The sequence below is a fragment of the Salmo salar genome, chromosome ssa17 (genome assembly GCF_905237065.1).
Source record: "Salmo salar chromosome ssa17, Ssal_v3.1, whole genome shotgun sequence".
Lineage (NCBI taxonomy): Eukaryota > Metazoa > Chordata > Actinopteri > Salmoniformes > Salmonidae > Salmo > Salmo salar.
Genome location: NC_059458.1, coordinates 51,073,806 through 51,217,559, shown reverse-complemented (window position 1 = coordinate 51,217,559; position 143,754 = coordinate 51,073,806). Strand labels below are relative to the sequence as shown.

Below are 143,754 nucleotides of genomic sequence, written 5' to 3'. Positions count from 1 at the left end.
CAAGTTTTGTCTAGATTTAGGATCATTTGAAATGCTATCCTTTTTGTAACGTAAAGCATGGCCTTCAACCACCCATCAGTTATATTCTGACCATTGCAGTATTATGGCTGTTTTTCATGGTTGCTTGAAAATGTTCTATGGAATATTTTTAGTTTTTACGGTTTAGCCAGCCTAGTTCTAAAGGTGACATTAGCTATTATTGATCCACCATATTTGGGTCAGCCTTTTGGATAGTTTTACAGCTTGCTGGCCAGTGTCCTCTTTTTATAGCCTAAACACTGCTGGTTGGTTGATTAGTTATACAGCTAGTCTGCTCTGCTGGTACAGCGCCTGTTGCACAACAGTCTGCCCTCACAGGGAGTAAATGTTCCACGTGTGCATGGCTCTTTGCACCTGTGACATAGGCCTATGCCGACTACATAGGACAGGACACACAATTAAGCTCCACTTGCATTTGCTCTTTAGCCTAGTGAAGAGGCAGTTTGCTCTTACTTATTACCACTTTTCTAATGAACAACATCAAGTCCCCATTTTGAAAGTATTGCCTGACTCTTTCTTCAGAGGGAGACAGCTGTGAGTTCGGCTCACGGAAGTATTTACTCCTCTGTGGGTTTGGTGGCATCATCAGCTGTGGCACCACACATGCTGCCCTAGTGCCCCTCGATCTGGTCAAATGCAGAATGCAGGTCTGTCTAACCCTGTGGCCTGGTGCCACTAAAACCCAACACGCCGACATGTTTTTGTTGTCTGAAATGCATTAATTTGCATGGGAGAATGGATGTATCAAGTAGCCCGGTTTTGTGCAGTTGTGGTGGAATCTGTCATTGTTGTTCCTCACGTTTTATCCCACTTGATCACCTGATTTAAACAAAATTGTTTTCGAATGACCCACATCGCATGGTAAGTGTGTGATTCACAATCATCAGTGTTCCTGAACCTCCCTGCCTGCTACCATTCCCCTTCTCAATCCAAAGCTGAAGGACTTGTAGGTCACTGAAAGGTCAGGAGTGGCAATGGGAAAATGTTTTCAGATTGTTCACCCTGCTATTTATAACATGGTCAAAGTGCAGCTATGCATTGCTAGAATTTAGCCTATAGTTTTATTAAGTAGGTCCAAAGGCCCAAGTAATTTACACCTCAATGGAATTATTCCCAGCTTTAAATTGACTAAAGTATAAACGGTTAATATATTTATGCACGCTATATGTATTTTAGCTAACTATACAGCTCATGCTTCAACAATCATTTTTTTAGTAAAAGCTGTTGGATATTTTCGAGTCAAGTTAGAATTCAAATTTTATTTTTTATTACATATTTTTAGCCCTGTGTTATGATTATTTCATCAAATGAGTGAAATAAGTCCTGGGTATATAATAATCGATTTAAAATCACAAGCAGGGTTGAGGTCAGTTTCAATTCAGGAAGTACACTGTAAACTGATGCAAATTCATAAAATGTATCATAGAGAAGCATTGAGGTAAATTGGAATGTCAGTTTACTTCCTGAATTTAAATGGAATTTACCTGAACCCTGATTCACAAGTGTTTGAAATTTTAACTGGCTCATTCCCTGGTGTGTTATAATGTAATGGTGGCATTTCTGTTGGTGATTATTGTCCTGTGTTGCATGTGTCGTGACTGCATGTTGGGCATGCATTGTTATTTTTTTTGCTGCAGACTCTGCAGATGTGAGCTGTGAGTTTGGCTCAACAAAGTATTATGCTCTGTGTGGCTTTGGGGGTATCCTGAGCTGCGGCCTCACACACACAGCTGTTGTACCCCTCGACCTTGTCAAGTGCCGCATCCAGGTTTGTGGTACCCCCTGTAGTTGTCTGCTGTGTGAAGGCCTCCATAGCTCCTGTGAGGAAAGGTGCCCAATCCCAAATCTACCCCTAAGAAGTTAGTTTCAGCTTTATTGTCTGAGGGATTGTTCAACAATTGTGGCCTTACAATCCGTCAGACCTTGCAGTCCAAATGTACCCTTAATTCCTATGCACTTGAGTAGATGAAGAAAAAATTGAGTGTGAAAACTAGATTTGTGATTGGGTGGAAGTTTCCTGTAGATTAGCAGACATTAGATAAATCACTAGCTATAAGTAGTAATGTCAATCTGGATAACCCCCTAGTTCACAACCTGAAACCTAGCTAGTTATTTTTCTTATAAAAAAATGACCTAGGTTTCAGCCCATAGGTCTCTAATCTAGTCTACTCCCATTGTTCCTTTGACTCTACTAATCAATTGTTTTTTCTTCCTTAGGTGGACCCTGACAAGTACAAGAGCATTGGCAAAGGCTTCTCCCTCACACTGAAGGAGGATGGAGCCCGAGGGCTGGCTAAGGGCTGGGCCCCTACCTTCATCGGCTACTCCATGCAGGGTCTCTGCAAGTTTGGCTTCTATGAGATGTTCAAGATCTTCTACAGCGACATGCTTGGAGAGGTCAGTCAGGGGTAGGAACCAATGTGGGTAGAAACTAACACGGTTGGATTCCCTTGTTTACCGTGTTTTAAAGGGACTCGTTCACCCACCAAAAATCATAAATTACATGCTAGTTAGCAGGCGCTTTTATCCAAGTACAGTACAATGAGCGCTTACATTTACTAATCCCCGCGTGACTTTGAACCCATGACATTGGTGTTGCAAGCCCACACAGGACCACAACTGACTTCGCCCCCTCTCATCTAACAGGAGAACACCTACCTGTGGAGGACATCCCTGTACCTGGCTGCGTCTGCCAGTGCAGAGTTCTTTGCTGATATTGCCCTGGCCCCCATGGAGGCGTGTAAAGTGCGTATCCAGACCTGCCCAGGCTATGCCAACAACCTCAGACAGTGTGCTCCCAAGATGTTCGCAGAGGAGGGAGTATGGGCGTGAGTAGATTTTGTGTTTGTGGTGGTCTATTTGGTTTGTTTTGGAGACTGTATAACCCGTAAAAGTATTCAACCCTGCTCATGGACAGTTACGACGTGTCTGCTTTTGTTCCTACACTAGGTGAAACAAATCTGATACAACTTGTAGCCTTGATTACATGAATTGGGTGTTTCTTGGCTGGTATGGAACATAAGCCTACAAAAGTAATTCTTGTTCCTCATAGCTGATTTGTGAGGTTACCGAACAAACACGCTCCTTAGATCCACCTCTGGAGGGCAGTCCTGTGCTGTTGTCTCTGAGTGCTGCAGCTCCAGCTTGGAAGCCCTCAACAGCTTTTTGGCTGTATAGTTGGAGGTGTTTGAGTCATTGGCGTGTGAGAGCAGTCTACCTGCCTCCCAGCCCCTCTGCTGCACTGGCAACCCTCAGTTCCACTGGCGGGACCCTACCGGTGCAGCTATGCTGGGGGATGGACAATCACCTAGGCCCTAATGTTATTTTCCAGGATTGCGCTGGGATAGTCTAACAGTTTGTTCATCTTCTTTACACTCTTGTCTGGTGAAAGGCAGTGCCTTGTTAGTGACCACCATATTGCTTTCACCTATGGTTTCTGATCAGAGGGAACGAGAACTCTGATCTGCCTGCGTGGAACTGACATTCTTCCTTCTCGGTCTTTCTCTCCCCACCCCCTCCTTTCTCTCAGGTTCTACAAGGGTGTGGTTCCCCTGTGGATGAGGCAGATCCCCTACACCATGATGAAGTTTGCCTGCTTTGAGAGGACCGTGGAGCTGCTCTACAAACATGTGGTGCCCAAACCCCGCGCTGAGTGCACCAAGGGCGAACAGCTGATCGTCACCTTCACTGCCGGCTACATCGGTGAGTATTAGTACACAGGAAATAGGATGAAGGTGGCCCTAGCTCTAGTAGCTCACCTAGAGTCCGGTTTGTGTTGTCCTTGTAATAACTAAGGTTAGGATTGGGGGAAGCGTAATATGATCCTAGATCTGTGCCCAATTGCAACTTCTACCCAGAGAAACCTGGTTCGTGTTCATTAGTACACACCATAGCAAAATGTTTTGCAACGGAAAATGAAAACAAGCATTTCTTATTGCACATGTACAGGTAGTTGTCCCTCCCTGTTTCAATCAGTTTTCTTCCATTTGGTGACTAGCAAAGATCACCCAGTCTTCTGTTTGATGGTATATAGCGGGCTTGTATAGGATTGTGTGCTGAGCATTTGTCTGTCCCCTGCAGCTGGTGTGTTCTGTGCCATCGTGTCCCACCCAGCGGACTCAGTGGTGTCTGTACTGAACAAGGAGAGTGGCAGCACTGCCGTCCAAGTGCTCAAGAAGCTCGGACCTAAAGGTGAGTGGACAACCGTAGGGCTTGTCTTACTTAGGAAACGCATCCTTCCTCAAAGTTATCACTGATGTGATTCGTGAAACTGATTTGGTACATCAGGTTACTTTATCCTATCAAATCCTCTCTGATTACTGGGAGAGGGGGGTAGGTGGGTGGGATTTTATTTAACGTCCCAATTCCAACACGCTCCTTAGATCCACCTCTGGAGGGCGCTCCTGTGCTGTTGCTCTATTGTCAGTCTACTGAATTACGTTTATTTTTTTATTTTTTCTCTTGCATATATAACTCCAATATTGGATGTTTGGCCTGCTCAAAGGAACAACAAAGCAGATGTAATTTATTTATACACTTCCAACAAACACCTGTCCTAAACATCCCTTCTCCCCATTCTCTCCCCCTCTTAAGGTGTGTGGAAGGGCCTGGTTGCCCGTATCATCATGATCGGTACCCTGACCGCCCTGCAGTGGTTCATCTACGACTCCGTGAAGGTCTACTTCCGCCTGCCCCGTCCCCCTCCCCCTGAGATGCCAGAGTCCCTCAAGAAGAAGCTGGGGCTCACTGAGTAAAAAAAAAAAAATCAACAAAAGCCCACCTACACTCCAACCCCTTCACTACATCTCTGGACCCCCTCTCAACTCACTTCACCACCCTGGCTGCAGCACACACCTCGGTTTTCTATATTTATGTTCCTAAAGCAGCTCCTCCTCTCCAGGCCCAGGGCTGTTCCTTCCATGTATATTTAAGAGAAAGAGAGACCGGAAGGGAGGGATCCATGTTAGTTCCCCCTCTGCACTGAGGTTTAGGAGAATATATGTACTGTAGAAAAATGGTCTGGTTTTGAGTCATGTCATTATGTGGAAATTATATATAATTATTTAAATAAATGATTCCCTCTAAAACATGTCCGTTTTTAATTTGAAGTTTTCCACTGCAATTAAAATAATTTGGGTATTGGGGTACTTACGCAATAAGGCACGAGGGGGTGTGGTATATGGATACAACGACCCTTAGCCGTGGTATTAGCCATATCACAAACCCCCAAGGTGCCTTATTGTTATTATAAATGGGTTACCAGCACAATTAGAGCAGTAAAAATACATGTTTGGTCATACCAGTGGTATACGGTCTGTTATAAACTGGATGGTTCAAGCCCTGAATGCTGATTGGCTGACAGCCGTGGTGTACCAGACCGTGTTCCACGGGTTTGACAAAACATGTTTTAACTGGTCTAATTATGCTGGTAACCAGTTTAAAATAGCAATAACGCACCTCAGGGATTTATGGTATATGGCTGAGTCCAGGCACTCCGAAATGCGTTGTGTCTAAGAACAGCCCTTAAACATGGTATATTGGCCATAATACCACACCCCCTCGTGCCTTATTGCTTAAATATACTATGGATGTCAGCCATACAGCATTCAGGGCTTGAACCACCCAGTTTATAATATACATTTTAAGCTGTCTGACTTTCAGGGTGGCGTCATAGTCCAATTAGAAACAATATATATATGTATATACGTTTATATATATACGTTTACTGTACTTGGTTATCAAAACGTCAAGCTAGGGTAAGCCTACAGGATGAAACACAGCCCTTATTTTAAGTGTTTCTAAAAATTCCCTAAGGGAAAAATGAATGGTAGAAAAATTACTGGAACCATTTCCTTGTTTGACCGCTAGGTTTTGTGGGTATTATGACACCTCTGTGGGGCTCTATACCCTCAGAAATAGAAACAGGTGCAGGATTTGTTTCAGTTCTCTACATGAACACTAGAGGGCGCTATATACTATGTACAGCGTTTGTCAGAATGGCACCCTATTCCTTTGTTAAACACAAACTATTATTGTCCCTAGTGATGCTCTTATCTGATGACTGTCTCTTGATAGGGGATCACCCCATTTATAAAAAAAAGCATCCTATCAGAACAACAAAGTTGCCTGCGTCATTCTGTCTTGTAAAATGGAGCCCTGAGCATTGATAGTATGTGATTTGGGTGTAGGGCTAGGAGGTGAGCAGAACTGCCTAAGGCTCTGGTGAATCTAATGGACTAGTGTATCTCGCATGCGGCACAATGAACCCAAGAGGCATCACATCGACGGCCTCCCAATGTTAATTGGACACTTGTGACTCAGTAACCATGTCATTATAATCCCTTTGGTTGCTCTTAATAATGGGGTTTTCACATTTCCCTTCCCTGAAAGCAGCAGACACACAATAGAAGCGATGTTTCCAGGAAATGAAATGTGTGTTGTGTTTGCGTACCTGGAGCTCAGGTCTGCTGAGTTTGGGGGGGGGTTGTCATGGCATATGCTGAGCATGGAATATTCTCCCAAAATGTGTGAAATTCAGAAATGTCTCTGTACAGATATTGATATCATGGTATTCATGATATTCATACCATTCAGTCAGTAATTATGTCATTTCTTAACTATATTACTTGTGGTGTTATGTAGCCTAATGTATCATGTCTACACTTTTTGTTTCATCCATTAGTCCTGGGAAGTACATAGCAAGTCTAACTACCACCTCAAGCAACATAACATTCCAGAGATGCTCAGTACTGCTATAGATAACTAGCTATCCATTCAAGTTGGATTAGTCGTATGTACAGGATACATAATAATAAAATATAAGAATAAGAACATAACGTAATGGCTCAGTAAAATAGAATAAACAAACATTTCCTCAAATTAACATCATCTTGGTGTGTAAACTCTAAAAGAATAGCTGCTGAGGGGGTCAAGCTCGGTTTGCTATTTTTACCCTGGTCCCTTATATATCACTGTGGACTACTGAGGTGGCGACAGCTGCAGCCCATCAGTGGCAGTTCCCCTAATCCCCATAGAGACAGGCCTGCCAATGTTTTTCCACTTCTATCTCCCATGTTATTTTAATACTGCAACTGAAGATAAAACTGAAGACCCAATGCGGAACTGAAGACTAGTACTATAAGGTAGCACTTTGGAAAAACATTTGATACACAAGATATTAGAAATAGTCTAAGCCTGCCCTGGTGATATTGGAACTATTTTCTATCGGGCACTTATTGCTGTCTCTTTGTGATTTGACGGCACCACAGCACAGGAAACAGTTCATATTAACATACTTTCTCCTCTGTGTGTGCGCATGTGTGAACGTGTGTGCGGTCATGCAGAAGTGTGTGTGTGTGTGTCCACTCCATTGTGTTTCTGCCCTTGTGTGGGTTTGTGGAGGTCACTCTGAAACAGTAGCCTGTGTTCCTGTGTCACAAAAGCTGGGTCGAGTTAACGGGTGGGCTGAGCATGAGTCTTGTGTAGCCGAAATGACACCGTGTTCCCTATGTAGTGAGGCCATGGCCTCGTGGGCCTTTGTCATGTGTAGTATGAAGGTTAATAGCAAACAATGAGTTATTGTTTGGGAAACTTGAGGTAAAACTTGAGGTGTATCATGTGACTACTGTTTTTCTTATTGACTTAAGAACATCACACTTGATGATATATATAGTTGTGTGATATACATTCGGGACTGTGTCCAAGATAGAGATCCGTTGTCCAAAGTGTGAATGCAAAAATAATTGTCCTTTATTACATTGAAAACATTGATATTAACCACGAGAGAATAAATGAAATCACATCTGTTTATCTATTGTGTTTTGAAGGGTCAGTTTTGACTTGTGTCCTCTATTAGAAGGAACAATGGCTATCATTGGACGAATTGGATTATGCTGAGCCCTGGAGCACCGGTCTGTGGCCCGTTACGTGAATGGGCAAAAACTGTGAAGGAGGAGTCCCCTTCTCAAATTGAACAGTAATCTCAGTCATGTTGTCAACAAGTCAGCATGGTGCATCCTCCAGAAACATACATCTCTTTTCCATAAAATATTTGTTTGAATTTTCAAATTAGTTTTCATTGGGAAGGCAGATAAAGTGTTTTTATCAAAAGCAATCACTTTTGCATGTGATAACACAGAATCCTGCTCATTACTCCAAAGGGATACTTCGGGATTTTGGCAATGAGGCACTTTACCTACTTCCCCAGATTTAGATGAAGTTGTGGATACCATTTTAATGTCTTTGCGTGCAGTTTGAAGGAAGTTGCTAACTAGCTATAGCGCAATTGCTAACTAGCATTTGCGCAGTGACTGGAAGTCTATGGGTATCTGCTAGACTTCCAGTCGTTGTACTAATGCTAGTTAGCATTGGCTCACAAAACAACCTCCAACATCCTTCATACTGGACACAGAGACGCATCTACAAGTTCATCATTGCCAAAATTCCGAAGTATCCCTTTAATTATGTGACTTTTGTTTTAAGGCTCCTGGCTCACGCCTGGAGGCAGCCCGATTTCAAAACGAATGCAATCAACTTTCACCCTTTGCAAAACATGCTTACCCGAGCGCCCAGGCCAGATTAATTGAATCCCGTCATTGTTCAAAAGCATTTAGAAGGAGTGTGATTGGTCACATGCTAGCTCCTTCTAATTATCCATGTATCTGATTGGTCAGGGATTACAAACCGGGTAGTTAGAGCCCTGAATGCTGATTGGCTGAAAGCTGTGGTATATCAGAATGTATACCATGGGTATGACAAAGTACTATTACTGTTCTAATTACGTTGGTAACCAGTTTATAATACCAAGAAGGCATCTCAGGGGTTTGTAGTATATGGCCAATATACCACAGCTAATGGCTGTATCCAGGCACTCTGTGTTGTGTCGTGCTTAAGAACAGCCCCTTGACGTAGTATATTGGCAATATACCACATTCCCTCGGGCCTTATTGCTTACTTATAATGTTGTTGTGACCCAGTGAGGTCAAGAGTAGTACCCTTGGAAATCAAATGTGTAAACATTGGCACTCAACCCAATACATGGCATATGAATACAGCATTGAGAGTAATAATAACTAAAAACTAGTGTTCTGTTATTATGCACAATTTATAGCGGAGTTTGTTATAAGCCTACACCTGGTCACCACTATTGGTCTTGAATCCAATTGGTTCTACTCTGATAAATGAGTGCACATAGGATGCAAAGTCTAGTTAAGTCTACACATTCACTGCAGTGCCAATCCATAACACGCATGATGGCCTACCACTAAGCAACTGCAGTGCATGTCAGTGGCACAAGGTCATCACTGATAATGTTGCTGGGTAAACAGTATAAGGAGTCAGCCCAGTAATTTTCCAACATACAAACACTAGATAGCACAGGGTTGAGCATTTGCTTGGCTACATACAGTAATGTCTATGTGAGTGTGTGTAGTACAGTGTTTCCTAACTCCAGTCCTTGAGTACTCCCAACACAACACATAATTATTGTAACCCTGGACAAACTCACCTGATTCAACTCATGAAAGGCTTGATTAGATGACAAGTTGAATCAGGTGTGCTTGTCTGGGGCTACAACAAAAATGTGTGCTGTTGAGGATAATCGAGGACTGGAGTTGGGAAACACTCGTCTAGTAGTGATTGGTGCCATACAGAGGTTGGCCATTTCTGTCATATGGCCCGTTCCCATTAAATTCATTACACATCTTTTGAGGGATACATTTAAACCAAATATCTTAATCTCAAGTGCCTTACATTACAACAAGCATCGCTACTGCTCATGACCTTCTTGTAAATGGTGTGACTGGACTGTTCGTGTGTCATTGTGCCCTGTGGTCACATGTACCCACTGTGTGTGATGATAAGGATATCTGACAGGGAGAGAGGGAGGTGTAGGGATAGAGAGAGACAGAGAGAAACGAATAGCTTGCTGCACCACACTACACTCTCCCTGCTTGCATGTTCCCCAAACTATGCCCTTGCTGCAGCTGACTGGAAGTCCTTAGCAGGATCAGTGTCCTCTCACCTCATTGGCTGAGAAAGTAGGAGTGACTTAAACCCCATTGGGTGCCATGGCTTCATGTGTGAGATTCATAGGATTGCAGCAACATCAGGAGAGGAGGGAGGGAGAATAGCCATCTAATACAGTATGTGATACATGAGTTTACCCCCTCAGTTAAATTAATCTATTGGAAGACAGTGGAATAGATATAACAGAGTGGAATGGAACACAGTGAAATGGAACGCCGAAACCTTAGTAGGTTTCCCATAGGCCTGATTTAAATACATTTTTTTATCCACCCCAAATCCTGGGAACACTAACACATGACAAAGGGGAGGACAAACAATGTAGCACTGAGCCAAAGTAAACATCCAAACGGCAGGGTGTGGTCTGTATAGGAGACAGCCAGTGTCTATTGTCTTTCCACTGTCGGGATTCATTGACATCATCACCCCTCTCTCTCCAGTTGACCTGTTGCAGTAGTTACAATAGGAGACCCTTAGACCTTTGAAATATTACATCATCGTACTATGCCCTTTACCCATAGGCCGTCAGTGTAAATAAGAATTTGTTTTTAACTGACTTGCCTAGTTAAATACAGGTTAAATAAAATAAAAAAATAGAACCCATTACACTGCGAGGGAATGACAAAGATTGACTGTATGTCACTTAAAAAAAACAAAAGTCAAATTAAGAGTTTATAACCTGGCTACCTTAACATTTTTAAGTACAATTTGGATTTTGTGTTGAGTTAAGGCAATCTAAAGTTATCTAAACCTAGTAAAGTAAGTGGAACTGACAAGTTGGGTTTAATAACTTGAGTGAACTTGATACTTTTAGTCAAATCAATGTGCTTCAACTGATTTGTTTTAGTTGTCCTAACAAAGCTACTCAAGTTGTTTTGACAAATTATGAAGTGGAGAGGAAGTATTGGATAGTCAGAAAAACATAACTTTTTGTTTTATCTTACCGAAGTTTATACCTGGCTGCCTTAAAATGTTAAGTTATATCAACTTCCTATATAGTTGAAACTACTTAGAAAATATAACATTTCAGAACTAACCAAATCTTTGGAATGATTTCACCAAGATTCCAGTAGGGAACATTATGCTCCCATCTGTCTTTTGCTCATGTGTGAGATTTTTAAATCAGTTCCAAAACTAGCAGTGCACTCTATACTAATATCAAACAGTCCACTTAACTACAATGGTATTCTCAGTATCGGTTACAGAAACTTTTTAATTGTTACATTTTACATGTGGTTGTTTATCCTCTATGGGCTAGGTGGGACGCTAGCGTGCCACCCGTGGTGCACTCCATCAACAGCAGGTGCATTTCAAGAGCGGCAAATTTGAATCCAAATAAATGTCAAAATTCAAATTTTTCCTAACATACAACTATTGTACACCCTTTGAAAGATAAACATCTCCTTAATCTAACCACGTTTTACGATTTCAAAAAGGTTTTACGGCGAAAACATAAATTTAGAGTATGTTAGGACAGTACATTTACAAGAGTTGTGTGTAATGTTTTGTCAATTCAAAGACAGGGTCACCAAAACCATAAAACCAGCTAAAATGATGCACTAACCTTTTACAATCTCCATCAGATGACACTCCTAGGACATTATGTTAGACAATGCATGCATTTTTAGTTCTATCAAGTTCATATTTATATCCAAAAACAGCGTTTTACTATGGCATTGATGTTGAGGAAATCGTTTCCCTCCAATAACCGGCAGTCAAGTCAGCGTCACAAATTAAATAATTAAAATGAGAAAACATTGGTAAAATATTATATTGTCATTTAAAGAATTATAGATTTACATCTCTTGAACGCAATCAACTTGCCAGATTTAAAAATAACCTTACTGGGAAATCACACTTTGCAATAATCTGAGCACTGCGCCCAAAAAAATACGCGTTGCGATACAGACTAGACGTCATGTTGGGGAGATCTAAAATCGAAAATACTATGTAAATAATCCATTACCTTTGATTCTCTTCATCAGATGTCACTTCCAGGTATCACAGGTCCATAACGAATGTAGTTTTGTTCAAAAAAGCTCATCATTTATGTCCAAAAATCTCCGTCTTGTTAGCACATGATCTAAGCCAGCCGGACTTCTCGTCATGAACGAGGGGAAAAAATATATTTACGTTCGTTCAAACATGTCAAACGTTGTATAGCATAAATCATTAGGGCCTTTTTTAACCAGAACATGAATAATATTCAAGGTGGACGAATGCATACTCTTTTATAACGTATTGGAACGAGGGTACCCAACATGAACTCGCGCCAGGTGTCTAATGGGACATCATCGTTCCATGGCTCTTGTTCGGTCAGATCTCCCTCCAGAAGACTCAAAACACTTTGTAAAGGCTGGTGACATCTAGTGGAAGCAATAGGAAGTGCCAAAATATTCCTCAGCCCCTGTGTTTTTCAATGGGATAGGTTTAAAGTCAATACAACACATCAGGTATCCACTTCCTGTCAGAAAATGTCTCAGGGTTTTGCCTGCCAAATGAGTTCTGTTATACTCACAGACACCATTCAAACAGTTTTAGAAAATTTAGGGTGTTTTCTATCCATATGTAATAAGTATATGCATATTCTAGTTACTGGGTAGGAGTGGTAACCAGATTAAATCGGGTATGTTTTTTTATCCAGCCGTGTCAATACTGCCCCCTAGCCCATATCTACCTTTGTTGAATGCACTAACTGAAGTCACTCTGGATAATAGCATCTGCTAAATGGCCAACACGTACATTTACAGTTGTAAGGCATGCTGGGTATTATTCTAATGAGCTAGCCCCCCCAAAAATCTGTTGAAGTCATCTGAAGGTCCCACAGTTGACAGTGCATGTCAGAGCAAAAACCAAGCCACGAGGTCGAAGGAATTGTCCGTAGAGCTCCGAGACAGGATTGTGTCGAGGCACAGACCTGGGAAAGGGTACTAAAACATTTCTGCTGTATTGAAGGTCACCAAGAACACAGTGGCCTCCATCATTCTTAAATGGAAGAAGTTTGGAAGGGCCTTGGTCAGGGAGGTGACCAGCAACCCGATGGTCACTGAGATAGCTCTAGAGTTCCTCTGTGGAGATGGGAGAACCTCCCAGAAGGACAACCATCTCTGCAGAACTCCACCAATCAGGCCTTTATGGTAGAGTGGCCAGACGGAAGTCACTCCTCAGTAAAAGTCACATGACAGTCCGCTTGGAGTTTACCAAAAGACTCTCAGACCATGAGAAAAATATTCTCTGATCTGATGAAACCAAGATTGAACTCTTTGGCCTCAATGACAAGCTCACGTCTGGAGGAAACCTGGCACCATCCCTACGGTGAAGCATGGTGGTGGCAGCATCATACAGTGGGGATGTTTTTCAGTGGTAGGGACTGGCAGACTAGTCAGGTTGAGGCAAAGATGAACGGAACAAAGTACAGAGAGAGATCCTTTATTTTTACATAAATGTAAGTACAAAGATTTTACCATATCCCAACCACCCTCCCTACAACACATCCACCCAACCCCCCCCCCTAGTCCCTTCCCTACCTCACTTCGGTCCTAGAAAACAAATTCTACAGAGATTTCCCAACAAATAAACAATCAAGAATATTGGGGGGGGGAATATACAAACATCTCAATACAGATAAAAAATACAATGTAACGGTTGTCGTCGTATAAAGCGGACCAAGACGCAGAGGGGAAATGTGCACTCATCTTTATTATTTAGTTGGCAAAGAAGGTGAACCAAAAATAAACACGTACACAAAAATAAACAACGACGAATAACATTCCTGTAAGGCTTGAAGCTATACAAAGAAACAATCTCCCACAAAACACAAACAAAACCCATACCTATATATAGGACTCTCAGAGGCAACTAAAAACACCTGCCTCCAATTGAGAGTCCAACACCCAATACCTAGACATAGAAATACTAAACTAGAGAGAACATAGAACATAACCCAAAACCCGGAAATAATAAATCAAACACCCTTCTAAACAAACCACCACCCCGAACCACATAAAACAAATACCCTCTGCCACGTCCTGACCAAACTACAATACAAATAACCCCTATTACTGGTCAGGACGTGACATACAAAAACAGAAATAAGTGATCAGTAAACCTTAGACAAACTTGCTTGGACTGGATGCCCAGCTCGGATGCCAGGGTAACGTCCATGAGACTCACATCGCCCCCCCCGAGTCGATGAGTACCTGGAGAGACTTGGACTGGTCGCCCCAAATCAGGGTGACATGGAGAGGGGGGCAAGTAAGGGAAAAATAACAATTATCTTTAAGAACCACCAGTGTACTCACTCCAACGAATGAGCTAGGTCTCTTGAACAGACAGGTAAACACAAAATGACCGGTAGTACCACAATACAGACAACTCTGGGTCTCAAGTCTGCGTACGGTTTTGGCTGGAGACAGCCTAGCCCTGCATCGGCAGTCTCTGGAGGCTCTTGGAGGGACTCGGATAAGTCCAGATCCTCTCTGGGACATAGACGCCGGGGACTTCTGGAGTTCAGCTGCAAGGTGGGATTCCTGAGTGAGCTGCAGCTCGAAAATGAGGGAACACTGGGAGAGAAAGGGCCAGCAGGTTCTGTAATCTCCATCGTAGCGCTCCGGGGGAGGTAAGCGAGGTTCCCGGGAAACCCGGGTGACGGAGCTGCTACCAGCTGGGTTACAGAGGGCCTGGGAGGTTACTGTCATGGTAGGTTGCCTAGTAGGCAACCCACAGAATTGCTCCAGCAATACGTCCAAGGCTAGGTCGTGACGTTCGGCCACGGCCTGGAACCCTTCCATCAGACCGTGAAGCAACTCATGCCTACCAATGGTGGCTCCTTGGGAGGAGATGGCGTTGCAGAGCTGGTCCAAGTCTGCTGGGTCAGTCATGGCCAGTTCGTACTATCAGTCATGGCCAGTTCGTACTATCAGGGGGTGGAGACAAGCACAAGGACAGGTGAAACAGATCAGGGAGTTACAGACATGACATCTATTACACAATCTGGATTTGTAAAAATGCACCCTATGTAAAACCTTAAATTGTATGAGACCAAGACGAGCACAAGATGTAGTGGAGCGTACTTCATTAATCGCCTCATCCCACCACTCCTGTGTAAATTCAACACCCATTTCCCGTTCCCAAGCAGATTTCATTTTATTGGTGGAGTGTTCGTCCAATGACAAAATACACAGATAGATCTGAGAAATGACTGCTTTCTGTCGAGGTAATAGAGTCAATATGCCATCCCAGGGTTGGCAAGGGGGTGGAGCTGGGAAGACAGAAAATTGTATCTCCTCCCAATGCCTAATTTAAAGGTAACGGAAAAAGTGAGATGGAGGCAAAGAGTATTTAGAGGCCAGGTTGGGAAAACTAGAAGTCTTGGAAGCACTTAATACCTTTCCTTGTCCAGTAAGAGAGAGCATTATCTATTAGAGAAGTGGGGAATAAGTGATTCTTATCGATAGGACCCATAGTAAATGCAGCGGAGAATTTAAAATGCCGTTGAAACTGGTACCAAATCTTAAGTGTGGAAAGCACTACAGGATTGCGAGTATAGCGAGAGGGGGATGTCGCTCGTCAGATGTGGCAGGGCTTGCAAACCAATACAGATTTCAAAGGGAAGCACAGCCGAGAGCTGCCCAGTGACACGAGCCTACCATATGAGTTAAACTACTTCTATGCTCGCTTCAAAGCAAATAACACTGAAACATGCATGAGAGCACTAGCTGTTCTGGAAGACTGTGTGATCACGCTCTCCGCAGCCGATGTGAGTAAGAACTTTAAACAGGTCAACATTCACAAGACCGGACCAGACGGATGACCAGGATGTGTACTGCGAGCATGCGCTGACCAACTAGCAAGTGTCTTCACTGACATTTTCAACCTCTCCCTGTCCAAGTCTGTAATACCAACATGTTTTAAGCAGACCACCATAGTGCCTGTGCCAAAGAACACTAAGGTAACCTGCCTAAATGACTACCGACCCATAGCACTCACGTCTGTAGCCATGAAGTGCTTTGAAAGACTGGTCATGGCTCACATCAACACCATTATCCCAGAAACCCTAGACCCACTCCAATTTGCATACTGCCCCAACCGATCCACAAATGATGCAATCTCGATTGCACTCCACACTGCCCTTTCCCACCTGGACAAAAAGAACATCTATATGAGAATGCTGTTCATTGACTACAGCTCAGCATTCAACACCATAGTGCCCTCAAATCTCATCAACAAGCTAAGAACCCTGGGACTAAACACCTCCCTCTGCAACTGGATCCTGGAATTCCTGACGGGCCGCCCCCAGATGGTAAGGGTAGGTAACAACACATCCACCACGCTGACCCTCAACGCAGGGGCCCCTCAGGGGTGCGTGCTCAGTCCTCTCATGACTGCACGGCCACGCACGACTCCAACACCATCATTAAGTTTGCAGATGACACAACAATGGTAGGCCTGATCACCAACAACGACGAGACAGCCTATAGGGAGGAGGCCAGAGACCTGGCCATGTGGTGCCAGGACACAACCTCTCCCTTAATGTGATCAAGACAAAGGAGATGATTGGGCTGCAGTGGAGCAGGTTGAGAGCTTCAAGTTCCTTGGTGTCCACATCACCAACAAACTAACATGGTCCAAACACACCAAGACAGTTGTGAAGAGGGCATGACAAAACCTATTACCCCTAAGGAGACTGAAAAGATTTGGCATGGGTCCTCAGATCCTCAAAAGGTTCTACAGCTGCACCATTGAGAGCATCCTGACTGGTTGCATCACCGCCTGGTATGGCAACTGCTCAGCCTCTGACCGCAAGGCACTACAAAGGGTAATGCGTATGGCCCAGTACATCACTGGGGCCAAGCTTCCTGCCATCCAGGACCTCTACACCAGGCGGTGTCAGAGGAATGCCCTACAAATTGTCAAAGACTCCAGCCACTCTAGTCATGGACTGTTCTCTCTGCTACCGCACGGCAAGCAGTACCGGAGCGCCAAGTCTAGGTCCAAGAGGCTTCTAAACAGCTCCTACCCCCAAGCCATAAGACTCCTGAACAGTAAGTAAGCATTTCAGTGTAAGGTCTACACCTGTTGTATTCAGCGCATGTGACTAATAAAATTTGATAGAAGAGCAGAGTAAAGCAGGAAGAGAAGCAGAAATACAAGAATGTGCCTCTAGGTGGCACCATGGGGTATCTGGAGCATGTAACCAGAATGGCAATTTCTGAAAGTTAGCTGCCCAGTAATAGTATAAAAAGTTGGGTTGTGCCAGCCCTCCACTAAACTTGCATCTCTGAAGTAAAGATCTACTGACTCTGGGTACCTTTCATCCCCCGATTAAATGTGGTAACTGCCTGATTGATTGACTTAAAAAAAACACTTTTGTAAAAACAATGGGATAGATTGAAATAGATAAAGGAATTTGGGTAAACTGTTCATTTTTACAGCATTAATCCTTCCTGTAAGTGATAGGGGTAAGCTACCCCATCTCTGAAAATCAGTTTTCATTTGCGCAAGAAGGGGAGAAAAGTTTGCGGAAAAAGAGCATGTAATGAACGAGTTACATTCACTCCAATGTATTTGAAACCAGAGCGGCTAAGCTGAAAGGGCAAGTCTGTCTGCTGGAGCCGTAGCGCTGCTGGATTGATTGGGAAGCACTCACTTTTCTGGAGATTCAGCTTGTAACTGGAGAAGGAGCGAAACTTCTCCAGATTAGAAAGGATAGAAGGTAAACAGGTTACAGGGTTGTTTACATAGGTTATCATTATATGCAGATGATTTGTTACTCTGTTTAACTCCTTCCCGTGTTACACCTTGGAAAGAGGAGGATGTCCGTAAAGCTACAGAAAGGGGCTCAATGGCGACGGCAAATAATAAAGGGGACAGTGGGCAACCTTGGCATGTCCCACGTTCCAGGACAAAATAATCAGAACGGGTGTCATTGGTACAGACACTGGCCTGGGGAGATTTATACAAGAGTCGGATACATGAGCTAAATTTGTCCCCAAATCCACATTTTTGAAGAACAGCAAATAGGTACTCCCACTCAATTCTGTCGAATGCCTTCTCTGTGTCTAGGGAGATTACCACCTCATGGGACTTGGAGAATTGTTTAAAATAAATCATGTTTAACAGTGTGGGAATGTTCAAAATGAATATCTGTCCTTTATAAAGCCGGTTTGTTCCTGTGATATGAGTCCTGGTAAGACTACTTCCAGACGCCTCGCTGTCACCTTTTCCAGCACCTTCACATCCACATTAAGGGGTCTAAATGAAGAAAAGGAACTGGGGTCTTTCCCCTTCTTAAGGAGAAGTGCTATTGAAGCCTATGTTAGCGTAGGTGGCAACGAGCCACGTTCAAGTGATTCATTATACACAGATAAAAGTAAAGGGGTGGTACAGAATTTCTTAAAGAACTCAGTTGGAAACTCATCAGGCCCTGGAGCCTTGCTGCTCTGTATTAACTTGATAGACTGAATAACTTCTTCAAGGCTGAGAGGGGAATCAAGGTCATCTGCAGTTTCAGCCTCAACTGTGGGAGTCTCCAGTTCACCCAGAAATGTAGTCATGCTGGCAGTATCTGATGGAAATTCAGTCGTATACAGGGAGGAATAGAAAGATTTGAAGGTGTCATTGATCCCCGTAGGGTCAGAAATCAAGCTATGAGAGGAATCTTTAAGTTGGGGAATCAGACAGGTAGCAGCACTGCGTTTTAATTGGTGTGCGAGCAGATGACTTGCCCTGTCGCCATTTTCATAGTAGGTACCACGTGAATGCAATAGTAACCGTTCTGCATCTGTAGTGGACAAGAGATTGAATTCAGATGGTAAATTCAAGCGTTGCTTATATAGCTCTGGGGATGGCGTCAGGGCATATTGATGGTCTGAGTCAAGGATGGCTTTAGTGAGTTCTGGTTTAGCTTTCTGAGTTTTGTTTAAATGAGAAGAATAAGAAATAATTACTCCTCTAAGATAGGCCTTATGGGATTCCCATGAGGGAGAATGAGAGGTTGAGCTTGTCTGATTGGAAAAAAGAAAATAATCAATAGAAGTGGAGATAACGTTACAGAAGTCTGCATCAGACAGGAGAAGAGAATGGAATCTCCAACAGACAAGAGTACGATAATTGAGGGCTAAAGGTCCATGGTCAGAAATTACAATGAGTAAATATTCAGAAGAGGTGACATTTGGAAGTAACTTATGATCAATAAAGAAATAGTCAATACGAGAAAAAAAGAATGGTGTACATGTGAAAAGAAAGAATACTCTCTTGCCTGGGGATTCTGAAATCTCCAGGGATCTGTACACCCATTCTGATCCATAAAATCTGAGAAGGACTTTGACATAGCAGAAGGATATATAGTTCTGGGGTTGGAGCGGTCTAAAGCCGGGCTAATAACACAATTCAGATCCCCGCCAAATATCAAAAGATGGGTGATCAGAGAAGGGATTTTCCCCAGCCACCCACTGGCAAATTCATCATCATCAAAATTGGGAGCATATACATTGACCAATACTACAGGTGTGTTCCAAATGGTGCCAGTTATGATTAGATATCTCCCATTACTGTCTGAAATAACATTAGTAGTAGAGAAATGTATTATTTTACTTACCAAAATTGCAACCACTCTGGCTTTGGAGTTAAAGTCTGAATGGAAAACTTGACTAAACCTGGGGTCTCTTGTAAAAATCCACATCTGCTTTTAGCTTTTTCAAATGAGAGAAGACCCTAGACCTCTTGACAGGATTGTTCATTGCCTTAGTATTCCAAGAGAAAAACTTTATAGGATTAGGCCTACCTATTCCCATAATACTATTATTAGTGTTGTTAGCCATCTAAAATATTGAAATGAAAAAGCTGTGAACACAGACCAAGCATTTGCATAGATAACAGAGAAAACTGATGAAAAAAAGCAGGATGGAAAAAAAGGAAAAATACAAAATAGGACCGAAAAAGGTCCATAGCACCAGCATTGAAATACATTTGAAAAGGCATTCACAAAACGGTAAAGTAGGTCAACAGATAACCAAAACTGGCACCCCATAACTGACACCCCATAACAGTGAAACGGAACTGTCCTGACTCAGGGAGTCTTCAATCAGTGCAACACGTACAATGTGTCTTAAGGATGGCCAAATAAGTGCCCCACAGTATGTTACCCTGTTACAAAAAAGAAAACATGTACGAATATTCAATAGGGATTAATAAAGTGGTGAAAAGTCCTTCAGTAAGTATCTAGATGAAAAGAAAGAAAAAACAACAAAGGAAAGCTCTGCAAAAGCCTGGAATTGTAGCCATGCATTACTACGCTGGCCATCTAGCCAAATAAAAAGGAACTCCCAAATATGTAGCTTAAATGACAACCACACAAGACAGTACTAGTCATTTTTATCAGAGTTCAATAACGTTAGTGTTTCTGCCGAGTAGAAAAGGAATGGCAACAGGGAAAAAAAATACTCTGCCATAAAAATCAAACATACTTTCGACTTTGAGGCTAGGCTATGCATGCTACCTGGCAAAAGAGTAGGTCATAGATCCAGGATACGGCTCAGAAGTGACTGTCGAACCAACGCTGGGCGTCCTTGTGGGAGTCGAACTGTAGCTTCCCCCCTGCATGTTCAATGTGCAGACGAGCAGGGAAGCGGAGTGAGAATTTCACTTTCTTCTCATGCAGTTTGCGTTTCACATCGAGGAATTTAGCTCTTGCATCCGCAGAAGTGTAGCTGGTCTCTGCCCTGCCTCTGGAGGATGCGCTCCTTGTCATGGTAATAGTGAAAACGGACGATAAACACTCTAGGCTTGGAGTTGTCGTCTCCGCCTGCTGGGGAGAGGCCAATGTGGTGGGCTCTATCCATCTTCGGGGGTGATGGAACGATGGCCGGACCCAGCACATCCGTGAAGAATTCTGACACGAACTTAACTGAGTCCCCTCCTTCACGTTTCTCTGGTATACCAACAACACGAAGATTGCAACGGCGAGAACTGGATTCCAGGTCATCGGTCTTGTCAATCAGCTTTTGGTTTTCAGAGCTCAGACGGCGACCATTTTCTCAAGTGCTACCTTGCGGTCACTGTAGTCACACAGGTCATGTTCAAAGCCATCAATTCGGAGGCCTTGTTCATCCGCAGCGGCTCGGACACCATCCAGAACGGCAGAGAAGGGGGCCAGAGCAGCATCAATGGCAGTTGAGCTGAGTGGCAATGGTAGCTGTAATTTCTGAGACCAGAACCGTACGGAGGTTGTGAAGATCTGTGGGGAGTGTGACCGCATGAGGCTCTGTAACAGTTGGACTGGAGTCGGGCGACATTACCATGCACTTTTGCCATCGCAGTTGAAACATTAGTTTACATGTCTTCTGCTCCTCAGGTCGTGTGACATTTGAATCAAAAAGGTAACTTACAAACTCATTAATCAAATATGATATGTAAGAAAGTGGAATGCAAAGTACAAATTTGTCAAAATGATCTAATGCATAGGAGCCTCGTCCACGAGCTTCTTCTCCATTCACATGCTAAGCCGGAACTCCGTACAGAGAGATCGTTGATGAAAACCTTCTCCAGAATGCTCAGGACCTCAGACTGGGGCGAAGGTTCACCTTCCAACAGGACAACGACCCTAAGCACACAGCCCATACAACGCAGGAGTGGCTTCAGGACAAGTCTCTGAATGTCCTTGAGTGGCCCAGCCAGAGCCCGGACTTGAACCTGATCGAACATCTCTGGAGAGACTGAAAATAGCTATGCAGCAACGCTCCCCATCCAACCTGACAGAGCTTGAGAGGATCTGCAGAGAAGTACTGAGTAAAGGGTTTGATACTTATGTAACTGTGGCATTTCATTTTTTAATAAAAAAAAATAAAAAGCATCAATTTCTAAAAAGCTTTTTTTGATTAGTCATTATGGGGTATTGTGTGTAGATTGATGAGGGGGGAAATGATTTAATCAATTTGAGAATAAAATGTGGAAAAGGGGAAGGGGTCTGAATACATTCCGAATGCACTATATACATACGTACCTTAAGACCGCCTTTTCCTGAATTTGTTGATATAATCATCAAGCCTATTGAAAAGATGGGACAGGACCCAGAAGTATGACAGAGGATGACTTCACTTGCACATCGTATTAGATGCATTCATTTAGAACAAGTGTCAGGACGTTTTGAGTTCGGTGAGAAGGAGGTGGATCATACGAGGAGGAGAATATTGTGGTGGGTCGTTCCAAGAAACGTGCACCAATATTGAATTTTAACTGAAGTGCCATTTAATATAGATCACATGGACAATTCAACAGATCTGATTTTTTATATGAATAAAGACTTGCTAAAGTGCCGAAATTCAGCATTTTGACATGTCCCTCCGTGTACCTTCTGTTCTAGGAAGATTTTAACCCTTTTAACCCCAACATTTCTCGAGGTTTTCACCATCATTTTGAAGCCGTAGATATTTTGTTGTTTTGACAAAGTTATTTCTGTAGAATATTATTTATTTACTGTGATTAGTGATTAATTTACCTCTGTCCCTAATTTTAAGGTCAACCCTGTTACATGACCTGAACTCTTGTTTTAATATGGTGAAACTATTCCTTTCAAAAGAAACATTGAACATCTAATAGTCAAATCATAGTGTAAAACCAGGTGAGCTGGTTCTACTCTTTTTGGCAGAAAACTGAGTGGGTTGAGCATAACAAGTCAACCACGTTGCCAACAGATTGACAGGCTAGAAATGTTTTAACATGTATTCATATTTTGGTGAAGCTTGCACTCAATTGCCACTCCCTATTGCACACAACAAGCTTCCATTCACCTTGTCACAAGGAGATGAATGGCTGATTTAAGATTAAATCATCAACACTGTTACAGTCAACCATGTTAATTTATTTGGCGCTTAGTCTTTTTTTTGTGTCAGTCCTTATGAGATGGGAAAATTCGTTTTTTATAAAGTTGAGCATGTGCTATTTATTAAAATGAGGTGAAATCAAATGTTTATTGACCAAGTTACACTTCTCAAAGGGCACTAAATTGGTGGAATGACCCTCGTATCATCATGGAGAGGTCCAGGGGTTACCACATTCTTCTTCATAGAATTATGTGTAGTCTACTCATGATGTCCGTGTTCCGGAACTCCAATTTGAGCAGCAGCAGCTGAAAAATGAGCTTACATTTACATTTTACATTTAAGTCATTTAGCAGACGCTCTTATCCAGAGCGACTTACAAATTGGTGCATTCACCTTATGATATCCAGTGGAACAACGACTTTACAATAGTGCATCTAAATCTTTTAAGGGGGGGGGGGGGGGGCCTGATCAGAGCCTGAAGGTATGGAGGTGCCGTTCCCTTCACAGCTCCGTAGGCAATCACCATGGTCTTGTAGCGGATGCGAGCTTCAACAGGAAGCCAGTGGAGAGAGCGGAGGAGCGGGGTGACGTGAGAGAACTTGAGCTCCTACAAATATTGAAATTTACATGGTTTTTAGAGTGAAGTACATCGGAAAAAAGCAAAAGAAAACTGCAAGACTGAATAGGAGAAAAAACAAGCAACAAACAAAGAAGATACGCTTTTGAAAAATAACTATTTTTCATAAAATTGTAGTTATCTTAGCTAGCTGAATTGTTTACCAGTTGCTAAGCAGTTGCTAGGGACTCTTTTGGAAGAAGCTAGCTAGCTAACGAAGAACAACAAAGAATATCTAGTTAACAGAAGAAAAGAAAGAGAAAATCAGGACAGAAGAAAAAGGATATCAAAGTGAAACAGTTCTCTAAAGACACAAGAGACAATAATACAAGAAACAACACTTCTGTAGCTTGTCAACTATGTGTCTGTCTATCCCTGTTCTCTCCCCTCTGCACAGGCCATACAAACGCTTCACACCGCGTGGCCGCTGCCACTCTAACCTGGTGGTCCCAGCGCGCACGACCCACGTGGAGTTCCAGGTCTCCGGCAGCCTCTGGAACTGCCGGTCTGCAGCCAACAAGGCTGAGTTCATCTCAGCCTACGCTACCCTCCAGTCCCTAGACTTCCTGGCGCTGACGGAAACATGGATTACCACAGATAACACTGCTACTCCTACTGCTCTCTCTTCGTCTGCCCACGTGTTCTCGCATACCCCTAGAGCATCGAGCCAGCGGGGTGGTGGCACTGGAATCCTCATCTCTCACAAGTGGACATTCTCTCTTTCTCCCCTGACCCATCTGTCTATCTCCTCATTTGAATTCCATGCTGTCACAGTTACCAGCCCTTTCAAGCTTAACATCCTTATCATTTATCGCCCTCCAGGTTCCCTTGGAGAGTTCATCAATGAGCTTGACGCCTTGATAAGTTCCTTTCCTGAGGATGGCTCACCTCTCACAGTTCTGGGTGACTTTAACCTCCCCACGTCTACCTTTGACTCATTCCTCTCTGCCTCCTTCTTTCCACTCCTCTCCTCTTTTGACCTCACCCTCTCACCTTCCCCCCTACTCACAAGGCAGGCAATACGCTTGACCTCATCTTTACTAGATGCTGTTCTTCCACTAATCTCATTGCAACTCCCCTCCAAATCTCCGACCAATACCTTGTATCCTTTTCCCTCTTGCTCTCATCCAACACTTCTCACTCTGCCCCTACTCGGATGGTATTGCGCCGTCCCAACCTTCGCTCTCTCTCTCCCGCTACTCTCTCCTCTTCCATCCCATCATCTCTTCCCTCTGCTCAAACCTTCTCCAACCTATCTCCTGATTCTGCCTCCTCAACCCTCCTCTCCTCCCTTTCTGCATCCTTTGATTTTCTCTGTCCCCTATCCTCCAGGCCGGCTCGGTCCTCCCCTCCTGCTCCGTGGCTCGACGACTCACTACGAGCTCACAGAACAGGGCTCCGGGCAGCCGAGCGGAAATGGAGGAAAACTCGCCTCCCTGCGGACCTGGCATCCTTTCACTCCCTCCTCTCTACATTCTCCTCTTCTGTCTCTGCTGCTAAAGCCACTTTCTACCACTCTAAATTCCAAGCATCTGCCTCTAACCCTAGGAAGCTCTTTGCTACCTTCTCCTCCCTCCTGAATCCTCCTCCCCCCCTCCTCCCTCTCTGCGGATGACTTCGTCAACCATTTTGAAAAGAAGGTTGACGATATCCGATCCTCGTTTGCTAAGTCAAACGACACCGCTGGTCCTGCTCACACTGCCCTACCCTGTGCTTTGACCTCTTTCTCCCCTCTCTCTCCAGATGAAATCTCGCGTCTTGTGACGGCCGGCCGCCCAACAACCTGCCCACTTGACCCTATCCCCTCCTTTCTTCTCCAGACCATTTCTGGAGACCTTCTCCCCTTCCTCACCTCACTCATCAACTCATCCTTGACCGCTGGCTACGTCCCTTCCGTCTTCAAGAGAGCGAGAGTTGCACCCCTTCTGAAAAAACCTACACTCGATCCCTCCGATGTCAACAACTACAGACCAGTATCCCTTCTCTCTTTTCTCTCCAAAACTCTTGAACGTGCCGTCCTTGGCCAGCTCTCCTGCTATCTCTCTCAGAATGACCTTCTTGATCCTAATCAGTCAGGTTTCAAGACTGGGCATTCAACTGAGACTGCCCTTCTCTGTGTCACGGAGGCTCTCCGCACTGCTAAAGCTAACTCTCTCTCCTCTGCTCTCATCCTTCTAGACCTATCTGCTGCCTTTGATACTGTGAACCATCAGATCCTCCTCTCCACCCTCTCCGAGTTGGGCATCTCCGGCGTGGCCCACGCTTGGATTGCGTCCTACCTGACAGGTCGCTCCTACCAGGTGGCGTGGCCAGAATCTGTCTCCGCACCATGCGCTCTCACCACTGGTGTCCCCCAGGGCTCTGTTCTAGGCCCTCTCCTATTCTCGCTATACACCAAGTCACTTGGCTCTGTCATATCCTCACATGGTCTCTCCTATCATTGCTATGCAGACGACACACAATTAATCTTCTCCTTTCCCCCTTCTGATAACCAGGCGGCGAATCGCATCTCTGCATGTCTGTCAGACATATCAGTGTGGATGACGGATCACCAGCTCAAGCTGAACCTCGGCAAGACGGAGCTGCTCTTCGTCCCGGGGAAGGACTGCCCGTTCCATGATCTCGCCATCACGGTTGACAACTCCCTTGTGTCCTCCTCCCAGAGTGCTAAGAACCTTGGCGTGATCCTGGACAACACCCTGTCGTTCTCCACTAACATCAAGGCGGTGACCCGATCCTGTAGGTTCATGCTCTACAACATTCGCAGAGTACGACCCTGCCTCACACAGGAAGCGGCGCAGGTCCTAATCCAGGCACTTGTCATCTCCCATCTGGATTACTGCAACTCGCTGTTGGCTGGGCTCCCTGCCTGTGCCATTAAACCCCTACAACTCATCCAGAACGCCGCAGCCCGTCTGGTGTTCAACCTTCCCAAGTTCTCTCACGTCATCCCGCTCCTCCGCTCTCTCCACTGGCTTCCAGTTGAAGCTCGCATCCGCTACAAGACCATGGTGATTGCCTACGGAGCCGTGAAGGGAACGGCACCTCCATACCTTCAGGCTCTGATCAGGCCCTACACCCAAACAAGGGCACTGCATTCATCCACCTCTGGCCTGCTGGCCCCCCTACCTCTGAGGAAGCACAGTTCCCGCTCAGCCCAGTCAAAACTGTTCGCTGCTCTGGCACCCCAATGGTGGAACAAGCTCCCTCACGACGCCAGGACAGCGGAGTCAATCACCACCTTCCGGAGACACCTGAAACCCCACCTCTTTAAGGAATAGGATAAAGTAATCCTTCTACCCCCCCCCCCCCTAAAAGATTTAGATGCACTTTTGTAAAGTGGTTGTTCCACTGGATATCATAAGGTGAATGCACCAATTTGGAAGTCGCTCTGGATAAGAGCGTCTGCTAAATGACTTAAATGTAAAATGTAAATGTAATGTCGAGAGAGAATTTCAAGAAAATGGGCTCAACAAGGAAATAATTTATTGGGTGATGTTTGTTATTTGATCTGGTTATGTTTGTGTAACAAATCAATAAACAATGTTGATCACACAAAAAAGCTATGAGTATCAAAGTTTAGACAATGTGTACACCACCATCTTGTCTAATTCAAGCCTTCTCTCATTGATTGAGACAGGTGTCCGTCAAAACGACATGTGGCACTTTGGGATGGACCCACCTCTCAATCGATGAGAGAAGACTTGAAATAGACAAGATTGTGGCGTACACATTGTTGAATTATATAATGGAGCAAAAAAATGTATTTATTTTAATGGAGCATTTTCTAAAATCAAACGGACCCAATACAACTAGAAACAAACATTTTTGAGACTCTTGTTTCCACTAATCGAGGACGAAGAGTATGGTTGGCCAAAAATTATCTGCCCTACACGGAACAGTATCTAACCTGTAACTCCAAGCATAATGGGTGCCACATTTCTTGGGGTTTAATCATATTATCTGGTGTTACAATCTGTAGCTAAGACCATTGCAGCTTGTGAGCTTACTATAAGTTAGGTCTACCTATATTAGAATCACATGTTGTCTATCACCATAGGCTTTAAAACATGCAAACTTGAGCATGATATCTCTCTCTCTCTCCCTTTCCCTCCCCCTCTGTAGGTGCTGAACACCTTTTGGGAATATGGTAGAGTAGGCTATGCCTACAGTTTTCATTTTCCTATTAAAGTCCATTGAATACACCTAGGCTGTGTAATAGGCCTATAATATACCTACACAGTACAACAATAAAGCATAGACTAGATAATACAGTACATGCACATAACGTTTTGTAACAACCAGAGATTGATTCCTGGGGAGACAACTTGAATTAATGTATTTATAGGTAGCCGTTGCTATCACAGCAGAGCAGCTCTTAAAATGTCCTCTTCTGTGTGTGCGCAAATGTATCCCCATGCCAATGTGAATTTGGTCCAAGGGTCATGGCTGGAAGGGATACCGTTTTAGTCAAATTAACGTCAAGCACATCATTTTTTTGCATTTTAGCCTACCCGTTCCTATCCTTAAATAATTATCCTAACCTGCTACATTAATTCTCATAATCTGCTGTGTAAATTCTTTACCTTCTACGAAAAATCAAATCTGACAATAGCTGTAACCCATCAAGCCAAAATCTGGTCCAACCGTCTGACAACCTATTTCACAATCTCAATTGCATCCTACTGGCGTCCTCTCTCCTCGTCCTCGCTTCCTCAAAACCCATTGGATGACAAAGCCAGAGATCCCGCCCGTCTGACTTTCTCCTCCAATGGGGTTTGAGAAAGAGGCGAGGAGAGCGGACGCGAGGATATACTATTGAGATTCTCCCCGTGTCAAACTCAGCCAGTGGTAAAGCCCAATGTTGCATCCTCCTCTTTCTCTAAAACACATTTAAACCCCGCACTCCACAAGTCAAGTCGTCACGCCCTCTCTCTACCTTCTTCACTCGCCTACCTCTTTGGACCAAAAAGGGATATAACTGCTCTTTAAATCGCTGGAAAATGTATGTATCTAGCTACTGCCGGTGTTTGCTTTGACTTTGAGTGAATTCTCATGTACGCTTGTATGCTAAAAAATGCACGTAGGCCGACACTTTTTGTTGTTGGATACATTCTGTAGCTTGCAACAGCCTAAATGTTCTTGAAATGCATACATGGTTAGGGTTTTATTGACATTTTGGAATAGTCGATGTGGGCTATTGCAAGTCCTTTTAGATTTCCTTTACGGCTGAATAGAAATGTATATTTCAGCGTTTTTGTAGGCTGTCTAGTCCTCGGCTACACAAAGCCTAATGGCATGCTGTGTTTTTGCTAGGTAGTAGGCTAGCTCCCTAGAACGACAAGTCGATGGATTCTTACAAAGGTGGCTGTCGCTCACTTTACAGGAAAATGACATTTTCCTCTGAGCTTCGTGGGAGACTCCGTTTTTTAACATGACAAAGTTCTCGTATTACGGAATGTGTAATTTGAAGATGTGGCTAATGATTTACTGACGACTTGAATATTATCTTGAACTGTGCAGAGTATTAATGGAAAGTGACAAACGAGGTGGAGGTTATAGATGTTCTGCCATCTTGCAGTGCAAAAAAAGTATCCGACCATCAAGGACGATGGAAGGACTATTGTATTAAACATTGGCCTACAAGGACATGGCTTCGTTTTTTATATAGAAAAATAATAATTGACCTATTGGGATATCAGTTATCGCATTCCGGACATCTTGAAGCTTCAATATTTTTAATATGATTATTATTATTAATAGGCCTCAATTTGGCGAGTCTGTTACGGAGTCTAGTTGATAGGTAATCGACTAGCCGGACTGTTCCCCGGACTCCGCGTGTAGGGATTTGTACAATGCATGAACAAGGCTATTGAACTAGACATTGGTGTCTGTCTTTATTACTTTATCCAATATATCATACTGAAACATGGTATCAGAAGTGGCTCGAAAACCATACGTTTGTTATTTTTGTAGCTAAGTACAGTATAGGCGCGGTTACGTTCCATATGCGAACACACGCCGATTCCTACTCACAACACTGATCAACTAGTTGTTAGCTGGTTAGCTAGCATCACTACCTACCTCGATGACTGAAGGCAAAGAAGTCTCCTATTCCATCGCTATGGCAGCGAACATTCCGCCACCTAATCCCATGGTTCTCACAGGGGACTGGAATACTAATTGGGACAATTTCAGGGATGAATTCGAGGACTATGCGCTGGCGACCGGTCTACATGAGAAACCCAACGAGGTACAAGCGGCAACTCTGAGGAGTTTAATGGGCAGCGAATGCAGGCATATCTACCGGCACAATCTCACCCTCACAGCGCGACAACAGTGTGATGCAAAGGCTATATTGGATGCATTGGAGAATTACTTCAAACCCGCCAGAAACGTAATTTACGAGCGGTTCGTTTTTGGAAGCTGCAAACAGGAAGAGGGTGAGTCAGTACACAACTTTGTAACCCGTTTGAGAGAAAAATCCGCCACTTGTGAATACGGGGGATTGAAAGATGAATTGATTCGTGACAAAATAGTACTGGGAATTGCAAATGAGGATACACGCCGGCGTCTACTGAGAGAGAGAGGCTTAACATTAGTAACTGCCATCGAAATGTGCCGCACTGCTGAAGTCACTGACATGAGAATGAGAGCAATGGAAATCGAAACCCCACGCTCCGACGTTGACACTGTTCACGCTGTTGCTAGGCAGACATTCAGGCAAAACCAATCAAGGCAGAGTAATTCACCACGAACGGTGAACACAGAGAGCCCAGTAGCATGTAAATACTGTGGGAATACGCACACACGTGGCAAAGAGCACTGCCCTGCCTATGGAAAACCATGCAGAGCTTGTGGAACTAATAATCACTTTGCAAAAGTGTGTCTCAAAAGCAAAAGAAGGGTGAGTGAGGGCAAGATTCACTGTGTTGATGATGTCACTCAATGTTCAGGGCTGAACAGTGAAAGTAACATTTACATGCATGAATCCATTGGGGCTGTACACTCAAGAGGGAAGAAATGGTTTGTGACACTACGATTACACAACAAGCAACAACAATGTCAACTGGATTCCGGTGCTACATGCAACGTAATGAGCTACAAAGACAAAATCAATCTGGCACCTGACACACATCTATTGCCCAGCGATACTAGACTAAAGCTGTACTCAGGAGAGCTAATGAGCTCTATGGGCACCTTTGAGACCGAATGTGTTATTCGGGGACGCAAACACAAGCTGGAGTTTGAGATTGTGAAAACCAGTCAACATCCTCTCCTCTCAGGCTCTACATGCGAACGCCTGGGACTGATGCAGTTCACTGTACCAAATGACCTGCACATTGTGGATCATGTCCAACATGGACCCCTGTCCAAAGAACAACTACTCAACAGATATGACGATGTATTCAACATGCCCGTTGAATCAGTGCCTGGTGAGGTACACTTTGAAGTGGATGAGAGCATCACTCCAGTCCAGTGTGCTCCTCGCAATGTGCCCATTGCAATGAAAGTGGCTGTGAAGGCCCAGCTGGACAAGTATGAGGCCGATGGCCACATGACATCTGTGACCGAACCAACTGACTGGATCAGCAATATGGTCATAGTGAAAAAACCAGAGAAGCTGAGGGTCTGCATCGACCCAAAGCATCTGAACCAAGCATTGAAACGATCCCACTACATCATGCCGACACTAGAGGATGTCCTCTACAAGCTTCCCAAGGCCAGGATTTTCACCTTGGTGGATGCCCGAGATGCATTCCTTCAATGCAAGCTGGACGAAGAAAGCAGCTTCATGACTACCTTCTGGACCCCCTGGGGTCGGAAACGCTGGCTCAAGCTCCCGTTTGGTGTCTCAGTGGCACCTGAGGTATACCAACGCAAGCAGCACGAGTTACTGGCTGGGCTCAAGGGCATTGAACCCATCGCTGATGATGTCCTGATCGTAGGCTGTGGTGACACAGACGATGAAGCAGAACGCGACCACGATGTGAAGCTCCTGGCACTGATGGAGCGCTGTCGAACAGTTAAGCTTCGTCTTGGCCTGAAGAAGCTACAGTTCAAGGTGAAAGACGTCCACTTCCATGGCCACATTCTTTCGGCAAAAGGCCTGAAGCCGGACCCAGACAAGGTCCGAGCGATCCTCGACATGCCAAACCCATCTGATGCAAAAAGGAGTACAGCGTCTCATCGGTTTTGCAAACTATCTTGCAAAGTTCATGCCACACCTATCAGCAGTCTGTGAGCCTCTGCGCCGGTTGCTGGACAAAGACACACCATGGCACTGGCTACCCAAGCACGAGGCAGCGGTGCAGGAGATGAAATCTCTGGCTTCATCCATGCCAGTGTTGCGCTACTACGACGTCACGAAGCCTGTCACAATCCAGAGTGACTCCAGTCAAAGGGGACTTGGATGCTGCCTTATGCAGGAAGGCCAACCCGTTGCGTTTGCCTCGAGAGCGCTCACCCCCACCCGAACAGAACTATGCACAAATTGAGAAAGAGTGCCTCAGCATCGTCTTCTCTTGCCAGCGATTCCATCACTACTTGTATGGTCGAGAGCTGGTCACCGCTGAAACTGACCACAAACCACTCATTGCCATATTCAGTAAACCTCTCCTCAACGCGCCCAAGAGGCTTCAAAGCATGCTCCTGACTCTGCAAAACTACAGCCTGAAGGTCATTTACAAGCCAGGACCAGAGATGTACATCAGCGACACACTGAGCAGGGCAACGGCACAATGTACAGGCAGAGGCACTGCCTATCAGCGGCAGGCCATCTGTTCGCTACAGCAGGAACAACAAGATGTTCAACAGATCAATCAGGCAGACTACTTAAACGTCACAGATCACCGCCTAGCCCAGATCAGGCAACACACTGACAAGGACGAACACCTACAATCACTGAAGTCCATGGCTCTCGCAGGTTGGCCATACCTGAAAGAGGAGACACCTTTCACAGTGAGAGAATACTGGACCTTTCGAGATGAGATCAGCGTGCAAAATGGCGTCTTGTTCAGAGGTCAGAAGGTCATTATTCCCAAATCACTACGTCCAGAGATGCTTACCCGCATACACTCCAGTCACGTTGGAGGTGACGCATGCTACCGCCAGGCTCGTGAAACATTATACTGGCCAAACATGCAAGCAGAAATTAAAGACTTTGTCAGCAACTGTACCACGTGCAACGAGTACGCTCATGAACAGCAAAAGGAAACCATGATGTCACACGAACTGCCCACAAGGGCCTGGCAAATCGTCAGCATGGACTTATTCAGCCACAGACAAAAGGACTATCTTCTCATTGTGGATCACTACTCTGACTTTTGGGAAATTGAACTGCTCCCTGACTTGTCTGCAGAGACGGTCATAAAGCGCTGCAAGGCGCAGTTTGCCAGGCAAGGTCAGCCTGACAAGGTAATCACGGACAATGGCCCACAATTCACTGCACAGTTCAAGCGTTTCGCCTCAGAATGGGAGTTTGACCATGTAACCTCCTCTCCAAGACACCCAAAAGCAAATGGCAAGGCAGAGTCAGCTGTCAAGATTGCAAAAAACCTGTTAAGCAGGGCCGCGCGACAGCAACGACCCATGGAAAGCGATCTTACAGTGGAGGAACACACCCACCGAAAACATGGACAGCAGCCCAGCACAACGCCTTCTGTCCAGACGTCTGAAGACTACCATCCCCGTAGCTAACAAGCTACTTGAGCCCTGCGTCATGGTTGGCGTCACGGACAAACCGCGTCGCAGAAAGCAGCTCGCTAAGTGCTTCTACGACCGGACTGCTCGAGACCTACCAGAACTGGAGGTGGGTGAAACGATAAGGATGAAACCGCTGCCGGGAGACCACACAGGACTTTGGAGGCTGGGCACGTGCCTACAGAGAGTTGCACCACGCTCTTACCTGGTGGATGTTGGTGGCTCCCTCTATCGTCGCAATCGGGTGGATCTGCGCATAGCAGAGCGGACAAACCAGAACACGCCATACACTCACCTAGATGAGATGGATCACAGTCCAGGCCTAAGGGTAAGAGGTGCAGAATTGAGACATGAGCCAACTGAAGGTGAGGCTTCTACCCCACCAAGCTCTCCAGCTCGTGGCCCTAATCCTACCCCTGTCAGAGCCAATACTTACTCACGGGTGGGTCGGCTGTGCAAGCCACCGGACAGGCTTACTCTGTAAGCAAGAGACTGTGTTAACTTGTCCTCCTGTTTATAAAAATAAACATTTAAAAAATAAAAATAAATAAAATAAAAGAAAATAAAGAAAAAAAGAAAATTTAAAAAGAAAGGAAGATGACAACTGAAGTAAAAAGAAAATGTCATGCGTTCTTAATTGTTATGACTTGATTGTTAAGAATTTAATGTTATGCTGTTATGTTTGCACTTTCTATTGAAAAGGATGATGTTACGGAGTCTAGTTGATAGGTAATCGACTAGCCGGACTGTTCCCCGGACTCCGCGTGTAGGGATTTGTACAATGCATGAACAAGGCTATTGAACTAGACATTGGTGTCTGTCTTTATTACTTTATCCAATATATCATACTGAAACAGAGTCCACGCCTGCAAGGCCCGAATATATTTTTATATGTCAGATTGTTATGGTAATACTCACATTGAGAGGAAGAATGTTTGATACACCTTTTACATTTGTATCATAAACCATTTTTGAAAAGCTCATGATGAAAGTGGGAATTTTTTTTAGCCCTTTTTGGACTCCTCGTATGATCCGTGAACAGTACATGATACCACGGGCGCAACTTCGGTTTTAGAAGTGGGGGGAATTATTATTATTATTATTATTATAATATATATAAATATCTATCCAGTTAGATGTACACTCCAAACAGCCTATCTGATGGCTCGGAAGGGTCCGCATGGTCCTAAAGCAGACCGTGGACTTGTTTTGTATCACATTCCAATTATAACTGGGGGGGGGGGCAAAAATGCACTTTCAGAATGTGGGGGACATGTCCCCTATGAAAGTTGAACCCCTGCATGATACAGACATCTTGGTAGCATTCTACATTTACATTTTAGCAGATGCTCTGGATAAGTGACTTGCATACAAGTCACTTATACATGTTTTGTTTGTGGCTACAGGTCCCCTGTGGGAATCAAACTCACAACCCTGGTGTTGCAAGTGCGTACCATGCTCTACCAACGTAGCCACACGGGTCCTATTGTATTTATAGTCCTTAGTGCTCTAAAATATGGATGTCTATGTTATGAAATAAAACTTTCACATTAATTTATTCAACATTGCAAATATTGAAAATCTCAAGTACACTTATTTAGTTCATATTAAAACATTGTTTTAAACAATGTACTCTACAAGTATATCACATTTCCATAGTGTGTTCTCAGCAACTTTAAGTTATGATGAATGTCATTAGCACCACCAACACAGGGAATGGGAAAATGTAAAGGAAACTCCCTCTGCTGGTGATTTGCTGAATGTGCAATCTTAAAGGAGATGAGCTTTAATGTGCCTTCTATTTACTTGAATGAGTAGGTGTCAAACTTTTGACTGGTAGTGTGTATATAAATCCAGTCGTACCTTTTCAAAGTCGGCTATGATTACCAGGCCTGGTTTCCCGAGGTTTTAATAGTGTTCTATTGTTTCCAGTACTTGTCTTCTATTATCTCCGCTGTATCGTCCATGTTATATAACTGTCAAATTAGGACGAATAATACCTGTTAAGGCCGGACAAAGTTGAATTACTGTAACGGATGCTCGCCTTTTCTCCACACCCCGCAAAAAAAGTCGTGTGTTAATTTTTTGGGGGGCAATAAATATGCGGCGCTTTGTTTATAATGCACTGTCCGCTCTGCCTTGAGGCTTTCCCAAGTTGATGGGCAAGAGACCAAACAGCCTCAGATCACGCGTTCAGATCATGTTCAAGCCTCAGATTGGACAGTGAAACACACATTCACACATTTTGGGCAACCAAAATGATTGATTTAAGTGTCAGGTTTATGATGATTTGCGATTTTATAACTTAAATTTTACCGGTAATAGTAAGCCAATCGATAACACCAAGACGGAATGCGTTTTGAAGTGATGAGCCGCTGAGAACAGCTAGCACGTCCAGCAAAGTACATCGCCAGTGACACGCACACACTTCGAGCAGATCAGCAGCTCCACAATGATGTGATTGACTGTCTCCAAGGTGGGGGCTTTTCGTGGCAGCCAGACGAGACAATCGAAGGAGGATGCGGTGAGCAAAGTTACTGGGCTCGAATTTAGTTAAGCTTGCTCTATATAGATTGATGCTTCTAATTGTGCATGTTATAAACTACTTTTATTTTGATGATAGGCAATACTCTATGGCTGGATTTATGTATTTTTATTTTTTTCCCCTCCCAATGCTACATCTAATTTGGCAGACCTAACTTGATAGAAAGCCTTGTAGAAAGAGTCAGACAACCTGGTTCGAATCCAGGCTTTATCACAACCGGCCGTGATTGGGAGTCCCATAGGGCAGCGCACAATTGTCCCAGCGTCGTCAGGGTTTGGCCGGTGTAGGCCTTCATTGTAAATTAGACAGTATGTCAGTGGAAGGGAGGACAGTAGCAGGTGACCCACCCAACTGTGGTTTGATTTCCCATTGTAGCCAATTCAGTTGCTGTAATTCCATTAGTTTTTTTAATCACAAATACAATTGATATCAGTAAAATCACTAATTGGTAGGTCTACCATTACTGCTGTGAGCTTTCATTATCCTCGCTAGTGAGGGAGAGAAATTTGAAAGTGTCTTAAAGATATGTGGGTTTTTGAAACAGAATTACAAGGCAATATTTCTTACATTTTAAAGGTAAACAATCTCAAACTAAAGTTAGTGCTGTGAAAGTGTTCAATGATCAGATCTTCAATCAAAACCTAATATTAGATAAAGGAAACATGTTTATTTAAGTTATGCAACACCCAATTTGCCTGTGAAAAAGTAATTGCCCCCTTACACTCAATAACTGGTTGTGCCACTTTTAGCTGCAATTGAGTCCAACCAAATTCTTCCTGTAGGTGTTCAGTGTCTTTAGTCACTGGAAGTTTTGCCCCCACTCTTCCATGTATAACTGCTTTAACTCGGTGACATTTGTGGGTTTAAGCATGAACTGCTTGTTTAAAGTCCTGCCACAACATCTCAATTGGGATTAGGTCTGGACTTTTGACTAAGCCATTCCAAAACTTCAAATGTGGTGTTTTTTTTAGCAATTTTCATGTAGATTTGTGTTTTGGATCATTGTCTTGCTGCATGACCCAGCTGCGCTTTAGCTTCTGCTTACAGACTGCTGGCCTGACATTCTCCTGTAGAATTCTCTGAGAGTAAATGGTTCCTTCTATTAAGGCAAGTTGTCCAGGTCCTGAGGCAGCAAAGCATCCCCAAACCATTACCACCATACTTGACCATTGGAATGAGGTTGTTACTGTGGAATGCAGTGTTGGGTCCCATTACATCTGGTGAAAAACCAATCTTGTCCAAAAAGTTCTCAAGTTTGCTAAAAAGCACCTGGATGATCATTAAGACTTTTGGAAGTGTGTTTTATGAACAGATGAGTCAAAAGTAACTTTTTGGACAACATGGGCCCCATTTATGCCTTGCGAAAACCAAACACTGCTGGATTTTAAGGTATCTGTGACCAACGGATACATATCTGTATTTCCTGTCATGTGAAATCTATAGATTAGGGCCTAATGAATTTATTTCAATTGACTGATTTCCTCCTATGAACTTTAACTCAGTAAAGTCTTACTTTTTTTTTTGCATGGTTTTTGTTCAGTATACATGACAACGATGTGTCTTGCGATTGCCCCTTCAGTCCACTGTGAATAGGCAGCCTCTGACCCCAGCCATAGGGCCATTTATCAACCCGTTTGTCTAGTATTTTGTTAGCCAATTTCTATAGGATTGACTGACAAGGTGAACACATTGTGCCAGGCAAAGTCTTCATGGGCAAGCCTTTAATTCCCCCTTTCTCGACGTGTCTAGACTTGACAGTTCATGCAGCTTTAGTATTCTGATCATGGAATTCTGAATGCGTCTACACCTACGTTTTAAGTGTCCGGATTCCCTTTTCCCACGCTATATAAAGTTCAGGAGTGGGATCTCTGCTACTTTTAAGAGTTATGATCCAATTTGTAAGCATTACCAACAGTGAATGTGAAAATGGATTCAAAATGGTTGCCCTCTGCTGGTGATTTGCAGGATGTGCAATGACGCAAGCAAAAGGAGGTCTGACTGGTTACATTGCCTACTATGCCAATGTATCTGTATACAATGGACCATAACTTTATAACTAGCAGAAATCCCACTCTGGAACTTTGATATGCCTGTAGAATATATTAAACATTTATATTTTTCTATATTCATAAATATCAAACTACTACTCATTACAGAGTAAGCAATAAAGGTTCATATGACACCAACTTTTAATTTGTAGCACCTACAGATGAAACATTATGGAGTCTTAATGGAGACCTGGGTAAGGTCAATGTCACATTCCGACTACAATTAAATATTTCTCAATTATGCTTTAAGATACAAATGACATGTGAACAAGCTTTCCTCAAAGACCCTTTATTGATAAAATTGAGTGAAAGTCATGGTGTTCTCTTTTTGTTCTTGTTGTGAGGAGTCACCCATAGATACAGTACCAGTCAAAAGTTTGGACACCTACTCATTCCAGGGTTTTTCGTTTGATTTATTTTCTACATTGTAAAGTAAGTGAAGACATCGCAACTATGAAATGACACATATGGAATTGTGTAGTAACAAAGTGTTAAACATATTTTAGATTGAGTATTTCAATTTTTGCTAATTTATAAAAGTAAAAACAAATCACATTTTACATAAGTATTTAGACCCTTCACTCAGTACTTTGTGGAAGCACCTTTTGGCAGCAGTTTACAGCATTGAGTTCTCTTATGCTACAAGCTTGTCTCACCTGTATTGGTAGTTTCTCCCATTCTTCTCTGCAGGTCCTCTCCAGTTCTCCGGTTGGATGGGGAGCATTGCTGACAGAGATATTTTCAGGTTCAAGTCCGGGCTCTGGCTGGGCCACTCAAGGACATTCTGAGACTTGTCCTGAAGCCACTCCTGTGTTGTCTTGGCTGTGTGCTTAGGGTTGTTGTCCTGTTGGAAGGTGAACCTTTGCCCCAGTCTGAGGTCCTGAGCAGGTTTTCATGAAGGATCTCTCTCTCTCTCTCTCTCTCTCTCTCTGTGCTGCCATCACCATGCTTCACTGTAGGGATGGTGCCAGGTATCTTCCAGATGTGACAATTGGCATTCAGGCCAAATAATTAAATCTTGGTTTCATCAGACCAGAGAATCTTGTTTCTCATGGTCTGAGAGTATTTAGGTGCCTTTTGGCAAACTCCAAGTGGGCTGTCATGGGCTTTTCACTGAGGAGTGTCTTCCGTCTGGCCACTCTACCATAAAGCCCTGATTGGTGGAGTGCTGCAGAGATGGGTTGTCCTTCTGGAAGTTTCTTCCAATGCCACAGAGGAGCTCAAGCTGAATGGACAATTCCTTTGACCTCGTGGCTTGGTTTTTGCACTTACATGTACTGTCAACTTTTATATAGACAGGTGTGTGCCTTTCCAAATCATGTCCAATCAATTGAATTTACCACAGGTGGACTCCAATGAAGTTGTAGAAACATCTGAAAGATGATCAGTGGAAACAGGATACACCTGAGCTCAATTTCGAGTCTCTTGGCAAGGGGGGGTGAATACTTATTTACATAAGGTATTTCAGTTTTTTTAATTATTTTGAATGTGGGATAAAAAATTGAAACCTGTTAACTTTGTCATTATGTGGTGTTCTGTGTAGATTGCCGAGGATATTTTTTATTTAATATATTTTTAGTATAAGACTGTATAATGTAACAAAAAGTCAAGGGGTCTGAATACTTTCCGAAGGCACTGTATCCTTCATTGTCATAAGATTAAAATATATTAAGACATTTATCAGAGGGTGCACTGTTTTCATATTTAAGAATTGCAATAACATACACTGACATCTGGGTCATGCTACTCGTTATAGGGCTACGTTAGGCCCACTTGTCACATTGTCATGTAAAACTGTAGTAGAACAGGTGTCGTCAGCTGAACTCTTCTATTCAGGTCAAATTGTAATAACACCATTGCTTGACCTTTCTGACTGTCCTGCCTCTGGACTCCAGTATAATTTTTAGCTGCTGATGGAGGATTCAGGCTACTGGTGGCAAACAATTCTAACTCATCACAGTTTTATTTGTTACATGCTTTGTAAACACCTGGTGTAGGACAGGTGTACAATAACAGTGAAGTGCTTACTTCGTCTGCGTCTGTTTTTAAGAAGTGTTATAAATAATGTTTGAGGAGTTTGCGAGCAATAGTAACTGCGTCTCACATGGACTAGACTAGATATTTGCGAACAGAGCAACTCTCCTACTGATATCACTTGTTGTGTAAGTTTGTGTGTGCGCCTCTGCTTCAGCAGCAGCAAATGGAGGGGGGAAATGGATTGTAATTTAGGCTCGGGGGGGGGGGGGGGCCTAATGATGAGGGGAGGATTAGGGTCACTGTCCGACCCTTTCTTTTTAGGGGGGCAGTTAATAGGATATTGGTTTTAACTGAATAAATGAAATACAGTAGTGTTTGATTGGCTTAAGAATTACATTCCTTGGGCTGGATTCCCAGACACAGATTAAGCCTATGCCTGGACTAAAGAGCGTGCTCAATGGTGAATGTCAATTTGATTGCTTTTCGCCAAGGCATGATGACCTCTCACCCAAATTTCACACTCATCTTGGTTTCCGTTTGAAAAATTTCTCACAGTAGACCAACCTTGATAACTAGTCTGAAGGTTAAACTCGCTCTCCCTCCCTCCAGCGTCGTGAATCATGTCGTCTGTGATGCAGAAGTTGCTCACCCCCGTGGCCAGCGGCCCCGCGGAGCCTCCCAGGAACAAGGTGACCGTGGTGGGGGTGGGCATGGTGGGTATGGCCTGTGCCGTCAGCGTCCTCCTCAGGGTAAGTCTAACTATATCACTGTCTTACTGCTACTTTACTTCTCTTACTATTGTATTATCAGTACTAGTTTACTCTGAGTTTACCTCTACTATTGTGATACCAGCAAATAGTTACTACTCAGTTATGTAGGCTAGTTGTAATTGTGGATTTTACCATGTAATTTCTAACTAAATACCAGGTATTCATATCCTTCCTCTCCTTTTGGCCCTTCACCTCCTCTCCACCCTACCTTCTCCCTCTTTCCTATAGGACTTGGCTGATGAGCTGGCTCTGGTTGATGTGATGGAGGATAAGCTGAAGGGAGAGTTGATGGACCTGCAGCACGGGAGCCTCTTCCTAAAGACGTCTAAGATAGTCGCTGACAAAGGTAAGAGAATCTCCTTGTGTGTATGCCACTGGAGTGGCTCAGAGCTAAAATGGCAGAATATTTATGTATTTCGCAATTGAACATGTAATGCAGCCTATTTTGAAACGAGTGGCCTTACCAGGGTAAGGTTTTGATTACCATTTCGATTCTTTTTTTTGTTGTTTTTTTTTTGGTTTTTTTTACCCCTGCTAAATGTGAATTGGAAAAATCCTACGTAATTCAATTGCTCTTTCTCGATCTCTGTCCAGATTATGCCGTAACGGCTAACTCCCGCATCGTGGTTGTGTCCGCTGGCGTGCGTCAGCAGGAGGGAGAGAGCAGGCTCAACCTGGTTCAGAGGAACGTCAATATCTTCAAACACATCATCCCACAGATTGTCAAACACTCCCCCAACTGCACCCTTATTGTGGTGTCCAACCCAGGTACACAAACAAACAAACAATCCGGTACACACACTGACATTTCAAATAAAATCTTGGACACACAAAATGTTCTTATTCTCCCCTAGATTATGTTGTCCCAACATTCCACCCTTATCAACTACTACAGTATCACACCATTCCACATTACAAGATAGGGCGGTCACTGTGACAACAAATTGGGTGACAGGGATGGGCAGTCATTCATTAGCATTGTCAATGATAAGTGTGTGTGTGTGACCCTATCCCCGTCTTTCCCTACCCCCTAGTGGATGTGCTGACCTATGTGACGTGGAAGTTGAGTGGCTTGCCCAAACACCGTGTCATCGGCAGCGGCACCAACCTGGACTCCGCCCGCTTCCGTTTCCTGATGGCTGAGCGCCTGGGCATCCATGCCTCCAGTTTCAACGGATGGGTGCTGGGAGAACACGGCGATACCAGTGGTGGGGATGATGGCGACAATATTGACGTCAGTGGAGTGTGTACTTCAGTGGGAATCTGAGCTCATGTGTGAACTTCTTGTCACATCTAGTAAGCCACAAGGCTGTTGGCAGATTTAAAGGCTTTAAATGAATCCCACGAAAGTACTTGTTTTGGCATGGGTTTTTACATCACTCTGGACATCAATTATCTCTGTCAGAAAGAATGTGTTATGAGTTGAGTCTGCTTGTTTTAAATAGGAAATTCTAAAATCTGGTTAAATGTGTAAATATCTGACTCTCCCCCTGTGTGTGCTAGTCCCTGTGTGGAGCGGTGTCAATGTGGCTGGAGTCAACTTGCAGAAGCTGAACCCAGAGTTTGGCCTTGATGGAGACAAGGAGGACTGGAAGGCCACCCACAAGGCAGTGGTCGACAGGTAACTACCCTGAACCTATCCCCAGCTCCATCCAGAGTCTAAATATGTGCCTCTGACTCCACCTAGCCCTGGTAGTACATCTGGAGTTTACACCGTATTGCTCCCCACCTTTTGATTCATTCATATCTACTGGAGCTGTCAAGGTGTAAGGGCTAAAATAAGGATGATATAAGGCTGGGCTAATTTTCTGTATAATTCATATAATTAGTTCTACTGATGTTGTATACTAGAATTACTGTCAAAGCCTGCCCTCCCTTCCACATTTTATTTTGAATTCGCTTTTGTGTTTTATTAGGATCCCCCTTAGATGTTGCAAAAGGAGCAGCTATTCTTCCTGGGGTCCACATGAAACATTTAATATACAAGAACGGCTCAAGGACAGCACTACGTCAATTAAAAAAAGGCACACGTAGCCTTCATATCAATACATACACAAATTATCTAGGTGAAATCTGGGAGAGCCGTTGTGAGGTGTTGCTGTATCTGTTTTTTGAACCCAGGTTTGCTGTTCATTTGAGCAATATGAGATGGGAGTTCAATGCAATAAGGGCTCTATATAATACTGTACGCTATCTTGAATTTGTTCTGGATTTGGGGACTGAAAAGACCCCTGTTGGGGTAAAAGTGTGTATCAGAGCTGTGTAAGTTGACTATGCAAATAATTTAGAATTTTCAACACATTGTTTCTTATTAAAAGAGGTGACGCAGTCAGTCTCTCCTCAATGCATAGTATTTATATCAGCCCTCTGATTTACAGTGAAGAGCAAGACGTACTACTCTGTTCTGGCCAGCTGCAGCTTAACTAGGTCCTTTGCAGCACTCGACCACATTACTGGACAATAATCAAGATAAGACTAAACTAGAGCCTGCAGGACTTGCTTTTTGGACTGTGGTGTCAAATCAGCATCTCTTTATTACATCTTTACAACCATTGAATCTATATGTTTTGACCACGACAGTTTACAATCGAAGGTAAATGCCAATTAATTTGGTCTCAACTTGTTCAACAGCCACACCATTCATTATCAGATTCAGCTGAGGTCTAGAACTTAGGCAATGATTTTTACCAAATACAATGCTCTTAGTTTTAGACGTTCAGGACCAATTTATTACTGGCCACCCATTCCAAAACAGACTGCAACTCTTTGTTAAGGGTTTCAGTGACTTCATTAGCTGTGGTTGCAGACGCGTATATGGTTGAATCATCAGCATGCATGGACACACGTGCCTTGTTTAATGCCAGTGGCAGGTCACTGGTAAAAATAGTAGAGGCCCTAGGGAGCTGCCCTGTGGTGCACCACACTTTACATGTTTGACATTAGAGAAGCTTCCATTAAAAAGCCATAAAACACGTTTATTTTTATTTTTTTTCAACAGGTTATGGTCAATAATATCAAAGGCTGCGTCAAATGTCAATCATTTGTGTCAGTGCAGTACATGTTGAGTGCCCTTCACTATAAGCATGCTGAAAGTCTTACTTTGTTTACAGAGAAATAGCATTGTATTTGGTCAACACCTTTTATTTTTTTTTTTATTTTTTTTCTAACAGTTTGCTAAGAGCTGGCAACGAGCTGATAGGTCTGCTGTTAGAATCAGTAAAGGCTGCTTTACCCCTCATACAGGTTCCTCTCATTGCGAGAGAGACCTGTTCAAGATGGCAACAGTCGGATGTTGACTGACGGTGACTGTTTTGTGTGCTCCTCCAGTGCCTACGAGGTGATCAAGCTGAAGGGGTACACTAACTGGGCCATCGGCCTGAGTGTGGCGGATCTCACTGAGAGCATCATCAAGAACATGAGCAGGATCCATCCTGTCTCCACCATGGTCAAGGTGACGGGATAACGCACCCAGTCACACATTATCCACGTGTAAATGTAAACACACACACGAGAATAAAACACCCATTTTGATGCGATAATTGACGGCTGTGTTTTGTTTCCCAAGGACATGTATGGTATTGGCGAGGAGGTGTTCCTGTCCCTGCCATGTGTGCTGAACAGCAACGGAGTGGGCAGCGTGATCAATATGACCCTGACTGACGCTGAGGTGGGACAGCTGAAGAAAAGCGCAGACACACTCTGGGGCATCCAGAAGGACCTCAAGGACATCTAGACACACACCTACCCTCTCTTTTCCGTTGCCGATGCAGTCAAACCCAGACCTAGTTCCAACCGTCCTCTGATCTACTGTATCCATCTCCCTTTCATCTTAATCTACTGGTATACTCTTCCTTCCTTGTAGGATTGGGTTGCTGTGTTTCCATGCTAGGTACTGTGTGAACCAGTATGACTGTATGCACCCTCATTGGATTCATGTGTTGAAGCTATTGTACTACGATAAAAAAAAATGTTGGCTTTATCCTCCGTTTGCACTGTCTTGAAGCACTGTTCTGTTCACTTCCTGTAGTGAGAGCAGAAACACAGACCCTATAACTCAGTCTCCTCCTGAGGGGAGCAGTGGTGTTGGTTATTGTGCGAGGAGAGATGTTCAGTCTTTCTTTCTGGCAATCAATGTCAGAGGGCAGAGTTGGACTCAATCGAAATGGCCTACTTTATTTTTACTTACTGTAACACCCATGTTGATTGTGTAATGAATGAGGACAACAACCAATTAATAAATATTTGAACCTTACGAAGCCTGTTGTGTCCAATGATGTAAATGTTTCTCTGTAAAAACTAGTCTACACAATGCCTCCCTGTGGTTAGGTATTGCTGCTACATAATCTGACATTTTTTCAAGATGAGTTAAGTGTAGAAGGAAATCCAGATCCTTGGCCATGCTTTTATTCACATAAACCATCAAATTAATTTGGACAATTATTGACATTTTCAGCAAAGAAACATTCTGTTAAATAGCCAACACTACTGCATGCCTTTTACATTGCTTTTCTCCCCCAACCAGCAAATTAAGGCCCTGTCAACTGTTTAGTTGTACTGAAATGCGTCTAGCTGGTTCAAGACAATTACACTACATGGCCAAAAGTATGTGGACACCCCTTCAAATTTAGCAACTAATTTTTAGGGGTGTCCACATATTTTAGTGTAATTGTCTTGAATCATCACGTTGCTGAAAGGTGTATAAAATTGAGCACACCGCCATGCAATCTCCATAGACAAACATTGGGAGAATAGCCCGTACTGAAGCGCTCAATGACTTTCAACGTGGCACCATCATAGAATTCCACCTTTCCAACTAGTCAGTTGGTCAAATCTTTGCCCTGCTAGAGATGCCCCGGTCAACTACAAGTGCTGTTATTGTGAAGTGGTAACAATGGTTCCGCGGTGAAGTGGTAAGCCACACAAGCTCACAGAACGGGACCGCCGGTTGCATTACTCCCTACCGAGATTCAAACTCTCTGGAGGCAATGTCCGCTTAAGAACTGTTCGTCGGGAGCTTCATAACATGGGTTCCCGTGGCCAAGCAGCCGTACACAAGCTTAATCCCCATGAGCAATACCAAGTGTCGGCTGGAGTGGTGTAAAGCTTGCCGCCATTGGACTCTGGAGCAGTGGAAATGTGTTCTATGGAGTGATGAATCACGCTTCACCATCTGGCAGTCCAATGGACAAATCTGGGTTTGGCGGATGCCAGGAGAACTCTACCTGCCCCAAAGCATAGTGCCAACTAAGGTTTGGTGGAGGATAAATAGTGGTCTGGGTATGTCTTTCGTGGTTTGGGCTAGGCCCCTTAGTTCCAGTGAAGGGAAATCTTAACGCTACTGCATTCCAGACAATTCTGTGCTTCCAACTTTTTGGCAACAGTTTTGGGAAGGCCCTTTCCTCTTTCAGCATGACAATGCCCCCGTGCACAAAGCGAGGTCCATACATAAATGGTTTAAGATCGGTGTGGAAGAACTTGACTGGCCTGCACTGAGCCCTGACCTCAACCCCATCAAACACCTTTGGGGTGAATTGGAAAGCCTACTGTGAGCAAGGCCTAATCGCCCAACATCAGTGCCTGACCTCGCTAACGCTCTTGTGACTGAATGGAAGAAATTCCCCGCAGCAATGTTCCAACATCTAGTGGAAAGCCTTCCCAGAAGAGTGGAGGCTGTTATAGCAGCAAAGGAGGGACCAACTCCACATTAATGGTCATGATTTGGGAATGAGATGTTCAACGAGCAGGTGTCCACATACTTTTGCTAATGTGGTGCACTTTTGGCCATTTAGTGTAATAATAATTACATCACACAATACATGTACAAAACTTTTATTTAGCAGACTTGTATTTCCCAAACCCAACTTACAAGTAGACAATATGACACACACTCTTTACCTCATAAGTGACGTGCTATAACGACGCTGCTATAACTGCTACAACAATAAGAAATTGACCGTCTCCGTTGTTTAAATATTGGTTCCTTCTTGGGAAGAGAAAATGCTTTTCAATTTAGTCAGGAACTTCTAGTTCTCGGAGGTAGAGTAGAATAGGCAACAGTTTGCTTGTCCTGGATCTTATGAGGTTGGCCTTGAATGGGTCAAATTTATCGCGCTTTCCAAATCGGAGCCCAAACGGGTTGAAGTTGAATTTGCTGGTCCGAGTTAAACGATGTTTGCAGATCATTTGTCGCTGGTCTTCATCACCCTCTTTCAAAAGGTAACAAAGGTTCGCATCGCCAGGTAAATTCGGACTGACAATCTCGCTTCCTATCACCACAGAGTGCCTCACTTGCACCTTAGCTGGTGTATGTCCTGAGAAAAGAGAGAGCATCAAATTATAAAATCGAATTTTCTTAGCTTATTACTTTTGGATATTACAACGTTTGGCTCAGGACATTATGAGAAGAAAATGAACCTATAAGAAATCCAAAAGTAATTAGAATATATCAAATCAAGAAATTACCTGGGATATCCGTCCACCCAAATCCATGCGTTGGAGTTCCCGATGTTCCATACTGGCGAGTTATTACACAAACAAGGAAAAATGCCAGCATTCTCATTCTGTCAAAAGCAAGTGATGCAGAAAGAAACTATATGTTATCTACACTAAGCTGTCTTTCTTTGATACATGACGTGTATTCTGTGCCTTTTATATTTCCGTCTGTATGCCCCGGATTGTTAGGAGCGAGATGACAGCGAATGAGTCGCGTTCGGAGCGCTGTCCACTGTTTAGTGGTGCTGAAATGAATAGTTCATTACGTTCTAGGAAATGTTGACAACCGAGCCAAGGGATGTCTTTTCTCTGAAAATATGACCGTCAGATGTGGTTATTGTTGAATTGATGCAGTTTGCTAGAGTGCATGAGAGGATAAAAAAATGTAAAATGATTGAGGGATATGAAAAGAGTACGTGTTATGCGTTTGGCTAAAGTAAAAAATAAACATCCATACACTGCAAAAATTTAAATCTAAGTAAGATTAAATATCTTAAATCAAGGCAATATATGCTTGTTTTTTGTACAAGATATTTCTTCTTATCAGCCAGTTTTTATGTTGGAGGTAAAATCAACCAGCTTTTCAGCATCCACTAACTCAGTGGCCTGTGCAAGGTGTGGGACCTCAACTTGATAAGCCATGATGTTTCTATCAAAGCATATAGTTTGAAATGGTTGCTATTCCAAACAATAAAGCCTAGAATCAACAAGAAATGTGCTTTAGACCAGTCCAAATTCTGGCATATTACCATTCTGTACTTCGGCAAAGATCATGGACTTCTGAGTTATGTATTTATTAGAATGTATTACAAGCCATTTGACTGATACAGCATGGTTTACTTCATTGAAACCTAGAAAGTCCCTCAATTTTCCACAGAAATATTGTAGATCTTTAACCTCTGATACAGGTCCCATCTCCCTTTCATTTGAAAAAATTGGGTGCATTGAACTGTCAACATTTTGGCAGCTTCATATATTTGGTTCTGGTTGATCAAAGACTTGCAAATATTTATAAAATTGAGCTTGGAAGCCCATTGTTTAAAGAAACAATGTTTAGACTCAAACCACATACACAAATGTCAAACCATTGGACCCAAAGACTTTATCTGTGATGGCAAATGTATCATATAATGCTGTTTAGGTGTAACATTGCGGTCTGGAAAAAGCTCCTTCCAATGCTTCAAATGATTTTCAATGAGTAACTTCAACCTAGACACAGTCACAATGGAAAGAACAGGTGCAAATACTATCTGTACAGTCTCTATTAACTCAATTATCAGTTGTATATATGCATTGACTTCCAAACTCTCCAAAACAAATGGCAATATCCTTAGCAGGACAAGCATTTGCCCAGATGACTGTTTTAGTTTACCATCACTTGACATTAATGTACTAACATAAATTGGGGATGGCCGATCTCTAACATCTAGAGGGGAATAAGGGAAACCAAGAATAGCAGAATTCACTGAGTCCAGATCAATCTGTCCTGACACAACAAGATGATTCAAAACACATTTGATTTCCAACGGGGCTATGCCCTCCAGAATTACATGCATAATGTCTTGCGGAGTTTGTTGTATGATATCAAAGGCTGGGAATTCAACTAACTTGCTCCTTCTATTGATCCCATATGTTGTTCTCAGGCTGTTGCGAGGCAAGTCCGTCTGTACCTTTTTCTATTTCATCACACTTTCTGACATGCTTCTCCAATGTCCTTTTAGTATATGCATCCTCATTGAAGTGTGTCTGCATGTCCTCAAAAGAACACTCAGTGTTCTTTTGAGGACATTCTTTTGAGGACAAGTTCTTTTTTGACATTCTTTTGAGGACAAGTGCAGGCAAAGCCCACACCCTTTGAACCTTGCTAGTTCATGTTGTGCTAGGGTGTCTCCAGAGAGAGAGACCATGGTACCATATATTGTTTTCTCTCCGTTAATAATTAGCATTTTAACCCCACTGTACAATGCATCCATGTCTTCTTTGATTCTATTCAATATTACATCTACACCAGATTGACGGAGGTCTACTGATCTAGCTATGCCAAGTAGCCTGATAGCAGCCAGTTTAGACCTGAATTTTGGATTTATATTTCCTAGGGTGTAGTACACCATTAACAACTTGTTTTTTGATGCAAAGGATCCTAGTGGATTACAGATTTCTATTTCATCCGTGTACAGAACCATCTGCAATGCCTTTGGTTTCTCTGAAAATAAGGGATGTGATTTTAGAAGAGCACCATCAACAATGTCATGAAAAAAACTTTCCCTGCACATCTGGGGTCCCTTTTCAACCACAGACACAATCCTTGGGTGATAAGAACTGCTCTAGACTTTTGACTAATGGTACATAATGAAATAGTTTGTCTTTGATAAAGAAGTATTTTGATCCTCCACATTTCATCCTGCATATGTTTTGAGCGTTTGGAATTTCCTCTGCATCCAAACAGCTAAACTGCTTCTTAATAACACTGTCCTGTCTAAATGTTGTTGCAACGCCAGCAAAAGGGTCAATGAAATTGTCAAATATATCCATTGCATCTTTTTCAAGTTGACCTGATGTGCTTCCTGAAGGCTTCTTTAGCACTGCCTCCATCTGCTTCCTGAGGTTGTCCAATAGTGATGATTGATAATACTAAATTACTTCACCCATGATTGATTCTTGTAATGTCGGTCTGTCAGAATCGGATGCATTATATTTGACCAACATTCAACCCCATTCAGGACGAATGGGGGTGCCAAGTGTTTGCATAGCCAACACAACATATAAGGCCTATTTCTACGAATGAATCGAGATTATTTGCTGAGAAATTATGCCATATACCACCAATAGGCTTACCTATAGGCTAAACCACCTATAGGCTAAACCACCTATAGGCTAAACCACCTATAGGCTAAACCACCTATAGGCTAAACCACCTATAGGCTAGGCAACATTGAGAAAAGGACTATACACTTGAAAAGGCTACATGGACTGAACATGGATTAAGAGCGAGGTCAGGTTTCAATGTGTGGATATACATTACACAGCCCTAACATTTGGCTGTCACTGAATGAGGAGGAGCAAAGTTCAAGCGAACGTTTTTGTCGCAATTACTGTTTTTTCCCTAACTTAAGCTATTGTTTCAAAACAAAAATGTGATTTGTGTAATTATTTAGGCTATTGTAATTAATGTCGAGGTCCCTCAATTGCAGACATATGATGTGCATGATAATAAAACTCCAGTAGGCCTAATATAGTCTACAGCGCCTAAATAAGGAGGAAACCATAGCCCTATAAATAGTATGGACAAATTCATGATATAAATAATAAACATTTACATTTTGATATAAAAAATACAATATCCAAATGTGAATGAGTATTTTAATATCATGAATTTGGTGTACTGTTTAAGGCTAGGGAAACCACAGAATAATGACGGTAAAACTTTCATATATAATTTATGTAGGATCTTCATTTGATCGCTCTTTTGTTGCTGAGAATTGTCCTGCACAGCAGGAAATGCAAACTTGTAGTGTATTTGAGTTTTAAAATGCCTTCTAAAGTTTGTAATTTCCAGTAATGAAAAATTTATCAACCCCTATAAAAATGTCAATTAATCATAATCCTCATAATAATTAATATTTCCTGTTGCTGCAGGATTATTTTCCTGCTGTAGCAAACTGGCTCAAATTAAGATCCTACATCTGTATATTCTCCACTTTGGCTCACTATTGGCTTTGTCAAAACATTACTCTTGATGTCTGTGTGTGGACTTCAGTCCCGTGCATGCAGCCAGGGAATGTTGACTTTCTGTTCAAAGACGAGGGTCGGATTCAATCACAAAAAGTAGGCGGGCTGGACAGTGGACTGCTACGAGTGACGAACTGGGACAATGGGATGTGTGTTGTATCCTCTTCTGAGTCCAAGTGAACTCCAGTGGGATATTCGGGTGTGAGAAGATAGACAGTTTACAGTTGAACCTACAGAGGAGTGGACCAACAAACTGAGAGAGCATCAGTGGCACTTACCTTTTCTTAACTTCAAAAACTCTACTTGTTGACAGCAACATGCCCCTGACCCGTTCCTTATCCATGACGTCACTGAGCGGTTTGCCTCTGTGGGATGAGGAAGATCTACCTGTAGACGACCTGCTGCTGTTTGAGGTAGCCTGGGAGGTCACTAATAAAGGTTAGTATTACCTGACCGAGAATTATTTGCATGGAGACAGACAATTCACTGTAAAGTCTCTTCCAATGGTCTTGGTCCTTGGAGTATAACTGTTTTGCGTCCCTCCTCAGTGAATGTAATAGTGACAGTGGATGCAATGTTGTATGCATTATCTACAGATGCTATTGATGACCTTTCAATTGTAATAGTCCATCATATATTTTAGGCAGTGTTACTACTGTTCTGTAAAGATGGGTTGCAGTGAAGTGTACAAATATGGAGCAACTCTTACAGAGTTCATGACCCCTGGACTATTGGTCCAGAGTGGTCAGATATGGGATACTATCATGATTGAGAGGATCATCTTAAAATTCCTCTGGAGCTGTGACAGTTCAGCCTAATGCCAGTGTCACCTGTCATCTCATTTTTGCTAAATATGGTCATCTTTGAATCTTTGGCCACAAAAGAGCAAATATTGAAATACAGTGAAATTACACTGTGGAGAACTTTAACTGTCTCAGTGTCTGAACCTTTAAACATTAAATTGAAGATAAATACACAATCTCTGTCAAATACATATGTCTTAATGTTGTTTGTGTAAGAGGATGTGTGAACCATATGAACTATGGTTATATATACTATATGAACCTTAACCTTACTGGCAAAATAAATGTGTGTTCCTAGAAAATAGACTGAACTAGACATGAGAGTCCCAATGATCATAAAAACATGATGTACTTTTTGTAGTATAGGGCTCTTCCTGGTTCCTCTAGGTTTCTTCCTAGGTTCTGGCCTATCTAGGGAGTTTTTCCTAGCCACCGTGCTTCTACACCTGCATTGCTTGCTGTTTGGGGTTTTAGGCTGGGTTTCTGTACAGCACTTTGTGACATCAGCTGATGTAAGAAGGGCTTTATAAATACATTTGATTGATTGATTGATTGATTCAGTTCTGTGTACTGTACACGTACGGATCTGTTGTCTGAGTCTATCCTGTTGTTTATGTGAAGAGTTCAGAGGTTATCACTTATGCAGTGTTGGGAGTAGTGAACTTCTATATATGTAGTTCAACTAGTTCAACCCACAAAGCTTATCACCAAGCTAAGGACCCTGGGACTAAACACATCCTGGACTTCCTGACGGGCCGCCCCCAGGTGGTAAGGGTCGGCAACAACACATCTGCCACGCTGATCCTCAGCACTGGGGCCCCTCAGGGATGTGTTCTTAATCCCCTCCTGTACTCCCTGTTCACCCACAACTGCATGGCTAAGCACGGCTCCTCCAACACCATCATTAAGTTTGCTGACGACACAACAGTGGTAGGCCTGATCCCCGACAACGATGAGACAGCCTATAGGGAGGAGGTCAGAGACCTGGCAGTTTGGTACCAGGACAACAACCTCTCCTTCAACGTGAGCAAGACAAAGTAGATGATCATGGACTACAGGAAAAGGAGGGCCGAACACGCCCCTATTCACATCGACAGGGTTATAGTGGAGCAGGTAGAGCTTCAAGTTCCTTGGTGTCCACATCACCAACAAACTATCATGGTCCAACACACCAAGAAAGTCATGAAGAGGACACAACAACACCTTTTCCCCCTCAGGAGACTGAAAAGATTTGGCATGGGTCCCCAAACCCCCCCCCTGTTTTTACACTGCTGCTACTCACTGTTTATTATCTATGCATAGTCACTGTACAAATTACCTCGACTAACTTGTACCCCCGCACATTGACTCGGTACCGCCTGTATATAGCTTCATTATTGTTCTTTTATTGTGTTACTTTTAAGTCGGTACCCCCTGTATATAGCTTCATTATTGTTATTTTATTGTGTTACTTTTAAGTTTGGGGTCACTTAGAAATGTCCTTGTATTGAAAGAAAATCAAATTTTTTGTCCATTAAAATAACATAAAATTAATCAGAAATACAGTGTAGACATTGTTAATGTTGTAAATGACTATTGTAGCTGGAAACGGCTGATTGTTAATGGAATATCGACATAGATGGAATATCGACAGAGTTCCTCTGCCCAGTGTCTGTGTTCTTTTGCCCATTTTAATCTTTTATTTTTATTGGCCAGTCTGAGATATGGCTTTTCTTTGCAACTCTGCCTAGAAGGCCAGCATCCCGGAGTTGCCTCTTCACTGTTGACGTTGAGACTGGTGTTTTGCAGGTACTTTTAATGAAGCTGCCAGTTGAGGACTTGTGAGGCATCTGTTTCTCAAACTAGACACTCTAATGTACTTGTCCTCTTGCTCAGTTGTGCACCGGGGCTTCCCACTTTTGCACTGTTCTGTGAAAGGAGTATTACACAGCGTTGTACGAGATCTTCAGTTTCTTGGCAATTTCTCACATGGAATAGCCTTAATTTCTCAGAACAAGAATAGACTGACAAGTTTCAGAAGAAAGTTCTTTGTTTCTGGCCATTTTGAGCCTGTAATCGAACCCACAAATGCTGATGCTCCAGATACTCAACTAGTCTAAAGAAGGCCAGTTTTATGGCTTCTTTAATCAGAACAACAGTTTTCAGCTGTGCTAACATAATTGCAAAAGGGTTTTCTAATGATCAATTAGCCTTTTAAAATGATAAACTTGGATTAGCTAACACAACGTGCCATTGGAACACAGGAGTGATGGTTGCTGATAATGGGCCTCTGTACGCCTATGTAGATATTCCATTAACAATCTGCCATTTCCAGCTACAGTACTAATCTACAACATGAACAATGTCTACAATGTATTTCTGATAAATTTTATTTTATTTTAATGGACGAAAAATGTGATTTTCTTGAAAAAACAAGGACATTTCTAAGTAACCCCAAATCTTTGAACGGAGGTGTATATTTTTTTATTTTATTTTATTAATTAAATACTTTCTTATCTCTATTTTCTTAAAACTGCATTTCAGGGTAAGCTCTACACCTTTTGTATTCGGCGCATGTGACAAATAACATTTGATTTGATTTGAATTTAACTACATTTTGCAGTAGCTTGGTGGTAGTTGAATTGAATTCAAATCTTGGTTGTGTTTTTTTGGGTAGGCAAGAATTTCGTTCATTATTCGGCATCAGACTTGCCTAGATGTTACTTGAAACAATGTTTTTGTATTTAGTAGGCTAAATTACACGTTCTGTTTACATATGAACCCAAAGTGATCTGTTATTGCAATTTGTAGTCTATGACATTTCAGATGCAGTTTGGACGTAGTGAAATACTTTTTCAAAGTCAATTTAGTTAAGTAAACTATATTGTTCTTAAGGGTAGCTTTACTTCTTCCAGATTGAAGCAATTAGTAGCTTGGTAAACTATATTTTAAGAGTAGCATCCCCAACACTGTTTATCAGGTATGCAAAAAAAAAAATGTATGAAATTGTATGAAATGTATGCATTCACTACTGTAAGTCGCTCTGGATAAGAGCGTCTGCTAAATGACTAAAATGTAATGTAAAAAATGTATGCTGAGTAAATGTATTTGGCATCAGGGAAATGTCTTATACGCCTACAATATGATGGTGTGCAAACATAATACAGTGGTTTGTGATTGTTGAGGGTCCTCTTCACAAATATTTGACAACTGTAGCTTATCTTCTATGCAGCATTTTCAGTTTTTTATTTATATTTATAAGCTATTTATATCATGGTCTTTGTTTTTGTTAATTCCAGTGTATCTTGGACTATTAATCATGCAAAACACACAATATCATGCAGAATTATATCTTAATATGTGGACACACCTCCCCTTATGGTTGTCATAACAAGTCACAGGTTAGAAAGTTTGAATCTCATGTATATTATATATATTTCCTCCAGTGGGTGGGATCTACACAGTTATCCAGACCAAGGCCAAGATAACAGTGGATGAATGGGGGGAGAACTTATTCATGATGGGGCCGTACTACGAACACAACTTTAACACCCAGGTGGAGCAGTGTGAGCCCCCCAACCCAGCCATCAAGAAAGCCATGGGTGCCCTCAATGACAACGGCTGCCTGGTACTCTACTACAGAATTACTCTATTCTATTATTTTCTATTCTATTCTATGGCTGTGACATGCGAGTGGATAATAGTAGTACTGTAGCAGTACTTCCTGGCCAGCAGAGGGCAGACATGCACTTCTACAGAAGTAGGCCTAGACTATTGGCGCCAATAGAGTTAGATAGAGGCGATGAATCCACAAGATGGCAGACAAACTCCATCTCCAGGATCAGAAACAAACAAATACATCAGCAGCTTCAGAAACTATTATTTAGTAGTATTTCAGCTTTGCCCCATGTGTTTGATACTGTGATTGCGGGTCTCGTGTTGATTGGTACTGTCTTGTAGAACCACACATATCTTTCCCTTGTGTTGGGGTTATACTGTATGTTTTAGGTGTACTTTGGGCGCTGGCTGATCGAGGGCAGTCCCTATGTGATCCTATTTGACACGGGGTCAGCAGCCTGGAACCTGGACCGATGGAAGGGGGATCTGTGGGACACTTGTGGTATCGGCCTGCCCGCCCATGACAGAGAGGCCAACGACTCACTCATCTTCGGATCCATGGTTGCCTGGTTCTTTAAAGAGGTAATTTGTCAGGTTGTTAAGGATATTTCGAAAAATACTCTGAAAGAGGTTTATGCTTGATGTGAATACCTTAATGTCAGATACCTTTGAAAATAAATTATACAGTAGCCTACTTCTTTTTACCCAAGACATATTCACCCTCTTGGGTAATATGAGATTTCAGAGCTAATTATCAGTAATTAATTGCTTTCATTCCTAGTTAACCGACGAGCTTGGAGACTCGCCCAATGTCCTCGCCCATTTCCATGAGTGGCAGGTAGGGGCAGGACTTATTCTCTGTCGCTCACGGAAGATTCCCTTGGCAACCATTTTCACAACCCATGCCACTCTGTTGGGAAGATACATCTGTGCCGGAAATGTTGACTTCTACAACAACCTGGGCAAGGTAAAGAGGCCGCACACGCACGCACGCACGCACGCACGCACGCACGCACAATAAAGTTGTGTTATTCAAATTCCTCACAAACTTTTTCTGCTTTGACAATGTTGACGTGATAATACGTTAAGCATCATTAGAGTTAGTTTGAGTTTAGTTTCTCATAGTATCTTCCCTGTGGGTGTCAATGAGCTATGGGTCTGTGTTGTGTTCACGCTGGTGTACGGTATTGTAATTGGCCCTCAGGCTAAGTGTAAAAAGGTCATTGTGGACCTAAAGGTCATTCACTGGGCAGACAGGGTAATTGACAGCAGCTTCTCCTTATGGAGAGGAAGCCTCCTCATCACTGGCAGACAGAAGACTCAAGGGTGATCTTACTTCAAACATTTGTCAAACTGTTTGATTGACAGATACCCAACAAACTCGAAATGAACCCCATAGCCCCAATAATAGTTATTGTAGATCTCAACATTTGAAAAAGTTGTGTTCACAGGTTTCATTCACTATTCACCTGATATTTACTTAGAATGTGCATGACAATAGATATTTACACACTAGTGATCTCTTAACAATGACCTATTAATGACTCTTGTGTTGATTTCTGATGTGCCCCTGTCAGTTCAACATAGACCAGGAGGCTGGTGAGAGGCAGATCTACCATCGCTACTGTCTGGAGAGAGCTGCTGTCCACTGTGCCCATGTCTTTACAACTGTATCCCAGATCACTGCTGTAGAGGCTAACCACATGCTGCACAGGAAACCAGGTGAGGGGGCCAGGGTCCTGTACATTACGGTTCACCGTACCAAAACCTTTCGAAATGGAGGCGGTACTACCTGAAATTGTCAATTTATGTCCAATAAGAATTCTCTTTTCACGTTTAAAAAGGTTTTCTCCTGTTTCACTCTATTTCCTCCTATTGAACAAAAAGTGACAGAGCAGGGATATTTGATATTGAAGTAAGCTGGGCTTCTCTCTATCTACTGTACAGATGTGGTGACTCCAAACGGATTGAACATCAAGAAGTTCTCAGCCATGCACGAGTTCCAGAACCTTCATTCCACTAATAAGGGCCGGATTCAGGAATTCATCAGGGGACACTTCTATGGGTAAAACTTAGGTCCTTATTATGTTTTCAAGTTTGTTATCCAATATACTGTTAACTACATTACTATTGCCCGTTATAAAACTATTATCCCTTGTTTTTTGTCAGTCATCTGGACTTCAATCTGGAGAAAACTCTCTTCTTCTTTATTGCTGGACGATATGAGTTCTCCAACAAGGGAGTTGACATCTTCCTGGAGTCACTGTCCAGACTCAACTATCTGCTAAGGGTATGGACCTCTAATCAATACTGCACATGTACTGGTCTCTCTCATAGCAAAATGACAGTTGAAGTTTTTTTCCCTTCTCTCCCAGGTGCATAAGAATGACGTCACAGTGGTGGTGTTCTTCATCATGCCAGCCAAGACCAACAACTTTAACGTGGAGACGCTGAAGGGTCAGGCGGTACGCAAACAGCTCTGGTACGTTTCTGCAACCCCCAACGTTACACCTCATGGAGTTCTGCAAAATGTCTGCGGTGTTAGCGCCAAACGTTTCCTGAAAGTAACATTCTAATTTGTATTCTTCTTAGAATGTTGCCTTGGAACTTGTGTTGCCAACAAGGTTCCCATGAACATGTTAAATCTTAAACAGTTTGCTGATTATCTATGTATCTCTCTCTGACAGGGACACTGCTCACACTGTGAAAGATAAGTTTGGCAAGAGGCTTTATGAGGCTTTGTTAAAGTAAGTCAATTTAAATGTAAATAAAAAATACAGGCTCTCTTCCACCAGTGTATTCACCAGAGCTGTACTGTATGTCATATCAGTGTAACACTTCTCTATTTGACAACCCTGCCATTTAGCCAGGCAATCCTTAAGCAGGCTTTTGTTATGAATGAACTAAGGCTTCACTTAGTTCATTCATGCGGATGGTGTGTGACCTTTGGGTCTTCCATGTTACCAAAGTGTGGAACGAGCTTCCGTGTTAATGAAGGGCTTGTCCATGCGGGTTATAATGTGATTACTTGAGTGTTGCCTTACTGACCTGCTGATGACCTCATGATGTCTTCAGAGGAGACATCCCTGATATGAACACCATCCTGGACAGAGACGACTTCACCATCATGAAGAGAGCCATCTATGCCACACAGGTAGGAGTTGAAGAGACAGATAATGTATGAAATATACTCCGGTAAATGTTATAGTGTATAATTGTTGTAAGATGTGTGTTATACACAGTAATAAAGCCATTAAGTGTTAGGTTGTTGAGAATGCTAACAGTCTCCATATTGTAGATTGGGTCAGGTCTACATTATGATTAAAAGACCGGCGTATAGACATTTGTATGATAAACATCAAATTAAACAGAGTTGGGGTGTGAGACAACCAGAGTGGTAGAAAGACAGAGACAACTGGACAACAAGGTAATAAATATAGTGATGTATCGTACAGAGAATCCCTATATATTGTACCCTGCTGTTTTATGAAAGGAGTAACTTAACATTGGCGTGGTAAAATGGGCCTATAAGATCACTCTGTAAGGTGATCAATTCAGAATGGGATTGGGGGATTCCTGGTGCTAAAATCAATGAATGAATGGTCCCTGCAGTTACACAGCCCAGCGTGAATCATTGAACCGCCATAACACCAGGCCATGGGTCAATAGATTGGGTGTTGTTGCAGTATTGAATAGCAAAGTGCCAGTGAAAATGGTGTTGTCACTTAGATTTATTCATGTCACTTGTGTGTAGGTGTAAAATTACGACCCGGGTGTTTGATGGCTGGACAGATTGTGGCCGTTGTTACTCTCACTGCCATTTCTATTGACCCTGAGTCTCATTTGTGTTAGATGTACCAGTACAGAATGACTTGTCTGTCTCCACTTTTGCTGCATTCACACAGCGGTTAGGGTGACAAATGTCTTTGCGTGTCTGGTAAGTTCTTACGCCTCAGAGCTGATGTAGCAGCCTGTTCACGTGTGACATGTTTTTAGCATTACTGTCCATTCAGCAACTCTTTTACATGCAAGTTAATATATTCTGAGAGAAGGGCTTGTGTTTCTTTTGAGGGTAATCCCAGGAGAAGAGAATCATTAAACATCATTAGGCCAATGGATAGATATTCTCCTTCAGATCCATATTCCTGATGTCTACCCGTAAAGGTTATTAGTCATGGATCAGTGACTTATAGATGTTGATACGTGCCATGTTTACTGCTCAAGGCACGTGCACAACGATGACGCTGTCACAACACACTCGCACACACACACACACACACACACACACACACACACACACACACACACACACACACACACACACACACACACACACACACACACACACACACACACACACACACACACACACACACACACACACACACTGTACTCTGTCTGTCTCCCTCTCCGCAGAGACACACCCTTCCTCCAGTGACCACTCACAACATGCTGGATGACACCTCGGACCCCATCCTGGCCAACGTGAGACGCATCGGCCTCTTCAACGCTCGCATTGACCGAGTCAAGGTATGCAGGATGTTTGTTTGATGTCCGTGTTTGATAGTGTTTTGCCTCGTTTATTGTGTTAAACCAGTTGAAGCATTGTCTGGAAAAAGCCTGGCAGCCGAGACATTGACAATATAAAAGACCCCATAAAGACCCATACGTGCTTATGAGTAGTAATGTACATACTATCAAAGTATTCTTTATTCTGTTAGAGTAGTGGTTCTACAACTGTGGGTCGCGGGAGGACATTACCCCCCCCCCCATTTGTTTTATTTATTTTTAGAATACATTTTCCGTATAGAAAAAACGCTTTCATTAAACTTAAATGACTTAAACCAAATAGAAAGTAGGTAGAAAAGGTAATGGACCTACACGTTTTTCTATAATAGGTTTATCATTTCTTTGAATTTACAATCAACAAAATAAAAGCTAGACGATCAGGACCACATTGATTTCGTTATAATGTTTGAGCATAACAACACAACATTAGCCATGTCAAAATGCGTAGAATTCTAGGAAATTGGCTTAAAAACTGCAAAATGTTCTCTAAGCTCCATGGAAAAATGTATAGGATTTCAGGAAATTGGCTTTAAAATTGCAACATTTTCTTTCAGATCCATATCAGGATGTGTGGAATTGCAGGAGATTAGTTTTGAAACTGCAACATTTCCTCTCCGCTGGCACGATAATATGTTTTACTTATTTTTTGGTCAGTGTATGTTTTTTCACCGCACAACACTTATGGTGGGTTGGGGCTCAAAAGAAACCTCAATTGGTGGGTCATGAAGGAAAAAGGTTTGGGAGCCCCTGTGTTAGAGTATACTGTATATGCCATTTAGCAGACGCTTTTATCCTAAGGAACTTGCAGCTATAGATTTTACGTACAGTTGGTCCTGGGAATTGAACCCACTATCCTAGTGTTGCCAGCACCATGCTCTACCAACTGAACTACAGAGGACCCTTAGAGCATACAGTATAACCAGCGTAGTGCTGATCTCTATATTTTATTCTAAATGGTACTAACAGACATGTTTCCTGATACTCTCAGATAGTGTTCCACCCAGAGTTCCTGTCGTCCACCAGTCCCCTGCTTCCTATGGACTATGAGGAGTTTGTACGAGGCTGTCACCTGGGGGTCTTCCCTTCTTACTACGAGCCCTGGGGATACACACCAGGTGACCTGTCACCACTTACAAAGCCTGCAAACATAAACTCCATCACTTGGGTTTTCTCTGGCTAATGTTTATATCATTGTTTTTGTGTATTCCTTCATGTGCGCGGAGAGTTGTATGATGTGTGGGTGCACTACTATGGTGGAGTTGTTATTGTTCCCCAGGTGAGTGTACTGTGATGGGAATACCCAGTGTGACCACCAACCTGTCTGGCTTCGGCTGCTTCATGGAGGAACATGTGTCAGACCCTACAGCATACGGTATGTACGTGCATATAGACCTCTTCACTTTCATCACCAAATCAATAGATAGTTTGATTGACCTCTTATGGAAGAGGTCTGATATATTTTGGGAGTGCCCCAAAACCAGAAGAACTCTTTTTATCAGTGAAATTCAAGCCCCTACTTCCTATCAGTCAGCAGTTTAGAATAGAATAAATACTCTATTTACATTACAATGGAATACTTTATTCCTGCGTCTCAGTGGTCCGTTCCTGTCCCGCTCCTCTCAGGGATCTACATAGTGGACCGGCGGTTCCGCTCGGCAGATGACTCGTGTAACCAGCTGACCCAGTTCATGTTCGGGTTCTGCCAGCAGTCCAGACGACAGCGCATCATCCAGAGGAACCGCACAGAGAGACTGTCGGACCTGCTGGACTGGAGGTACCTGGGACGGGTGAGTCGCTATGGGTTCATGTCCCTGTTTAACTAATGGTTTGAAAGGCTGGTGGATCTCACAATGCAACAAAGTTTAGAAAACAAAATACTATGACCAACATTGCAGCCTACTGAAAGTAATTCCACTGAATTGTGTGCTTTTGGTGCTAACTTCATTGCTATTCTTTGTTATTGGTACTATTTATTTTTGTAACATATAATGTAAACAATGTCCCTTCTTTCCTCTGAGAAGTATTTTATTGTTCCTTCTTCAGACTAGTTCAGTTGATTTGGGATTGGTTCAGTTGTGTTTTACTTGTGGTTCAATTGATTCAGTTGATTTATGTTTGCAGTTCTACATGCACGCCCGGAGCCTGGCTCTCAGCAGGGCTTTCCCTGACAAGTTCAAGATGGAGCCGCTGGCCCCGCCACAGGTGAGATACGGAGGAGAGTTTGTCTTCCTCTGACTCTATTGATTGACACTATAGATGCATCAGAGACCCAGAGTTCATCCATTCCCTTCGCTTTAATTGACAACCTAACATTTTAGTAAATGACAAGACATGATTTTGTATTTGTGCAATCTGTTACTACTGTTCTCTAAGCACTGTCCTCTTAAGTAAAACAATCTCTCTCTGTCTCTCTCTCTGCTCATTTCTTCATGGTTTGTATTTTGTGTGTATTGTACAGGTACAGTTGCACTGTGGTTTTTCCACAGACGTGAATAATTTGTCTCTCTCTCTCTCTCTCTCTCTCTCTCTCTCTCTCCTCAGACAGAGGGATTCCGTTACCCCCGCCCCGGCTCTGTGCCCCCCTCCCCCTCGGTGTCAGTGCACTCCACCCCCCACCACAGCGATGAGGAGGATGATGATGAAGAGCCGTATGATGAAGATAAGGAGGCGGAGAGGGACAGGCAGAACATCAAAGCCCCATTCACTCTGGGTGCCACGCCCGAGGGCAAGAAGACACACCCAGGGGAGTCTGCCAACTGAGAGATCTCTCGCTACTAGCCTGGGATGGCCAGCCCTGGTCCTTGAGAGCTGCAGAATGTGGAGGTTTTTGTTCCAGCCCAGAACATACAATATTAGCTCTGTTGTAGGGACACTGAGTCTCAAGTAGCTGTTACACATACTACCTATGTATATTTTCTAAGAGAAAATGCCTATTCTTTTGATGCTAAAAGTCCCCTCACGCCCATAGGATATGAGACATGAATAGTTTAATCAATAGTTATATATCAGGAATTGCATTGAGAGGTCTCTCTCTCTATAGCCTGGGATGGCCAAACCTAGTCCTGAACATATTACTTCTATGATCAGATATACCCTCAGACAAGTGTTGCTATGAATTCTAAATCATTTTATTCCACATTTTATTAAATAATACATTGAAACATTTTCAGTGTAGCCGTACTTAGAGTCCAGTGTTTTTCTCACATCGCATTAAATATTCTACATCCAACAATAGATCAACAGATGCAATAGATTAGAATGTTATCAACAATAATAAATACATTATAAAACACATCAGAAGTACTCTCTTTTCCATGCCGGCAAGTCTTGAAAGTACAGTTGTTCAAGATTTTCTTCTCCTGAAACAAAAAAAGTTAACAGTGCAATTACCTTTATGGCCATTTCAAACCTATAGCTTGGATGTGGTTGGGGGAAGTCGATGCCTGAATTAGCGCCTATTGAGGTGGTTTTCCTAGCTAGCTTGGATGTATTCTTAACCATTACTGTAGGTTATAATATGACCCAACTCACTGTCCTCCTTGGCTTGTTGCAGGAAGTTGAGCAGGACTGTGGCTGCCTGGTTCACACTGAGTTTCTCTGTGTTTTGGCTGCGAGTCTCTGAAAAAAGGATGTCATACAGAGGAATGATAGGTCAAAGTAAAAGATGATGGTAAAATCTCAAATCCTCCTCCTATTCCCCATACAGTGCACTACTTTACAGAGCCATACAGTAGAAGAGCCACACAAAAGAAGAATATGTGCCTACCGCCGAATACAAGCGTATTGTATTTACCTAAATGTAATGTGTCATATACGTCTCCTTCTTTTCTGTCCTCGCTGATAAACCGCCGTCCCTCTGTAACAGCAACATACACACAGTCACACACAGTTATGAAATACAATATATTTTAGTTGCATTCATAAATAAACATACATAATGAGGAAATAATAAGACAACTTCAGATTTAAATGATAATGTTAATCTCTTTACATTAAATATCATTATAGTTGTGCCATAAAAACAGCTAATTTCTAGCATATTATTTGCAATTATTCTCTGTGGAGGACATACATGCAGAAATACATTTAAAAGGTATGTCAAAGGAATGCAAAGTATGATTAGGCTAAAATAGGTAGTAGACATACGGGTGCCCTTGAGGTACAGCATTGCCTGAGGCGACCAATTTCTCCTCTGGAAACTGCCCTTCGGTGCACTCCACGAATGGGAGACGAGCGTTGCCAGAAGTAAAAGAGCAAGTGCATAAGCTGTAATAGTCCTCACACCCTGAAACATGTAAAAGTAGAGTTATGCTGTATGAACAAGCGGACAATGTAAAACAAATATGCGTTCAAAATAAATGACAAGAACGTAATAATCTGTGCGCGCCATGCGCATCTCCATTCGTGAGAACGCAAAGATCAAAATATACCTCCCTAATAGGCAACTTACTTTCATTGCGACGGAGGATATTAGATCCCTGTAACGCCGGTAGAGATCTGTTTCAAGTGGAAAAGGGCAGAAGTTGTGTGCCTTGGCAAGTGCTGTCCCTGTATTTATATTGGACGGGTGGGGGAGACCTCGTAGCCCACAGCGCAACACGTTATGGATGTCAACAGTGATAGGTCATGTCAATTTGATGAAAGAGAGGTGGGCTCCAAGCTCAGAGAGGGAATGCAGAGAGGAACCAATCAAATCACTTACTCACATTTTAATGTACACAATACACATTTTATGAATACAATTAGCTGCCAAAGGCAATCATAGATCTACAGTGCCTTCAGAAAGTATTCACACCCCTTGACTTTTGACACATTTTGTTGTGTTACAAGGTGGGATTAAAATGGATTTCATTGTCATTTTTTGTCAATGATCTACACAAAATACTCTAATGTCAAAGTAAAAAATAAATAATCTAAATTTAGTAAAAAATGTATGAAAAATTAAAACGTCATATCTTGATGCCATAAGTATTCAACCCCCTGAGTCAATACATGTTAGAGTCTCTTTAGGCAACCATTACAGCTGTGAGTCTTTCTGGGTCTCTAAGAGCTTTGCATATTAGCATATTATTATTTTTTCATTCTTCAACTACAATCTGTTTAGTTGGTTGTTTATCTTTGCTAGACAGTCATTTTCAAGTCTTGCCATAGATTTTCAAGACGATTTAAGTCAAAACTGTAACTAAGCCACTCAGGAACATTCAATGTTGTCTTGGTAAGCAACTCAGACTGAACCTGGTTTTCCTATAGGATTTTCCCTGTGCTAAGCTTTATTACATATATTTTAATCGCCAAAAAACTCCCTTGTCCTTGCCGATGACAAGCATACCCATAACATGATGCAGCCACCACCATGCTTGAAAATATGAATAGTGGTACTCTGTGAGTTAGGAAAGACGCCTTCATCTTTGTAGTGACTGGGTGTATTGATACACCATCCAAAGTGTAATAAATAACTTCATCATGCTCAAAGGGATATTCAATGTCTGCTTTTAGGAATAAAAAAATCCAATCTTCCAATAGGTGCCCTTCTTAGCGAGACATTGGAAAACCTCTCTGTTCTTTGTGGTTGAATCTGTGTGTAAAATTCACTGCTCTACTGAAGGACCTTACAGATAATGAATTGAATGTGTGGGGTACAGAGATGAGGTACTCATTCAAAAATAATGTTAATAATCTATTATTGCACACAGTCAGTCCATGCAACTTATTATGTGACTTACTAAGCATATGTTTACTCCTGAACTTATTTAGGCTTGCCATAACAAAGGGGTTAAATACTTATTGACTCAAGACATTTTAGCTTTTCTTTTTTAATATATTTGTACAAATAAAAAAAAAACACAGTACCAGTCAAAAATGTGGACACACCTACTTATTCAAACATTGTAGAATAATAGTGAAGACATCAAAACTATGAAATAACACATATGGAATCATGTAGTAACCAAAACAGTGTTAAACATATCGAAATATATTTCAGATTCGTCAAAATAGCCACCCTTTGCCTTGATGACAGCTTTGCACACGCTTGGCATTCTCTCAACCAGCTTCATGAGGTAGTCACCTGGAATGCATTTCAATTAGCAGGTGTGCCTTGTTAAAAGTTAATTTGTGGAATTTATTTCCATCTTAATGCGTTTCAGCCAATCAGTTGTGTTGTCACAAGGTAGGGGTGGTATACAGAAGACCAAGTCCATATCATGGCAAAACAGCTCAAATAAGCAAAGACAAACGAGATTCCATCATTACTTTAAGACATGAAGGTCAGTCAATCCAGAAAAAGTGCAGTCGCAAAAACCATCAAGCGCTATGATGAAACTGGCTCTCATGAGGACCACCACAGGAAAGGAAGACCCAGAGTTACCTCTGCTGCAGAGGATAAGTTCATTAAAGTTAACTGTACCTCAGATTGCAGCCTAAATAAATGCTTCACAGAGTTCAAATTTACATTAAAATAAATAAATAAATAAAACAAATAACAGACACATCATCTGTTCAGAGGAGACTGCGTGAATCAGGCCTTCATGGTCGAATTGCTGCAAAGAAACCACAACTAAAGGACACCATTAATAAGAAGAGACTTGCTTGGACCAAGAAACATGAGCAATGGACATTAGACTGGTGGAAATCTGCCCTTTGGTCTGATGAGTCCAAATTCTAGGTTTTTGGTTTCAACCGCCGTGTCTTTGTGAGACGCAGAGTAGGTGAACGGATGATCTCTGCATGTGTGGTTCCCACCGTGAAGCATGGAGGAGGAGGTGTGATGGTGTGAAGGTGCTTTGCTGGTGACACTGTCTGTGATTTATTTAGAATTCATGGCACACTTAACCAGCATGGCTACCACATCATTCTGCAGCGATACGCCATCCCATCTGGTTTGCGCTTAGTGGGACTATTATTTGTTTTGCAACAGGACAATTGACTCAAAACACACCTCCAGGTTGTGTAAGGGCTATTTGATCAAGAATGAGAGTGATGGAGTTCTGCATCAGATGACCTGGCCTCCACAATCACCTGACCTCAACCCAATTGAGATGGTTTGGGATGAGTCAGACTGCAGAGTGAAGGAAAAGCATCCAACAAGTGCTTAGCATATGTGGGAACTCCTTTAAGACTGTTGGAAAAGCATTCCTCATGAAGCTGGTTGAGAGAATGCCAAGAGTGTGCAAAGCTGTCATCAAGGCAAAGGGTGGCTACTTTGAAGAATCTCAAATATAAAATATATTTTGATTTGTTTAACACCTTTTTGGTTACTACATGATTCCATGAGTTATTTAATAGTTTTGATGTCTTCACTATTATTCTACAATGTAGAAAATAGTATAAACAAAGAAAAATGTAATGAGTAGGTGTGTCCAAACCTTTGACTTGTACTGTAATCCCACTTTGACTTTATGGGGTATTGTTGTGACAAAAAAATCTAAATTTAATCCCTTTTAAAATGTAGGCTGTAACACCACAAAATTTGGAAAAAGTCAAAGGGTGTGAGTACTTTCTGAAGGCACTGTATAAGGTCATCTTTTATCAAAAGTCAAGAAAGAAGCCATTTAATGCAAAATGCTGAGACACTATCAGTATTCTTAATGTTGTAAAAAATGAAAGTAATTGCTTTGGAAATATTGATATGTTTACTTCTTGTGCACTGAAGCGGTTCATGGATAGATGCCTGGTCGTTTTTATGAATGAACAGCTGACAGTCTCCCAATGAATGTAGGAGTGTTTGATTGGGATAGACTCAGGGAAGCTGGAGGGTGATGGGTTCCCTGGGATTCTCATTGACATTACCATCAATTATTATATCTAGTCTAACGCTGGTAAACAATCCACAACTAAAACTAAACAATTGTAGAGTAGTAGGCCTAGCATATGCCTACAATGTAATGTGTATGGAGACAAAGAATACATTATTCTAAAAGTTATTCATACATTAAAAATGAACAAAATAATAGTAGGGCCATCTGGACTTGCCTCGTTAAATACAAGTTAAATAAAACATTTAAAAATGAAGGACTACAATCTTACATTTTCTGTGCATAAATGTTGAGACAAAAACAGGCCTGCCATTATAATGTGTCATAAAGTCCATTGACGTGAGTAGTGATGTCATGTTATTGACCTTGTGACCTGTGAGTCTATTACCATAGTGCAGGTATTCCCAAACTGGGGTACGCATACCCCCAGGGGTAAGCGCAATGCCGTCGGGGGTAAGCCAAATAAAAATGTGATTCACATTTAAAAAAATAAAAATACCAATTTTGGGGGGGATTATTCAAATTTTCAAACAGTACATTCATATTTCCCAAAGGGCTATACATTTGGGTGAGGTTTTTTTCTCGCCTAAGTAGCCTCGTTTCACTGCCAAAAATAAAATTAAACCATCTAGTGTTCAGCGAAATAACAATACAATGTCAAATACAGGTAGCCTAATCAAATAATTAACATCCAATCACATTAACCGTTACTCTCTCGCGGGAAACCTTAACTCTTGAGCAGACATTGCCTTCATCAAACAACACTGTTTCATGACGCATCAGTGACATGGCAGGAGATGTTTTGAAACAATTACTGCTTCGCATACAAGCCAGTGAATTATATGCGTTACAGCTGGATGAGTCAACAGACGTGGCGGGTCCTGGCACAGCTCCTGGTATATGTCCGTTACGTTTACAGGGGGGACAATTAAGACTGAGACTCTCTCCAATACAACCCAACATTGCAGAGTTATGTGCATCCTTTCAAGCCCACCCTTCTTATTAACCTGTGGTGAGTTATTCACAATTTTTGATGAACAAATAAGGTTTTATATGTAAGATGGCTAAATAAAGAGCAAAATTATAGATTATTATTATATTATTATTTGTGCCCTGGTCCTATGACAAAAACTCACACTCATTCTTATGTTTAATAAATGTATCGTATAGTGTGTTTGAGAGTACGCTGACCCTGGTGCTAGAGGGGGTACGCAGCTGGAGGTTGAACGTTTGAAGGGGTACGGGACTATAAATAGTTTGGGAACCACTGCCATAGTGTATGCAAGTGCCTTGTTTGGCATAGGCTATATAGACATGCTGAAATTCCCCTGGTCCAGCTCCAAGTTTATCCTGGCATCTACAGTGCATTTGGAAAGTATTCAGACTCCTTGACTTTTTCAACATTTTGTTACGTTACAGCCGTATTTTAAAATGGATGTAAAAAAAAATCCTCTACACACAATACCCCATAATGACAAAGCGAAAACAAAACACATTTTTAGAAATTTTAGCACATCAAAAAAACAAAAACATAAATACCTTATTTACATAAGTATTTAGACCCTTTGCTATGAGACTCGAGATTGAGCTCAGGTGCATCCTGTTTCCATTGATCATCCTTGAGATGTTTCTACAACTTGGTTGGAGTTCACCTGTGGTAAATTCTATTGATTGGACATGATTTGGAAAGGCACACGCCTGTCTATATAAGGTCCCACAGTTGACAGTGTATGTCAGAGCAAAAACCAAGCCATGAGGTTGAAGGAACTGTCCGTTGAGCTCCGAGACAGTATTGTGTTGAGGCACAGATCTGGGGAAGGGTACCAAAAAATGTCTGCAGCATTGAAGGTCCCCAAGAACACTCCATCATTCTTAAATGGAAGAAGTTTGGAACCACCAAGACTTTTCCTAGAGCTGGCCGCCCGGCCAAACTGAGTAATCGGTGTAGAAAGGCCTTGGTCCAGAATTCCTCTGTGGAGGAACCATCTCTGCAGCACTTCATCAATCAGGCCTTTATGGTAAAGTGGCCACTCTTCAGTAAAAGGCAGATGACAGCCCGCTTGGAGTTTGCCTTTTGGCACCTAATGTCACACCTTGATCTCTTTCACCTGTCCTCGTTATTGTCTCCACCCCCTCCAGGTATCGCTTGTTTTCCCCAGTGTATTTATCCCTGTGTTTCCTATCTCTCTGTGCCAGTTCATCTTGTATGTCCAAGCCTACCAGTGTTTTTTCACGTTTTCCTTTGCCTTTTCTCCTTTTTCTAGTCTTCCCGGTTTTGACCCTTGCCTGTTCTGGACTCTGTACCTGCCTGCCTGACCATTCTGCCTGCCCTGACATCGAGCCTGCCTGCCACTCTGTACCTCCTGGACTTTGATCTGGTTATGACCTGTTGCCTGTCCACGACTATTCTCTTGCCTATTCCCTTTGGATTTATTAAACATCTTAAACTCCAACCATCTGACTCCTGTGTCTGCATTTGGGTCTCGCCTAGTGTCATGATACCTAAAGGACTCTCAGACCATGAGAAAAATGATTCTCTGGTTTAATGAAACCAAGATTGAAGTCTTTGGCCTGAATGCCAAGTGTCACGTCTGGAGGAAACCTGGAACCATTCCTACGGTGAAGCATGGTGGTGGCAGCATCATGCTGTGGGGATGTTTTTCAGCGGCAGTGACTGGGAGACTAGTCAGGCTTGAGGGATAGATGAATGGAGCAGAGTACAGAGATCCACCTTCCAACAGGACGACCCTAAGCACACAAAGACAACGCAGGAGTGGCATTTGGACAAGTCTCTGAATATCCTTGAGTGGCCCAGCCAGAGCCCCGACTTCAACCCGATCGAATATCTTTGGAGAGACACGAAGAAAGCTGTGCAGCGACGCTCTCCATCCAACCTCAGAGCTTGAGAGGGTCTGCAGAGAAGAATGGGAGAAACTCCCCAAATACAGGTGTGACAAGCTTGTAGTGTCATACCCAAGAAGTCTCGAGGCTGTAACAAAGTATTGAGTAAAGGGTCTGAATACTTATGTAAATGTGATATTTCATTTTCTTTATTTTTGAAATACATTTGCATACATAAAAAAAAATCTGTTATTCCTTTGTCATTATGGGGTATTGGGTGTAGATTCATAGATGATCTATGAAAACACGATGTACCTGAGCTCAATTTCAAGGGTCGGAATACTTATAAATATGGTATGTTTTTTATTTTTTTTTAATCAATTATAATCTATAATACATTTTAGAATAAGGCTGTAACATAACAAAATGTGGAAAAAGTCAAGGGGTCTGAATAATTTCCAAATGCACTGTATACTGAACAAAAATATAAATGCAACAATTTCAACCATTTGAGTTACAGTTCATATAAGGAAATCAGTCAATTGAAATAAATTCATTAGACTCTAATCTATGAATTTCACATGACTGGTCAGGGGCGCAGGGGAGCTAGACCCAGCCAATCAGAATTTGTGTTTCCCCACAAATGGGCTTTATTATCGACAGAAAATACCCCGGGTGGTGAAGGTCCTGGGCTGGCGTGGTCTGCAGTTGGACGTACTACCAAATTCTCTAAAATGTGAGGCGGCTTATGGTAGAGAAATTAACATTAAATTATCTGGCAACAGCTCTCGTGGACATTCCTGCAGTGAGCATAACAATTGCACGTCCCTCAAAATTTGAAACATCTGTGGCGTTGTGTGACAAAACTGCACATTTTAGAGTGGTCTTTTATTGTCCACAGCACACAGTGCACCTGTGTAATGATAATGCTGTTTAATCACCTTTTTGATATGCCACACCTGTCAGGTGGATGGATTCTCTTGGCAAAGGAGAAATACTTACTAACAGGGATGTAAAGAAATGTGTGGACAAAATTTGAGAGAAATACAATTTGTGTGTATGGAAAATTTCTGGGATCATTTATTTCAGCTCATGAAACATGGGACCAATACTTTACATGTTGCATTCATATTTTTTGTTTAGTATATTTGCAATTTCTCACAATCAAAAACAATGAATGACAGACAACGGCACAAGGCACGTTTTTTTAAAGCGTAATTACAAAAGTGTCAGACAAAACATTGTAAAACCATTGTCATATCCCATTAGCCATTCCATTCAGTACCCTCCATTACTATAGTTAACATTGATAAAATTCGAACTGAAATGTTGCTCTTGAAAATAAAAAATAATAATCATCTACAGAGCTTCCTCATCCAGTCATACACAGAAACGACAGAAAAATTAAGGGAAAATATGCAACTGCCAGATCTGGTAATCATAACAAGCGTGAGAGAAAAGGAAAGCTATTTTCTTCCACAGGACTCAAGTTTCAGTCAGTATGAGAAAGCACAGGCACCATAAGTAGGACCAGGAGTCTTTCCAATACCTGACCAGGAAACCACCTTTAAATATGGCTTTGAGTTTTCCCTGGTCTGGTCATATGGTCAGGAAACCCTAACATGGTCTAAGACCTGTTTGTGCCATCTCGCTAACCCCTAGTTCATTTTTGGCAAGACAGCACAGCACTAGGAAAACCCCCTGGCCCATCTACAATGTAACAATAGGACCAGCTCTCCTCCGCCATACCTCTTCTGAGGTTGTCCAGAGGCGATGACATGGTGAGTTTGTCTGTACATTCAATAGCAGAGTACGAGCGCCAAAATGGACACTGGTTCTCTTCAGTCCAGTAGAGGGACTCTCCTCCACGTGGGGAGTACTCCAGTAGAGGAGAGCAGCATTCAACAACATGTAAAACATTCTGGGGTAGCCATCGTAACCAACTCCAGATTCATTAGTAACAGTTGCCCGTAGCAACCAGGACTGGTACCCTTGGCTGGTACGGACCTTCAAATTGCAGAATCAAGATACAAAAAAGCTGACTGTTTTCCCTTTAAATGGGAAGAGGTCTTAATATACAAAGTCTCATGAAAATGACCTAGCTAACTGTTGGAGGTAAGCAATTGACCAATGGGGGTTAAGTGGCTTTATGAGAACTACTGTATCATAAATATAATAGATTGTTTTTCTCCATAAACAAAAAGTCACTGTTATACCATGGTGTTGCTCTCTCCCACTTTGTCCACGAACTGAAAGAGAGAGAAAATAAACTAATTTAAGTCAGTCTACCGCCCCCCTTTGCAAAGTAGAGCAAAAATAGATGACATATACAAGCTTGACTAAAACGTTTAGTGCATAGTTGTACATGGGAAAATTAAATGTTTGCTTGACGTGACTGATTGAGTAGACTATTCAAAATGGCGTGTAGGATAAATGCTGTTGCTGGTGTCCTAGTATAAATTATTTCCAATACCAATGGTTCCCTACTCTGGTCAGGCATAAGGCAACATTACAGTATAACATACATTATAAACAGATGTGAATCATGCTCACATGCAAGGGAAAATCTGCAGTGACTGACCAAGACAGCGGATTGTCCTCAGAGTTAATTATGAAGGCTTTAAAAGAGACAGAGACACATTCTCCTCAAAACAAGTCACTTCACGAACATACACCGCATAACACACACACACTTATATGATAGAAGATTGAGTGACACAGTATGAGACACTACAGCCTTCCAGAACCAATGTCAGAGACCAATTGGACCCTGTGTTGTCTTTAGTATAACCACCTCAGCCTACCCAGCACCCACTGCATTGTAGCTCCTGTTGCCATACTCTTCCTCACACAGTGGTGTAGTGGAGGGTAAACGCAAGTGTAAACAGTTTACCCACCGGGAAAAATGCATTGAAACTATTGGAGCGTTTCTTTTTTCACCTTGACCGGAAATCAGAATTTACCCAGCTATTTTTTTTACCACTACCTCTCTGAACTCACCCCACTGATGAATGGGAGGTTTAGCAGGGAGCCCAGGAAGGGTATCCTTCTGATGAAGCCTACTGCCGCTGGGAAGAAACCCCTGGAGAAGATAAAGAGAGAGAGTTAGTTGACATCAGCAAGCACATGATGACGGACTACGGATCTTTACACGCAGCAAGCCCTTGCATAAAATGAGGGCTGCACTCAACAGGGGGTGGGGGCGAGGCAGTTGACAGGACAAACAAAGATTTCCTTGGCTTGTTTTCCTCAAGACTGCATCTTATTCGAAAAATAAGCTTAGCAAACAGCCTGGGGCCTGTACTTTACCCACCTGAATAAAAGGAAAAATCCATAGACCTCCAGGACCACTCCCACAATGGGCCAGCCAACAAGAACGATCAACACTCCACCCAGGAAGAAGCTAGTTGCCTTCATCTTGTGTTTCTGGAAAAAGAACCGGAACGTCCTCTCCAGACCGATCACAAACGACAGGCCAGCCACAAACAGGATCTATAGCGAGATAGAAGGGACAGGGAACAGACAATGTCAATGTTTGTTGACAATGACAGAGTACTTCACAGTTAAACCCTACAACTCCCCACTACTCTATAAGGTGGTGATTGTGCTCAGTTGAGAGAGTCAGAAAGGCAAGGAGGGCTCTGCAGCTGTGTTTTTCTCAGTGTCACTCAGAGATAATGGAATTGCATTTCAGACCAACGTTACAATAAATATAGCAAAACGTAAGCCTCGTGTATGTAGCTGCAGAAGGCAGACAAATATATGAACTGTGGATGGTGATGATGAAATCACTCACATTTCCTATGGCAAGGAGGGCTTTGTCAAAAAACAGAATCATTCCAAAGAAGAGGAAAAACACGCCGAAGCCTGTTAGTCCCATTCCGATCTCTGCAAGAAAGAAGAATCACATTATTTAAAGTATCCAAGCACACTAACGTTAATACGTTTGAATCACAGGAGACTGCTGAGGGGAGGACAACTCATAATAATGGCCGGAAGGGAGCAAATGGAATGGCATCCAACCATTCCACAGCCTATCCCCCCGTACTTTCAACTGACATCCCCCTCCCTAACTAGCCATCTGGTTCAGAATGAATGTCATTAATTAGCTAGCTAACGTTAGCTGTCAATGGTCACTCTATCTAGTAAACAAATACGATTCAGCAGGCTAGCTATTTCTAGCTGTTTTCCTCACATAAGAGAATAGCGCATTAGTAATGTAGCTGAGGATAGCTTGCTAATGTTAGTTAGAGAGCTGGACCAAGTTGGCAAGCAACAACCGTTAGATAAAATAGAAATCGCCTTACTCTGTGAGTCCGTTAGAGAGATCATTTTGACAATGAATCAACAGCTTGTAAAATATAAAAGTTGACACTGTTAATTGTATTTTACTAAAATACAAGTTCAAGTGCTGCCACTGTAGCACTAGCCACGTCTTCCGGAAACACGCCTTCTTGGTTTCCTCAAAAATATCATTCTTCCGGACAAAATCAGGGTTGCATTCAACATTCTAAAGGGTTGTATAAAAACGTTCATGAAAAAAATAAGGAGAGCACTTATCTGCTGAATATAACTAGGTAGTTGCTGGAAAATATCTGCCCTGCCTACATACACGTCAATTTTCCGGATGGAAAATGTTTTCAGGTTGTATTGTAAAATAAAGGTAAAATAAAAATACAGCATTTATTCAGCATTGATTGCAGTTGGTTTGTTGAATGTACCCCATACCGTGGAGAAAGTGAAACAGCAATCTGATTGGTCTGCACAAAAAAAAAAAAAAAAAAATCGCCCGCGCGAGCTGTCTAGCAACGATCAAGAAAAAAGAGAGCGCAAATAAACAGTGCAAACTCGAGAAGTGAGGCGAGTACATTTTTGATGGTGAGTTTTGCTTTGTTCTTTCAACATCCTCTTTCCCTCATTTTCCATAATTTCGTCCCACATGTTAGTATCATTAATGGCTAGCCAAATATGTAGCTGTCAAAAAGTTGAAGTATAATTTGCTAGCTAGTCAGCTACAGGTTGGCTAACATTAACATTAGGCTGTTTGGTGGAGCAGGTGGCTGATTCCTGGTGGAGGCTGGTTAACCTTCTGCTAGGGTGGTTGATCATTGGCAATCTATTTATCTAACTATCATTGGCTGGCAATCTATTTATCTAACTATCATTGGCTAGCAATCTAATGTGGTGGAGAAAAAGCTAAGAAAAATGGTAAAGCCACATGGAGGAAGGGTGGGGGCTTTCCCGGTTCACCCATGTCCGTTTACTTTACACAATAAATGTTTACATTCCGGCCTGCTTGCCAAAAGCTCAAGGAAACAGCTTGTTCGTGTATGGATAGATTCAAAGTGTATTTTATGCATACAGTTTATAATATATCCTTGGTTAATTAAGAAATAAATCCCGAGGGAGTGTGGTATGTGGCCAATATACCACCTAAGGGCTGTTCATATCCACGACGCAAACCCCCGAGGTGCCTTATGGCTATTATAAATTGGTTACCAATGTAATTAGAGCAGTACAGATACATGTTTTGTCATACACATGGTATATGGTCAGATATACCACAGCTTTCAGCCAATCAGCATTCAGGGCTCGAACCACCCAGTTTATAATGCACATTATACCATGGCATTGTTGAATACTTGTTTCTGATTGGCTTGAAGGGCATTCTTTCCCTAAATAATGGACAGTATAATTGCACTGTAGAATTCATTGCCAATATTTCATTCTTTACATGTTTAATGTTTGAGCTGCTTTTTAAATCAATAGTCGAATTGAAAACATTATTTGCATTGTTGAATTTGATTTTCATAATGGCATGCTAGGACTGATGGTTTGGTTAGCTAAACTAGCAGTTCTACTCAGCTAGCATGTCGCGAAACACACCTTCCATCTCATTATTTTCCATAGAACGCATAGCTCCTCGTTGATTATCCCTTACATATCCAATGTTGAGGGAGAAAGATTGTGTAAGCAATGTTTTACATGTTATTTACAGAGCCTTCAGAAAGTATGCACACCCCTTGACTTTTTCCACATTTTATTGTCTTACAAGGTGAGATTAAAATAGATTTTAATTGTAATTTTTTTGTCAAAGTGGAAGAAAAATTCTAACATTTGTAAATAAATAAAGTATTCAACCCACTGAGTCAATACATGTTAGACTCACCTTTGGCAGCGATTACAGCTAAATCTTTCTGGGTAAGTCTCTAGAGTGTTGTACACCTGTATTGTACAATATTTCCACATAATTTAAAAAAAAATTCTTCAAGTTCTGTCAAGCTGATTGTTGGCCATTAGTAGACAGCCATTTTCAGTTCTTGCCGTAGATTTTCAAGCCAATTTGTAAAAACTGTGACTAGGCCACTCAGGAACATTCAATGTCGTCTTAGTAAGCAATTCCAGTGTAGATTTGTCCTTGTGTTTGAGGTCATTGTCCTGCTGAAAGGTGAATTTGTTTCCCAGTGTCAGTTAGAAACGGCTCTATTCTGTTTCTTTTTATCTTAAACTCCATAGTCCTTGCTGACGACAAGCATACCCATAACATGATGCAGCCACCACCATGCTTGAAAATATGGAGAGTGCTACTCAGTGATGTGTTGTGTTGAATTTGCCCCAAACATAACACTTTGTATTCAGGACATAAAGTTATTTTCTTTTCCACATTTTATGCATAAGGCAATTTGTGCCTTATTGCAAACAGGATGCATGTTTTGGAATATTTATTTTCAGTGTTGTTGATCCATCCTCAGTTTTCTCCTATCAAAACCATTAAACTCTATTTTATATCTCAATTTCTTTTCTTCTCAAACTTCTGGGCGATTCTCGTAAAAAATATAAAATGTTTTCTCGAAATAAGCATTGTTGTACTATTAAAAGGTCAAATACACTGCATTTCAAACAGTCAGCAATAGTCTAATGAATTCAGTGCTTGTGAAATTATATCTAGACTAAATATAAGCCTTCCACAACCATAAAGCCCACAAATAATTTCATTATTTTATACAAATATTTTAATAACCTGCGTTTTCAAAATTGTTATAATCACTGATCTGGCTTTCAAGTATGTCTATGAAAATGCCCTTTTTTGTTACAAATTTAACTAGTATCATGCACAATGCACATTCACTGATAATGACTAACTTCTTGTAGTAGGCATTAGGCACTAGACAATTAACACAGGTGTCATCAACAATATCTCAAGCCCACGTGCTAGTGATTAGCCAGCTAATCTTTAGACAACTTTGATCTAGTTGCTAGCTAACAAAGTTGAACAGTTGAATTGTTATGAACACACCCTTCTGTCTGTCTCCAACTGTTTGAAAAGCATGTCCACTTTGTTCAGATGTTGAAATCAAGTGGCCTACCTTATTTCTCAGAATGAGAACGAGTTGCCAAGTACTTATTTAATTGTGTTTTATTCTTATTGCACATTTATAAATCACAGACTAGACAGCTAGTATAATAACAGCCCTTTGGCTAAAATGCTGCTAGCGGTAATTGGTACCCCCAATGCCGGGCGGACAAACTTGAGCATTAATTTTCCAGAATCCATGTTCATTGACACTCTCGTTTTAGTAGTCTGCTCTGCGCGCAATTTGAGTAGTTGAGACAACTTTTCTAACGATAAACTTTTTAACTTCTCTATTACAGTAAAATAATGTCTCAATGTGTTTTTGTGTCCATATGACCGATTCTGCTGGACCAAACCTCAAATGCAAATAGTGAGTTGAAACCCCATGTCAGAGAGGAAGATGTGATCTCTCAACTTTGTTGGCGTGAGAGGAAGGGGGACGGGCTTGGTATGTGTGTAAATCATAGAGGAAGAGACGAAGCGAGAGGTTTCACTTGCCCATAAATAAGGCCAATGTGTTTCTATGGGCTTATTTTTGGATCTAAACTTGTCGCCTGCATTCCCACCTTTGGGACAACGACTCCTATTGTTAGGGCAGAGGCCAGTGACACACAATCTCAGTTTAATCCATTTTAAATTTAGGCTGCCTGTAACCCAACAAAATCAGGGGAAAAAAACAAGGGGTAGGAATTCTTTCTGAAGGCACTATATCTTGCAGGCTACATTGCATAACACTGCCATTTCCCCCCTCATTCAACAGAGTGATTAAAGTCTGCAAGGTGGTTGATTGTGTTGTAGATTTGCCTTGGAAATGGACAGTGACAGTGCCGAAGGTAAGTGAATGTGATCTCACATTTCTATTCCCCTTTCTTAAAAGTATGGTACCGAACCCATAGAGAAACAGTGACTGTGAAATAGACTGATCTGTGTCTGACATCATTAGCGCCCTACCTGTGAAACACAGGTCGTTAGTGACTCGGAAGTGTCAGACCTGACAGTCTCCTCGTATAGGATCACATGCGATTGGTCCCAGAGGAAAGCTAACCAGGGCAGATTGTGCCAAACTTTGAAATGGATATCATAATAATAATATTAGGCCCTGGCCAACATGTGTTTATCTACAAGGATTTAGCACAGCATTTCATGGTACCACTATTGTCTTTGTGCATATGTGTTCAATGCATATTCTAGATTATTTCTATGTAGGGCCTAGATACCGTAGAGAGCTTTGATGACAGGAAAAAGTCATTTAAACATAAAATAGTTATTAACCTAATGTTCTCCTCTCTACCAGAGGGGCATGTGTGTTACATGAATGCTCCATCGTAAGTAGTAGATACCATAGAGCACGTTGAATACAGCAAATAATGATGGTTTTATTTTTTGTTAATATTCTCCTCCCCAGACGTGCAGGCAGAGCTGGACTCTGTGGAGGCCGAGCTGGAGGTGGTGGAGCTGCAGATAGCTGAGCTGCTGGAGAAGCAGGCTAGCCTGACCTCCAAGAAGAAACAGCTGCTCTGCAGGCTGGAAGAGCCATGTGACTCCACCCAGCCCTCTGGATCTGGACCTGCAATGACCAAGCAGGAGCTGCTGCGCTATGAGAATGATGGTATGGTAGAGGCTACAATGTATAGGATGTGGCACATATGTACAATATACACAGAGTGTACAAAACATTAAGAACACCTTCCTAATATTGAGTTGCACTTCCCTTTGCCCTCAGAACAGCCTCAAATCGTCAGGGCATGGACTCTGCAAGGTGTCGAAAGCGTTCAACCGGGATGCTGGCCCATGTTGACTCCAATGCTTCCCACAGTTGTCAAGTTTTCATGATGTGCTTTGGGTGGTTGGACCATTCTTGATACACACAGGAAACTGTTGAGTGTGAAAAACCCAGCAGCGTTGCAGTTCTTGACACACTCAAAACCGGTGTGCCTGGCATCTACTATCATACTCCGGTCAGAGGCACTTAAATCGTTTGTCTTGCCCATTCAACCTCTGAATGGCACACATACACAATCCACGTCTCAATTGTCTCAAGGCTTAAAAATCCTTCTTTAACCTGTCTCCTCCCCTTCATGTACTCTAATTTGAAGTGGATTAAACAATTGACCTCAATAAGGGATGATGGCTTTCCCCTGTATTCCTATGTTAGGGATGCAAATTTCGGTAAATTTTGCTGCCGACTAACTGACCCTTATTAACTGGTCAACAAACGGCCAAAAAATTAGGTGACCAACAGAAAATACTATCAGATATCTGAATATAATGACGAGATACTTACATTTCCGCCCTAACAATGGGAGTCGTCCCAAGGCGAGAAGGCAGGCGACAAGCTTAGGCCCAAAATAAGCCCATAGAAAAGCATTGGACATATTTTTGGCAAGAGTGAAACCTCTCGCTTCGCCTCTTCCTCTCTGATACTATGCATGCATACAGTTGAAGTTGGAAGTTTACATAAACTTAGGATGGAGTCATTAAAACTCGTTTTTCAACCACTCCACAAATTTCTTATTAACAAACTATAGTTTTGGCAAGTTGGTTAGGACATCTACTTTGTGAATGACAAGCAATTTATCTAACAATTGTTTATAGACAGATTATTTCACTTATAATTCACTGTATCACAATTCCAGTGGGTCAGAAGTTTACATACACTAAGTTGACTGTGCCTTTAAACAGCTTGGAAAATTCCAGAAAATTATGTCATGGCTTTAGAAGCTTCTGATTGACATTATTTGAGTCAATTGGAGATGTACCTGTGGATGCATTTCAAGGCCTACCTTCAAACTCAGTGCCTCTTTGCTTGACATCATGGGAAAATCAAAAGAAATCAGCCAAGACCTCAGAAAAATAATTGTAGACCTCCACAAGTTTGGTTCATCCTTGGGAGCAATTTCCAAACGCCTGAAGGTACCACGTTCATCTGTACAAACAATAGTACGCAAGTATAAACACCATGGGACCACGCCGCCGTCATACCACTCAGGAAGGAGATGCCTTCTGTCTCTTAGAGATGAACATACTTTGGTGCGAAAAGTGCAAATCAATCCCACAACAACAGCAAAGGTCCTTGTGAAGATGCTGGAGGAAACAGGTACAAAAGTATCTATGTCCACAGTAAAACGAGTCCTATATCAACATAACCTGAAAGGCCGCTCAGCAAGGAAGAAGCCACTGCTCCAAAACCGCCATAAAAAAGCCAGACTACGGTTTGCAACTGCACATGTGGACAAAGATCGTACTGTTTGGAGAAATGTCCTTTGGTCTGATGAAACAAAAATAGAAGTGTTTGGTCATAATGCCCATCGTTATGTTTGGAGGAAAAATGGGGAAGACTTGCAAGCCAAAGAACACCATCCCAACCGTGAAGCACGGGGGTGGCAGCATCATGTTGTAGGGGTGCTTTGCTGCAGGAGGGACTGGTGCTCTTCACAAAATAGATGTCATCATGAGGAATGAAAATTATGTGGATATATTGAAGCAACATCTCAAGACATCAGCCAGGAAGTTAAAGCTTGGTCGCAAATGGGTCTTCCAAATGGACAATGACCCCAAACATATTTCCAAAGTTGTGGCAAAATGGCTTAAGGACAACAAAGTCAAGGCATTGGAGTGGCCATCACAAAGCCCTGACATCAATCCTCTAGAAAATGTGTGTGCATAACTGAAAAAGCATGTGCGAGCAAGGAGGCCTACAAACCTGACTCAGTTACACCAGCTCTGTCAGGAGGAATGGGCCAAAATTCACCCAACTTATTGTGGGAAGCTTGTGGAAGGCTACCCAAAGCGTTTGACCCAAGTTAAACAATTTAAAGGCAATGCTACCAAATACTAACTGAGTGTATGTCAACTTCTGACCCACTGGGAATGTGATGAAAGAAATAAAAGCTGAAATAATTCTCTCTACTATTATTCTGACATTTCACATTCTCAAAAAATAAAGTGGTGATCCTAACTGACCTAAGACAGGGAATTGTTACTAGGATTAAATGTCAGGAATTGTGAAAAATTGAGTTTAAATGTATTTGGCTAAGGTGTATGTAAACTTCCGACTTCAACTGTACAAGGACCCAACATTGTTCATTACGAGCTTAATGGAAACATGCAACAATGGCAAGGCTATCGTCTTAGAGTCAAAAGGCTATAACCTATTATTAAACATTCGACTCCTGTCATGAAACAGCTAATAAAGCATTTTGCTTAAATGCATTTAGCGGAAAACACAGTTCTAAAGTGCGCACCAAATGCGAGCAGTGCCAGATGTGACCTTTTCCTTTAGAAAGCGTCTAATAGCAACTACTATGATGGATTGCTTATATGTCTAGGATTGTGCCTTTGGCTTCTGGACAACGAAGTGAAGTTTATATGAAAACCAATAGAACAGGAGAGAAATCCTGGTTAATGGCATGAGGAAGTCATTATAAAATAATTGCCTCCACGTTTCTATGGATGGATTTTTTTTTTTGCAAGGCTACTTTGAAGTAAGGTAAGACACGCCTCGTTATTTCAAGTAATTTAAAAACGTTCGGGTTTCAAACAATTATACTGCCTCAAGCAAACATTACAAAGTGGTGTGTGACGCGCTGATAGTCAACGTTTGCAGGCTATATATAGCCTATGCATCCAAATGGCGAATGGGAGGTGAGATAGAGAAATAAAAATATCTCCTTTTTTTAATCGTGGCCATCAAAATTAACACGCGATTTGTTGCGCAATGACTGGGCTTACAAAAGCAGGTTTCACTCCAGTAACCTACAGGCGTTTTGAGGAGCTATTCTCGCGTTGTCTGACAGGTGGTAGGCTATTCCGCTCTTCAAAATAGGCTCTGTATGCTGTGCGCGCGGGATAAATAAAATGCATGACGACCAACAAAAATACACATGCGCCAATTTAATTCCACAAAATACAATTATGCTAATTAACCTATAGACGAAGAAGCATGATCGGTCAAATGTATTTTCAGCTAACCGATTAACAGTTAACCTTAACCTTAACAACCCTAGTCTATGTCATGGAAAGAGCAGGTGTTCCTAATGTTTTGTTCAGTGTGTACAGTACCAGTCAAAAGTTTGGACACCTGCTCATTCCATTTTTTTAAATTTAATTTGACTATTTTCTACATTGTAGAATAATAGTGAAGACATCAAAACGATGAAATAACACATATGGAATCATGTAGTAACTAAAAAAAGTGTTAAACAAATCAAAAAATATTTGTATATTTGAGATTCTTCAAAGTAGCCAGCCTTTGCCTTGATGACAGATTTGCACACTCTTGGCATTCTCTCAACTGGCTTCATGAGGTAGTCACCTGGAATGCATTTCAATTAACAGGTGTGCCTTGTGGAATTTCCTTTCTTCTTATTAATGTGTTTGAGCCAATCAGTTGTGTTGTGACAAGGTAGGGGTGGTGAACAGAAGATATTTGGTAAAAGACCAAGTCCATATATTTAAGGTCAGTCGATAAGGAACATTTCAAGAACTTTTAAGTTTCTTCAAGTGCAGTCGCAAAAAACATCAAGCGCTATGATAAAAACTGTCTGAGGACTGCCACAGGAAAAGAAGACCCAGAGTTACCTCTGCTGCAGAGGATAAGTTCATTAGAGTTAGCTGTACCTCAGATTGCAGCCCAAATAAATGCTTCACAGAGGTCAAATAACAGACACATCATCTGTTCAGAGGAGACTGCGTGAATCAGGCCTTCATGGTCGATTTGCTGCAAAAAAACCACTACTAAAGGACACCATTAATAAGAAGAGACTTGCTTGGACCAAGAAACACGAGCAATGGACATTAGACTGGTGGAAATCTGTCCTTTGGTCTGATGAGTCCAAATTCTAGGTTTTTGGTTTCAACCGCCGTATCTTTGTGAGACACAGAGTAGGTGAACGGATGATCTCTGCATGTGTGGTTCCCACTGTGAAGCCTGGAGGAGGAGGTGTGATGGGGCTTTGCTGTTGACACTGTGATTTATTTAGAATTCAAGGCAGAATTTTGAAGCACTCAACCAGCATGGCTACCACAGCATTCTGTAGCGATTCGCCATCCCATCTGGTTTGCGCTTAGTGGGACTGTCATTTGTTTTTCAACAGGAAATGACCCCAAACACACTTCCAGGCTTTGTAAGAGCTATTTGACCAAGAGAGTGGGGTTGGAGTGCTGCATCAGATGACCTGGCCTCCACAATTACCCGACTTCAACTCAATTGAGATGGTTTGGGATGAGTTTGAACGCAGAGTGAAGGGAAAAGCAGCCAACAAGTGCTCAGCATATATGGGAACTCTTTCAAGACTGTTGGAAAAAGCATTGTTCGTCACCAAACTGTTCCTGGATGGTTGGGAGAAGTTACTCTCGGAGGATGTGTTGGTACCATTATTTATTCATGGCAGTGTTCTTAGGCAAAATTGTGAGTGAGCCCACTCCCTTGGCTGAGAAGCAACCCCACACATGAATGGTCTCAGGATGCTTTACTGTTGGCATGACACAGGACTGATGGTAGCGCTCACCTCGTCTTCTCCGGACAAGCTTTTTTCCGGATGCCCCAAACAATCGGAAAGGGGATTCATCAGAGAAAATGACTTTACCCCAGTCCTCAGCAGTCCAATCCCTGTACCTTTTGCAGAATATCAGTCTGTCCCTGATGTTTTTCCTGGAGAGAAGTGGCTTCTTTGCTGCCCTTCTTGACACCAGGCCATCCTCCAAAAGTCTTCACCTCACTGTGCGCGCAGATGCACTCACACCTGCCTGCTGCTATTCCTGAGCAAGCTCTGTACTGGTGGTGCCCCGATCCTGCAGCTGAATCAACTTTAGGTGACGGTCCTGGCGCTTGCTGGACTTTTTTGGGCACCCTGAAGCCTTCTTCACAACAATTGAACCGCTCTCCTTGAAGTTCTTGATGATCCGATAAATGGTTGATTTAGGTGCAATCTTACTGGCAGCAATATCCTTTCCTGTGAAGCCTTTTTTGTGCAAAGCAATGATGACGGCACGTGTTTCCTTGCAGGTAACCATGGCTGACAGAGGAAGAACAATGATTCCAAGCACCACCCTCCTTTTGAAGCTTCCAGTCTGTTATTCGAACTCAATCAGCATGACAGAGTGATCTCCAGCCTTGTCCTCGTGAACAGTCACACCTGTGTTAACGAGAGAATCACTGACATGATGTCAGCTGGTCCTTTTGTGGCAGGGCTGAAATGCAGTGGAAATGTTTTTTTGGGATTCAGTTCATTTGCATGGCAAAGAGGGACTTTGCAATTAATTGCAATTCATCTGATCACTCTTCATAGCATTCTGGAGTATATGCAAATTGCCATCATATAACTGAAAATTAATATTTGTCGTTCTCAAAACTTTTGGCCACGGCTGTACATGACTCCATATGTGTTATTTCATAGTTTTGATGTATTCACTATCATTCTACAATGTTTGTTAAATGAATTGAGAAGCACAACCACACTGCTGTGTGTGTGTAATATGTTCCAGACCTGGGTTCCAAATACAATTTCAAATATCTCAATTACTTTCACATACATTTCTAAGGAAGTACTCAGATGTATTTTTATTTTTAAAAGACAATTAGTTGAATATTGGTATGTATTTGCCAATGCTCATACACTGACTCAAATACACTCCCATATTATTTAACCCAGGTATTTTGAAAAAAGTATTTGAAAATACTTTCAAATAGTAGGCTAATTATAGGAAATTAAAATGCATCCTATAGAAGTAGTTGATTCGGGCCACATTATTTGAAAATACTCAAATACATATTTTAAATAACTAATAATCGAATACACATGTATTTTAACTCTGCCTATCTTTTTGGATGTAAACATATCAGATAAATCTTTCCAGGAGCTGAATTGCGCACTTCAATTTAAAGCAAAAATAAATATGTAGATTGTGTCTAAAGTGCTATTTTATTAGGTGGGCTACAATCTTGAAGGCTGAAAATATTGCTGTACTGTATTTTGACATGCTTAAATGTTTTCTTTCCAAACCTAGATTTCTCGTGGTCAACAGAGCTGGAGCAGAATCTGAAGGATGTGTTCCAGCTCTCTAAGTTCCGTGCTCTCCAGCTGAAGGCCATCAACCTTAGTATGTCTGGTAAAGACCTCTTCCTAGTGATGCCCACTGGACGAGGGAAAAGCCTCTGCTATCAGCTACCTGCAGTCTGCTCTGAGGGTAAGTGGAGAACACACACACACACACATACACAAAATGCATGCAGGTGCATATACTGATAACACTAATGTTACAGTTCATTGAATAATTGTGTGTGCTGTGCAAACACATACTGCAGACAGGGCTCTAAATTAACATTTTCATTGGTAGCACTGGTGCTCCTAATTTTAAAAAGTTAGGAGCACCACATGAAATTTAGGAGCACCAGAAAATAAGATAAAAAAAAGAAATTGTGATACAGCGCATATTGGACCTATATGAACTTGACTTACTTTTGAACCACATGTTATGCCTTAGAAACTAATATGTAACATTGTAAAGACATGAGTTTATTATAAAGGCTAACATTTTTATACGAATACCTGTCATTGAAATTTCAAAGTAATTTGTGGAATATTAGGTTTCTACATTGTGTAAAAGCACTATTTTCCTATTGAGATGCATTACGTTAGTGTATAATTTCTATCTTTAAGAACGTCAGGTTTGTGATGACATGCAGGAGCTCTGTCATTCATCCATTGCTCTCCTGAAAAAGCTGTCCCTTTTTCTTTCTGTGCCCCCAAATGTTTGGATATACTGGTAAAGTTACCAGGATGTTAGCTAGCTAGCCAATGAGGTAACATGACTGAACAAAGTTTAAAAAGGCGCACTGTGCTACAAAAATAAAACTCCTGGGCGCACAGCAAAATATTTGGTCACATATGCGACTAAATTGGTTGCACTTTAGAGCCCTGACCGCAGATGGTTGCAGCCATTACTCGCTGCAATGTTGTTTTTTTTAACGTGTGTTTGTGTGCTGCCAGGTTTCACTCTGGTAGTAACTCCTCTAGTTTCTCTGATGGAGGATCAGCTCATGTACTTAAAGTCCATCGACGTTGAAGCCGTCTCTCTCAACGCATCCAGCAGTAAGGTAATGACCAACAAACACTTTCTACATATTATTGATACTTTGCTGGTATTGATTATGATTATAGCTGTAGGATTCATGTTTGATTTGACTTCTGCTATGTACCTCAGGAACATGCTAAAATGGTCCTAGCTGAGATGACGGACGCCAAAGCACCTTTCAAGCTGCTGTATGTGACTCCAGAGAAGATCGCGAAGAGCAAGCTGCTGATGTCGAGGCTGGAGAAGGCCTACAATGCAGGCAGGCTTAGCCGTATTGCTGTGGACGAGGTGCACTGCTGTAGCCAGTGGGGACATGACTTCAGACCTGGTGAGAGACCGTGCAACTGTACTGTATATGGACTACTTACTTTTTATTAGTCTCCTTACTTTGTTTTGGAAGGTAAAGGGCTACTCAAACAAATCACTCAAAGTAGAATTCTAATAATTCTTCTTTACGTTACAATACCCAAACAAGGATATCACCATATAATTAAACAGAACACTTCAATGTATCTCTATGCATACCACTTAGAATGCATGCCCAATAGATTGCTTCATTCTAAGGTGCATGCTGTGAGTTTTGTGTTGGGCTGATAGCCAACTAACCTTCCTCTTCCGCCAGACTACAAGCTCCTGGGGATCCTGAAGAGGCAATTCCCAAAGGTTCCGTTGCTAGGGCTGACGGCCACGGCAACCAGCAGTGTTCTAAAGGACTGTCAGAAGATCCTGTGTGTCCCTGAGCCAATCACACTCACCGCCTCCTTCAACCGCACCAACCTCTACTACGAGGTGGGCGTCATGGCAACTATACACACCTGTTCGCCACCTGCTTGGCAAACACCTGTTGATGTTCTTTTGACCTTTAAAAATACACACACTTGTGTTACTAAAGGGGATGCTTGTTAGATTCCCGCTGTATCTCTGCACAGAAGTATTGAGGATCTGTACTGTTTTTGTGTCTCTCAGGTACGCCTTAAAGACTCGATCAGTGATGATTCAATCAGTGACATCTCCGCACTGATCAAGGAGAGATATAAGGACCAGTCAGGTACTTTGAAAGGAAAAACAAAGGATAGGTCAAAATTCAGTTTGTCCCATTTTAGAAACCATCAGCAACTTGTTATCCAGACTTTTGAGGTATTATGCTTCTGCTTTTGGCAGGGATAGTGTACGTGTTTTCCCAGAAGGATGCGGAGACGGTGTCAGCAGACCTACAGAAGAAAGGCGTCAATGCATCTTCATACCACGCTAACATGAATCCAGAGGACAAGTCACAGGTTCATCGCAAATGGGCCACCAACAAGATCCAGGTGGTGGTAGCTACTGTGGCGTTCGGGATGGGGATCGACAAGGCTGACGTCAGATTTGTCATCCATCACACCATCAGCAAGTCCATAGAGAACTACTATCAGGAGAGTGGACGAGCAGGTAGACAACTCTTTTCTCCCCACTCAAAAATGTAATAATTTAGAAACAACACCTGATCCCTTGACCTCAGAAAATGACGAAATACTATTCTACATTTGAAATGTTTTTTTCCCCCTCTGATTTTCCAACTGCGCTTCTACTTCGACCGCAGCCATGGGAGTAGCCAGTTTGTTTTTAAACTCTTTTCCTCTTAAAACTCTGAACTTATTTTCCCTTATCTTTACCATGGTTCTCTCCGTTCCTCCAGGCAGAGACGATAAGCCGGCTGACTGCATTGTGTACTTTGGCTTCAACGACATCTTCAGGATCAGCACCATGGTTGTCATGGAGAATGTAGGACAACAGAAGCTGCTGACCATGGTCGACTACTGTCAGAATGTAGACAGGTACTGAGCTGGACCAATAACAATGCTCTCATTGACCATTTCAGTTGTGTAGATATCTGTGTGCGGATCAAGAGTACAGTACGTGAGTATCTCTATTGTTTTAAGGTGTCGGCGCTCAGTGATCGCTGTTCACTTTGATGAGGTTTGGGACGATGAAGGATGCAACGAGATGTGTGACGTCTGTCGCCATGGCAATGGTATGTATACAATATAGTGAACATACCACTTTTCAAATCCAACGTACATGGCGTGCTAGGGGCGTAGGAGTAGATTTGGAATTGGGCATATGAGTTACACTCCATCGAATTGAAAGATCTGCCATCATTTATGTTGAGTCTTCATACCTAAGATGCCTGTGTTTCTATCCAGACTACATCACAGTGGACATCACGCAGCATGCTAAAGATGTGGTCCAGATTGTGGAACTGGCGGGCACTCTGGATGAGAAACTGACCCCCCTGAAGGTGACCGAGGCGTGGATGGGGAAGGGTCCGGCCAAACGCAGGAAGATGATCCAGACCACCACCCTGTCTCGCCTGGAGGTCGAGGCCATCATCACAAGCCTACTGCTGCAGGGCTACCTCAGGTACTGACTGACTTAACTTTAAGCCCTTTACCAGTTCAATATGCTTACTGCTGCAGGGATACCTCAGGTAGGCCTACGACCTAGGGCATGTTCAGCACACAATAGGAAAAACCTTTGCAACAAAAATTGTTTCACTTCAGGCTGTACCTCTCTAAAGATCACATCCTGACATCAGGTACTGACTAAGGACAAATGGGGTTGTCAAGAGTGGCGTCTGGAGAGAATTGTGAGGTCACAATGGACTTGTACTACTGCACAGCTGGTTGCTTTTAGAATGTTATTCTTTGTTTGATCCCCTTTTTTCCCCCTCTTCTCCACAGTGAAGACTTCAGTTTCACTCCGTACACCACCTACTTCTACCTGAAGCTGGGTCGTAAGGCACCCCTGCTGAAGAACCAGAGTCACTCCATCACCATGAAGATGAGGAGGACAGGCCTGGACGCCAACACGGTCAGTACTACACAGCAAACGGTACAGGAATCATTCAGACAGGAAGCCTTTGGGTGCATCTCAAGAGACTAAAGTGGCCTCCTCCATCTGCATGGAATTGATATGATAAATTACTACCTGGTAATAGCTTTTTTTGGTTGTCATTTTTTTCTAGCCCGTGCAGATGGGAAGCCACTTTTGTCTGAAAATGCATACATCATGTCTCATCTTTTCTGCTTATCACATTTTTTCTATTTCTCCTTCTGCACTTCTGACTGAAATATTTCAGTGTACTTATTTCCCTGTTTTAAAGTAGTACTTTACTCAACTTGTTTTCTCACCGTCTCAATCCTCATCTCCTTGTATGTCTTTGCCCCGTCTTCGCTCTGCCCTTTCAATCTGTTTAGTCTTCTCTGTATCTGCTCTGTGTACCTCCTATTGTTTACTTGGCTACTTACCTGCAGGTAAGTGAACTATGTTGTCAGTTTCTTTTCCTTTCAGGCCATCGGATGAAGGATCACTTTTTTTTTCAGCATTTTGATTCTATTATTCAATCAATCACCAACAAAATCTGTGTTTTCCCTTTTATCAATGTCAATTATTATTTTAAAGATTGAGTAAAATCATTCTTACCACCATCACCCTTGATTGTCATTAGCACGCTTACTGTAAACAAAACATATCCCTAATCACTGTATATGTAAATCACTGTAGTTCTAATGCTATAGGTTTTCTAAACAATGTAGTGTTGCGTAGTACCAGACAGGCGCCGATATCAGGGCTCCAAGTGTACAACACCTGTGGTTTTGGGTGGTGCTGAGATCTAGACCTACTTATTTAATCCATGTTGATATTTGCTAAAGGTGACCAAGGTGCCGGTAATGGCTGATCACAATCAATCCTAACACCTTGATATGGGAATGATTCATGTTTCTGGTTCTCCCATGTCAATTCTTAAACCCTTCTCTTACGTTATTACCCACACCTAGCTTAGGTGAATGAGTGAGTGAATGTGTGTGTATGTGAGAGACAGACAGGTTAAAGCTGTTGTTGATGACCTACAGGTAAAAGTGTCCCAGGTAAAGACCAAAGAAGGAAAGAGATCTGGTGACAATGCTGCAAACTCCCCTGTCACCAAGAAAGTCAAGAAAGACCTCTAGTTCCCCCCTGAAGAGACCAAAGAAAAAGTACAGTTCCCTGATTCTCTATTCAACCCACTGCATCTATGGCATGACACTGTCTGGGCAACCTTGTGTATGTCAATCAGGTTAAAGACAAATCTGTAACGTTGGGCCCTGAATGATATCCTTACAGAATGCATAATTATTCATAAAATAATAGAATATGCATGATGTCATACAGTACCGTTCAAAAGTTTGGACCTACCTACTCATTCCAGGGTTTTTCTTTTTTTACATTGTAGAATAATAGTGAAGACATCAAAACTATGAAATAATACATATGGAATCATGTAGTAACCAAAACAAATATATTGGAGGTTCTTTAAAGTAGCCACCCTTTGCCTTGATGACAGCTTTGTACACTCTTGGCATTCTCTCAACCAGATTCATGAGGTAGTCACCTGGAATGCATTTCAATTAACAGGTGTGCCTGTGGAATTTCCTTAATGACGGTCAGTCAATCTGGAAAATGTCAAGAACTTTGAAAGTTTTTTCAAGTGAAGTCGCAAAAACCATCAAGTGCTATTATGAAACTGGCACTCATGAGGACTGCCACAGGAAAAGAAGACCCAGAGTTACCTCTGCTGCAGAGGATACGTTCATTAGAGTTAACTGTACCTCAGATTGAACCCCAAATAAGACACATTCAATATCAACTTTTCAGAGCAGACTGCGTGAATCAGGCCTTTGCTGCAAAGAAACCACTACTAAAGGACACCAATAAGAAGAAGAGACTTGCTTGGGCCAAGAAAAACGAGCAATGGACCGGTGGAAATCTGTCCTTTTGGTCTGATGAGTCCACATTTTTGATTTTTGGTTCCAACCGCCGCGTCTTTGTGAGACGCAGAGTAGGTGAACAGATGATCTCTGCATGTGTGGTTCCCACGTGAAGCATGGAGGAGGTGTGATGGTGCTTTGCTGGTGACACCTTCAGTGATTTATTTAGAATTCAAGGCACACTTAACCAGCATGGCTACCACAACATTCTGCAGCGATATGCCATCCCATCTGGTTTGAGCTTATTTGTTTTTCAACAGGACAATGACACAAAACACAGTCCAAGACTGTTGAAAAAGCATTCCTCATGAAGCTGGCTGAGAGAATGCCAAGAGTGTGCAAAGCTGTCATCAAGGCAAAGGGTGGCTACTTTGAAGAATCTCAAATATAAAATATATTTTGATTACTACATGATTCCATATGTGGTATTTCATAGTTTGACTTACATTTAAGTCATTTAGCAGACGCTCTTATCCAGAGCGACTTACAAAATGGTGCATTCACCTTATGATATCCAGTGGAACAACCACTTTACAATAGTGCATCTAAATCTTTTAAGGGGGGGGGTTAGAAGGATTACTTTATCCTATCCCAGGTATTCCTTAAAGAGGTGGGGTTTCAGGTGTCTCCGGAAGGTGGTGATTGACTCCGCTGTCCTGGCGTCGTGAGGGAGCTTGTTCCACCATTGGGGTGCCAGAGCAGCGAACAGTTTTGACTGGGCTGAGTGGGAACTGTGCTTCCTCAGAGGTAGGGGGGCCAGCAGGCCAGTGGTGGATGAACGCAGTGCCCTTGTTTGGGTGTAGGGCCTGATCAGAGCCTGAAGGTATGGAGGTGCCGTTCCCTTCACAGCTCCGTAGGCAATCACCATGGTCTTGTAGCGGATGCGAGCTTCAACTGGAAGCCAGTGGAGAGAGCGGAGGAGCGGGGTGATGTGAGAGAACTTGGGAAGGTTGAACACCAGACGGGCTGCGGCGTTCTGGATGAGTTGTAGGGGTTTAATGGCACAGGCAGGGAGCCCAGCCAACAGCGAGTTGTTCTACATTCTACAATGTAGAAAATGGTAAAAATAAAGAAAAACCCTTGAATGAGTAGGTGTGTCCAAACTTTTGACTGGTACTGTATTTCTGTAAACACTCATAACCATTGTTACAGCTTTCATGGTTTGTGTCCTAACTCAGTAATGTGTGTATGTCCTGTCAATGTCTACACACATGGCTGTAGATTCATTGAGCATGCTTTCACTAACTCGCATTATGCCACACTAACATTGGGGTTCACTAACATGGTTCTGTATAACAACATGTCCAATCCCAAATCAACCATCTTCGATTTAGGATTGGTTCTTCAGTAAAGTCAGGGGTCACTGACACTTCCTTTTGTCTCCCATAGGAGGACCAATTAGCTGCTGGAGTTAAAGAGGTGGTGGTGACCTCCCAGTCTCCTCCTCCCATTGCCCCCAATGACAGCAGCACTCCCCCTCCCAGACACAACAAACTGATCAAGATGGATAAAGAGCAGCAGAATCTGGCCAGGAAACAAGACAAGGACCATGACCAGACAGAAAGTCAGACAGGGTATGACCAGAATGACCCTGCTGCTGGCCAGCCCACTGCCATTGAAGTAGACGTAGAGATCAATATTATAGAGAAAGTTAATGACATCGAATCCCCGCTACCACCATTAAAACTAAATTCAAAACCTAAATCAACAACCCCTCAAAAGAAGCGAAGGAAACCCTGTACTGCTGCGTGCCCAGCTCCTTCAGAAGGTGCAGTTACAGACTCTGACCACCGGAGGCCAGCATTGGTCAACTCTCCCTCCCAGGTCTCCATCATCTCTGAGGCTGCAGTGGAGGAGCTCTGTGACCTGAGGAACTACTACAGCAACCAGCTGAGGCGGATAAACTACATTTCCCATGAGTACTTGCAGAATCAGGGGTGCTCAGACCCAGGGGTGCTGGCCTGTATCAGAGAGCCACTAAAGAGCCTGCGCCTCCCCCGTGGCTCAACCATCGCCCGGACGGCACGCAACCTGTGGACCAGAGTCAGCTCCAGAAGGAAACTCATCCAAAGATGAATCTTGACCTTCCCTGGGACAGTTAACATTCAGATGTGGACAATACTGTATCTCTCTTTCACGTCTCACTTTGCCAGACCTAGAGCCCTGGGGCAGACGAGTCTACTTTTTTCTGTACCACTTGATGTTCTATTTTTCTGGATTGGCTGTGACAGAGAATATCCCCATCCAAGTTAGTTTGTAATATTTTACGGTTGGATCAATACCACTGTTAGCCTAAGATGAAGAGCTGTTTTTGCTGACATTTCAATATTTTACTTTGGATAAACTAACTCACATGAACTGAAAGGTTTGTTGAACTGAAGAATGTTTTCACAATGTATTATGTCACTTTTTTTATATTCGAGCATATCCTAATCTAACAGCCACAATGTGCACGCTAGTGAATTTGATTCACTCTAATACGTTTTATAATACTGCACTGCAGCTTTGGAATAAGAAGGTCCATTCACATTTGAGGAACACAGTATATATCTTTAGCTATCATTAATAAAAATCTGATTTTAAAATGTAAATGTTTCATGTGACCATTTCAATTTTAATCTTTTGGTTGTAAAGTTAGTTTTTGCACCCTCTTCTGGTATATTTTCAAATAATTCATTTTGGAGTTCTACTAACCCCCCAAAAACACAGTAAGAGCACTGATCAGGAAAATAATTACATTAAAACGCTAATATTGAATCAACAAACGCTGTAAAAAAGTGTTGAATCTGCTTAAATTAAGGCAACAATTTAAACAATATTGAGTAGATGTAGTTATCTTTTGTTTTTGAAGAAAAACAAGTTATTCAAATGTACAAGGAAATAATAATAGCTGTAATATGAATGAGATTTACTTCATTTCTGATGAGTTACTTTCAGTGATGGTGTCTTAACAAATACATTAAACAATGTTAAACATTAATTTGCCATTTACCAGCTTTGGCAGGCATTGTTAAGTGCTCAATCCATCTGCAGTAACTGGAGGTAGAACTGCATTTGCCTCTCGTTTAGGTTGCTGATGGTGGAAATGGGTGGTCTCACAATTGAACGTCAATTTGTCTGACGGTTTTGATATCCATTGCACAACAAGCTGCTTAATACTAATATAGAAATATACTTTTCTTCAAACATGTAAACAACTTTGTTTAAAAGAAACGGTCTACATATGTTGAATTACTCACAATTCTCTGAAAACAGAGCCATTCATTTAAATACATTCTCTCTTTGGTTATCCTCAAAATATACTTAGATTTTATGCAACAGAGTTGGATTTATTCTTAACTTGTTTGGTAAAATGACTTGCATTGATTTGTATTAAGTATGTTGGTTCAATTCACCCCAGAATGTGTTTTTACAGTGTATTGCAGATTACTCATAACCCTTTTCTTGAAAACAATGTTAACTCAAGGTTTGATATTGATATGCAAATCTGCTCTTAGCCCTGCAGGATTCAGTCAAGAGCCCCGTTAATACCTGGTGCTAACACGTGTCCTGATCTTGTCCACATTTTTAGCCAGGTTTAGACGATTAAAAGAACTGATTGTGATCAGATATTCCAGACTGTTTCCAGAGGTACTCGGGGACGAATTGATTGGTTGGATGAAGGCTCGATGGACAGGTCAAAGGGTGGAGTGTACAGGTGAGTGTCAAATAAATCAAAGCCTTCTTTAGGGAAGTAGGTTCGAGGGCGTTAAACGCGGTTTGCGACACACAATGTTGCCAGTTGGAATGCCAATGCAGCTTTTGTTTTCCAACCTTACTAATCACAATTCTACCTGACTGAACAGCTTTATATAAAAACTAGTGCCCTCCCAATTGCTTGCGCAATAAACTAGGCACTGAGATAGGGACCAAAACGTCACAGGTTCTAAACTTGCCAATTCCCTGGTTACACTTTGCATTAACATGTGGTTTTCGTGATCCGATCACTATTAGCGTCTACACAAGGATCACACTCATAACCCGCAATCTGCTGTTATATCTGGGTTTAGGGTCATGAAATAGTGTGGATGATGGGGGAGTGGGCTGCGTGCAGGTTGAATAAAGAAAACGATGAATAAAAAAACCCATAAATGGATAATTATTGTGCAATTCATATCTATAGCTACATTGACATTTATTTTTATCTGGATTTAGTGCGTGGGCCTAACTACACGTGTCAAATGGTTTGGTAAGTTGGGCAGAAAAAGTTAACATCGATCCACTGAGGCAAAAAGGGAACTAAGGCACATTTTCTATATTTGCAGGTTAGTCGGCTGTGGGCCTCAGATTTTCACTATCACATAGTCGGGTGGTTGTGGATGGGTTATTAGCAAGTGCTGGTGAACAAACAGCTGACCACCGCATCACTAGTCTACACATTTGCAGCAACTACATATGGTATTAAAATGTCTTAATGTCACATTGGCAGTTTAAAGTGACAAAAAATATATGCATATCTGATTTTAATCTGTTTTTCTTGCAGTCTGAACAGCCAAAAAGCACATGGACTCTATTTCAAACCACCTTCAAATGTGATTTTAAATAAGATAAATCTGATTCCTGGCCATATGCGACTTGTCTGAACGGTCAAATCTGAATTATTTGCCCTCAAGTGGTTTTTAGACTGTCATTTGGCATATCGTGTTGCTTCCTCGCTACTCTGACAAGAACATGTGGTAGCTAACTAGCTTGTTAATTGTTTACAAACAAATGAGTGACTGTGCTAGCTTCTGTTCTTGCACTGATTTTGAACATTCAAAGCAACTGGGAAATGTCCATGGCAGGCATTGCTATCACTTTAGCTTGCTACAGTACATAACCTCTGAGGGATAGGAAGCACCAATCAGCCTACACTACTGCGCACACATCTGTTGTTACTATGACAGCTAGCGCAGCCATGTTAGCAAATGACTGCTGTCTGAACACACACACACATCCGATTAGGTCACTGTTTGGACAGTCAGTGTTCCAAAATGGATTTGAAAAATAAAACTGATTTGAGCATTAAGGGCTGCCGTGGGAACAAGACTATCTATCCACTGTGTCTGCATTGTTACCAGATGACCTGGTCCCTCCCTGTATGCAAATTATTTGACATATTGTTTCAAAATAATCATATTCTATGTTAAAACAAATACTGACACATTGGGTCAATAGTGCCACCTGTCAATGATTTTAGAGGGACAAATTAAATGGTTTGAAAATCCAGATCTGTTTACACTATCCAGATATGTGTCCCTGACTACTTCCGGAGGTGGTCAGGAAGATCTGATCACAATCAGTTTTTTTTTTATCGTCTACACCGGTCTAAAAATGTGGGCAAGATCAGGACGTGTTAGCACCAGATATAAACAGGGCTAAAGCAGACATCCACTTTAGTATTGATTTACTGGGAAGTTCTTGGCCCCTCAGTCTAACAATAGTCTATGCCGGGGTTGAGTAGTAACCCTCCATACGGTGTTAGGTAGACACATGCTCAGTCAAAGTAGTCCTCTATGTCTATGTTGGGGTTTAGTAGCTCTTCTCCATAGGGTGTTAGGTCCATCTGGTTGAGGATGAGGTTCTCAAAGGTCTCTTCCAGGTCAGTCTCTCCAATAAGGACTGCTCCCAACATCCTCCCTCCGCTCAGCACTACCTTGACGTACTCATGGCCCTTAGTGCAGCGCACCAACAACTCCTGGTTCAGACCCAGACCCTGGCCGTTAAACTTCCCCAGCAGAACCACCTGGAGGAGAAAAAAACACAGCAAGTGGACACACCTTATTTAGCATTTCAAGTCAAGTGATGATTTATTATTACAACGTGACAGGAAATTCATCTTGTTGCAGAGAACACACCATAAAAGCAGATTCAACACATATCAACAACTGATGTAGAAAAGCATAACAACTTTGCCTTCACACACCTTGTAGTTGAAGAACTTTGTAATGTGAGAGAAGAGTTCAAAGCAGAAGTCCAGCTCTATGGTTTCAGACAGGACATCAGCAGCCATACATCGCCCTGCGTACCAGCCCATCTGACGGGCCTGCGTCCACAGACGCATCTACAGAGGAGAGATGTATACAGGATATCATGTCATATATCACAACTGAATTGATGACAGGATAGTTCACCACAAAATCCAAAGGCCTCATACCCAAAGGAATAGTCAGATGCAGCATAACGTGATTAGAAGTGATTCAGTGTGGCCTGTGTACCTGCTGCCAGAGGTGGCTTGGCTCCCAGCCTGCTGTACATACGTCTCCAGCAGCGTAAATGTCTGGTTCTGATGTCATCATGTGGTCATCCACTTTCAGCCCAGAGTCCTCAGCTAACGCAAACTGAACAGAATATGTATGGACAAATATTGGTAAATATTGCTTCTGAGTATAAGTGGCCTGAGTTGTCATGAAATAATGGATGATATGAAACATCTAGCATCTGTTTTACTTATTTTCCTTACGCTGTTTCCCTGGAGAAAAGGTTCGGTGTTTGGCACGACTCCTGTGGCACTGACGATGAAGTCACAGCCAAAAGTCTTCCCATTGGTCAGCTGAGCATACACTGGCCAAGAGCCTATAGTAGGGGAAAACAGTACAGTGGACGAAAAGATAAATCAACTATACTGAACAGAACTATAAATGCAACATGTCAAGTTTTGGTCCCATGTTTCATGAGCTGAAATAAAAGATCCCAGAAATGTTCCATATGAACAACAAGATTATTTCTCCAAATGTAGTGCAGACATTTGTTTATATCCCTGTTAGTGAGCATTTCTAATTTGCCAAGATAATCCATCCACCTGACAGGTCTGACATATCAAGAAGCTAATTAAACAGCATGATCACTACACAGGTGCACCATGTGCTGGGGACAAAACGCCACTCTAAAATGTGCAGTTTTGTCACACAACAAAATGCCACAGATGTCTCAAGTTTTGAGGGAGTGTGCAATTGGCATGTTGACTGCAAAAATGTCCACCATAGCTGTTTCCAGAGAATTGAATGTTAATTTCTCTAACATAAGCCGCCTCCAACGTCGTTTTAGAGAATTTGTCAGCACATCCAACCGGCCTCACAACCGCAGACCACGTGTATAGCGTCGTGTGGGCGAACAGTTTGCGGATGTCCACGTTGTGAACAGAGTGCCCCAAGCTATGGACAATAAACACAATTGCATTTTATCTATGGCAATTTGAATGCACAGAGATACTGGGACGGGATCCTGAAGCCCATTGTCAAGCCATTCATCCACCGCCATCACCTCATGTTTCAGCATGATAATGCACAGCCCCATGCTGCAAGGATATGTACATAATTCCTGGAAGCTGAAAATGTCCCAGTTCTTCTATGGCCTGCATACTCACCAAATATGTCACCCATTGAGCATGTTTGGGATTCTCTGGATCGATGTGTACAACAGTGTGTTCCAGTTCCCGGAAATATCCAACAACTTCGCACAGCCATTGAAGAGGAGTGGAAAACAATATTCCACAGGCCACAATCAATAGCCTGATCAACTCTATACGAAGGATTTGTGTCACGATGCATTTCATTTTTATTTCACCTTAATTTAACCAGGTAAGCTAGTTGAGAACAAGTTCTCATTTACAACTGCGACCTGGCCAAGATAAAGCGAAGCAGTGCAACAGAAACAACACAGAGTTGCATGGAATAAACAAGCGTACAGTCTATAACACAATAGAAAAAAAAGAAAGTCAATATACAGTGTGTGCAAATGGCATGAGGAGGTAAGGCAATAAATAGGACATAGTAGCAAAGTAATTACAAATTAGCAGATTAACACTGGAGTGATAGATGAGCAGATGATGATGAGCAGATGATGGTGTAAGTAGTGATACTGGTGTGCAAAAAAGCAGCAAAGTAAATAAAAACAATATGGGGATGAGGTAGGTAGATTGGGTGGGCTATTTACAGATGTGCTATGTACAGCTGCAGCGATTGGTTAGCTGCTCAGATAGCTGATGTTTAAAGTTAGTGAGGGAAATGTAAGTCTCCAGCTTCAGCGATTTTTGCAATTTGTTCCAGTCACTGGCTGCAGAGAACTGGAAGGAAAGGCGGCCAAAGGAGGTGTTGGCTTTGGGGATGACCAGTGAGATATACCTGCTGGAGCGCGTGCTACGGGTGGGTGTTGTTATCATGACCAGTGAGCTGAGATAAGGCGGAGCATGAGTCAAATGGTGGTTTTCTGATCCACACCCCTACCCTTTTTAAGGTATCTGTGACCAACAGATGCATATCTGACTTTCGTATATGAACTGTAACTCAGTAAAATCTTTGAAATTGTTGCATGTTGCGTTTATATTTTTGTTCAGTATAATTTACTATTTGATTAATGGAAACTAACACATTTACAGCACATCATATTTCCATCTCTTTCACACCGGTATATGTTCCATTGTCATAGAGTCATAGGTTCCTCTCACCAGTGTCTGCTGTCTGTGAGGCAAGTGGTGACAGCAGGAAGTCCTGGTGAGTGTAGATCTGTTTCACCTCAGACTGGTACTCCACTGACACCCTGTGAGACACCTGGCCACAACAAGAGTTAAAACAACTTAGGTTACTATGAATTTCTACTCCAGACTAACCTTTCTTTCCTCGTTCCAGACAAATTCCCATCTCTGAATGGATACATTTCCACCAACGTGTTATATTTGTTTATAACATTTTTTATACCATCTATAAACTAATAAAATTGCTTTACTAAAACAATATAATATTAAAGTTGTATTCTATAATTGTGAACACACAGAAGCACACTTACCTCCTCTGCTCCTCTCAGACTGATGCCTTCATGCCAGTCTGGTCCCAGGGCACTGCCTGGCTCTTCCAACCCTCTTCTCTGGCCTTGTCTGTCGCCACCTCCACCTACAGCAAGGCCCTGCGTAGCTGCAGGCCCCTCTATGGTGTAGCGAGCCCTCTTACAGGTAGCAGCTCTCTCTGGTTTGTCTGTGTCCAGGGAGGGGATCAGGAACTGGGCTGCTCCCGCGTCAAAGAAGGTGTTTCCTATGGCCTTGTCTTTCACTGCCCAGATTACCTCACAACCTTCCACCTCATACCTGGACCCAATATACAGTACATTTAACTATAATATATATACATTTCAGATTTTAGAACAAGACCAATTCAGACAAAAATAATGTCGATATACTCACACTAGTTCCAAGGCAATCCCTCCGTTTCCAACGACTACAATTCGCCTGGCTTTGGATAACCGTTTCTGAAACTCCTGCCAGCACAAAAGACATCATGAGCACTAGATTAACTGAAGCGAATGGGTGGTAAACAAGCAAATCTTAACTGCGAAGCCATTGTCAAGTACCTGGGCACTGTCTGTGTCTCGTATCCCCAGCACATAGGGGTTATCCTGGGTAAGGAGTTTGGGTCTGCCCCCGCTACAGATACACAGCTTCTCATAGTGGATCTCCAGACCATCCACAGTCTGCAAAGTCTGAGAGAAGCAGGAAAGAAGATAACGTTACGCTTGCATTTTAATAGCACATACTGTACTGTATGCATGCTCTGTATGACAATGGATGACATAGTAATTGATGAAAAGACATCCAGAAGGTGGTAGTGTTGGACAGGGATTTATGCTGGGACCTAATGGTACACTATATATACAAAAGTATGGGGACACCCCTTCAAATTAGTGGATTTGGCTATTTCAGCCACACCCGTTGCTGACAGCTGTATAAAATCGAGCACACAGACATGCCATCTCCATAGACAAACATTGGCAGTAGAATGGCTTTACTGAAAAGCTCAGTGACTTTCTATGTGGCAACGTCATAGGATACCACCTTTCCAACAAGTCAGTTCGTCAAATTTCTGCCCTGCTGGAGCTGCTCCGGTCAACTGTAAGTGCTGGAATTGTGAATTGGAAACGTCTAGAAGCCACAACGGCTCAGCCGCAAAGTGGTAGGCCACACAAGCTCACACAACGCGAACGCCGAGTGCTGAAGCACGTAAAAATCACGTCCTCGGTTGCAACACTCATTTCCAAACGGACTTTGGAAGCAACGTCAGCACAAGAACTGTTCGTCGGGACCTTCATGAAATGGATTTCCATGGCCGAGCAGCCGCACACAAGCCTAAGATCACCATGCACAATGCCAAGCGTCAGCTGGAGTGGTGTAAAGTTCGCAGCCATTGGACTCTGGCGCAGTGTAAACGTGCTCTCTTGAGTGATGAATCACGCTTCACCATCTGGCAGTCCGACGGACAAACCTGGGTTTGGTGGATGCCAGGAGAATGCTACCTGCCCGAATGCATAATGCCAACTGTAAAGTTTAGTGGAGGAGGAATAATGGTCTGGGGCTGTTTTTTATGGTTTGGGCTAGGCCCCTTAGTAACATTGAAAGTAAATCTTAACGCTACAGCATACAATGACATTCTAGACGACACCTACAGCACCCAATGTCACAGGAAGGCCAAAAAGATCATCAAGGACAACAACCACCAGAGCCACTGCCTGTTCACCCTGCTATCATCCAGAAGGCTTGAGTCTCACAACTCAATCGCTGGTTGAAAACTGTTTTCTGCCCCTCCCAAAAGATAGAATTTGTAGATAATTGGCCCTCTTTCTGGGACTCACCCACAAACAGGACCAAGCCTGGCCTGTTGAGGAGTGACGGACTCCATCCTAGCTGGAGGGGTGCTCTCATCTTATCTACGAACATAGACAGGGCTCTAACTCCTCTAGCTCCACAATGAAATAGGGTGCAGGCCAGGGTGCAGGCCAGGCAGCAGGCTGTTAGCCAGCCTGCCAGCTTAGTGGAGTCTGCCACTAGCACAGTCAGCGTAGTCAGCTCAGCTTTCCCCATTGAGACCGTGTCTGTGCCTCGATCTAGGTTGGGCAAAATTAAAAATGGCGGTGTTCGCTTTAGCAATCTCACTAGTATAAAGACCTCCTCTATTCCTGCCATTATTGAAAGAGATTGTGATACCTCACATCTCAAAATTGGGTTACTTAATGTTAGATCCCTCACTTCCAAGGCAGTTATAGTCAATGAACTAATAATCTTGATGTGATTGGCCTGACTGAAACATGGCTTAAGCCTGATGAATTTACTGTGTTAAATGAGGCCTCACCCCCTGGTTACACTAGTGACCATACCCCCCGTGCATCCGGCAAAGGCGGAGGTGTTGCTAACATTTACGATAGCAAATTTCAATTTACAAAAAAAACAACAATGACGTTTTCGTCTTTTGAGCTTCTAGTCATGAAATCTATGCAGCCTACTCACTCACTTTTTATAGCTACTGTTTACAGGCCTCCTGGGCCACATGCAGTGTTCCTCACTGAGTTCCCTGAATTCTTATCGGATCTTGTAGTCATAGCAGATAATATTCTAATTTTTGGTGACTTTAACATTCACATGGAAAAGTCCACAGACCCACTCCAAAAGGCTTTCGGAGCCATCATCGACTCAGTGGGTTTTGTCCAACATGTCTCTGGACCTACTCACTGCCACAGTCATACTCTGGACCTAGTCTTGTCCCATGGAATAAATGTTGTGGATCTTAATGTTTTTCCTCATAATCCTGGACTATCGGACCACCATTTTATTACGTTTGCAATTGCAACAAATAATCTGCTCAGACCCCAACCAAGGAGCATTAAAAGTCGTGCTATAAATTCTCAGACAACCCAAAGATTCCTTGATGCCCTTCCAGACTGCTTCTGCCTACCCAAGGACGTCAGAGGACAAAAATCAGTTAACCACCTAACCGAGGAACTCAATTTAACCTTGCGCAATACCCTAGATGCAGTTGCACCCCTAAAAACTAAAAACATCTGTCATAAGAAACTAGCTCCCTGGTATACAGAAAATACACGAGCTCTGAAGCAAGCTTCCAGAAAATTGGAACGGAAACGGCGCCACACCAAACTGGAAGTCTTCCGACTAGCTTGGAAAGACAGTACCGTGCAGTATCGACGAGAGCCCTTACTGCTGCTCGATCATCCTATTTTTCCAACTTAATTGAGGAAAATAAGAACAATCCGAAATTTCTTTTTGATACTGTCGCAAAGCTAACTAAAAAGCAGCCTTCGCAAATGGAGGATGGCTTTCACTTCAGCAGTAATAAATTTATGAACTTCTTTGAGGAAAAGATCATGATCATTAGAAAGCAAATTACAGACTCCTCTTTAAATCTGGGTATTCCTCCAAAGCTCCATTGTCCTGAGTCTACACAACTCTGCCAGGACCTAGGATCAAGGGAGATACTAAAGTGTTTTAGTACTATATCTCTTGACACAATGATGAAAATAATCATGGCCTCCAAACCCTCAAGCTGCATACTGGACCCTATTCCAACTAAACTACTGAAAGAGCTGCTTCCTGTGCTTGGCCCTCCTATGTTGAACATAATAAACGGCTCTCTATCCACCGGATGTGTACCAAGCTCACTAAAAGTGGCAGTAATAAAGCCTCTCTTGAAAAAGCCGAATCTTGATCCAGAAATTATAAAAAACTAATCGGCCTATATCGAATCTTCCATTCCTCTCAAAAATTTTAGAAAAAGCTGTTGCACAGCAACTCACTGCCTTCCTGAAGACAAACAATGTATACGAAACGCTTCAGTCTGGTTTTAGACCCCATCATAGCACTGAGACTGCACTTGTGAAGGTGGTAAATGACCTTTTAATGACGTCAGACCGAGGCTCTGCATCTGTCCTCGTGCTCCTAGATCTTAGTGCCGCTTTTGATACCATCGATCACCACATTCTTTTGGAGAGATTGGAAACCCAAATTGGTCTACATGGACAAGTTCTGGCCTGGTTTAGATCTTATCTGTCGGAAAGATATCAGTTTGTCTCTGTGAATGGTTTGTCCTCTGACAAATCAATTGTAAATTTCGGTGTTCCTCAAGGTTCCGTTTTAGGACCACTATTGTTTTCACTATATATTTTACCTCTTGGGGATGTCATTCGAAAACATAATGTTAAATTTCACTGCTATGCGGACGACACACAGCTGTACATTTCAATGAAACATGGTGAAGCCCCAAAATTGCCCTCGCTAGAAGCCTGTGTTTCAGACATAAAGAAGTGGATGGCTGCAAACTTTCTACTTTTAAAATCGGACAAAACAGAGATGCTTGTTCTAGGTCCCAAGAAACAAAGAGATCTTCTGTTGAATCTGACAATTAATCTGGATGGTTGTACAGTCGTCTCAAATAAAACTGTGAAGGACCTCGGCGTTACTCTGGACCCTGATCTCTCTTTTGAAGAACATATCAAGACTGTTTCAAGGACAGCTTTTTTCCATCTACGTAACATTGCAAAAATCAGAAATTTTCTGTCCAAAAATGACGCAGAAAAATTAATCCATGCTTTTGTTACTTCTAGGCTGGACTACTGCAATGCTCTACTTTCCGGCTACCCGGATAAAGCACTAAATAAACTTCAGTTAGTGCTAAATACGGCTGCTAGAATCCTGACTAGAACCCAAAAATTTGATCATATTACTCCAGTGCTAGCCTCCCTACACTGGCTTCCTGTTAAGGCAAGGGCTGATTTCAAGGTTTTACTGCTAACCTACAAAGCATTACATGGGCTTGCTCCTACCTATCTTTCCGATTTGGTCCTGCCGTACATACCTACACGTACGCTACGGTCACAAGACGCAGGCCTCCTAATTGTCCCTAGAATTTCTAAGCAAACGGCTGGAGGTAGGGCTTTCTCCTATAGAGCTCCATTTTTATGGAATGGTCTGCCTACCAATGTGAGAGACGCAGACTCAGTCTCAACCTTTAAGTCTTTACTGAAGACTTATCTCTTCAGTAGGTCCTATGATTAAGTATAGTCTGGCCCAGGAGTGTGAAGGTGAACGGAAAGGCTGGAGCAACGAACCGCCCTTGCTGTCTCTGCCTTGCCGGTTCCCCTCTTTCCACTGGGATTCTCTGCCTCTAACCCTTTTACAGGGGCTGAGTCACTGGCCTACTGGTGTTCTTCCATGCCGTCCATGGGAGGGGTGCGTCACTTGAGTGGGTTGAGTCACTGACGTGGTCTTCCTGTCTGGGTTGGCGCCCCCCCTTGGGTTGTGCCATGGCGGAGATCGTTGTGGGCTATACTCGGCCTTGTCTTAGGACGGTAAGTTGGTGGTTGGAGACATCCCTCTAGTGGTGTGGGGGCTGTGCTTTGGCAAAGTGGGTGGGGTTATATCCTGCCTGTTTGGCCCTGTCCGGGGGTATCATCGGATGGGGCCACAGTGTCTTCTGATCCCTCCTGTCTCAGCCTCCAGTATTTATGCTGCAGTAGTTTATGTGTCGGGGGGCTAGGGTCAGTCTGTTACATCTGGAGTATTTCTCTTGTCTTATCCGGTGTCCTGTGTGTATTTAAATATGCTCTCTCTAATTCTCTCTTTCTCTCTTTCTTTCTCTCGGAGGACCTGAGCCCTAGGACCATGCTTCAGGACTACCTGGTATGATGACTCCTTGCTGTCCCCAGTCCACCTGGCCGTGCTGCTGCTCCAGTTTCAACTGTTCTGCCTGCGGCTATGGAACCCTGACCTGTTCACCGGACGTGCTTGTTGCACCCTCGACAACTACTATGATAATTATTATTTGACCATGCTGGTCATTTATGAACATTTTAACATCTTGACCATGTTCTGTTATAATATCCACCCTGCACAGCCAGAAGAGGACTGGCCACCCCTCATAGCCTGGTTCCTCTCTAGGTTTCTTCCTAGGTTTTTGGCCTTTCTAGGGAGTTTTTCCTAGGGAGTTTTTCCTAGCCACCGTGCTTCTTTCACATGCTTTGCTTGCTGTTTGGGGTTTTAGGCTGGGTTTCTGTACAGCACTTTGAGAATATCAGCTGATGTACGAAGGGCTATATAAAAATAAATTTGATTTGAAGGCGAGGTCAGTACATGTGCATCAAAGCTGGGACCGAGAGACTAAAAAACAACTTCTATCTCAAGGCCATCAGACTGTTAAATAGCCATCACTAGCACATTGGAGGCTGCTGCCCTATATACATAGACTTCAAATCTTTAATAATGGAACACTAGTCACTTTAATAAATGTTTACATATTTTGCATTACTCATCTCATATGTATATACTGTATTCTATTATGCTCTACTGTATCTTAGTCTATGCATTACTCATCTCATATCTATATACTGTATTCTGTTCTACTGTATCTTAGTCTGCATTACTCATCTCATATCTATATACTGTATTCTATGTTCTACTGTATCTTAATCTATATACTGTATTCTATGTTCTACTGTATCTTAGTCTATGCCACTCTGACATTGCTCGCCCAAGTATTTATATATTCTTAATTCCATTCCTTTACTTTAGATGTGTGTATTTTGTGTAGTGTTGTGAAATTGTTAGATATTACTTGTTAGATAATACTGCACTGTTGGAGCTAGAAACACAAGCATTTCGCTACACCCGCAATAACATCTGCTAAACACGTGTATGTGACAAATAAAATTTGATTTGGATGAATTGGAACGCCGACTGTGAGCCAAGCCTAATCGCCCGACCTCACTAATACTCGTGACTGAATGGAAGCAAGTCCCCGCAACAATGCTCCAACATCTAGAGGAAAGCCTTCCCAGAAGAGTGGAGGCTGTTATAGCAGCAAAGGGGGACCAACCAATTAATGCCCATGATTTTGGAATGAGATGTTCGACGACCAGGTGTCTGCATACTTTTGGTCATGTAGTGTACATTAATACATTTGAAAGGTTATATTAATATAGATAGCTATAATAAAACTGTATACATTAACATAAAAATACCATATATTAGCCTAATCTAATGCATTTCAGCCTGTGTGTGTTTATTATTAAACGTACATGTTGTTGTGCATGAAGGGCCTTCACTGCAGACTGGATGACTCTCAGGTTGGGGTACTTTTCCTCTAGAACACTGGAGGGCCTCTCCTCCACATCAAACTCCTCCAGCGTCTTAGATACCTGGCCAGGGAGGGGAGTGTATGGGTTACCGTTAGGGCATTATGAATTACTGGATGAACTATGGACAGATCTATTGTAGACATAGCTATAGTATTAACTCACAAACTAATGCTATTTTGAACAGATTAGTAGTCTATAATAAAACATAGACTATAACTTTTATCTTTGACACAATTTAACAATCATGATAGCTAGTCTTTCTGTGTATGATCACCTGTTTGAAGTTGCAGACTGCCTTAATCAGAGGGGCTGCTGTCAGGAGAGCAACATCAGCTGATGGGAACTGGGAGGCCAGCTGTCAAAGACAATCAAAGACAGCGTAACATGTCAAGTTGATCATGTTACAGGCAGTACAGGCAGTTTGACAAAGTGCAGTGGTCTCACCTGCTCAGCACACGTTACACCTGCAATGCCACCACCGACGACCACAAACTTGAATGTCTTTTCGGTCATCACTGTTCAGCTAAACTAGCAAGTTAGCTAGCTAGCATGCCTGCATTGACAGAAATTGGAGTTCTCGCGCAAGGTCCTTAACCTATAATAGCCAAGTTAATTGTATCAGTTTCTAATGGACTGCACTGTATGCATCCAAATTGTTTTATGTCAAATAAATTAGCAACACATTGTTTAAATGCATTACATTCACTATTTTGTTGCTCTAAATTTTCAATATACTGCACTTCCTTGTTTGTGACCAAACTATGGCAAGCGGCTGGGTCAAAAGTACATTTCATTATGCAGAGAGAAACCTGTAAATACTGGATCGTAAAGGACAGGCAATATGGATTTTCTCCTTTGCAAATTGAAAAAAACTCTACTAGCAAAAGCATGCAAGTTTTACTCCAGAATATTTTTCATAATATACAAACCATATGTTTATTATTTTCAAAACACACAATTGGTGTGGCCTTTTTATTGGGACAGTTCAATCAATGGCTCTCTCTCCTCTAGCTAAAAAGTGATGCCACCAGCATGCGTCACCAATTATATAAATAGAGAGTGGAGGCATCCAGACAGAAATAAAACCTTCAGAATGAGAAAAATTACTTTGGAAAAGAAAACACTGTAGAAACAGTGATAAGGCATGCCCTAGCTTTCCCCCATCAATATAGGGAGAGTGGCTGGGCAATCTGTCATGCATACAAACCAACATTACCACCGCCCTGACAGTTTCAATTTCCACCCTTAGATTGAATGCCCTCTCAACCTGGCCTCTTGTGCCACACTGACCTTTGTAGGGGCTGTCCTTTATTTGGGGATCGGGGTGTGGGTGAGCACATTTAGAAACATGATCTCATGTGAAATAAATGTGACAAAATGGGGATGCAACATTGTAACATGTGATACCATGAACCTACGCATGTGACAACATTTTTGCACACGTGAAAACCCAGGCGTCAAATGTCATTGAGAATATTTTACTTCAAATAATTGACATATATTTAATTTAAACAGTCATGGTCACCTGCAGGTTTTGTCTTGTTCCCGGTTTGTTCCAGGAACGTCCCAAAGAAAATGTTTAGAACGTTTTTAGAACCTGGAGGTTTTTGTCTAGTTGCGGTTAGTGACTGACTTGGACTGAAATAGGTGCCTGTACTCATTTTGGGTGCCGGTACTGTTTACATTCAGGTGCAGGAGTTCCATAAAATGTTCAAGCTAATATTTCATAAGGTGGTGCAGGATCTCAAGCTTTAGAACATTTAAAGAGCCGGTACTAAGCTCAGTTACTGCACAGCTATTTTCAGGTATTTCCAGAGATATTAGATTGGGTTCAAATCCGGGCTATGGCTGGGCCACTAAAGGACATTCAGAGACTTGTCCCGAAGCCACTCCTGCGTTGTCTTGGCTGTGTGCTTAGGGTCGTTGTCCTGTTGGAAGGTGAACCTTCGCCCCAGTCTGAGGTCCTGAGTGCTCTGCAGCATGTTTTCATCAAGGATCTCTCTGTACTTTGCTCTGTTCATCTTTCCCTCGATCCTGACAAGTCACTTCCCTGACCAAGGCCCTTCTCCCCAGATTGCTCAGTTTGGCCTGGCGGCCAGCTCTAGGAAGTGTCTTGGTGGTTCCAAACTTCTTCCATTTAAGAACGATGGATGCCACTGTGTTCTTGGGGACCTTCAATGCTGCAGAAATGTTCCTTCAACCCCATGGCTTGGTTTTTGCTCTGACATGCACTGTCAACTGTGGGACCTTATATAGACAGGTGTGTGCCTTTCCAAATCATGTCCAGTCAATTGAATTTACCACAGGTGAACTCCAATCAAGTAGTAGAAACACTGCAAGGATGATCAATGGAAACAGGATGCACCTGAGCTCAATTTCAAGTCTCATAGCAAAGGGTCTGAATATTTATGCAAATAAGGTATTTATGTTTTTAACTTTTAATCAATTTCCAGCATTTTCTAAAAACCTTTTTTACCTTGTTATTATGGGGTGTTGTGTGTCAATTGATGAGAAAACATATATATTTAATCAATTTTAGAATAAGGCTGTAATGTAACAAAATGTAGAAAAAGTCAAAGGGTCTGCATACTTTCTGAATGCACTGTATGTGTATTAAAGTAGTCAAAAGCTTAGTATTTGGGCCCATATTCCTGGCACGCAATGATTACATCAACCTTGGGACTCTACAAATGTGTTGGATGCATTTGCTGTGTGTTTTGATTGTGTTTCAGATGATTTTGTTCCCAATATAAATTAATGGTATATAATGTATTGTGCCATTATAGAGTAACTTTTAATTGTAAATAAGAACAGAATATGTTGCTAAACACTTCTACATTAATGTGGATGCTACCATGATTACAGATAGTCCTGAATGAATCATGAATGATGATGAGTGAGAAAGTTACAGATGCACAAATATCATACTCCCAAGACATGCTAACCTCTCACCAATAACAGGGGAGGTTAGCATTTTTGGAGGGTATGATATTTGTTAGTTGCTTTTGACTGGAGTAATTTGTTTGGGGGATCAAGAAGACAGGGTTATGTGCACCATGGTGGCTGTAAACTTAAAGTCTGGGGTCTGTCACCGACTTCAGCAGCCCTGTAGCCTGAATTCTTACTTCTGTGTCGTCTGAACGCGTACTGTACATTCAATGTCAGAGAGGAACTGGTTTGAGCTAGCTAAATAGGACACTAAGGCTAATAACACCAATGCTTTATACACCTAGCTAAGAAGCTAACTAAACTATAAATATAACAGGTGGATGCGTATCGCGTTATTCACTTAACCTACCACAGATGAGAAGCGTTTTTTCTTGCTTTTTATGAAAACTGAAAGGAGTCATACATATCCACCCCAGTGGCTTTCCATAGCCCCCATACACACACTGTAGCGCGCTATGCCATTGTGCTGAAACAGTGCAGCAGAGATACAGATTTTGCGCCAACCTGTCACTCAATCATTTTAATTTTTGTTGCTGTTTTTATATAGGGACATATATTTTTTTATATAGTGACATCAAATCTAAGTCAGACAGGGCCTATGGCAAGATGACCCCGATGAATACGGTAGCCTCGCCTCAAGCTCCTACAAAACTCGCCTCGAGCTCCTAGTGATTTTTTCTAGCGTTTTTCTCAAATTTTCTTACTCTGTTTTGTGTATTACTTTATACACCCAGGTAGAACTATTGGAATATGAATTGCTGGGTACTCACTGTGGTGGAACAGTGGTCTAGCCTCTTCAGCTAGGCGCCGGGTAGCCTGGGAGTCCTACCAGTGAGAAGGAAAGGAAGACACTGACTGAGAGGCAGACGTCTTAGTGAGTTTGAGACGGCGGGCAGCCCATCCTCCATTACCAAGCATACTACTTGTTCAATTATTAGTGAATGAACTTGGCGAACTCAGAGCGAGGTACTCCTTACAGAGGAAGATCAGATTCTGCAACATATATGTTTTTCATGAAGAATTGGCTTTCCTCCGACATGCAAATGGAATATATACAACCAGCGGGTTTTACAGTTTATTGAGCGGATATGAAGCGGACTCTCTCTGGCAAGAACAAAGGCGGTGGTGTTGGCTTCATGACCAATTACATGTGGTGCGATGGGGGAAACATACAGGAACTTGACTCGCTCGACTCGCAATACTTGATGATCAAATGCTGCTTTTTTAAAACTTTTTTACTTTCCGAGAGAGTTCTCAGGCATTATTGCCACGGTTGTGTACATCCCACCCGAAGCCGACACTAAAAATGCTCTCAAAGATCTTCATTGGACCCTAAACAAACTGGAGACCGTGTACCCGGAGGCAGAGTTCATTCTGTTCACTTTATATTAACAAAAGTCATTTGATGTCCGTGCTCCCAAATTACTATCAACACAGTGACTGTCCAACTCGTGGAAATTCCATTCTTGACCATTGCTACACGCCATCTCAACAAGGATATAAGGCCCTCTCCCATCATCCTTCTGGCAAATCTGACTCCATTTTACTCCTCCCCACCTACAAACAAAGACTCAAGAGGGAAGTTCCAGAGGTCAGATCTGTACAACGCTGGTCTGACCAATCAGAATCCATGCTCCAAGACTCTTTTGATCATATCTTCTGGGGCGACTCTGGGGGTAACATCAATGAATACTCCAACTCATTCACCGGATTCATCAAGAAATGCATCGATGATGTGATACTGATGGTGTCTTTCAAAACTTACCCGAGTCAAAAACCGTGGATTGGTGGCAGCCTTGTCGGGAAACTGAAGGAGAGAGATGCTGCTTATAAACACGGCAAGGTGACCAGGGATAATTGTTTGGCTAAACAGTGCAAATATGACCTATGCAGATCGATCAAGATGGCGAAACACAAGTAGAGGAACAAAGTATGTAGCAAGGGCTTCTAACGATCCCGGATTACAAAAAGAAAGCCAGTCACAGTGCAGATACCAACCGCGCCTGAGCTAAACACCTTTTCTCACGCTTCGAGTATAACGATTCTGAGCTGCCGAGGATAGCCCTTGAGGACAACAAGGGCTACGTGCTTATGGTCTCTACGGAGGACTTACTGTATGTAAGTCATTCAAGCTTGTCAACCCTCGCAAAGCTACCGGCCCAGACGGTATCCCTTGCCATGCCATCAGAGCATGTGCGGACGAGCTAGCTGTCCCCATGCAACTGAGTTCTGGACCTCCTGACGGGCGGTCCCCAGGTGGTGAAGGTCTGCACATTTCCTCCTCCACACTGATCCCCAACATGGGTGCCCCACAAGGGTGCGTCCTCAGTCCCCTCCTGTAGTCCTTGTATTCCCTCAACTACGTGACCTCATACAGTTCCAACTCCATCATCAAGTTTGCTGATGACACAACAGCAGTAGGCCTGATTGCCAACAACGATAAACAAGCTCTCCCTCAACGTCAGCAAAATTAAGGAGCTGATTGTGGATTTCAGGAGGAACCAGGCTGGGCCGGAGGCTCATGAAATTTGGCCTGACCCCGAGGGCCTTCACAGTGTTCTACAGGTGCACAATCAAGAGCATACTGTCGGGCAGCATCAAAGCCTGGTAGGGCAACTCCACCGACTCTAACCCGAAAGCTTATAAGAAATCCTACTATGTCCTGCAACGAACCATCAAACAGGCAAGCGTCAATACAGGGCTAAGATTGAATCATACTACACCGGCTCCGACGCTCGTCGGATGTGGCAGGGCATGCAAACTATTACAGACTACAAAGGGAAGCACAGCCACGAGCTGCCCAGTGACACGAGCATACCAGACAAGCTAAATCACTTCTATGCTCGCTTCGAGGCAAGCAACACTGAGGCATGCATGAGAGGATCAGCTGTTCCGGACGACTGTGTGATCACGCTCTCCGTAGCCGACGTGAGTAAGACCTTTAAACAGGTCAACATACACAAGGCTGCGGGGCCAGATGGATTACCAGGACGTGTGCTCTGGGCATGTGCTGACCAACTGGCAGGTGTCTTCACTGACATTTTCAACATGTCACTGATTGAGTCTGTAATACCAACATGCTTCAAGCATACCACCATAGTCCCTGTGCCCAAGAACACAAAGGCAACCTGCCTAAATGACTACAGACCCGTAGCACTCACATCCGTAGCCATGAAGTGCTTTGAAAGGCTGGTAATGGCTCACATCAACACCATTATCCCAGAAACCCTAGACCCACTCCAATTTGCATACCGCCCAAAGAGATCCACAGATGATGCAATCTCTATTGCACTCCACACTGCCCTTTCCCACCTGGACAAAAGGAACACCTATGTGAGAATGCTATTCATTAACTACAGCTTTGCGTTCAACACCATAGTACCCTCAAAGCTCATCACTAAGCTAAGGAACCTGGGACTAAACACCTCCCTCTGCAACTGCATCCTGGACTTCCTGACGGGGAGGTGCCTATAGGGAGGAGGTCAGAGATCTGGCCGGGTGGTTCCAGAAAAACAACCTATCGCTCAACGTAACCAAGACTAAGGAGATGATTGTGGACTACAGGAAAAGGAGAACCGAGCATGCCCCCATTCTCATCGACGGGGCTGTAGTGGAGCAGGTTGAGAGCTTCAAGTTCCTTGGTGTCCACATCAACAACAAACTAGAATGGTCCAAACACACCAAGACAGTTGTGAAGAGGGCACGACAAAGCCTATTCCCCCTCAGGAAACTAAAAAGATTTGGCATGGGTCCTGAGATCCTCAAAAGGTTCTACAGCTGCAACATCGAGAGCATCCTGACCGGTTGCATCACTGCCTGGTACGGCAATTGCTCGGCCTCCGACCGCAAGGCACTACAGAGGGTAGTGCGTACGGCCCAGTACATCACTGGGGCAAAGCTGTCTGCCATCCAGGACCTCTACACCAGGCGGTGCCAGAGGAAGGCCCTAAAAATTGTCAAAGACCCCAGCTACCCCAGTCATAGACTGTTCTCTCTACTTCCGCATGGCAAGCGGAGTGCCAAGTCTAGGACAAAAAGGCTTCTCAACAGTTTTTACCCCCAAGCCATAAGACTCCTGAACAGGTAACCAAATGGTTACTCGGACTATTTGCATTGTGTGCCCCCCCCCCCCAACCCCTCTTTTACGCTGCTGCTACTCTCTGTTTATCTTATATGCATAGTCACTTTAACTATACGTTCATGTACATACTACCTCAATTGGTCCGACCAACCAGTGCTACTGCACATTGGCTAACCGGGCTTTGGTGCGAAAAGTGCAAATCAATCCCAGAACAACAGCAAAGGACCTTGTGAAGATTCTGGAGGAAACAGGTACAAAAGTATCTATATCCACAGTAAAACGAGTCCTATATCAACATAACCTGAAAGGCCGCTCAGCAAGGAAGAAGCCACTGCTCCAAAACCGCCATAAAAAAGCCAGACTACGGTTTGCAACTGCACATGGGGACAAAGATTGTACTTTTTGGAGAAATGTCCTCTGGTCTGATGAAACAAAAATAGAACTGTTTGGCCATAATGACCATCATTATGTTTGGAGGAAAAAGGGGGAGGCTTGCAAGCCGAAGAACACCATCCCAACTGTGAAGCACGGGGGTGGCAGCATCATGTGGTCGGGGTGCTTTGCTGCAGGAGGGACTAGTGCACTTCACAAAATAGATGGCTTCATGAGGAATGAAAATTTTGTGGATATATTGAAGCAACATCTCAAGACATCAGTCAGGAAGTTAAAGCTTGGTCACAAATGGGTCTTCCAAATGGACAGTGACCCCAAGAATACTTCCAACGTTGTGGCAAAATGGCTTAAGGACACAAATTCAAGGTATTGGAGTGGCCATCACAAAGCCCTGACCTCAATCTCCTAGAAAATATTTGGGCAGAACTGAAAAAGCATGTGCGAGCAAGGAGGCCTACAAACCTGACTCAGTTACACCAGCTCTGTCAGGAGGAATGGGCCAAAATTCACCCAATTTATTGTGGGAGGCTTGTGGATGGCTACCCGAAACGTTTGACCCAAGTGAAACAATTTAAAGGCAATGCTCCCAAATACTATTTGAGTGTATGTAAACTTCTGACCCACTGGGAATGTGATGAAAGAAATAAAAGCTGAAATAAATCATTCTCTCTACTATTATTCTAACACTTCACATTCTTAAAATAAAGTGGTGATCCTTAGTAACCAAAGACAGGGATTTTTTTACTAGGATTAAATGTCAGGAATTGTGAAAAACTGAGTTTAAATGTTTTTGGCTAAGGTGTATGTAAACTTCCGACTTCCACTGTATGTCTCTCCCTTATGTTTTCTCACCAGTTGGTATTGTTCTTTTGTACAGGCGTGTAGATTTATGTAAATGTCTTGTTACTAATTTTGTAGTTTTATTATACGTTTCACCTGCACCTGCTTCCCGACTCTCAGCTCCGTTGTTACAACAACCTCCCGATTTGAGCTGCACTGATCTTTCTGCTGTGCCACAAAGTCTGTAGCATTCCCCTACACATTCCTTACCTGTAATACATCTCTGCACTTAGCAAAAGAGTGATATCACAAATCAAATCAAACAAAATTGGGTTAGTCACATGTGCTGAATGCAACCTTACAGTGAAATGCTTACTTACGAGCCCAAAACCAACAATGCAGTTTAAAAAAATATGGATAATAATAAAAGTAACAAGTAATTAAAGAGCAGCAGTAAAATAACAATAGCGATACTATATACTGTACAGGGGGGTACCGGTACACAGTCAATGTGCGGGGGCACCGTTTAGTTGAGGTAATATGTACATGTAGGTGGAGTTATTAAGTGACTATGCATAGATGATAACAACAGAGAGTAGCAGTGGTGTAAAGAGGGGGTGAGGGGGACAATGCAAATAGTCTTGGTATCCATTTGATTAGATGTTCAGGAGTCTTATGGCTTGGGGGTAGAAGCTGTTTAGAAGCCTCTTCGACCTAGACTTGGCGCTCCGGTACCGCTTGCCATGCTGTAGCAGAGAGAAAAGTCTATGACTGGAGTAGCTGGAGTCTTTTATAGGTCCTTTAACACCCACTGGCAAAAAGGTCCTGGATGGCAGGAAGCTTGGCCCCAGTGATGTACTGGGCCGTTCGCACTACCCTCTGTAGTGCCTTGCGGTCGGAGGCCCGAGCAGTTGCCATACCAGACAGTGATGCAAACGGTCAGGATGCTCTCAATGGTGCAGCTGTAGAACCTTTTGAGGATCTGAGGACCCATGCCAAATCTTTTTAGTCTCCTGATGGGGAATATGTTTTGTGGTGCCCTCTTCATGACTGTCTTGCTGTGCTTGGACCATGTTAGTTTGTTGGTGATGTGGACACAAAAGAACTTGAAGCTCACAACCTGCTCCACTACAGCCCCGTCGATGAGAATGGGGGCGTGCTCCATCCTCTTTTTCCTGTAGTCCACAATCATCTCTTTTGTCTTGATCACGTTGAGGAAGAGGTTGTTGTCCTGGCACCACACGGCCAGGTCTCTGACCTCCTCCCTATAGGCTGTCTCGTCATTATCGGTGATTAGGCCTACCACTGTTGTGTCATCGGCAAACTTAATGATGGTGTCGGAGTCTTGCCTGGCCATGCAGTCATGAGTGAACAGGGAGTACAGGAGGGGACTGAGCATGCACCCCTGAGGGGCCCCTGTGTTGACGATCAGCGTGGCGGATGTGTTGTTACCTACACTTACCATCTGGGGGCGGCACGTCAGGAAGTCCAGGATCCAGTTGCAGAGGGAGGTGTTTTGTCCCAGGGTCCTTAGCTTGTTGATGAGCTTTGAGGGCACTATGGTGTTGAACGCTGAGCTGTAGTCAATGAATAGAATTCTCACATAGGTGTTCCTTTTGTCCAGGTTTGAAATGGCAGTGTTGAGTGCACTAGAGATTGCGTCATCTGTGGATCTGTTGGGGCGGTATGCAAATTGGAGTGGGTCTAGGGTTTCTGGGATAATGGTGTTGATGTGAGCCATGACCAGCCTTTCAAAGCACTTCATGGCTACAGACATGAGTGCTACTGTTTGGTAGTGATTTAGGCAGGTTACCTTTGTGTTCTTGGGCATAGGGACTATGGTGGTCTGCTTAAAACATGTTGGTATTATAGACTTGGATAGGGAGAGGTTGAAAATGTCAGTGAAGACACTTGGCAGTTGGACAGCGCATGCTCGCAGTACACGTCCTGGTAATCCATCTCTTCCTGCGGCCTTGTGAATGTTGACCTGTTTAAAGGTCTTACTCACATCGGCTGCGGAGAGCGTGATCACACAGTCGTCCGGGACAGCTGGTGCTCTCATGCATGTTTCAATGTTATTTGCCTCGAAGCGAGCATAGAAGTAGTTTAACTTGTCTGGTAGGCTCGAGTCACTGGGCAGCTCTCGGATGTGCTTCCCTTTGTAGTCTGTAATGGTTTGCAAGCCCTGCCACATCCGACGAGCGTCAGAGCCGGTGTAGTACGATTCGAACTTAGTCCTCTATTGACGCTTTGCCTGTTTGATGGTTCGTCGGAGGGCATAGCAGGATTTCTTATAAGCTTCCGGGTTATAGTCTCGCTCCTTGAAAGTGGCAGCTCTAGCCGTTAGCTCAGTGCGGATGTTGCCTGTAATCCATGGCTTCTGGTTGGGGTTTGTACGTATGGTCACTGTGGGGACCATGTCATCGATGCACTTATTGATGAAGCCAATCACTGATGTGGTGTACTCCTCAATGCCATCGGAGGAATATTCCAGTCTGTGCTAGCAAAACAGACCTGTAGCTTAGCATCTGCTTCATCTGACCACTTTTTTATTGATTGAGTCACTGGTGCTTCCTGCTTTAAATTTAGCTTGTAAGCAGGAATCAGGAGGATAGAATTATGGTCAGATTTGCCAAATGGAGGGCGAGGGAGAGCTTTGTATGTGTCTCATTGTGTGGAGTAAAGGTGGTCCAGAATTTTTTTCCCCTCTGGTTGCACATTTAACATGCTGATAGAAATGTAGTAAAACGGATTTAAGTTTCCCTACATTAAAGTCCCTGGCTGCTAAGAGCGCTGCCTCTGGATGAGCATTTTCTTGTTTGCTTATGGCAGAATAAAGCTCATTCAATGCGGTCTTAGTGCCAGCCTCTGTTTGTGGTGGTATGTAAACAGCTACGAAAAATACAGATGAAAACTCTCTAGGTAGATAGTGTGGTCTACAGATTATCATGAGTTACTCTACCTCAGGCGAGAAATAGCTCGAGACTTCCTATCGTGCACCAGCTGATATCGTGCACTGGCTGTTATTTAAAAAAAATTCATAGTCCGCCGCCCCTTGTGTTACCAGACGCCGCTGTTCTATCCTGTCGGTACAGCGTATAACCAGCCAGCTGTATGTTGATAGTGTCGTTGTTCAGCCATGAGATATTACAGTTTTGAATGTCCTGTTGGTAGTTTAATCTTCCGCATAGGTCATCTATTTTATTTTCCAAAGACTGCACGTTTGCTAGCAGAACGGAAGTGGGTGTTTATTCGATCGCCTACGAATTCTCAGAAAGCAGCCCGCCCTTTGGCCCCTTTATCTCCGCCTTCTCTTCACGCAAATCACGGGGATCTGAGCCTGTTCCCGGGAGAGCAGAATATCATTCACGTCGGGCTCGTCAGACTTGTTAAAGGAAAAAAAGGTTTCTGGCAGTCCGTGGTGAGTAATCACAGTCCTGATGTCCAAAAGTAATTTTCGGTCATAAGAGACGGTAGCGACAACATCATATACAAAATAAGTAAAAAAACAAGTTACAAACAACGCAAAGAAACAAACAAAAAAACACAATTGGTTGGGGACACGTAAAACGCCAGCCATCTTATCTGACTGCTATTTTAGTTATCAGTTAATCTGACTATTCTCACCATTGATTTAATTTTCTTATTTCAGCAATTTAAAGGTTTTCTGTATAGTTGTCTAATGTTGGTGTGGCATACAGTATTATTCTCTTTCAATGTTATTCCTGAAATATAATAGGTTTCTTGAGTGTATTTTTACCAAAGCTGATATTTACTTGGAAGTCCAAAGTGCAGGAATACAGGTGAAATCAATCATTGACACAGATGTTGTGGCATAGCAGAAAGATTGGAATGCTGTGAACCAAGAGGTTGTGAGTTCAAATCCCATGTGAGGACATGTTGAATAATAATTACTGTATAAAAAACATACACAATTAAGTCATATGTAAAATGAAAACACTGTATGTTAAAAGCACTATGTGTATCATAATGACTAATTTATGTTTTTACATGTGAAGTGTTCCAAAAACACATTTTCACATGGGAAATGTCACGTGAAGTTTTCCAAAAACACGTTTTCACATGTGAAATTTGATATGTAAAATCGTGGTTTTTCCATAAGGGAAAGTAAAAAAGGTGTGTGAAATCCTTAATGAACAGGGGAAGGGGGAAAATCCTTAGAATGGAACTTTTACTCTCCTTCTGTCTAAGACCCTTGAAATGTTTTTCTTGGCCCTGGAAAAAATCACAGAGTTCAGACAGAAAGAAAGATCTCACCAGATTTCATCACCAATCAGGCGTCATACTCTTATGAGTGTGCCCATGTGTCAATTAGTGCTACTAATCAGAGTTAAACAGACTTCCATGTCTACATCCAGACAGAGTAGAATCAAATTAATGCACCCAGCATGTTAATTACCCTGTGACAAGGGCCCGTAACCTCTGACCCTTCTGATATGGAATTATGTAGACACTCACGTCAGTGTGAGCGATATATAACAGTGTGTGAGATATAATAGCCAACCAGATAACCATGACTGCGGCTACATGTTCTATTAAGGGCTAATAAACTCTGTTGGTGGCTGTGGTATTGTTTAATATGCTGGGATTATTAAAAGAGAAGTGATCTGACATTAGAGGGGAAAACACATTTCCGATAGCTGTATGGTATAATTACACTGTGGGAGTATATCACAGGTGAAATGCTACTGATGTGACTCACATTAGAATGAATGGGCCGCTTTGCTCTGCTCCATCCAAACTATTTTTCAGAACAAAGGTTTGTAGTATTAGTAAAGATATGATCAATACACTTGGACGATATAGTTACTGTAGTCTTTGTAAACACTCTGGTAGATTGATAATAGCTATATCCAGCTATTTGAGTAATAGGCTACACTATCAACAGTATTGATGGAATTAGCTCAGACACTCCATAGAGATAAAGCTATTATCAACCTACCAGAGTTTTTATAAAAAGTACAGGAACTACATCATCCAAGTGTATTGATCATATCTTCACTAATTGTTCTAAAGCTGTATCCACAACCATTGGATGTAGTGACCATAATATAGTGGCTATATCCAGAAAAGCCAAGGTTCCAAAGGCTGAGCCTAAAATATTGTATAAGAGATCATAAAAAAAGGTTTTATAATGATTCCTATGTTGAAGATTTGGTAGCCTGGTGTGTGTAATGAGGAGCATCCAGACGCTGCACTTGATGCATTTATGAAATTGTTACTTCCAGTTATCAATAAGCATGCACCTATTAGGAAACTGACTTTAAACTGTTAAGGCCCTCTGGATTGATAAGGAATTTAAAAACGAAATGGTTTTGAGAGAAATCAAGCAAAGAGAGTGGCAAATACATCTGGCTGCACATCTGATTGGAAGACATATTGTAAACTGAGAAATTATGAAACTAATATAAATTATATAAAGTATGATGGACATAAGCTTTGGAGTGCTTTAAATGAAATTATGGGCAGAAAGACTAATTCAACTTCATCTTTATTGAATCAGAGGGCTCATTCATCACAAAACCTTTTGATATTGTCACATTTCTTATGACTATTTCATTGGAAAAGTGGGCAAACTTAGGCATGAAATGTGAAAACCAACTGTGGTCATCATATTAATGCATAAAATACCTAATAATTAAATACATTTTTTGAATTTTGTAAAGTTAGTGTGGAGAGGTGGATAAATAATTGCTGTCCATCAATAATGACAAACCACCTGGTAATGACAACCTAGATGGAAAGCTACTGAGGATGTTAGTGGACTGTATTGCCACTCCTATTTGCCACATCTTTAATCTGAGCCTGGAGAAAAAGTTTGTCCACAGACCTTCAGGGAAGCTAAAGTCATTCCGCTACCCAAAAATGTGTAAAGCTCCCTTTGCTGGCTTTAACAGCCAACCAATCAACTTGCCAATTCTTAGCAAACTTATGGAAAAGATTGTGTTTGACCAGATACAATGCTGTCTCTGTGAACAATTTAACAACTGACTTTCAGCATGCTTATATGGAAGGACACTCAACATGTACTGCACTAACTCAAATGACTGATGATCGGCTGAAAGATGTCGATAATAAGATATTATTGACCATAATTTCTTTTTTTTACATCATCTGTCATGTCATGGCTAGATAGCTATCTACCTAATAGAACACAGAGGGTTTTCTTTAATGGAAGCTTCTCTATCGTAAACCATGTAAAGTGTGGTATTCCACAAGGGAGCTGTCTTGGCCCTTTACTGTTCTCTATTTTTTACAAATGATCTGCCGTTAGCATTAAACAAAACCTGTGTGTCTATGTACGCAGATGATTCAACACGATACATGTCAGCATCCACAGCTAGTGAAAAACATATACAAATAGTTGCAGTCAGTTTTAAAATGGTTGGCTAGGAATCAACTTGTCCTGAACATACAGTATTTAAAACCAAAAGCATTGTATTTGGCACAAATCACTCTCTAGGTACTGGACTTCAGCTGAATCTGGTTATGAATAATGTGGCTGTAGAGCAAGTAGAAGAGACTAAACTTCTTGGTCTTACCTTAGATTGTAAACTGTCAGGGTCAAGGCATATTGATTATATTGTTGTAAAGATGGGGAGAGGTTTGTCTGTGATGAAGAGATGCTCAGATTTTTTAACATCACATGCAACCAAACAAGTCCTGTAAGCTCTGATTTTGTCGCATCTTGACTATTGCCCAGTTGGATGGGCAAGTGCGGCAAAAAAGGACCTAGAATAGCTGCAGCTGGCCCAGAACAGAGCTGCATGTTTGGCCCTCACATGTACATGGAGGGCAAATGTTAATTACATGCATGTCAGTCCTTCCTGATTCAGATTGGAGGATAGATTGACTGCATCACTCAATGTCGGTCTTTGTAAGAACTATTGACATGCTGAAAGAACTGAAATGTCTGTTCAGCCAGTTAACACACAGCTCAAAAACCAATACAAGACACGCAATCATAGGCCTCTTCACAGTCCCCAAGTCCAGAACAGAGGCTGGGAGATGCACACAACTGTATAGAGCAATGACTACATGAAATTCTCTTTTTCACCTCAGGTAACTCATGCAAGCAATAAAAAAACTGTTTTAAAAAACAGATAAAACAACACCTCGAGAAACAATGAGGACTGTGAAGACGCACAATATACAATATACAATATACACTCTACACACCCACACATTATTTTTAGTACCATTTTTCCCCCCTTATTTTTTTGTTGAGTAAATAGTCGTATTGTTCTTTAGTCGTAGTGTTCTTAGTTTAAATTTGTGTTGCTGTTCCTGTCCACTAGTGTTCTGTATTTTGTCTGTAATGCTTTCGTTAGAAGAAGTATCGGAGTCAGGCGCAGGACACAGGAATGAGTGCAAACAAAACGTGTTACTCAAAACCATAATAAAACTTCTTCCACAGCAAATATCCAGGGTTGGGAGAAACACCTCCAACAACCACAAAACAGGAAACATTCACGGACAAGACAAACAGGGAAGCCAGAGGGTTAAATAATGAACATAATCAGGAAATCATAAACAGGTGAGTATAATTAAGACTAAAGCAAACGATCAGGGAAACATAGATCGGTGGTAACTAGTAAGCCGGTGACGTCGACCGCCGAAAGCCGCCCGAACAAGGAGAGGGGCCGACTTCGGCGGAAGTCGTGACATTGTCATGTTCTATGTTTTGTGTGGACCCTAGGAAGAACATCTGCTGCTTCTTCAACAGCTAATGGGGATCTGAATAAAAATCATAAATCTGTATTGTTTACAAGGTTGAAGGCCTTGATGTTTTCATTATATTACGAACCCTTAAAAAACATGTCTATGTGATGCAATGCTTATAAGGTCTGTAGTACACTTCTGAAACAGAGTTTCTGTTTCAATATAATAATAGAACATATCCAGAAGTCTTCCAGGGTAATAGTTCTCTTCTCAGTCAATGGCAAATCTCAACTTGAATTGCCTGTATATTAAATAGCCATTGAGGCAAATTACCAAAGGTGGCCTGAAAAGCAAAGGTTGTACTTGGCATCTGAAGGTGCTATAGCCACACTGAATTTATTATTTCTCTCATACATATTCTATCCCTCCCTGCTGTGATATTGATGTATTTTATTCATTTCTGGACCTCATACCTATTTATAACATTTCTATGAGCTGTTCGGAAGGGCCTTTCTTTTTCTTCTGGAGCGCTGTTAAAAGACATGTCCAACTTGCTATTAGCGGCAAGCAATGATCTCTAAATGGAAGGAATATGGTGATGTGGTGTGAGTGATAGATGGCAGCCTGCATGACTGCCGAGCTGGATGGATGGATGGCTGGATGGAGAGAGAGAGAGAGAGAGAGAGAGAGAGAGAGAGAGAGAGAGAGAGAGAGAGAGAGAGAGAGAGAGAGAAAGAAATGGAGTAGTTCATTCCATCGTCGGTGATATTGTCACTGATAGACAACTCTCATCAGCAATCAGTATTGCAATGCATCAACGACATCTCCGTCGACATGAATTACCCCTGTCTAATTGACTACTCTTGACGTACATTATCCTACAGGTAGGCTATATGCGTGTTATTCATTTGAAGAGCTTGACACACCTCTGACCCCCATCACACAGTGGTAGCCATGTTTGGGGGCTTAATGGTTGGTCTGTGTATGGCATCATCAACTTAATTAACCTCTGTGCTCTTTTTTTTTATATCCTCTCATGTCTGGGTTAAAAAGCAGTGGAATACAGGTGTCATTTTCTGCTCGCGTTGGGAATGGTATTAATCAAACACAGGTTAATGTAGTGCGTCACACCTTCCCCCTCCAATACCTGAAATGACATGTATCTGTTGAGTAACTCATGTATTATAGTATATGTCTGCGTGTATAATATGTATGCCTCATTGAGTCTACATGTTGTCTTATGTTTATGAGCATACAATTTAATTATAATTTGTAAAGCATTTAGAAGTATTCATAAGCGTACTGGTTTGTTCATGATAAGTTAATGCTTTATTTAAGATATAAAAGAGCTCAACATTGTCTCTGCATGACTGAAACTATTAATGAGGTGCACTATTTGTATTTATTATGGATCCCCATTAGCTGCTGCCAAGGCAGAAGTTACTCTTCCTTGCTTCCAGAAAAATTAAGGCAGTTATACAATTTTAAAAACATGACATTACATTCATTACAGAATTCACAACACACTAAGTGTGTGCCCTCAGGCCCATACTCCACTACCACATATCTACAACGCAAAATCCCTGTGCACGTGTGTGTATAGTGCATATAGTGCCTATGTTATCATGTGTGTGTATGCATGTGACTGTGCCTATGTTTGTGTTACTTCACAGTCCTCGCTGTTCCATAAGGTGTATTTTTTACCTACTTTTTAAATCTGATTCTACTGCTTGCATCAGTTACCTGATGTGGAATAGAGTTCCATGTAGTCATGGCTCTATGTAGTACTGTGCGCCTCCCATAGTCTGTTCTGGACTTGGGGACTGTGAAGAGACCGCTGGTGCCATGTCTTGTGGGGTATGGATGGGTGTCCGAGCTGTGTGCTAGTATTTTAAACAGACAGCTCGGTAACTTCAGCTTGTTAACACCTCTTACAAAAACGAGTAATGAGGAAGTCAATCTCTCTTCCACTTTGAGCCATGAGAAATTGACATGCATGTCATTAATGTTAGCTCTCCGTGTACTTTTAAGGACCAGCAGTGCTGCCCTGTCCTGAATCAACTGCAATTTTCCCAAGTCCCTCTTACTGCAACAAAACCAGGGCCTGTAGGACCTGCCTTGTTTATAGTGTTGTTAAGAAGGTAGAGCTGCGCTTTATTGTGGACAGACTTCTCCCCATCTTAGCTACTGTTGTATCAATATGTTTTGACCATGACAGTTTACAATCCAGGGTTACTCCAAGCAGTTTAGTCACCTCAACTTGCTCAATTTCCACATTATTCATTACGAGATGTAGTTGAGGTTTAGGGTTTAGTGAATGATTCGTCCCAAATACAATGCTGTTAGGTTTGGAAATATTTAGGACTAACTTATTCCTTGCTACCCATTCCGAAACTAATTGCAGTTCTTTGTTAAGTGTTGCAGTCATTTCAGACACCATTTTTTCCAGAAGTTTACTAAGGGTTGGTAACAGGCTGATTGTCCGCTATTTGAGCAAGTAAGGAGTGCTAGCAGAATGTCTTTGGCTTCCCTCCAGGCCTGAAGGCACACACTTTCTAGTAGGCTTAAATTGAACATGTGGCAAATAGGAGTGGCGATATCATCCGCTATTATCTTCAGTGATTTTCCATCCAGATTTTCAGACCCCAGTGGCTTGTCATTGTTGATAGACAACAATACTTTTTTTCACCTCTTCTGCACTGACTTTATGGAATTCAAAAGTACAATTCTTGTCTTTCATAATTTGGTCAGATATACTTAGATGTGTAGCGTCAGCATTTGTTGCTGGCATGTCATCCCTAAGTTTGTTTATCTTGCCAATGAAAAAGTAATCAAAGTAGTTGGCAATTTCAGTGGGTTTTGTGATGAATGAGCCATCTGATTCAATTAATGATGGAGCCGAGATGGCTTTCTTCCCCAAAATGTCATTTAAAGTGCCCCAAAGCTTTTTACTATCATTCTTTATATCATTTATCTTTGTTTCATAGTATACTTTATTTTTATTTAGCTTAGTCACATGATTTTTTAATTTGCAGTACGTTTGCCAATCAGTTGGGCTGCCAGACTTATTTGCCCTAGCTTTTGCCTCATCCCTCTCAACCATACCATTTTTTAATTCCTCATCAATCCAAGGGGATTTAACAGTTTTTACAGTCATTTTCTTAATGGGTGCGTGTTTATTAGTAACTGGAATAAGCAATTTCATAAATGTGCCAAGAGCAGCGTCCGGATCCTCCTCATTACACACCACAGACCAGCAAATATTCTTTACATCATCAGCATATGAATCACTACAAAACTTCTTGTATGACTTTTTATACACTATATTAGGCACAGCCTCTGGAACTCCTTGATATGTCTATTATATTGTGATCACTACATCTGACGGATCTGGATACTGCTTTCAAGCAGAATTAGTAAAGATGTGATCAGTACGTGTTGATGGTTTCATTTCTGTGCTGTTTGTAACTACCCTGGTAGGTTAACTGATAACCTGAACCAGGTTGCAGGCACTGGTTACAGTTTGAAGTTTTTTCTTGAGTGGGAAGGTTGATGAGAGCCAGTCAATATTTAATTCACCCAGAAAGTATACTTCTCTGTTGATATCACATGCATTATCAAGCATTTCACACATATTATCCAGATACTGACTGTTAGCACTTGGTGGTCTACAGTAGATTCCCACAAGAATGGGCTTTAGGTGAGGCAGATGAACCTGTAGCCATATTACTTCAACAGTATTAGATCTTCTCTACGCTTTACAGGAATATGGTTCTTTGTATAGACCGCAACATCGCCCCCGTTGGCATTTCTGTCTTTTCGGTAGATGTTATAACCATGTATTGCTACCACTGTATCATCAAAGGCATTATCTAAGTGGGTTTCAGAGATAGTCAGAATATGAATGTCATCTGTTACAAGCAAGTCATTGACTTCATGGACCTTGTTTCTAAGGCTGCATTGTTAATATGGGCTATTTTTAGCACTTTTCTTGGTTACTTGGTTGCTTTACTGGGAAGCTTATCGGAAGTAGACTTGATAGTGCAGGGTGAGCTGCACAAAGTAGTCTTCCTACTAGGGCACACCGCCTCATTGTTAACAGTGTAACTGTGGTTCAAGGAAGTGCAACACGGCTACCTGTGTGACCCAGCAGTTTCACCCAGCAGTGTAACCAACGACTTTCAAAAATCGATCAACTTTATTACAAAAAACAAATAACCTACACAACAGACAAACAGAAGGACAACACTTGTATTTTATATGCCTTATGCACCCGTTTACATTTTTTTTTTACATTACAATTTAGTCACATGCCATTGTGGGGTTAGTGTTGAGTTGAACCAGTTAGGGTCACAGAACAGAGACTAGTATCTCATCAGCCTCTAGTCTGATTTGTGTAACAAATACTTTTTAAAATTATTATTCTATACCAAAAGGCACTTTTTTTCTGAAGTTTATAAAATAACCAAAAACTCAAGTTAATGATTCATAACCATCATTGTTGTATTGAAACATATACATTGGTCTATACATGGCGGTGTGGTCATTTCAGCTGAGCATATCCTACATCAGTGGGCTTCAACTCATGCATCACTAGAGAGGCAGATAGCTGGGAGGCTGCAGTAGATCCCGTTTCCCATAGGTGCTGGAGCCTACATTGGTGGGGGCGTACACCGTGCCGATGGTGTTGCTGGAGCGGGTCAGGAAGTCGGCCAGTCGCTGGGTCACACAGGTAGCCGTGTTGCACTTCCTTTTCTCTATGTGGTGGCTGATGGGATATGGGAGGACAGCAATCAATTCATCCAATATGTCAAACAAATGATGCATTAGTTATCTAAACATTTATAGAGTGATAAAGATCAGGAAAATGTAGAAAAGTTATTGGCCTACCAGACATACTGTCGGTAAGTGGATAAATATAGCCCACCATAACAATAGCCTACTATATGATACTAATATGATAATATCACTACTGCAGCTACTAGTAACAATAATAGTAACAGCAATAAACTATAATTATTATTAAGATCACTATTATTTTGTTTAATTTGTAATACTATTATCACTATAAATTAAAATATTCGGTGATTCCCCCCCCCAGATAAAATTTCTTATAAAACTTTTGACTGACGAGTTGAGTATATTAAAAAAAGGCTGTGGATCCATTTACTAAATAATAATTTTCTTACAGTGTTGTGTCGGCAATATTATCAACATTTGCACTCAATCAACAAATCAATAAAATAGGTGAAACTTATATAATAAGGTGCAACCTTACCTGTTGACAGATGTGAGCCCTCTCTGTAGCCGCTCGGAAATGAGACCGAGGAAGGGGTTGGAGACGATCCCGGGCACGAGCCAGCCTTCTCTGTCCGGGAGCGCGCTTTCCTGCTCACTAGATGAGGTGAAGTACCTGAATCAGGATGAGGAAAGAGCCAAACCGTCACTCCGACCGGTGACTGATGCCCACTTCAAAACATCAGCTCAATTCTCGAGGGCGCAATGGAGTGGCCACTAGTCCCCCTCCAGCACACACTTGATCACATTTACACGAACCACATATTCCTGTCTCTGCCTAGGTAAGACAAAACTCGACCTCTTGGATGTCACGATTGCAATGGATATTCATCTCAATGATCTCATCAATGTCATTAGCCGATTTTAGAGTTAGACTACCCACGTCGTTAATTGATTTCTTACGGTTCAAGATGGATGTGCCAAGTTACTGGATGTGCCAGCTTAAAACCGATGCTATATCAGTTGAGTGATTCATCCACCTGCAAAATTAAACCCGCTTCCCAACCGACAATTGAACTTTCGGCGACACGGAACGACACTTGTAATTGTACATCACAGAAGTGACACTCAGAAATAACGGAAATAACTGAGGCAGCTTTGCACTCTCACCTGTTGCTAGGGGCGGTGGCGACACAGCGCAGCAGCACGAGAGGCACGAGAAGGAACACGGGCAGCTTCAGGTGATACATCGTGCACGCGAGATCCCTGCATGAAAACAAAAGATGGATAGTCAGTAATCACACCGCCATTGAATTATACATGCCTGTGAATAGGGATGCACATGCCTGTAAATAGTGTAACCTACACCCATCAAATATGTTCAGTGTATGCTACTAGAACACTTTATAATAGAATGACAGTAGAAACAGTAAAAGTTCTGTAGTCTAGAGAACCATGCAAATCAAAGACCACCAAACAGACACCACACAACAGCCTACTCTCAACCCCACAGGGAAAACAGAGAAAAAGACTTTGGATAGTATGGTGTATAGTGTCCTGGCCTCCAACTCTCTCAGTTCAAATACGAATCCTAATGGTCTGGTCAACTCACCCTCAGTAGTTAAACCCAATCGCCAGTGGTTCCAAAGACAGACACGGCAACTGTCAGTGGTTTCTCAGACTGTCACACACATGCTCACACAGATAAAGGCTTCACCGTCAACCACTTGTGACATCACCCCCTCCAAATATAGTCCTGCTTTTCCATTATCAGGGATGAGGTTCACTTAAAGAAACTCGAATCCACAGCAAGAGTCACCTACTCCACACACACGCACACACACGTCATCATTTTCGTCATTCTCATCATCAGCGTCATTGGCGGCTGTGATTGGTCTGGCCTGGTAAACTCACACTCGGGGAGACAACACAGCTGGGGCGGGAACCGCACATTAATTTTACATCAAAGTATTGAATTAAGTTCTTTGGGCACAAAGTTAGACTTTGTGTTTTTAGGTGGCTTATATAATGGAGGTAACCTCTTGGCAAACTGATGGGATAACAACTTTAATATTGCAGATAAGGAGATAACATCTACAATATTGTGGATAATGGGAAAGGGAAAGGGGATACCTAGTCAGTTGTACAACTGAATGCATTTAACTGAAATGTGTCTTCCGCATTTAACCCAACCCCTCTGAATCAGAGAGGTGCGTGGGGCTGCCTAAATCGACATCCATGTCTTCGAGGGCCCGGGGAACAGCGGGTTAACTGCCTTGCTCAGGGGTGGGTTCAGGAACTAGGTTTCACCCCCAGTTCATTTTCAAATGTAGTTACTGGTGAGTGTTTGGAGATTTCTTTAGGAATTAGTATGCACTATCAATAACTCATCATGTCACCCACTTCTCCTCCATCCCACTACCTAGTCTCCAGTACCTAGTCCACACGCTCCTGTTGGGGCTAGGGGGCAGTATTTTCACGGCCGGATAAAAAACGTACCCAATTTAAACGGGTGACTACTCTGGCCCAGAAAATAGAATATGTATATTATTAGTAGATTTGGATAGAAAACACTCTGAAGTTTCTAAAACTGTTTGAATGGTGTCTGTGAGTATAACAGAACTCATATGGCAGGCAAAAAACCTGAGTAAAATTGAATCAGGAAGTGGGAGAAATTAGAAATGTAGTTTTTCTTTTGAATCTCTTGAAAAACTATAGTGACATAGGATTTACGTTGCACCTCCTAACTCTTCCATTGGCTGTCAACAATCTTTAGGAACTGGTTTCATCCGTCACCTGTTACCGGGCAGAAAATTGTGGCTCAGTCAATCACTGGCCAGTCTGAGGACAGGTGTCTTATGATGCGCCTGCACGTGACTTCGTAGTTTTTTTTCTTCTTCTGGGATGAATACCTATTGCCCGGTTGTAAAATTATCGCAATTTTACGTTAAAAAATACCCTAAAAGATTGATTGTAAACATCGTTTAACGTGTTTCTACGAACGGTAATGGAACTTTTGACCATTTCGTCTATGGATTTGCGTCCACGCCACATAGCATTGTAAAGTGTTCTGGATGGGTCAACAAAACGGACGTATTTGGACATAAATGATGGACTTTGCAGAACAAATGAACATTTCTTGTGGAAGTGGGTGCCCTTCCGAGTGCATTCCGCCGAAGATCAGCAAAGGTAAGAAAATATTTCGAACATATTTTTTGAGATTTGTCGACGCCGTGGTTGTAGGCTAATTGTATAGCTTAGCATTGAAGGCTAAGTTCTGTACTCAGAATATTGAACAATGTGCTTTTTCCGTAAAGTTATTTTGAAATCTGACAAAGTGGTTGCATAAAGGAGTAGATTATCTGTAATTCTTTAAATAATTGTTATAAATGTTGTCAATGTTTATGAGTTCTTCTGTAAATGTATGTGCCTATTCACCGGAGGTTATGGGGAGAAAACATTTTCTGAACGTCACGCGCCAATATAAAAATGGGGTTTTTGGATATAAATATGAACTTGATCGAACAAAAAATGCATGTATTGTCTAACATGATGTCCTATGAGTGTCATCTGATGAAGATTGTCAAAGGTTAGTGCTTCATTTTAGCTGTATATCTGGTTTTGTGACGGCTATCCGTGCTTGGAAAATGGCTTTTGTTTTTGCTAATGTGCTATGCTAAAATAATCGAATGTTTTGCTTTCACCGTAAAGCTTTTTTGAAATCGGACAATGTGATTGGATTAACGAGTAGAGTATCTTTAAAATGCCGTATAATACTTGAATTTTAATTTTGCGATTTTTTTTATTTTTTATTTCGCGCCGTGCTATCTCACTGGTTGTTGTCCAACCAATCCCGTTAACGGGATTTTATCTTGAAGGGGTCCTCTAGAGGACAACCCACTCATCTCGTGACAAGAGGTGAAATGAAGGTAGTAGGAAAAAGGGAATTCTACAGTAACTATACTGAACAAAAATGTAAACACAACATGTGAAGTGTTGGTCCCATTTTTCATGAGCTGAATTGAAAGATCCCAGAAGTTTTCCATACGCACAAAAAGCTAATTTCTCTCATGTTTTATGCAGAAATTTGTTTACATCCTTGTTAGCATTTCTCCTTTGCCAAGATTATCCATCCACCTGACAGGTGTGGCATATCAAGAAGATGATTAAACAGCATGATCATTACACAGGTGCACCTTGTGCTGGAGACAAAAAAAGCCACTGTAAAATATGCAGTTTTGTCACTTTGTCAATTGGCATGCTGACTGCAGGAATGTCTACCAGAGCTGTTGCCAGAGAATTTAATGCTAATTTCTCTAACATAAACCTCCTACAACGTCATTTTAAAGAATTTGACAGTACGTCCAACCGGCCTCACAACCGGAGACCACGTGTAACCACTCCAGCCGAGGACCTCCACATCCGGCTTCTTCACCAGCAGGGTCGTCTGAGACCAGCCACCCGGACAGCTGATGAAACTGAGGAGTATTTCTGTCTGTAATAAAGTCCTTTTGTGGGGAAAAACTCATTCGATTGGCTAGGCCTGGCTCCCCAGTGTGTGCGCCTATGCCCTCCCAGGCCCACCCGTGGCTGCACCCCTGCCCAGACATGTGAAATCCATAGATTAGGGCCTATTGAATTCATTTAATTGACTGATTTCCTTATATGAACTGTAACTCAGTAAATCCATTGAAATTGTTGAACGTCGCGTTTATATTTTTCTTCAGTATAGTTCAAGTCAAACTCCATGGAAGTTGCTAGCATAACTGGCTCTGAGGTCGTTTGCGCTCAGATACACCCTGATTACCTAGAGTCCTCTCCTTAGAGACTCTGCCTACACCACCGCCGACAGGCCCCGTAGGGGGCCTGCAGACAGAGACTTACAGAGAAAGGCTCCTACAGTAGTTAAGTGTAGAGTTTTACCCACAGGCCTGAATTAGGGGAGACGTGACTGACACCCACCTGTGGTTTAGCTAGGCCTGCTGGATGCAGGATTCTCCCCCAGTCTCCCCAGTGATCCTCAAGACACACTCACCCCATTTATGGAAGCGTTTGACCCAAAAATGTCAGAGTTCTACCATGATATACTTATATTCATATAATTCTAAAGTTGCATGAGATAATTTGATTTCTCTCTCAGACAATTTTACATTACATACAGTACCAGTGTTTGGACACACCTACTCATTCCAGGGTTTTTATTTATGCCAAGAGCGTTCAAAGCTATCATCAAGGCAAAGGGTGGCTACTTTGAAGAATCTAAAATATATTTGGATTTGTTTAAAACTTTTTTGGTTACTACATGATTCCATATGTGTTATTTCATCATTTTGATGTCTTCACTATTATTCTACAATGTAGAAAATAGTAAAAATAAAGAAAAACCCTTTTAACTTTTGGCAGGCACTGTATGTTTTATTATAAGATAATACATCATGGTTATAGTGAGATGTTTCTTATGCCTCTTAGATTAAAATGAGACTGTTGAGTGTTACTGACGATCTGGGGAATTGAGAGACAGTGAAAGGGTGGGTTAAAACCTCTCTAGGCTAGGCGGGACGAATTCGTCCCACCTACGTAACAGCCACTGCTATCCTGTGGCGCGATTTTCAAAACCTTAAAAATCCTATTACTTCAATTTCTCAAACATATGACTATTTTACAGCCATTTAAAGACAAGACTCTCGTTAATCTAACCACACTGTCCGATTTCAAAAAGGCTTTACAACGAAAGCAAAACATTAGATTATGTCAGCAGAGTACCAAGCCAGAAATAATCAGACACCCATTTTTCAAGCCAGCATATAATGTCACCAAAACCCAGAAGACAGCTAAATGCAGCACTCACCTTTGATGATCTTCATCAGATGACAACCCTAGGACATTATGTTATACAATACATGCATGTTTTGTTCAATCAAGTTCATATTTATATCAAAAACCAGCTTTTTACATTAGCATGTGACGTTCAGAACTAGCATACCCCCGCAAACTTCCCGGGAATTCGCTAACATTTTACTAAATTACTCACGATAAACGTTCACAAAAAGCATAACAATTATTTTAAGAATTATAGATACAGACCTCCTCTATGCACTCGATATGTCCGATTTTAAAATAGCTTTTTGGTGAAAGCACATTTTGCAATATTCTAAGTACATAGCCCAGGCATCACGGGCTCGCTATTTAGACACCCGGCAAGTTTAGCACTCACCATAATCATATTTACTATTATAAAAGTTTGATTACCTTTTGTTGTCTTCGTCAGAATACACACCCAGGACTGCTACTTCAATAACAAATGTTGGTTTGGTCCAAAATAATCCATCGTTATATCCGAATAGCGGCGTTTTGTTCGTGCGTTCCAGACACTATCCGAAATAGTAAAGAAGTGTCGCGCGCATGGCGCAATTCGTGACAATAAAATTCTAAGTATTCCATTACCGTACTTCGAAGCATGTCAACCGCTGTTTAAAATCAATTTTTACGACATTTTTCTCGTAGAAAAGCGATAATATTCCGACAGGGAATCTCCTTTTCGGCAAACAGAGGAAAAAATCCCAAAGGCGGGGGCGGTCAGGGTCACGCGTATAAGCCAGTGTCCCTTGATCGGCCACTTGAGAAAGGCGATAATGTGTTTCAGCCTGGGGCTGGAATGACGACATTCTGTTTTTTCCCGGGCTCTGAGCGCATATGGACGACGTGGGAAGTGTCACGTTAGAGCAGAGATCCTTAGTAAATGATAGAGATGGAAAACAAGTTCAAGAAATGGTCAGACAGGCCACTTCCTGTAAAGGAATCTCTCAGGTTTTGACCTGCCATTTGAGTTCTGTTATACTCACAGACACCATTCAAACAGTTTTAGAAAATTTAGGGTGTTTTCTATCCATATGTAATAAGTATATGCATATTCTAGTTACTGGGTAGGAGTGGTAACCAGATTAAATCGGGTATGTTTTTTATCCAGCCGTGTCAATACTGCCCCCTAGCCCTAACAGGTTTTAATGGAGATTGGATAAGGAAAGAAAATGGTGATGAAGGAGTCTGGGGTGTGAACGAGTGGGAGGTGGAGAGACAACGATAACAGAGCAAAGACAGAAAATGCTTGTAGTGTATAATTTCATGACTCTATCAAAAGTTGTGATGAGCTAACAGTATGGCGTTCATACTTAGTTCTTGAAACAAGAACTGAGGAAAGAGACAGGCTTGCAAACATGAAAAAGGACACCAGGCAAATTCTGAATGTCTCATGTAACAATTAGTCTTTGGCGAAATAAAGGTGTGTGAGGCTCTTTTTGATAAAATAGCTTGACAGACATGACCACATCAGCTCTGTGCTGTTACCAAGTGGTGACTAATGTTCATTACAGTAATAGTTATAATCGTCATCACAATAATAATGCCAATACAGCAAAACAACAACACCAACTCCTTAAAACAACAGTTGTTGAGACAAATAACCTTTAACCTAGCAGATGGTTATTGTTAAAAGTAGTGCTGCACTCGACAAATGTCATTTGAGATGCCCCTATAGAAAATGGATAGAGCTGGGTCGGAGAACTCGGAACGCACCACAGGAACCACCGCGACCCAATCACTATGGAGACGACCATGGAACTCTCCAGCAGGGTCCTCTTAGATGGAACATCTCGTGGGAATCTTGAGTAGTTCTTAAGTTCTAAACAGAATGCAGCTGCATCCAAACTCACCAAGTCTGTTTTACCCTGCTTACAAAGCCCCATGGCTGGGTGTTTTTTAAGTTCCACACCCTCAGCTGACTCCTGGTCTCTCTGGAGCTTCCTCTTGATCAGCAGGATGACAAGGCCCAGTAGCCCGTAGGCACATGCATCCAGAGCCAGCACCACACCTAAGAATGAAAGAGAGACTCCATTTGGACTCCAGACTCCAGCCTGGTCTCATAGACGAGACGTAACATAGTAAATGTAAATCTGGGGACTGAGACACTACGATTTTGTATTATATGTTATGTTTGGTATGGTTATATAAGACAGAGAGTTACTTAAGACAAAAATGAAAGAAGGGTGGTTCGTCAGGCTGGATGGGTTGGCATATAACACGAATGTCTAGCAACCCAAAGGTTGCGAGTTCGAATCTCATCACGGCCAACTTGAGAATTTTAACTAACTAGCAACTTTTTAGCTACTTACTACTTTTTAGCTAATTTTGCAACTACTTAGCATGTTAGCTAACCCTTCCCCTAACACTAACCTTAACTTCATCGGGGTAGGGGGCAGTATTTTGACGTCCGGATGAAAAGCGTGCCCATAGTAAACTGCCTGCTTCTCAGGCCCAGAAGGTAGGATATGCATATTATTAGTAGATTTGGATAGAAAACACTCTGAAGTTTCTAAAACTGTTTGAATGATGTCTGTGAGTTTAACAGAACTCATATGGCAGGCAAAACCCTGAGAAGAAATCCAACCAGGAAGTGTGGAAATCTGAGGTTTGTAGTTTTTCAGGTGATTCCCTATTCAGTATACAGTGTCAATGGGGTCATTTTGCACTTCCTAAGGCTTCCACTAGATGTCAACAGTCTTTAGAACGTTGTTTCATGCTTCTACTGTGAATGGGGAGAGAATACGAGCCATTGGAATCAGATGACTGAGAAAATGACATGAGCTCAATCGCGCGCACCCACGTGAGAGTTAGCTGTGTTCCTTTTAATTTCTGAAGACAAAGGAATCGTCCAGTTGGAATATTGTGGAAGATTTATGATAAAAACATCCTAAAGATTGATTCTATACATCGTTTGACATGTTTCTACGAACTGTAATATAACTTTTTTGACTTTTCGTCTGAACTCACTGCGCGAGCACAGTGGATTTGGATTACTCGACTGAACGTGAGAACAAAATGGAGGTATTTGGACATAAAGATGAATTTTATCGAACAAAACAAACATTTAATCTGGAAATGGGATTCCTGGGAGTGCATTCCAATGAAGATCATCAAAGGTAAGTGAATATTTATAATGTAATTTTTGTCATTTCTGTTGACTCCAAAATGGCAGGTATCTGAGCACTGTACTCAGATTATTGCAAAATTTTATTTTGCCGTAAAGCTTTTTTGAAATCTGACACAGCGGTTGCATTAAGGAGAAGTGTATCTATAATTCTTTGAATAACAGTTGAATATTTTATCAACGTTTATGATGAGTATTTCTGTAAATTGATGTGCTCATTCACCGGAGGTTTTGGGAGGCAAAACATTTCTGAACATTACACGCCAATGTAAAATGGGGTTTTTGGATATAAATATGAACTTTATCGAGCAAAACATACATGTTTTGTGTAACATGAAGTCCTATGAGTGCCATCTGTTGAAGATCATCAAAGGTTAGTGATTAATTTTAGCTGTATTTCTGGTTTTTGTGATGCCTCTCCTTGCTTGGAAAATGGCTGTGTGATTTTTCTTGTCTAGGCGCTGTCCTAACATAATCTAATGTTATGCTTTCGCCGTAAAGCCTTTTTTAAGTTGGACAATGTGGTTGGATTAACGAGAATTGTATCTTTAAAATGGTATATAATAGTTGTATGTTTGAGAAATTTGAATTATGAGATTTTTGTTGTTTTGAATTTGGCGCCCTGCTATTTCACTGGCTGTTGAATAGTGTGTCCCGCAGGTGGGACGCTTGCGTCCCACATACCCCAGAGAGGTTACACTCAGTTTTTCAGAATTCCTGACATTTAATCCTAGTAAAAATTCCCTGTCTTCGGTCAATTAGGATCACCACTTTATTTTAAGAATGTGAAATGTCAGAATAATAGTAGAGAGAATGATTTATTTCAGATTTTATTTATTTCATCACATTCCCAGTGGGTCATAAGTTTACATACACTCAATTAGTATTTGGTAGCATTGCCTTTAAATTGTTCAACTTGGGTCAAACGTTTTGGGTAGCCTTCCACAAGCTTCCCACAATAAGTTGGATGAATTTTGGCCCGTTCCCCCTGACAGAGCTGTAACTGAGTCAGGTTTGTAGGCCTCCTTGCTCGCACATGCTTTTTCAGTTCTGCCCACAAATTTTGTATAGGTTTGGGGTCAGGGCTTTGTGATGGCCACTCCAATACCTTGACTTTGTTGTCCTTAAGCCATTTTGCCACAACTTTGGAAGTATGGTTGGGATCATTGTCCATTTGGAAGAACCATTTGCAACCAAGCTTTAACTTCCTGACTGATGTCTTGATGTAACGCCCTGGCCATAGAGAGGGGTTTTTTGTTCTTTATTTTGGTTAGGCCAGGGTGTTACATTGGGTGGGCGTTCTATGTTCTTTTTCTAGTTTTTTTGTATTTCTTTGTTTTGGGCCGTGTGTGACTCCCAATCAGGCACAGCTGAAGTTCGTTGTTGTTGATTGGGAGTCACACATAAGGAGCAGGTTTCTCCTTTGGGTTTTGTGGGGGATTGTTTCTGTTTTGTTCAGTTGGGACCAGACAGGACTGTTTGCTGTCGTTGCTATCAAGTGTTTTGTTTGTAGTGGTTCATTTTTATTCAATGTCAAGATGAACACACAACCTCCACTGCATCTTGGTTTTCTTGCGACGACGGGCTGTTTCTTCAATATATCCACATAATTTTCCTGCCTCATGAAGCCATCTATTTTGTGAAGTGCACCAGTCCCTCCTGCAGCAAACCACCCCCACAACATGATGCTGCCACCCCCGTGCTTCACAGTTGGGATGATGTTCTTCGGCTTGCAAGCCTTCCCCTTTTTCCTCTAAACATAACAATGGTCATTATGGCCAAAGAGATCTATTTTTGTTTCATCAGACCAGAGGACATTTCTCCAAAAAGTACAATCTTTGTCCCCATGTGCAGTTGCAAACCGTAGTCTGGCTTTTTTAATGGCAGTTTTGGAGCAGTGGCTTCTTCCTTGCTGAGCGGCTTTTCAGGTTGTGTCGATATAGGACTCGTTTTACTGTGGATATAGATTATTTTGTACCTGTTTCCTTCAGCATCTTCATTACATTACATTACATCTTCACAAGGTCCTTTGCTGTTGTTCTGGGATTGATTTGCACTTTTCGCACCAAAGTACGTTCATCTCTAGGTGACAGATCACGTCTCCTTCCTGAGCGGTATGATGGCTGCGTGGTCCCATTGTGTTTATACTTGTGTACTATTGTTTGTGCAGATGAAATTGCTCCAGACTTGTGGAGGTCTACAATTTATTTTCTCTGACGTCTTGGCTGATTTCTTTTAATTTTCCCATGACGTCAAGCAAAGAGGCACTGAGTTTGAAGGTAGGCCTTGAAATACATCCACAGGTACACCTCCAATTGACTCAAATGATGTCAATTAGACTATCAGAAGCTTCTAAAGCCATGACATCATTTTCTGGAATTTTCCAAGCTGTTTAAAGGCACAATCAACTTAGTGCATGTTAACTTCTGACCCACTGGAATTGTGATACAGTGAATTATAAGTGAAATAGTCTGGAAACAATTGTTGGAAAAACTACTTGTGTTATGCACAAAGTAGATGTCCTTACCGACTTGCCAAAACTATAGTTTTTTAACAAGTAATGTGTGGTTGTTGAAAAACGAGTTTTAATGACTCCAACCTAACACGGAAGCCAAACTGGTTGCGCGCGTGCGCCATCATGCATACATTTATTTTGTCCCCCTACACCAAACGTGATCACGACACGCAGGTTAAAATATCAACACAAACTTTGAACCAATGACATTAATTTGGGGACAGGTCGATAAGCATTAAACATGTATGGCAATTTAGCTAGTTAGCTTGCACTTGCTAGCTAATTTGTCCTATTTAGCTAGCTTGCTGTTGCTAGCTAATTTGTCCTGGGATATAAACATTGAGTTGTTATTTTACCTGAAATGCACAAGGTCTTCAACTCCGACAATTAATCCACACATAAAACTGCCAACCAAATAGTTTCTAGTCATCTCTCCTCCTTCCAGGCTTTCAACTTATATGGTGATTGGCATCAACACTTTTACCACGACACCGGCAAAACATTTAGTCTTTCAATCAACGACGTGGGTATAACCAATGAGGAGATGACACGTGGGTACCTGCTTCTATAAACCAATGAGGAGATGGGAGAGGCAGGACTTTCAGCGCGATCTGCGTCAGAAATAGAAAGGAGTTCTATTTTAGCCTTTGGCATCGCAGACGCTCGTTGGCGCGCGCGAGCAGTGTGGGTGCAATAATTGAATAACATGGATTTCTCAATGTATTTTGCTAGCGTCCCACCTACCCCAGAGAGGTTAACCCTTTTAGCTAATCCTTCCCCTAACCCTAACCTTAACCCTGTAACCTAACTCCTAAACTTAACCCTAACCTTAACCCTACACCCCACCCTAACCTAACTAATGTTAGCCAACTACCTAGAATTCTTATCATATGTTTTTAAAATTCGTAACATACAGTATAATATGAATTGTAATTCATAACATATTATACAAAATAGATGATGGACATTCACAAATTAATACATACCATACATAACATTTCATACTGAATGGGGTGTCTCTGAGATGCATACAGAATAATACGAAATTCTCTGAGACCAGGTTGCGCTAGCACCTCCCCCGGTAAGAAGGCAACCTCAGAGTTACATACAAGGATACATTATTGACACACAGTAATGAAATGGACATGGAAAGGTAGTGTAATGGTAGTGGTTCAGTAATGGACAGAAAACAGGGGTGATGAATATACACAATAACTGATAGCACAAGTAGAGTAACAACACTATTAACAAAGGAAGGACTGTATAAGTGGCATAGCTACCTGCAGAGTATTACACAACACAGTAAACACAGAGAAGTAACTTACAATAGGCAATAGTAGTAACTATAAAGAACAACAAGCAAGAAGGATACACATTTTACACACTCACTTTGTGCACACACACTATACCACGAGTCCAGTTGATGGGCAGAGACAGAGATGTTGATCTCTGTCTCTGCTTAAGGGAGACTGGGAGGGGGAGGCAGGAGTTGGGGATCTGTGACACAAGTTGACTGCCTGTGATTTGCTGAACCCATGGTGTGATAAGGCCCCTGGCGGCCATGACCCCTAGCAACTAATCAGTGGACAGGGCCCTAGGCGTGAAGGGACAGTTTGCGACACCCCTGGCCTGCTTAGCTGCAAACAGATTTTTCCTGCAATCTAGAGCCGTAATCATTATGCTTAATTTCTTTTTTCTGACATGTCTGGTGAGTATGCAGGCCATTGAAGAACTGGGACATTTTCAGCTTTCAGGATTTCTGTACAGATCCTTGCAGGCCGTGGATTATCATACTGAAACATGAGGTGATGGCTGCGGATGAATGGCACGACAATTGTCCTCAGGGTCTCGTCACAGTATCCCTGTGCATTCAAATTGTCATTGATAAAATGCCATTGTGTTCCCTGTCCGTGGCTTATGCCTGCCCATACCATTGCCACATGGTGGCAGTGGGGTTCTCTATTCACAACGTTGACATCAGCAAATCGCTCGTCCACACGCTGCCTTACATGTGGTCTGCGGTTGTGAGGCCAGTTGGACGTACTGCCAAATTCTCTAAAGCCGCCTCAGCTTATGGTAAAGAAATACACCTTCAATTCTCTGGCAACAGCTCTGGTGGACATTCCTACAGTCAATAAGTCAATTGCACTGTCCCTCAAAACTTGAAACATCTGTGGCATTGTGTTGTGTGACAAAACTGCACATTTTCGAGAGGCCTTTTATTGCCCCCAGCACAAGGTGCACATATGTAATGATCATGCTGTTTAAACAAATCAAAATATATTTGATATTTGAAATTCTTCAAAGTAGCCACCCTTTGCCCTGATGACAGCTTTGCACAGTCTTGGCATTCTCTCAACCAGCTTCATGAGGTAGTCACCTGGAATGAATTTCAATGTACAGGTGTGCTTTGTTAAAAGTTAATTTGTAGAATTTCTTTCCTTCTTAATGCATTTGAGCCAATCAGTTGTGTTGTGACAAGGTAGGGGTGGTATACAGAAGATAGCCCTATTTGGTTAAAGACCAAGTCCATATTATGGCAAGAACAGCTCAAATAAGCAAAGAGAAACGGCAGTCCGTCATTACTTTAACCTTTTTTTGGTTACTACATGATTCCATATGTGTTATTTCATAGTTTTAATGTCTTCACTATTATTCAACAATGTTAAAAATAGTATAAATTAAGAAAAACCCTTGAAAGAGTAGGTGTGTCCAAACTTTTGACTGGTTCTGTATATATTGTATATTGCAAATATGGTACAATCCAAGTGTGCAAAGCTCTTGGAGACTTACCCAGAAAGACTCAAAGCTTTAATCACTGCCAAAGGTGATTCTAACATGTATTGTGAAAACTTATGTAAATGAGATATTTCTGTATTTCATTTTCAATACATTTGAAAAAATGTCAAACATGTTTTCAGTTTGTCATTATGGGGTATTGTGTGTAGCTGGAAAGGATAAAAAATTATAATTTTATCAATTTTGAATTTAGGCTGTAAGAAAACAAAATGTGGAATAAGTTAAGGGGTATGAACACTTGCTGAAGGCACTGTATATCTGCAAGAAAGTGATAAATGAGCGACTCTTTGAAAGGGGGTCATATAAACGTTGCCTTTCTTTTTTCTTCACAGCTATCATGCTATATTGGGCATTGTTTCTCAGACCAAATCTCCATTCTGGCTTAAACAAAGCAATCTGATCACGCTCCAGTCAAATTCACGCTATAGGGAATGCCACAAAATGGCTTCTGTAAAGCACCTATACATTGTCCAAGCAACATCCACACATTGATTTCATTCTTTGCATCTTTATTAAAACACAAACACACTTTGAAATAAATGCTCTTTTAGTGTCTTGTGCAGGTTGTGCAATGTTGAAAAGTGTGTGAGATATTAGCATTAACGTGTGTGTATGTGTGGGGTCAAGTTTGGATGGTCATTGTTACGCACGCCTCTAGAAAGAGGGAACGCAACACCCTGCTACAACTCAACTCTCCTTGTTGTGAATAAGGTAGGAAAATGTAGGTGTGAACAAGTATGACGAATAGGCAGAGAATACCGTTAACAGGGAATTTATTCCTTCACGTGATAAGGTTTGGGAAAAAGGGGCTGGACGGAACCAAAGCAAAGAAAGTAAATATCAAAGCCCCCTCTCCTACCTTACCTGACTACCCACTACTTACCTATCTAGCACCACCTGGTGCACTAACCAAAATACAGGGGATGGTCCGCCCAGGTCTTTCCTAGTGTGCATAGACAGCAAACTACTACGGGTATATGTATGCCCGCGGGCCTCTTGCCTAAACACTCCCTAGGTGCCTTCCCCTTCCCCCCTGGGAACAAATGAAACAGAATTACACAAATGTAAGTCAATAATCAAAACACTGCATCCTATTGACACACACAACCAATCAGCTCCCTCAGCAACAACGGACACAGTACATACCAAAATTCTTGGAAACAACCAACATGCTATAACCCTCAGCCATTAGCCTTGTCTCTCAGCAATCATCTTCCTTCTGAGCAACAGAACTGGGGCTTATATAGCTTCAGAAGAAGTTAGTAATTGGAGACAGCTGCGTCCTGATGAGGGGGGGCGGGGTCAGCTCTCCAAACAATCAATGTTGATTGCCCAATCAGCTGCTCGTTGAGAACTTCAGGAATCCAT

At 42.2% G+C, this 143,754-nt stretch overlaps 8 protein-coding genes and 1 non-coding gene across 15 annotated transcripts in view; 5 read left to right on the top strand and 4 right to left on the bottom strand.

Moving 5' to 3' along the window:
* Positions 1–5,126, top strand: part of LOC106576021 (phosphate carrier protein, mitochondrial) — a 6,372-nt gene extending 1,246 nt beyond the window's left edge. The window contains exons 3-8 of one of the 3 annotated variants that reach the window (XM_014152817.2): positions 1,677–1,807; positions 2,257–2,436; positions 2,686–2,867; positions 3,569–3,741; positions 4,120–4,230; positions 4,633–5,126. In XM_014152817.2, coding sequence (XP_014008292.1) covers positions 1,677–1,807; positions 2,257–2,436; positions 2,686–2,867; positions 3,569–3,741; positions 4,120–4,230; positions 4,633–4,793 — 938 coding nt within the window. In that variant the 3' untranslated portion in view covers positions 4,794–5,126. Of the gene's footprint in view, positions 1–561; positions 687–1,676; positions 1,808–2,256; positions 2,437–2,685; positions 2,868–3,568; positions 3,742–4,119; positions 4,231–4,632 lie in introns of all 3 variants that reach the window. The other 2 variants (XM_014152819.2, XM_014152820.2) reach the window with 2 other exon arrangements.
* On the top strand, positions 3,115–3,343 carry LOC123728341 (small nucleolar RNA SNORA53). The gene has a single exon (XR_006760227.1). It is a non-coding gene; the product is annotated as a small nucleolar RNA SNORA53 (small nucleolar RNA).
* A 23,311-nt stretch (positions 5,127–28,437) lies between the features above and the next one.
* On the top strand, positions 28,438–44,793 carry ldhb (L-lactate dehydrogenase B chain). Its single transcript, NM_001140497.1, is given in 8 exon segments — positions 28,438–28,504; positions 40,381–40,520; positions 40,770–40,887; positions 41,136–41,309; positions 41,576–41,749; positions 42,045–42,162; positions 43,869–43,992; positions 44,107–44,793. Coding segments are annotated over 7 exon segments (1,005 nt in total). The 5' UTR covers positions 28,438–28,504; positions 40,381–40,391; the 3' UTR covers positions 44,275–44,793.
* Positions 44,794–50,837: 6,044 nt separating this feature from the next.
* gys2 (glycogen synthase 2) lies at positions 50,838–63,025 on the top strand. 2 transcript variants are annotated; one of them, XR_006760100.1, is made up of 16 exons: positions 50,838–51,200; positions 54,991–55,172; positions 55,553–55,744; positions 55,944–56,129; positions 56,740–56,884; positions 57,110–57,227; positions 57,332–57,452; positions 57,538–57,644; positions 57,850–57,909; positions 58,238–58,316; positions 59,579–59,692; positions 60,720–60,846; positions 61,008–61,103; positions 61,327–61,518; positions 61,853–61,933; positions 62,273–62,404. XR_006760100.1 is itself a non-coding variant. In XM_045699682.1 (16 exons), exons 1-16 carry the CDS (start codon positions 51,080–51,082, stop codon positions 62,489–62,491), a joined length of 2,112 nt encoding a protein of 703 aa, XP_045555638.1. In that variant the 5' UTR covers positions 50,838–51,079; the 3' UTR covers positions 62,492–63,025. The 2 variants fall into 2 exon arrangements, 1 of the variants encoding a protein (XP_045555638.1); XM_045699682.1 differs by having other exon boundaries at positions 61,355–61,518; positions 62,273–63,025.
* On the bottom strand, positions 62,838–65,379 carry LOC106566434 (spexin prohormone 1). Of its 2 annotated transcripts, XM_045699683.1 has the most exons (5): positions 64,182–65,379; positions 63,878–64,016; positions 63,525–63,587; positions 63,263–63,349; positions 62,838–63,090 (listed from the first exon to the last, which is right to left on the bottom strand). In XM_045699683.1, exons 1-5 carry the CDS (start codon positions 64,185–64,187, stop codon positions 63,026–63,028), a joined length of 360 nt encoding a protein of 119 aa, XP_045555639.1. In that variant the 5' UTR covers positions 64,188–65,379; the 3' UTR covers positions 62,838–63,025. The 2 variants fall into 2 exon arrangements, with proteins under 2 accessions (XP_045555639.1, XP_013989941.1); XM_014134466.2 differs by having other exon boundaries at positions 63,878–65,378.
* A 5,997-nt stretch (positions 65,380–71,376) lies between these two features.
* On the bottom strand, positions 71,377–74,807 carry LOC106576018 (vesicle transport protein GOT1B). 2 transcript variants are annotated; one of them, XR_001321880.2, is made up of 6 exons: positions 74,634–74,807; positions 74,123–74,214; positions 73,640–73,818; positions 73,327–73,408; positions 72,880–72,944; positions 71,377–72,575 (listed from the first exon to the last, which is right to left on the bottom strand). XR_001321880.2 is itself a non-coding variant. In XM_014152815.2 (5 exons), exons 1-5 carry the CDS (start codon positions 74,656–74,658, stop codon positions 72,537–72,539), a joined length of 417 nt encoding a protein of 138 aa, XP_014008290.1. In that variant the 5' UTR covers positions 74,659–74,807; the 3' UTR covers positions 71,377–72,536. The 2 variants fall into 2 exon arrangements, 1 of the variants encoding a protein (XP_014008290.1); XM_014152815.2 differs by lacking the exon at positions 72,880–72,944.
* Positions 74,808–74,993: 186 nt separating this feature from the next.
* recql (RecQ helicase-like) lies at positions 74,994–94,133 on the top strand. 2 transcript variants are annotated; one of them, XM_014152813.2, is made up of 14 exons: positions 74,994–75,204; positions 78,441–78,513; positions 79,086–79,289; positions 85,688–85,867; positions 86,671–86,777; positions 86,885–87,083; positions 87,378–87,544; positions 87,722–87,803; positions 87,917–88,183; positions 88,431–88,569; positions 88,675–88,766; positions 88,939–89,155; positions 89,476–89,605; positions 92,932–94,133. In XM_014152813.2, exons 2-14 carry the CDS (start codon positions 78,492–78,494, stop codon positions 93,616–93,618), a joined length of 2,493 nt encoding a protein of 830 aa, XP_014008288.1. In that variant the 5' UTR covers positions 74,994–75,204; positions 78,441–78,491; the 3' UTR covers positions 93,619–94,133. The 2 variants fall into 2 exon arrangements, with proteins under 2 accessions (XP_014008288.1, XP_045555637.1); XM_045699681.1 differs by lacking the exon at positions 92,932–94,133 and adding an exon at positions 90,649–90,777.
* A 280-nt stretch (positions 94,134–94,413) lies between these two features.
* LOC106576090 (pyridine nucleotide-disulfide oxidoreductase domain-containing protein 1) lies at positions 94,414–108,234 on the bottom strand. The gene is made up of 11 exons (XM_014152981.2): positions 107,911–108,234; positions 107,741–107,821; positions 107,407–107,526; positions 100,903–101,031; positions 100,736–100,809; positions 100,345–100,639; positions 100,007–100,109; positions 98,024–98,136; positions 97,779–97,901; positions 97,487–97,624; positions 94,414–97,306 (listed from the first exon to the last, which is right to left on the bottom strand). The coding sequence occupies exons 1-11, from the start codon at positions 107,977–107,979 to the stop codon at positions 97,058–97,060; spliced, it is 1,494 nt and encodes a 497-aa protein (XP_014008456.2). The 5' UTR covers positions 107,980–108,234; the 3' UTR covers positions 94,414–97,057.
* A 19,386-nt stretch (positions 108,235–127,620) lies between these two features.
* On the bottom strand, positions 127,621–129,770 carry iapp (islet amyloid polypeptide). The gene is made up of 4 exons (XM_014152989.2): positions 129,702–129,770; positions 129,260–129,355; positions 128,631–128,765; positions 127,621–128,120 (listed from the first exon to the last, which is right to left on the bottom strand). Exons 2-4 carry the CDS (start codon positions 129,337–129,339, stop codon positions 127,946–127,948), a joined length of 390 nt encoding a protein of 129 aa, XP_014008464.1. The 5' UTR covers positions 129,340–129,355; positions 129,702–129,770; the 3' UTR covers positions 127,621–127,945.
* Between the last annotated feature and the right edge of the window lie 13,984 nt (positions 129,771–143,754).

What these genes read in the sequence shown, in the direction of transcription:
- gys2 (XM_045699682.1), top strand. Translation starts at nt 51,080, where the DNA reads ATGCCCCTGACCCGTTCCTTATCCATGACGTCACTGAGCGGTTTGCCT. An exon ending in GCGGTACGCAAACAGCTCTG is followed by an intron (nt 57,645 to 57,849) that starts GTACGTTTCTGC and finishes TCTCTCTGACAG; the next exon opens with GGACACTGCTCACACTGTGA. An exon ending in AGCCGCTGGCCCCGCCACAG is followed by an intron (nt 61,934 to 62,272) that starts GTGAGATACGGA and finishes CTCTCTCCTCAG; the next exon opens with ACAGAGGGATTCCGTTACCC.
- LOC106566434 (XM_014134466.2), bottom strand. Translation starts at nt 64,025, where the DNA reads ATGTTTCAGGGTGTGAGGACTATTACAGCTTATGCACTTGCTCTTTTA. An exon ending in GCTGTACCTCAAGGGCACCC is followed by an intron (nt 63,588 to 63,877) that starts GTATGTCTACTA and finishes TTGCTGTTACAG; the next exon opens with AGGGACGGCGGTTTATCAGC. An exon ending in ATATGACACATTACATTTAG is followed by an intron (nt 63,350 to 63,524) that starts GTAAATACAATA and finishes TCCTTTTTTCAG; the next exon opens with AGACTCGCAGCCAAAACACA.
- LOC106576018 (XM_014152815.2), bottom strand. Translation starts at nt 74,658, where the DNA reads ATGATCTCTCTAACGGACTCACAGA. An exon ending in CCCTCCTTGCCATAGGAAAT is followed by an intron (nt 73,819 to 74,122) that starts GTGAGTGATTTC and finishes ATCTCGCTATAG; the next exon opens with ATCCTGTTTGTGGCTGGCCT. An exon ending in GGATTTTTCCTTTTATTCAG is followed by an intron (nt 73,409 to 73,639) that starts GTGGGTAAAGTA and finishes TATCTTCTCCAG; the next exon opens with GGGTTTCTTCCCAGCGGCAG.
- recql (XM_014152813.2), top strand. Translation starts at nt 78,492, where the DNA reads ATGGACAGTGACAGTGCCGAAG. An exon ending in GAGATATAAGGACCAGTCAG is followed by an intron (nt 87,804 to 87,916) that starts GTACTTTGAAAG and finishes TGCTTTTGGCAG; the next exon opens with GGATAGTGTACGTGTTTTCC. An exon ending in CGTCTGTCGCCATGGCAATG is followed by an intron (nt 88,767 to 88,938) that starts GTATGTATACAA and finishes GTTTCTATCCAG; the next exon opens with ACTACATCACAGTGGACATC.
- LOC106576090 (XM_014152981.2), bottom strand. Translation starts at nt 107,979, where the DNA reads ATGACCGAAAAGACATTCAAGTTTGTGGTCGTCGGTGGTGGCATTGCA. An exon ending in GTGTAACGTGTGCTGAGCAG is followed by an intron (nt 107,822 to 107,910) that starts GTGAGACCACTG and finishes TGTCTTTGACAG; the next exon opens with CTGGCCTCCCAGTTCCCATC. An exon ending in GTCTGAGAGGAGCAGAGGAG is followed by an intron (nt 100,110 to 100,344) that starts GTAAGTGTGCTT and finishes TGTTGTGGCCAG; the next exon opens with GTGTCTCACAGGGTGTCAGT.
- iapp (XM_014152989.2), bottom strand. Translation starts at nt 129,339, where the DNA reads ATGTATCACCTGAAGCTGCCCGTGTTCCTTCTCGTGCCTCTCGTGCTG. An exon ending in GCCACCGCCCCTAGCAACAG is followed by an intron (nt 128,766 to 129,259) that starts GTGAGAGTGCAA and finishes ATCCTGATTCAG; the next exon opens with GTACTTCACCTCATCTAGTG. An exon ending in GGGCTCACATCTGTCAACAG is followed by an intron (nt 128,121 to 128,630) that starts GTAAGGTTGCAC and finishes ATATCCCATCAG; the next exon opens with CCACCACATAGAGAAAAGGA.